The sequence below is a fragment of the Lissotriton helveticus genome, chromosome 5_1, assembly GCF_964261635.1.
Source record: "Lissotriton helveticus chromosome 5_1, aLisHel1.1, whole genome shotgun sequence".
Taxonomy (NCBI): domain Eukaryota; kingdom Metazoa; phylum Chordata; class Amphibia; order Caudata; family Salamandridae; genus Lissotriton; species Lissotriton helveticus.
Window position 1 is genome coordinate 321,369,908 of NC_136065.1, and position 144,179 is coordinate 321,514,086.

At 46.3% G+C, this 144,179-nt stretch overlaps 1 long non-coding RNA gene across 3 annotated transcripts; it reads right to left on the reverse strand.

Moving 5' to 3' along the window:
• Positions 1-17,198: 17,198 nt before the first annotated feature.
• On the reverse strand, positions 17,199-82,233 carry LOC144753133 (uncharacterized). 3 transcript variants are annotated; one of them, XR_013594217.1, is made up of 4 exons: positions 80,144-82,233; positions 55,713-55,829; positions 30,086-30,182; positions 17,199-17,414 (listed from the first exon to the last, which is right to left on the reverse strand). It is a non-coding gene; the product is annotated as an uncharacterized LOC144753133 (long non-coding RNA). The 3 variants fall into 3 exon arrangements; XR_013594215.1 differs by having other exon boundaries at positions 30,006-30,182; XR_013594216.1 differs by lacking the exon at positions 30,086-30,182.
• Positions 82,234-144,179: the final 61,946 nt, after the last annotated feature.

Below are 144,179 nucleotides of genomic sequence, written 5' to 3' on the forward strand. Positions count from 1 at the left end.
CACCAAGCACTTTTCCATTTCCAACTGACTTTATTTTAATATATGTGTTTACTTAAACTTTTAATAAAGCTTTTAAACTTGAATAGACTCTGTGGTTTTTGGTCCTCCAGACTAGAGTGACTGAGCGAAAAGTTTTGCAATTTTTGCAAGGAGGAGTCCGTGCCGCTGACACTACCAGGTTTATACAGTGTGCCAAACACGCCACTCTGAAATATTATTACTCTGGTCTTTGGTGTCCATAGTTCGGTTTGTGGAGAATTGTCCCTGCAACAGTAGGATTATTGATTTTGCTCCTATCTAAACACTATTTCGAAACAATTAAATTAGGAACGCTTGGACAACAATAGGTCCTCTATATTTAAATGAAAACTTACTGGGGCCAGCAAAGGAGCACTCGCCGCCCTGGCCTGCATCCTCCTCCTTTGGAGCCACTGCATCCGATTTTTCGGTCCGCTTGCCCCTGGGCGGACCTGAGGTACAACATGAAAGAATGAACAGAAAACATTGATGATTGCTGCTTGCCGATGTCCTTGTCAACCAAATCAAACATTTAGAAAGAACAAGAACCAACTATTTCATCCAAAATGAGGGCTACAAAGGAAGGACGGCACCTGAGCCTCTACTCTAGGGGCAGATTTACAAGCCCCTTGCAGCTCTTTTGCTCCATTCTTGCGTCAATTTTGTGACGCAGCGCCACAACAAGAGAGGCGCCATGGTGTGGCGTATATTAACAACGTGACGCAGATGGGAGATGCATCCCATTCTAAAGCCCTGCGCCATTAGGGAGCGTTCCAGCGCAAGGGAGGGCGTTCCTGCGCAGGAACGCATGCTAAAAGTGGCTATGGGGAATATATAAAATTTCAATCAGTCATTTAGGACAATGATGCGTCACTGAAACCCTGCGCCTGCATGAAGCAGACTTACGGCTTGACGCAGCATTGCTGGAGCTGCGCCATCGTTGCAACGCAACTCCATCAATGAGCCGCCTTTACGGCACCGATGCGTAACGCTTCGGTGACGTTTTGGGACCATGGTGTGCCGCATTGTAAATACGGCGCACCATGGGTGGTGCTGGCGTGCCGCACACTTTGCAGGGATGCGCAGGTAATTGCTAATCTGACACTTAGGGGCATACTTACGAGTTCTGAGCTGTACACCTCCAGATGTGCACCAGAACAAATGCGTAACGCAAAACTAACCTTGCGTCACGGCAGATGCGCCGCTATTACAATGCGGCAAACCCTGGCGCAAGGGTAGGCAGATGCGTGACGCATCTCGTGACGAAAGAGGGGCGCATCTCTAGAGTTGGGTCGCGGGCGCGATGCAACTATAGCAATGCTCAGGGCTGCCCAATACTCAACATACCGCATCAGTCCTTACGCCTGCTTCAAGCAAGCAGGCATAAAGAATTGACATAGCAGCGTCGCGGAAGTGCCTGCGTTAAATCTTGTAGATTTCACGCAGGCACTTTTGCAAGGCGCACAGCTGCCTGACCGCCCCCCCCCCCCTTGTGTGGGAACGCACCCATTGTGGCACAGGCCCAGGCCTTCACGTGGCGCATCTCCTTAGATGGATCATGTTGTACATGACTCGCAGGGATGCGCCACGTTTACGTCGCTGTGCGTCAGGTAAGGCAGCGTAAACGTGGAACAAGGGGCTTGTAAATCTGCCCCTTTGTGTCTAGCATTACGCAGTTCTGTAAAATACACTCATACATTACTCAGCCCAATTAAATGAACACAAAATAGAAAACAAATAAGCAGTGGCACCGCCACAGAGAAGGAGAACAGTGCACCTGAAATGCACAGAAGATTTTGAAATATTAATTTACCTCTCTTATCAATGTAATCAGCAGCATTATTGCTCTTTGTAAAAAAATTAAAGCAAACATTTGCAATAAATATAACACAGTCACACAGAGCAGGAGAAAAAACAGAGTAGTGAGTGATGAAAAAATTGCTACTACTACTCACCAAGCCCGGGGACCTCCACTCCCAGCACGTCTAGCAGGTCACGCTCTCGGTCCAGGATATCGGTCCAGCGGTGGGTGACTTGATTGTAGGTGAGCTGGACCCCCGTGATCTTAAAAAGGGCCCGGCACACCTGCCCCCACCGCTTCCGTCGCTACTGGCTGTTGGTGTAACCAGCAGCGATCCTGCCGCCTGCCGCGATGGTCCTGGGGAGACGGCGCTGCACATAAAAAACAAGTGCGCCCACCTCCTCAGGGCTGAAGATCTCCCGGGGCACCACCATTTCCGCCCTCAAGCGACCACACGGGAGCCGGGCACGGGCTGCGGTGCCCGTCTCGGGCAGCTTGACAGCTGTCTTGACCATGTTCTGGGCAGGTGTTAGCAGTAAAGAAGAGACAAAATGAAAAAGAATAAGAGTAGGGAAGAAGGAAATAAAAGTTTAAAAAAGTAGTTGAAAAGTAAACAAAAGTAGCCTAAAACACAAAAATATAGATCTAGAAAAATAGAGGGATAGAAAATAAGTTAAATAGATCAAAAAAATATTAAAACAAGCAAAGGATGGCAGAGATATACAGAGGATAGAAACACCATACCCAGACACATAGGAATGAATGAAAAACAAGATGGCGGCCCGATCACGTGCGCGTAAGTAAGTTCGCACGCGATTTCTCTCGCGAACTCGTGCGAACTTGCATTCGCAAGGCGCTCATTGCGCGAGATTACACATAGCGGGCGGAAACGGAAATACGTCACGCAAACAAAATGGCGGCGCCCATACTCAACCTTGGGGTAACTCGCACGAGTTCGCGGCTTCCACGGTCGAGTTCGCACGACGCCGCGCCTCGCCTCGCGAATAGGGCGAAATTACCGAAAAACGAGTTTTGCAAAAGCAAAACCAACGAGCAGGTGCAAAAGTTCGAGCTCATCATTTGTAACCATTTACCTGTAGTGCTTCCTGAAGGGGCCCTCCAGAATCCGGTTGCCTACTTGCAACTATTGTGTGACCCTGCTCTGACAGTCACAGAATAGTTACAAGTATGCCATTGCATCCTGTTATTGCAACAAAAAGGAAAGGGAGCAGACAAGCAGGTGCCAGCCTTCATTAATGTCAGTTGGGGCAGGGCAGGTGTTGTTGTTTGCAAAACTTAGTGCAGGTGTGCTTGGCTTTGCCACAATAATGTACACTCACTAGTCAATCAGAGGGTGCTGTGATGACACCGAGGGTGGCATGGGTGTGCCAGCCAGAGGGTGGCATGGGTGAACCAGAGTGCCAGTGTTGACAGAGGATGGCAGTGCTTTGCTTTGCCCCAATAATGTACACTGGTGAACCAAAGGGTGCTGTGATGACACAGAGGGTGACATGGGTGAGCCAGAGGGTGGCATGGGTGACCAAAGAGAGTGCCAGTGGTGACAGAGGGTGGCAGTGATGAAGAAAGCCTTGCAAACAGGCTGGGCACGTAGAAACAACAAGTTCGCAAAACTGGCGACCCGACAAGTAAGTTCCCAATTTGCGAAATTGTACAAAACCCTCGCGAACTTGCAGAAACCCGTGCGAACACACACCCCCCCAAAAAATACGCAAATCCGCGCAAATTCGCAGATTTTGCGAATTTTCGCAATCCGCAAATACGCAAATCCGCAAATTCGCGGATTGCGAATCCGCAAATTCCGCCCATGCTTACTGTTTTCACGCATCGATGCAAAATTTTCATAAATGAGGCCCTATGTCTCCATCTGCCCTGTTTTTTATTTGGGAAATTCTCCATCACACGTGAGGTGATCTGATCTCTGCACACAGAGGTATACATTTTTTCTAGAATATGTGGGAGGGATAAGGAGGGTGGTTGGAAAAGAGAGAATATCCACTGTTTATAGGTGAGGCCGAGGGAAATTTGAGGGTTTAAAGAATACACATGCAAATACTAAAACACCCCCACAAAAGAGTAAGATACTAGCTATTCACAAACTATACACCTACATCTACTACAACAGTACTACTGACAAAAAAGGCTCAAATCCACTCCAGCCAAGCTTGAGAGTAAATCATGCACTACATATGACCAATTACTGGTAATGCAACACACTCTCGTAGAAGAGGAGACAGGAAATAACATTAACACAACAAAGATAAAGTATTAGTTAAAAAATGTAATTATTACACAACTTTTATTATATAAATTATTTTTAACAAATATGTTGAAAAAAATATGAACAGCATTGATTGTATTTATATTTAATATAAAAAAATATTGCAGCAAGCCTTCAAACACATTAACATTCCAGATACTGGAAGGGCTGAAAGCAGCGGACAATCAGAGCCTGGTCACACCCATCAGCAACTGAAACTTACTGCAAAATCAAACAAACACACACAGGTTGCTCGAATACGAAAGCATGTCAAACACCCAAAAAAGTTTTGTGCACTATGTTTGTGAATTCCTTTGTTGGTTCCCCTCCTTTTGTGGAACAATTATTTGAGGTGGAGAGAGTGAGAGGATTTACAGGCAGATGATCAACCTATTTGGCATGTCCAGAGAATCAGTCATTGTCTAATACTGCTTCTCTTCTGATATGTCCCTTGGCATCGTTTCAGACTGGGAGAAGGTGTTTAAGTCACTTACAGCCTGCTCCCAGGCCTTACCGGCATGTCTGGCCGCAACTTGTTTCCTGCCCACTAGATTTTTCTAGAGGATCAGTGTAGACACTGTCGGCATCTCACAGGGAAAAGCCAATCTTGCTTCTTGCTGCAGGTACTAAAATAGATCTCCAGCAAAGTGCTCTATATATCGCAATGCTACAGTCATTGGTGGAAAGGCAATGGGTGACAAGGGAACTCAGTGCTGTTGTCCACTTCTCCCAGATATTTGATGCTATAGAGTACAACACTGTGGCACATCAGCAATTCATCTTAGGGAATGCCATTTCACAAGACACCATTGGGACTCCATGAACCTTCAAGCTGTCTGTGATAATGTGGCCATTTCCTGGCAGCATGCATGTCAGTTGCAGCTTCCAGCAGTCAGTTTTTGTGTGTCAGTTGGTTACTGAGGATTTTGGTGGCAACTTACTCACACTAGCAATACGTGGCTACCTGGGGAATCGCATCACAAGCATAGTCATAACTTCACCCTTTTGCGTACCGAATTCTGAAGTAAACAATGTCTCAATTTTTAACAATGTAACTACATTTTAAAAAGGTACAATATGTTTTTGTTACAGGTGATGCAGGCTGTGGCCTTTCTCTCCATCTCTTCACGCCCTTGAGACATTCATCCTCACAGTCTCAACAAAGGTACAGGGGGCACATTTATATACAAGTCATAACTGAGCACACCTTTGGCATCCTCAACTCAAGCTGTGGTTCAGATGTTCGGATTACAAGTGGGGTGTGCGCCAGTATTCTTCAAAATGTGTGTGCAAGTTTACTGTAGCCTGTTCATTGTTGCACAACCAAAAAATCAATTGGGGAAGTGTAGAGGAGATGATAGAATCACCCTCCTGAACTAGACTTGTAAACAATGGGATTCTATCAATGTGAGTGGTGACTAATTTTATATGATATTCTCTAAACTTGTTCATACCCTTTGGCCACGATGGCGAAAGGCAGTTCATCAGGTCATATACATAATTAATGTTGAGAATACTTTGGGATACTAAGCCACATTGTGACTCACGCAAAAATGAGCCATGTATGAATTGTGCTTGACAAATTGTAATTCTACAATCATGTACCCTTTTTCTCCCTTTTGTCTTTCCACAGAGACCATATTAGGTCATTTTTCATGACAATTCTTCATGATAATGCCTCACTAAGGGCTAACTCAAGCCCAGAGGCTAAACCTACCAGCCGATTTTTGCTGTTAAGTTTTAGGACCATAGGCATTTAACATTTAGTTTAGAATTGAGTATTTTTGTAGGGATCAACAGAGGTCCTGATGAGTAGGCAGGAGGGGTCTGCCTATGAAACATGTCATGTCGACAAAGTAGACTACACTTGTAATTCTACTTACTAACCCCTTTTTTAATGTTCCCAGCTTGCGAAGCCATTAAAATTAATGTTTTCGACTAGCCAGGGAATTTTTAATTTTTTCTAAATCACCATTCACGTAAACAGGTCCCTACACTCCCCAACACATACCACTATCCTCATCACATCACATAGCCTATTGTCAAAAAATAGAAGTGCTCCCGCGTCACTCGTAGGTTGAAGCACGCCCCGCCCCGTAGAGGGACGGGAAGACCCCAATGATGGGAGAATGACACTATGGGATTCATAGTGTGTGAGGGGTATTTTATTTATTTATTTATTTATTTTTAACATTTATTAAGCGCGAACAATTGCCCGCAGGCGTCTCGGCGCTGTACTTTTATTACTCTCCTGTGTGATCTTACAATTTTCAGAGGTCAAATAACCATGTCTTCAGTTTCTTCCTGAAGGACGTGAGATTTGGGCTAGATCTTATGGTTTGCGGGAGTGTATACCATAGCTTTGGGGCGGCAACTAGGAAACGTCTGTCTCCCCGGTTGACCAGCCTAGTCCGTGGCACTACCAAATCGTTCTGTCTTGCTGATCGTAGTGTCCAAGTAGGAATGTATGGGGTGAGATGGTCACACAAAAATTGAGGCGTTTGCTGATGTAATGACTTGTAGACGATGCACAGTGTTTTAAATTTAATTCTGTTCCTGACAGGGAGCCAATGAAGATTTCTTAAGGTCTCAGCTATTGGTTTGAATTTAGGGATGTTGAGAAGAAGTCTAGCTGCTGCATTCTGGATTGTCTGCATTTTCTTGATAATCCTGACTTGAGCATTTGCAAGCAAGCCGTTGCAGTAATCCAATGCTGATAGGACAAGGGCGCTGACCAGTGTTTTGCCAACATTTTTGGGGAGAAAAGGAAGAATCTTCCTAACCAGTCGTAATTTATAGAAGGCTGTGGAGGCCATTTGATTGGCATGTGCCATGAAGTTTAGATTGTCATCGAAGATGACACCCAAATTTCTCACCTTCGTGGCCGGTTTGGGCACAGCTCCAAAAGAAGATGGCCACCAAATTGAGGACCAGCTGGGACTGAGATGGCCAAAAGTGACCACCTCGGTTTTCTCGGAGTTTAATTTCAAACAGTTTGCAGACATCCATTGTCCAATGGCCAGCATGCCTGTTTTGAAATTCTCCGCCACTGTTTCCCCATCGTTTCTAACAGCCAGTATCAGTTGTGTATCATCTGCATATGAGGTAAGGTTCATCCCATGCGCTTTGATGGTTTTTGCGAGGTCCGACACATATATATTGAATAGTGTCGGACTAAGGGATGAACCTTGAGGTACCCCACATGGCAGTGATAACTCTGCAGATGTAAACTGGCCCAGTGTGACGGCCTGAGATCTGTCTGCCAGAAAAGATGCCAATAGATTTTTTGCTAGGCCTTGCACGCCCATTTTTTCGACAAGGTTGACTAAGATCTTATGGTCAACCGTGTCGAAGGCGGCTGACAAATCTAGGAGGACCAGTAGTGCGGTACCACCCTGGTCTCTGATTAGTCGAATATCATCCGCCGCTTTAATGAGTGCTGTTTCTGTTCCATGAAACTTGCGGAATCCACAGTGCCCTCATTTTGCCACCCGCAGAGAGGCCTAATTTTCACATTGTTGCACAACATCAACATGTGACAGGTCTTACATGTAGACCTAACTCCTAAACTACATCTTAATCCAGGTTCCCAAGGTGGGACACAGAAAGGAGGCCAGAGTGCAGGGTGTGATGATCTAGTGAGGGTGTGGCCACGCAGGCAACCATGATGGCCATACGGCAGAGAAGCTCCAACTACGATTGACCACAAGAGGTTGGTTTCCAGGCTGTAATCCCATCTGTATGCATCCGGGCTGCTGAACGATGCATCTTCACCCCAGACGGAGCATGTTGTGCCTAATTTCGCTGCGGTGCGCCAATTTGGGAGTTAGTGGGTTTAGCTCAGCATGACTCTGAAGCCCTGTGGAGACGGAGCTACGGGCGAGCCTGAGGTACTGAGCTATCAAGCCTCACTGGGCCTCCACGCCCACCCACCTCGACTGTTCTGGCCCTGGGGAGCGCGGGGCGAGCGTTGAGGAGCGGTGAGCGAGACATGGTGCCCCGCACTATTGGAGTGTGCCATGAGGCACACTCCAATATCCAATGTCCTTGGCCTCATCGACACTGTTTACATGCACAGATCCGCCCTTCACAGTGGGCGACTGAAGGTGCCAGTAAGAGGTGAGCGTGTCGGTTGCTTTGGAATGTGACTTTGGACTTCTAGCCCTATGCCACTTTGGTCCCTAAGTGCCATCCTGGACTGCAGCTTGACTCTGCCTGTGCCCCCCCTGTGCTCAGCTTAGCCAGCCTAGCCATATTAACTTATTTAGTGCTGTGGGGCCAGTGGCCAGCACCCGGGGCTCTTCATTGCCTGCACGTGTCAGCTATGCTTTGCTTCCACCCTCCCCCCCCGGTCATGGGGAGCGACAACTGTTCCCCACACATTTGTTTGAGATTACCAGCCACTTTATGGGTCTCGCAACAGGAGGAGCGGGGACCCCAAGCAACACAAGCCTCCGTTTGAGAGCAATAAGACAGCCAGATGCCACAACTACCTGTCCGATGTTGAGAAGAGAGTGATGAGGGGGTGCAGTCACTGATCAACTGGGCGGCTTTGCCGCAATCGTTGCTGAGCTGCGTCCCAGCTTCCACTCCATCTTCACACGATTTGATGCCCTGGTCAGGAGCCTGGACCATATGGGGGAGAGGATAGACAACCAAAATGTCCGGCTGGATAGTGCGGAGGAACAAATTATTGACCTAGTGGATGGTGCTGTGTCCATACAATACGGCTGTAAAAGACGGAGCAGCTCCTAAAGGCAGTTGCTGTCAAAAACGAGGACCTGGAGGCGAGATTGCACTGGAATAACATCTGTTTTATGGGCATTGCTGAATCCATGGACATGGGTAGCACTGATGTATTTGAGAAATGCCTCCTTGCAGAACTCTTTGATCGCCAAAGCTTCATGTCTACATTTGTGATGGAGTGTGCCCATAGAACCCTGGAACCTCGCCCACAGCTGGGTGCCCCATCTCGTCCACTCCTTGACCGTCTGCTGAAATATAGGGATAGAAACATGGTGCTGCCTTTGGCCCAGGAGCGCGGCCCATTGCAATATCAGGGCTCTGCGGTCTCTTTCTATCCTGACTTCACCATGGCTGTTCAAGAGGCACGCTGGAAATCTGCTGATGTTAAATCGCTGCTCCACAAGCAGGGACTGAAATATGGATTGCTGTACCCGGTGAGGTGTAGAGTTAAATAGAAGGGCTCAATTTTCTGAAACCCTGGCGAGGCATTGTCCTTATGCAAGAAGCAGGGTAGAGGCAAATCCAACTTCACACGCACCACACCGAAGCACTCCCCCGGATCTCCATGCCTGGACAAGCACTGATCTTCTCTTTCCTGACTGAACTGCTCTTACACATGCCTGCTTGTGCATAGTGTTACATGTTCCATTATAGGTTTTATCACCGGCATTTCTGTCTCCTGATGTGATGCTGTTATTCCTGGAACTCAAGTATTTGTACTGTTTAGCAAGGTATTAATTGTCATATGGGCCTCGTTTGCCGTAGCGGTGCCTACCTCCACAGTGTATACCAAACTGTCTCTTGTTGGGGGTTCTTTTTCTTTCTTAGATAGTACTGGGATTTGCTAGGGAGTTTAATGCCTAGTGTGGGAGGGGGGAGGAATCAGGTTGTTTTTTAGGGTCAGTTTTTTTTTTGTTCGGAAGGGGACACTACAGTTGGTATTCACATAATCTTATATCTACAATAACTCACATAACTGCGACACCTAAGGGACGGGACCAACAAGAGAGTTCACATTCATGACGTGGAACATCTGGGGCCTCAACAACCTCGGCAAGGGCAAGCACGTACTGTCATATCTCACCAGGCATAACGTGAAAATCACTTTCCTGCAGGAGACTCATTTGCAGCCAGTAGCTGCTGGTAGAGGACAGTGGTGGCGGGAGGCAGAGGAAGGTGGGGGGGTTAGGATATAAATAAAAAATAAAACTTACCTGCTGATTGCTGTTGCCAGCCGCCCCTTCTCCTCAGCAGGAACAGGAAGGACCCAGGCTTCTGGACTTCACTAGCCAATTACAATGGTGCTGATTGCCGCATTGTGATTGGTCTGAGAAGCATGACCTGGGACGGCCCCTGTCCAACAAGGAGACAACTATTGCTGTGCCCAGACAAAATTGGTCTATTCCAACCACAGGCTTGAATTCCTTCATTTAAAAATGTTAGAGTGGTCCTATACCACACCTTGCATCTCGTTTCTCACAGTGCCCTAATTGCCAGGTGGGTGGGGTAGATTTTGCTCATTTAACTAGGTCATGTCCCCATATAGGTACATACTGGTGTAGGGTGTTCGAGCATCTCTCCTTGATGACGGAGGCTCAACTCCAACCAGACCCCCTTGTTGCACTCTTGGACTATGTGGCTGAGGTGTCAAAGGATATTCGTAGATTTACTACATAGCTCTACTTCTAGTCAAGAGAGAGATTGAGTAACGCAGGGGTTGCAATGTGTGCCCTACAGCAGACACCTGGTTGACCAGCGTGATATATTGTGATGCGACCAGTGAAGTCTACGCGTCTCTACCACCTCCAACTTCCAGGCCCAAAGATATCTGGCAACATTCGCCGGACTATCAGCTTAAACTTGGCTCAGATGCACAACGCTGATGTGCCGAACTGTGCTGTGAGGACCCTTTATGTCCTTTACACTCTATTCGCTTTTTGAGGTCCTCTTTCATATTGTTTGCTCTGCCTTTATTGGTCCATCCTAACTCGTCACATTCCTGGTGTCCTACTGGTTTAAGAATGTTCCAATACACCCCTTACAAACTGTTGGATGCATGATCTGTGTGATGCTATTTCCCACTTCGCGGGACTTGATGTATGTGTCCTTTTGTGTCTACTTTGAAAAAAAGAAACAAATTCCCCCAATGATGAACTAGTGGCGTAATCCTCCTCCCTCCCTCCCCCCGAAATGCTTGTTTAATTGCTGCATCAAAGTGGACAGTGTTGGATCAATGAAGGACGGTGAACCACCCTGAGTCAAAACTGTAGCACTACCATGATGTCTCACCAAACATGCATGTTTCATTGTAATAGGCGTAACTCTTCACTTATTCACTCATTTATTCCGTGCTATGACCATATTCATCATTCACATAGAAAACACTGGGTATTTGTACAGTTCTTTTTTTACCTTTACCTTTTTACATTGCTCTCCACTTCCACACTGAATTCCTTTGCCTCCACTATGTATGCAGATAACCCAGTAATCAGATCTCCACCAGCTGCGGCAATAAGTCATTCATAAGCTACCCATTGACTGCAACATGATCATCCTCTATCGTGATGTTCCTTTTGTCATACATTCCCCCAAAATCATGAAATTCGTGAAGTAAGGGTACCCACTTATTCCCAAGAGGAATTAGAGATGATGAGTATGGGGTCTTCCAAAAGTATCCTCAGCTATACATGGGACAGGCAGCTGACCACTGCATCATAACACCAAGTATGGCAGGAGATTGCCAGATGCTGCTGTCAGTGATGGCTACACCAGAAAAGCCAGGGAGGGCCTCAAGAGGTGGGTGGATCTCTGGTGTCTGGCCCCTCTGAAGGCACAGGATGTAAACGGGGAATCCCAGGCACATACATAATACCCAAGGCTCACACCAATGCACTGGAGGATCCTGCAAATAGCCTGACCAACTCCTCCATGCTCAACTGGAAGCTTTCCAGTAAAAGGTTGGTAAGGCAGATACCTGTCTGTACTCCTAGATTTACATATTGTTTGAACGTCTCATCCTGCCTTGGCTCATGTTGTGTGCCTTTTTTTGATGTCCTTGTTACCTGTACTGTACGTTGCCCTATAAAAAGTGACGCTGAATCAACAACAAAAGTCATTATGGACATTTGTTGTCCGTAACTATGGATTGGCTATACATTGAACATGTCAGCAAAGTAGCTATGCATGTTTGACCCTTTTCTTTCTCATCTTTTAAGCACTGACTCTATGTTCCTGCTTACCATCATAACAGATTTTTAGGGTGACATTACTCGAGGTTATCTAGGTATCACATGTACCAAAGTGAAGTTTTTGGCATACCAAATATATCTGAGGGTGAAAAGGCATGTGCTACATATGCATACTTTTTTAACATAGTCAACTGCTATCAAAAATGGAATGTGGAAATAACAATTTTCATTTGTAAGTGGAGTGTCTGTTTGTTAATGCCACTCTAAGTTTATTGTTCATATTATTTCCCTTAAATTGTCAATATACTTGAAGTAGTAGATATATGCACACATCTTTTTCTTTCTTTTATCACCTTTCCCTTTTAAGAGGCAATTCAGGTGAGACCAGAGAGGTGCTTAGCCTGTGGTTAATACCAAGAAGGACATTGTCTTCTATGGAGGACCCCAGCACCAACCCTGAAGAGGAGGGATATTTTTACTAACAAGGAGCATGTGCTCACCCAGAGAGTTACACTCTTAATTGGAGGCTGTTGAGACTACCAAGAGGGTGGTACAGCTGGACACCTCTAGAAGCAAGGACAAGTCTGATGATGGGGTTCCTCCTGGCCCAGTAAAAGTGACACAAGCGCAGGTCCGGCTGTCACTGGGCATGAGGTCACACATCCACCCCTCTAGTGGCCATGACAACAGCAGGGCCTCCATCTGCACCCTAAGCTACTTCTCCACCTCCTTCTACGAGTGCCAATAAGAAGAACAGTGGTCAAGACTGAATCTCACCCCTGACTCCCCTGAGACATAACATGGTATCTCCCCCAGCTCAAGAATGTATTACGATGGCTGCTTTCTTTTCTGGAGTCCACGAGGGAGCTGATTGCTGGTCAACAGGGGCTTTTTCAGGATGCAAATGTTTTAATAGGAGACTGGAGGGCAACCTAAGATGCATAAGCTCATCAGCATCTGAGACTTTGTAGCCTCCTGACCTACTGAACTGCAGGCATAATCATCTGATCTGGTGACCCACACCTTCTGTTGTTGTGTCTCTCAGTACGTCTGCTCTAGCTGCTTCTCAACCTACCTTGGTGTCTCCTTTAACTCAGATGGTGTCTGGCCATGCCATTGAAGCACAACTGTTTGTTTCTGAGGCAAGGTTCATTGTGTCATTAGGTTTGAGCCGGAGGATGGCCAAGGCATTTTGCCCTCAAGCACAATGCAGATGTGGGCATTCGCTGCTCTATAGATGGACTCCAACTCTTCAGGAGTCCCTCAACTCTTTAGGGGACCCCATTCAGCCTAGCTACTACCAGGGATGCTTCCTTTGTGGACATACTCCTCAATGTCAGCTGCTGAACCAGTGTCCTCGAACACAATGGTAAATATGTCTCTCTTGGTCCAGCAGCTGTGGAGGACAATAATGGGAAAGTTAAGAGATGTGACAATGAGGATTAGGAGTACTGTGGCAGGTGACACAAATATGGTTGCAGATAAATGTATGCAATGGACAAATAATCCTTTCACGTGGAGGAAAGGCTGAAGGAGCATAGATTAGTTAAAAATGTCAACTAGTGATGGGAAAGGCAAATATTTACACACAGTACAAGGTATCTAATGGCTACAGACTTACTTGACTAGCAAATGGTAGAGGGCGGAACAGCTGCTTGAAAAAAAATCCTTTGATGTCATCTGACTTGTGGGGCTATGTCTTAATACCAGGGGCTATTTTATTACAGAAGTTGACAAGACAGACAGCTACAGAGTATTGAAATACCTTAAAACAAACGGTAAACAACATAAACATCACAGGGTCTTCTGGTGGATGGCATCAACTGGAAAAAGTGTCATTATTGAGATGATATTGTAATGACCTGTGAGAGCATTGGGCACAGTGTAAATGATGTACCACTCAATGATTGATTTACATTAGGATGTGGGTGGATAAGTGGGTGACAGGAGACATATACATATCCTTACAAACAAAGTACCATCATGTATGGATTTGGTTATCTGAGAACAATGACAAGGTGCCTATCAGTTCATTCTTTAGACCAGATGAAACATCAGGAATTTGTAAAGATAGTGTTTTAGTCATATTATTCTACATACCCTAACACTATGGGTGTATGACTCACAAATGAGCAGGCTGTACACTTACTAGGTTGTTCCTTCCATCTCTTATGCATGGTAGTCCATATGTCAGGGCAGCACTTAGAGCAAAAATAGAGGTGGTGGCAGGTAGTGGCTGGGCCGACAGCACACGTCCTTCAAAGTGGGATAAGACAAGATGTGGATGAGCCTATTTGAGGTACATTATTTGACATTCTAAGTTTGAGTTCAGTAAACACAATAGATCAGAGTTTTCCAAACTGTGGGTCTGGACCGATTTTTGATGGGTAGGCAAAGTTCAAACAATAAATACAAATCCCTTTAACTTCTGTATTTATCTTGTCACATTTGCTGTGCTTTAAAGACAAAGGTCAATTGTAAGTCTAAGTCTTCTGACAAATTGCTGCTTTTTTATCACGAGGAAAGGTGTTTAGCAACTCCTGTCATTTTGAAGTCAGAGAAAGAAAAGTCAAGTGAATTGTGTGACAATCTTGTTGGTGTACAACTGTGTGAAGGGAAAGACTGTAGGATGTCATTATTTTGTAATACAGAGCAAAATGTACATATTTACAAATGAACTGTACACACCCAGCAGTTATGAAAGCAAAAAAGAAGCACCTTATTTAAAATTTTGAAGTGTAATGGAAACAAATATATGAATAGGATCAAAACAAATCAAGACACTCTACTTGGTTGTGGACAAATGATAAATCTTCACTAAAACCCAATTTCACACAATATCATTTGTGTGCAATATAGTTTTATCAGTAAAACTGTATACCTGTGAAGATGTAATGGCCATTTCAATGTAAAATGTGCGGTCTGTAAATAACAGTGTGCTACCACACAATGCTTTAGTTACATTAAAAAATGTCCCTCCTCATGTGCATTAAAGCTAGGTGGGTCGCAGACGATTGTCATTCTAAAAAGTGGGTTGTGGTTCTAAAAAGATTGGTAACCAGTGCACAGATTATTGAGAGTGTTCATTTATGACAAACAATTTAATTATCGTGTGGTAATAATAATAATAATAATAATAATAATAATAATAATGGGAATGATGTTAATAGCATTGTGACAAAACTATGTGGGCTGTAGGCACGCATTTGATACAGACACTGTTAGGTGCCCTGCCAAAGTTGGGACTATTCCTGCTCCAGCTGTTCCTAACAGCAGTAGATACGCGAATGTATAAAATAAAGGTAGAGTGAAAACAATTTTAACAGTTGGTCTTTAGAAAGTGCAGGTGTTAGATGTTGTCTATGAGGGACATGTGTGTAATGTTTGTGAGGCTATGAAGGGTGCGATGAGGACATAGTGATATGAGTGATGATACAAGAACCTTGTTGCTAGAGATGGTTGATTCACAAAGGTAAAGTAACATGTGTTCATTTGCTCATGTGTAAATCTACTACACCTAGAAGTGTAATGTTACTACTAGGTACAGATTTACATGTTGACTGGACTAGATTTATTTAATGTAAAAATAATATCCCTAATGAATACATTACAAAAAAACATCCAATCTACATTACAATTTGTCTTTTTACTTACTATGCATTAAAAGTTAAGATTATAAGTATTTTAAATGTTAATAATTGTTTAACAAAATAATTAAATTGTAATATAATTATCATTAAATAAAATAACTTTCCTATTTCATTAACATCATACTATATATTATGTATAATTTATTTATATATATATATATATATATATATATATATATATATATATATATATATATATATATATATATATATATATATATATATGTTTAACAAAGGTAAATTTGCCCATAAACGTAAGTTTATAACTGGATTTGGCTTCTTTTTTTGCACAGCAAGAATTCAGATAGGGATTCCTGGCTTTGTTTAAACACATAAGGCAAAGGCATGAGCAATTATTTGGCCCTTTGCAAGCAAGGAAAATGGGCCCCTTGACCACAGGATGCTAGTAAAATATAGCAATATTCAGGATACAATGGGCCCTCAATTGTCAGGGTTCCAGTGCCCCAGCTCCTGCTGCACTAACAATAGCTACACTCCTCATTTGTGGGTATGGTTATCACCATCATGAGCCTAAAGCTCTCAATACCTAAACAAATCCCACTCAGGTGTGGTAATGGGCATATGGAGGTCTTTCAAGATGCTGTTAGCCATGGAATTTGTGAACGGCCACAAAGAACTACATTTTTGGGCATTCCCGAATTCTTCCTATTCTCCTTTGCAGCCGCGAAAAGCTGGATTTTTATTTCAGCACTGTGCTGGCATAAATCACTTTGCCGGATCGGAAGGCGAATGAACCATGCTCAAATATGGTGGAGAGTTGAGGAAGGGGTTTCTCAATAGTAAAAATATTTTCCCTGCAGAGACCGAAAAGAAAAAGCCAAGAGTGCTTCTGCATTCTCTCAGAGCAATGTTCTCCAGGGTGGAGAACTCTGTACAGGAGGAGTTAGATCCTGATGAGAATTTCACATAATTTTCAATGGCATCCCCTTAGAAACCTGCTCCTGGCATAGCTTTCCATGTGGTTTGATGGATTTTTGTGTGAATTTTAGAAAGTAGTAAATCTGCACCCACATTATGTGTAAACCTCCAATTGTATATCTCCTTCTTTATTCATGAAAGCGGCACATAAAGTAAAAAAAATTAGAGCCTTTTAAACTAGTGCACTGCACCACTTATGGCGCCAAATCCAACCTACTTAACAGCAATGCAAGATATATGTGACCAAAAAGAACATTTCCTGCAATAGCGTACATATACATGGTTGACCCTAAAATACAGATATAGTATCAAACTCACTGTGTAGACACATTATGTTATGTTATTTATTACATCATCAGTGATAATTATTTACTGTAATAATCTGTGAACATCTTGTTTGTATTTAGTCACTTTGTCGCAAACTATATTTGATCAGCCTGTGAAATACACTAATATTGCTTCAGAAGTGGAGTGGATGCCATCCTTCAAAAATCAGGCATTAGAATGAGAATTTGCCTTGCCTTCGTGCTGGTAAGTTCCAATTCTATTAAGGACTCGGAGGCGAGGATTATGCCTTCTTTCTTACGCTTTATTTTCCACAGCAGCAAGAAAAACATAAACAAAACTACTTTTCCCATGAACACTTGGGAAAAACAAAGTAAAACACGAGTCCTTCAACAATGTCCATGCACTGGCAGCTCCCATCATGCCCTGCTGCTGCTTCCTCTTCCTCTTTCTTCGCGCGAAGCCCATGTACCGGTCATTTCACGCATCCTGCTTGGAACCTTCAGTCCCTGCAAAAAAAACACACAGTCAGATCTTGACTGTCTCAACAGAACGTCATAAGCGACATGGAAGTACAACAATACAGAGCAATAGCAGATACAGCAACCGAAGCATCATGAAAGAGTTACTTACGTTGCATACGGGGAGGGTCTGCTTCTTGGAAGCCCTTGGGGGGGGATAATCCTCGCCTCCGAGTCCTTAATAGAATTGGAACTTACCAGCACGAAGGCTAGGCAAATTCTCATTCTATGGCAGGACCGGAGGCTTCGGATTATGCCAGTTCAAAGCTTATCGACAACCAGCCGAGCCACTTCTATCACTGGCTTGAAATAGAACCTCTTGAACGTTGAGTCTGAGGACCAATCGGCCGCTCTCATCAAATCCTCCAGGCAAGCCCCGAGGGCAAAAGCCTTTGAGGCCATAGCTCCCCTCGCTGAATAAGCGCCAAACTGTGTAGTATCAATCCCCGCCTCCTGCATTACCCAACGCACCCATCTGGCGATCGTTGGAGAAGAAACAGCCTTGTATGGTTTCCGTAGGGCAATGAGAAGCTGTCTCTCACCCGGAGGGCGAGTATCATCGGTCATATCCTCATAAGCAGAGAGGCACTGCACCACACAAAGTTTAGGGGAATCCGGAAATGCGGGGTATGAAATAACCCTGGTAAGGGTCTTAGTTCGTCTACTTACAGTGAAAGAAACTTCTTCCGGAGAAAAAACTCTGGCCGTGATATCGAGAGCTCGCACATCCGGGACCCGTCTGCAAGATACCAGGCACAACAACAACGCTAACTTAGCAGACAACTCCTTACGAGACAGGAACCTGTTCGGTTGCCAAGAAAGGAACAAATTCAACACCCTGTTCACGCCCCACAAGACGGAGTACCGAGGCTTGGGCGGCAACGAGAGGCGAATTCCTCTCAGGAGTCTACAAATCAAAGGGTGCTCTCCAATCGGGGAACTCTGCACCAAGTCGTGCCCCGCCGAAATCGCAGATCTGAAGGTATTGATCGACCGGTAGGCCAGTCCTTCCTGCGCCAGTTCAGCCAAGAAGTTAAGGACGTAGACTACAGCTGCTCCCACGGGATCGAAATCCCGTTGCACACACCAGCGACTCCATCTCTGCCATGCTGATCTGTAACGCTTGGTCGTGCCATCTGCCCAGGCTTTGGAAAGCAAGTCCTCAGCCTTTCCCGAAAGGCCCGGGAGCGTCCAACGACGCCGGAGAGCCTCCAGGCCATCAGCCTCAGCGAGCCCTCGAGGACTAACTGGTGTGGAGCTCCGTCCGGATTGAGGAGAATGTGAGGAGAGTGGGGGAGTAGGATTGGAAAATCCCAAGAAAGTTCCAGAAGAATCGGAAACCAAACTTGTGACCTCCACCATGGTGTAATCATCACCACTTGCGCCGACTGGAGACGCCGACACGCGCGTTATCATCGAAAACGGGGGAAACGCATACCCTTGCTCGTTCGACCAGTCCTGGAGGAACGCATCTGTCGCCTCCGCCACTGGATCGGGGCGCCAACTGAAATACCTCGGGAGTTGATGGTCCAGGCGGGACGCAAAAAGGTCCACTGAGAAGGGACCCCACCTGTCCGACAGCCTGGCGAACAGAAGAGGATCCAGTTTCCACACGCTTGCATCCGAGAGGTGCCGGGAGTACCAATCGGCTACCTCGTTCTGTCGCCCCGGCAGATACTCCGCCGTGACCGACACCTGATGGTCCAGGCAAAAGTGCCAAAAGTCCCTCGCGAGGTCCGCAAGCATCTTGGACCTTGTGCCCCCCAGATGGTTGATATATCAGACCGCCGACACGTTGTCCATCCTGAGAAGGGCGCAGGACTGCACCCTGTTCTTGGTCCAACAACTGAACCGCAAAGGAGCCCGCCAGTAACGCCAAACAGTTGATATGTAAAGATTGTTCGAAAGCGGACCAGGCGCCTCCTGTGGAGAAATCTCCGCACCTGGCTCCCCAACCTGACAAACTGGCGTCCGACTCTATCACGATGTCCGAGGTGGATCCAAAAATCGCACGGGCATTCCAGGCCTCCATGTGCGTGAGCCACCATCTCATTTCGTCCCTTACGTCGTCCAACAACAGAATCAGTTGAGAGTACGTCACCCCTTTCCGGAGATGATACGGCTTCAAGGGTGCATGGCCCGAAAGTGGAGGGGGACGGGAAAGATGGCCTGAATCGAAGAAGATAACAGGCCCACCAACCTCGCCAGGTGCCGTAATGATATAAACGGCCTTGCCAGGGTCTGGCGCAATTCGTGCCTGATCTTCGCCATCTACCTGGCGGGAAGACTCAAGGTTGAAGACACCGAGTCTATGTTGAAGCCGAGAAAGGTCGCACACTGGGTGGGAACCAGAAGAGACTTCTTCTCGTTGATCACGAAGCCCAAACCTTGAAGCAGGTCGACCGCGGACTGCAACTGAGACAGCAGACGTCTCGGACACTGATCCATGAACAACATGTCGTCCAAATAAACTATCATCCTGACAGCTCGAGCCCGTAAGGCCTCCACCGCCGGACGCAACACCTTTGTGAAGCACCATGGCGCTGAGGATAGCCCGAAAGGCAGCGTGGTGAACTCGTAAACCTAACCGTCCCACCTGAACTGGAGGAAACGACGGTGAGGAGGGAATATCGGAACCGCTAAGTAAGCGTCTTTTAAGTCTAGCCTGACCATCCAATCGGACGGGCGCAACACATCCCGCAGAAGGTGAATTCCCTCCATTTTGAAATGGCGGTAATCTAGCCCTTCGTTGAAATCCTTCAAATTGATCACCGGGCGACGGCCCCCGTCGACCTTGTCAACCAAGAAGAGGTTGCTGAGGGGTGCTCGCATGCGCAACAAATCGCCCCTTTGTGGAGGAGGGCAGCGACCTCTTCGCTCACCAAAGCTGTGTCGCGCTGTGAAAAGGTAATGGGGCGAGGACGCTGAAGCTGACCCGGACGGCCTTGGAACTCCAACTGGAAGCCCTGAACCGTCTGCAGCACCCAGGCGTCACTGGTAAGGGAAGTCCACGCTGGGAAAAACTGCGCTAGGTGCCCCCCTACTTGCAAGCTCGCAGAGGGTAGCACACTCACCTCGACCACCTCCTTGTCGCTGGCCTCTCTGACCACCACGTCCTCGGAACTTCTGTCCTCTGGCGGGATAGAAATTGTTGAAACGGGCATTGTCTTGAAACTGCTCGCGTCCGGAGCCTTGTCCTCTGTCTGAGCTGTTGCCCCGACCGAACGAGCGGCCCCTGCCTCATCCAGCCCTGTCAAAAACACGAGGGGCGAAAACCTTTTTAATATTGGACTGAGCCCGGTCCAAGGAGGTAAAAGTGGCTACAAATTTACCGAGCTCCTTGATAAATGGGTCTCCGAACAGGCCACCCTGTGCCACCGCACCGGCCTCAGATGAGGCGAGATCACCTAATTTAGGGTCAACCTTAATTAACAAAGACCGCCTCCTCTCGGTAGAGAGGGCACAGTTCGCATTGCCAAGAAAAATTATGGCGCGCTGCGCCCAATTTGATAGAACCTCTGGGGAAATCAAGTCCCCCGACACCTTGGCCTCCTCTGCCATGTCAAGAATTTTCGTCATGGGACCCACGGCGTCGAGCAGTTTGTCCTGGCACGTATGCCAGGACCTGTATATACCCTTCCGAGGGTCCTTGACAAATTTGGCCAGGAAGGTCGCCATCTTGGGATCGATGTCCGGCGTCATGGCTACCTTGCCTTCTAAGGAAGGCCGGGGACACTCCGCACTAAGGCGGCTACGGGCATCCTTATCCACAGGCCTCCTGAGGCGATTCGCTACATACTGGGCCACCTTATCACCTGGAATACACTCTGAGGACCTGGGATGGACAATGTCGTCCGGGTCCAACATGTCTGAGGGGCCCGCGGAGGAGGAAGGCTGAGACGGAAGCCAAGACCTAGACGAACAAGCTTCCTCCTCCGAGTCCGGAGAATCATCATCCTGCTGAGGCTCCAGGGACATAGTACGAGGAGTAGGTGGCGGCACCTCCTTGGGGAGGGCTGGAAGTGGTTGGGACCCCTCCATCGCCATGAACGCACTCTTCACCTTCGCAAAAGCCGCAGGGTCAACCCCCTCCGTACAAGGCTTCTTAGGGGGAGGGGGAGGTGGTGAAGGTGCAGGATCAGGGCCCGAGGCCGGGGGAGGCACAGGGATGAGGGCCGGCAGCTTCGCGTATGCCTCATCCAAACGCGCCGAGAGACGCTGTTCTAGGGGAATCATTGCTTGGTCTACTGCCCTATAGATAGAGTCATCACCCGCCTGATAGAAGTCATCGTCCAAAGGGACGTAGTTTAGAGGGTCCTCCTCCGTATACTGGCCTGACTCCCCCTGCATAGCGAGTTAAATTAGGCTCTACAGGCTAGAGAGGTACGGCACAGGGGATAAACTGAACCCTAACGGGCACTGTGTGGTCTGGGAAGGTCCCAGGGGTATGGGTGGCCCAAGGCACACTATTAATGGGGTAGCCCCTGGGGAACGCTGCAGCCCTCAAGATTCTGGGGCGCCACCCGGTAAAGCGCCCCCCCCCCTGCGCCAAAGCACCGGCACAATTACGACCCCGCAGGGTGTCAAAATGCCAAATACAACCCACACAGGGCGTCTTAATGCACAAAGGTAGACCTAAATTGCGACCCCTGAGGGTGTCCAACCGGGTGGCCAGGGCACAGGACACAACCTGAGTAAACTCGCTGCAAAAACGCTTCAAAAAGCGTCCCAAAGCGCGCTGGCGGCAGGCGGAACACTGCCCCCTAGCGGCGCGATCACCACACCACACTACTGGGCCACAGGATCGCGTGAGGAGTGCAAAAGCGTCCCGCGATCGTAAGGGAATCTGTGCTGGGGAAGAAACAAACCAGCGCTTGGCACAGAGACAAAACGCTACCCTCACAGACCCCCACAAACCCGGAGGAGAGAAGAAAACCGACTTAACTTGCTGCTGAGCAGCGAAGGAAGAGGAAGCGGCAGCAGGGCATGATGGGAGCTGCCAGTGCATGGACATTGTTGAAGGACTCGTGTTTTACTTTGTTTTTCCCAAGTGTTCATGGGAAAAGTAGTTTTGTTTATGTTTTTCTTGCTGCTGTGGAAAATAAAGCGTAAGAAAGAAGGCATTATTCGAAGCCTCCGGTCCTGCCATAGAATTTCTTTCCTTTGAGGAGCTCGCGGCGGCAAGATGGCCGCGTCCTGAGGAGGCTCCGTAGAATCGGCAATTCACCATCCATGAAGGACCCGCTAATCGGCTCGGCTCTCGCTTCAGGCTAAACGCTACTATGTCGGAAACCGCCCGAACTATTTTGGCATGTTTCCCGGCCACCGGCGCATGAAGATAGGTGCGTTTTCACCCATTCTTCCCCTCCATTTGCTCCAGCTGTATTTCGCGGCCGCCATTTTGCAGGCTTGTGACGGCGCGAAAGTACTTCTCCTCACAAATGAAGCTTTTTCAACTTATGCTTCCCACATTGCCTGCAGAATTATGTGGCTTTGTTTCTTTTTTGCTTCTCTTTTTTCTTATGGCTGCGGATGTGCTTCTTCCCCATACAAGGCATGTTTTTCATATTATTGATGGTTCCTCAGCAGTCAATTTGCAGGTCGTGCAGTGTGGTTCTATCCCTATGCATGTGGTAAAATGTTTTTTTTTACATTTGCGGAGCCTATTGTCTATCACGGCTACAATTTACAGTATGCTGCTTCTTCCTCACGGCTGCAGTTACGCCTCAAGTTACTGATAAAGCCTTTCTCCTTGGCAGTTGGAGCTTCCTTTTTTTTTTTTTTAAGTGTGACTGTAACTTGGCTTTTTGAGTAATACATCGTCATTAGCTGAATTCACTCTGAGGACATTGTTATTGTAGTTTTTGTGCGCATTTTAGCCGTTCCTGCCTCAACATTTATCTTTCACGGCCATTACCAGTTATTACTTGCTTCAGTACCACATCTCACCCCTGTGCTGCTCTTTACCAATTTTTGCTCCATCCACAGTTTTTTTTTTTCTGAGGCTCTCATTATTACTCCACGATGGATCTCACGCAATCAAATAAAGCACATGGTATTTCCGGAGTTGTTTCTAGGGGTCGTAAGGAATCTTCAACTAACACTAGCAAACGTCAGAAGAAAGATCCCTCTTCTCCAACCAAATCTCCTCTCCCTATTACGTTAGAGGATATTATGGATGAACTGCGTCTTATCCGTCCATTTATTTCTGACACTACTACCACTCTTCAAAGAATTGAGGACAAATGTTCTGGCCTGGACGTAAGATTATCTGATGTTGTACAAAAAGTGAGTGATGCTCAGGATGTTATTGCAAAAGTTGATGCTCTTACCAAGGAAGTCACCCTTCTGAAAAAATCCACAGAGGATTTGGAAAATCGGAATCGCCGCAATAATCTACAAATGTATTATATTCCCGAAGGTTCAGAGGGGTCCAACATGATTCTCTTCCTGAAAACTCAGGTTTTACAGATAGCTGGATTCCCAAAAAACGTCGACTTTAATATCCAGAGGGCTCACAGATTGGGTCCTCAAAATGCATCCTCAGCTACCAAACCAAGAGGTATCATCGCCTACTTTCTGTTGTACTCTGACTTAATGACTATTCTGAATACGGCCAAGCAACAAAAACAGATGTTCTGGTCAGGACATAAGATCTTCTTCAGCCAAGATGTTTCCAAAAAAACTGCCAATAGACGCAAAGAATTCTTAGATCTAGGGCCAGCTTTGAAGTCAATGAATGCTCATTATGGTCTCATACATCCCTGCTTCTTTAAAGTAACTTACAAAGAAAGAACTTTTTCATTTAATGATCCTGCTGACCTCCGGAAGTTCATCCACACTCATCGGGAAGTGCAGATGGAACTGAGCACACATTAACAGTTTTTCTTTATTGTGTTCTAGGTTTCCTTCTGTTTTATCCTTTTGGTTAACGATTCCACCTTGTGCTACGGCTCATCGTTCCTTGTTCTTTGTTTGTTTCAGATCCGTCCGTTATTATGGTTTGTGGAGTCCTGTGTGTATTTTTCGTATGTGCTTGCCTACTACACCCAGTTGATGTTCACCCATTTATTCTGGTAAGCTTCCCTTTTACATTGTCTTTTATATTTACATTGTCTTTTAGCCATGCTTGTTTCTTTTATCTCGTCTAGACTTGTTTATTTCCTTCATATTACCCCAAAGTATATTGTCGATTCTGTCTCATTCCCCTCCCAGTGATGTGGCTGTCTTGGTTTCTCCTTTCCGCCCTCCCTCCTTCTTCATTGCTTGTTCTCCTTTCTTTGAGTATTATGACTAAAGCTCCTTGGCTTTTTGTCATCTTCTCTTTCTTTGCTCTTATGGGAGCTCTTGCTCCCGATTTCCCACCCCTTTCCCTCTTTTCCCTTTTCTTTTCCCTTCCCTTCCTTTCTTTCTTTTCTTTTAAGTATACAATCTTCTTTCTCCTTCCAACGTCCTCATTCCTATGAAAATGATACCTCCTTCCACTTCTTTCTCCTTCACCTTTTCCTACTCTCTTCTTTTTTCCTGGTTTTCTTCACTGTTAACTTCTACCGCTTTCCTGTTTTAATCTGGATCTTGCATTTGTGGTGGTCACAAATGTTTTTTTTCTATCCCTTTGATACTCTGTGTATTTTTCTCTTTTTAATCGCCTACTCTATCTCTTTCTATTTTCTTTTTTTCTCTCTGAACTGATCTACGCTTTTTTTCCTATTCCTTTTTCATTTCTTACTATGAGTGGTCTTCGAATCATTTCCTGGAATGTTAAGGGTCTTCGAAATCCTGTTAAAAAGCAACATATTTTGTCTCATTTGGCTCGTTTGAAATGTCAAGTGGCTTTGTTGCAAGAAACACATCTGTCTTTGCAGGATATATCTTCACTGCGTGAACAATGGGTAGGAGAAGTCTTTTGCTCCTCTGCTGTTAACAACAAAAATGGTGTTGTCATTTTATTTAATAAATCGTTGTCTGTTCAAGTACAAACTGAAATTTCTGACTCTAATGGTAGATGGTTGTTTCTAGATAGTATTGTCAATAATGTTCATCTTTCTTTTTGTAATGCTTATGGCCCCAATGGTGTTGATTTAAACTTTTGGAATGACTTTTCTTCACTTCTCTCCTCTCATGTGAATGAGGATTTGATTGTGGGTGGTGATTGTAATCAACTTATGGATCCCTTTTTGGACCGCAAGTCAAAAGCACGATATGTTCCCAATAAAATGCAAAAATCATTTCACAAATCCATCTCCTCCAGAGGCCTAATAGATTCATGGAGAATATCCCATTCAGATTCCCTAGAATTTTCATTTTTTTCTCCAGTGCATGCATCACACTCACGCATTGACTACATTTTTCTCTCACCCAACTCCTTCCAATTTATGACTAACTCTGAAATAGGTTCTATTCTCATTTCAGATCACGCCCCTGTCATTTTAGATATGGACTACCCTTCACCCGTTTCTGCCTCTCGTCGCTGGCGTTTCAATAACTCACTACTTCTTGACCCCCATTTCACTGATCACTTTGCACTTTTTATGGATGAATTTTTTTTGTAACAATCTAAACACTGCTTCAGATTTTCACTTTATTTGGGATGCCTTCAAGGCAGCTGCTCGAGGCTGAGATATAGACTTTGTATCTCGGAGAAGAAAAAAGCCCTCAGCCAAGCATCTCAGATTCTCCAACAAATTAAGGACCTTGAGCACCTCTACTTTACGACTAACTACCCCGACACGTTATCATCCCTCATCAAAGCCAAAATGCAATATAATAAACACTCCTGGGACTCCACATCTAACCAACTCCTTAAATGTAATGCCAAAATGTATGGTGGACATAATAAAGCAGGCAAATCGCTTGCGAACTATCTTAAAATTAAAAAACAAAAATCCTGTCATTAAAGATTATCAGGGGGTTTCTCAGTCTTCGGATGCTAACATTCTTGATTGTTTTGTTCAATATTATTCTTCCCTTTATACACCTGAATCTAACCCCTCCCCTGACAAAATTGACTCTTTTTTTCAATCTATCCCTAAACCCCCTAACAAACTTGTAGATCTCTCCTCCCTTGATGTTCCTATTTTGGAGAGGGAGATTGTTGCTGGTATTTCTGTTCTTCCCAAGGACAAAACTCCTGGCCCGGACTGTTTTTTTACGGTGCGCTTTTTTCTTCATTTTAAAATAGTTTTAGTACCACATTTACTTACTTTAATTAATCATTTCCTTGCCACAGGTGAATCTAGAGGTTCCTTTACGCAGGCTATGCTTTGCCTACTTCCTAAAAAGGACAAAGATCCTTCCCTCTGCAAAAATTATAGGCCCATTTCTCTTATAAATACCGACTGTAAAATATATGCAAACATTTGAGCTATTCGTATTAATAAAGTCACCCCTGATTTCGTTAACATATATCAATCCGGTTTTGTTAAAGGTAGGTCTATCACTGATAATTCAAGAACCCTTCATAATATTATACATCTTGCTGCAAAGCTGGATTCTCCCGTTGCAGCTATTACACTCGATGCTGAAAAAGCTTTTGATCGAGTCAATTGGGATTTTATGTTCAGGGCGCTTAGATGGCATGGTTTCAGTCCCCCTATTGTTAAATACATTCAACTGTTATACTCTGATCCTAAGACTTCTATTTGGGTCAATGGTGCACAGTCAAATAACTTTTCCCTTCATAGAGGAACTAGGCAAGGATGCCCTCTTTCGCCTCTCCTCTTTATTCTTGCTTTAGAACCTTTTTTGGAAAAAATAGGAAAATCTTCCTCCTACTCTGGATTCGTATACAGGGATGTTGAAATCAAATTTACCGCTTATGCAGATGATATTTTACTTTACATTTCCAATCCAACTGTCTCCTTACTTGCACTTTTCTCTCTGCTCTATGATTATTCCTGGGTATCTGGCTATAAACTTAATATTGATAAATCCGAAGTCCTTCCTCTTAACAAGTTTTGTCTTCCTTATATGTTTGAGGGATCAGGCTTTGAATGGAATCCCGGGCTTATCAAATGTTTAGGTATTCTATACGCTAATACCATCAGAGAAACCATTAAAATTAATTATTCGGATATACTTAAAAAAATCTCTTCACTTATTGATAGTTGGTCCTCCTTTTTCTCTCCTGGTGGGGCAGACTGGCAACTATTAAAATTATGCTACTCCCTATTGTTAATTTCTACCTTTCTGTGCTTTCTATCTCCCTTCCTCACTATTTTTTCAAAACTATTAATCGCCTCTTAATGAAATTTTTATGGAATAATGGCAAAGCTAGGGTTTCCCTTTTTCGTCTCCAACAACCCAAGAACCTCGGTGGTGTCAACTTTCCTAATATCTCTCGCTTTCACTCAGCCTTCACACTTAAGCAGATTTGGCCTTTCCTTACAGATTCTTCTTCTTCTCCTTTAACAGCCGGGAGCGCTATAGAACTTGCACAACTTGCTCCCTTCTCATTCCTTACAGCTACTCGCTTATCTCAACCTCCAAAAAGATTCATTACTCCTGTTTTCAAGCATTCTAAGGCATTAACACGTTCACTTTTTCGTTCTTCCTCAAGATCAATAACAGATCGCTTTTCTGGAAAGAATGGATTGATAAAGGAATTATTACCTATGACCACTTGCTCAAAGATAACTCTTTAAGAACTTTCCAGGATCTACGCGACTCCTTTACCCTCTCCGATACACATTCTGCTCATTTTTTCTCACTTACACATACCCTATCTTCTCTTATTTTTCAGAACATTCCCTCTTCCACTGTTGCACACCCCCTCATTTCCCCGCCATACTTTACTATTCCCTTTAGAGCTTCGGCCATTTACAAGCTACTATCACATTCCCCTACTGAGAGGCTCAAATCAAAACTCGAACTTCTGTGGGAAGCTGATTTAACCCAATAATTTTCTTAACCAGTCTGGGATTCAATCTGGTCTAAAATACACACTGTTTCTCGCTCGGCTAGCACCACACAGACTTTTTATTTCTTTTATAATAGGCTCTTTTGTACGCCTTCTGACTTGTACAAATTTAAATTAATGCTGGACTCAAAAAAGTGTTGGTCTTGCCCGTGTGACAATAGTGACCTTCTTCATATGTTTTTTTTATTGCCCACTGGTTAAATCATTTTGGTCTCGCATTTGGTCTACACTTAACATTATCTTATCTACAGATGTACCCTTTGAGATTGTACATATTTTTTTGGGTGGGTCTTCCCCCATATGGAATGTTCAATGCAATGTTCGTAAATGTATTGACCTTTTTATAGCAATTTCATTTCAAATAATTACTACCAACTGGAAAGATACTTCAAAGATTGCGTATAACGCTTGGTGGAATTTGCTTTGTCATCACCACAGACTTGACCGTGCTTATGCTACAACTGTACCCTTATTAATCAAAAGAGACTTGTTATGGTTACCTTAAACTGATTACCTTTCCAGACCTGCTCACTGAACAGTTTTATGGTTCTCCTCTCTTTCTTATTGTAATTTTGGTAACTATATGTATTGATTTTGTACTCTAGGTTGCCCTTTTTCCCTTCTTTTCCCTTTTTCTTTTTCCTCCTTTCCCCCTATGACAAAATACCCACACAAGCTCTGTTTATTGGTATAGTTCATTTCCCCTTTTTGGGGTTTGTAGTTCTACTGTGATATCCTTTTTTTTCTCTTTAGTATCACTTACTTTTGTAATGATGTTTTACGTTGCATATTTCTTTTCAATAAAGCTTTCTAAACTCAGAGAATTTCTTTCCTTCAGGTAGTAATTTAGGACACTTTAGGAGAACAAGCTAGAGAGATTCTTGTCCTATTGACTACATTTCCTAGTTGAGGTTGCCAACTGTATCCATATCACAGTAAATTCCAACAATCAGGAACCTTAAAAATCTAAACCATATAAAGTACAGGGCCATTTAATACAGCATGTAATAATAAGGTTGAGATAGTATATACCTCAAAGTAATGTGTCAGCTGTCAGTGTAAGATATCAACATGTGTGTATTATAGCATTTCTGGTTTTACCTCTAATTTAGACTCAGTTGGTCTTATTTCAAAGTTGTCTGATAAAGCAGTCAAATCATTTATTTACTTTCATTGAGGCATTTATAAGCAGGAGTTAGAAAAAAATATTACAGTCTGAAATTGCATCGATAACAGTAGGGGAAGTTGTAAGTCAAAATATCAACCACAAAAATATCAAAATACTCAAATATTGTGGTCAAATTTTCGGCTGCCACTATATCAACTTACCATACCTGTAATGTAAATTACAAAAATATGTCACAAAATATATTGATTGACATTCCAAAATTGAGTAAATAAAAAAATACCTTGTTTCAAAATATCTACTACAAAAATGTTGTCTTCAAAAGTGTTGAAAGATAATGTAAAAAAAGAAACATATTTCGATTAATATAATTAAAGTCAAAATAAAGATGCATTTATTTTTAAAATATATATTTAATAATATGTGTATACAAAGAAAACATTAACTATATTTTAATTTATAAAACGATTCATGTTTATAAATTAAATGACAAAATAAACTTAACTGCAAAAATAATTAAACAAATTCATTTTACCATTCAGGAGGATGACAGGAGGAAGTTTGCCCCGAAGGCTGTGCAAGAATGACTCCCGCCATGGCAGTTCAGCCTCCTACCTGAGGAGAGCTGGTTGGCCTGGTGTTCCTCAAGTGATGTGGCATCGGAGGGGCATCTTAAAGCTTTATATCTTGGTGTTGTATCCCTCGATGGACCCTAAATAATTTAGGAGACCAGTGTTTTTTGGAGATAAGAAAGAAAGAAAATCCATCATTGCCACTTTCTAGACTGGATGGTTATATAAGGCTGCTGCAGGACACTGCTAAATTTGGAGGCTCACTTTCTGGACTTCTCCATTTATTATGGGGCCTAAAGTTTGAGAACTGATTGCGGTGGTATGAGAACCCCCGTTCATTGTACAGCAGAAACACGAACCTCAATTCATGCAAGCCTGGGGTATCCTCGATCTATGGGGGTTGAAAAACGGGGATAAAACACAGAGAGGACAAATATCTCCAGGTAAGGGAAAAGACCAAAGTAAGGCTTGCAGGTGAGAACTGCTCCCCTCACCCCCAACCAAGGGATGTCCTTATTTCATCCAAGATTATCTCTATAATGGGATACAATACCCTATCTTCCAGAGACTTGGGAGGGGGGAACATGGGGCACAAGCCTTGTGGGAGGCCGATAGTGAGAAGGACGTGCCACCCCCTGCCTTGGGAGAGATATTTCAAGCTAATACAGAAGAGATGAAATCGTTCCCCCAAGACCAGCCCAATGGTGATCCAGTGGCAGGAAGTTAGCAGTATGAAACAGAACTTTACTGATGTCCTACTCACCCGATCTGGCCCTACTGAGGATAAATCAATGGAGATGCAAGGGGCCTGGGAAACCAAGGCTTTGTCATTTCATTACCATTTTTTGTACCAGATTTGGGAGATTTGGGGGCAAAATCTACCTCATGTTACACTCTTGCTAAGGGACGTGCAAGTGATTACAGCTGTTCAATCCTTCTCGCCTAATAAACCGGAAGCAAAACTGGAGGCTATAGTGATAAAAATTATGAATTTGAGTGTCCATCAGTCCAAAATAGAGCAGAGAGTATCTAATTTGGAGAACACAATAGCTAATCAGACCAAGATGACTTAGCAAATACAGAAGGAGATGAGAAATATGAGTGGGAAGATTGAGAATTTAGAGCATCGATCCCACAGATCTAATCTGCATTTGGCCGGAATCACGGAAAGGTGGGAGAGAGACCTGCAAATGACTGAGGCTGTATCTAAACTGATCTCAACTTACGTCATTAAAGAACCTCTGTCAGATTTGTCAATAGCTAGATCCCACTGAGTTCCCTCTGGAGTGGCACAAAAGAAAGGAAAAATACCACAGACAATATTGGTGCATTTCGAGGACTTCAGGAACCAGGAAAAAGTACTGCAGACTGCTGTAGAAGATTATAAATGCAGACAAGGACTTCTGTACCAAATCTTCCCTAACATGTCCTTTGAAACATTCTGCACATGATGGGAGTTCAAACAGATGATCAATGAATTCAAATAAAGTAGGGGTCTGAAGCTCGCACAGATCCCAACAAGGGGGAGGGGGGGGGTGTTAGGGTTTTTGAAAAGGAGTCACATGCTGTAGCCACCTCTGGTGCCTAAGCATTCCACCTAGTACATGTGGGAAAAGTGAAAACATGGCTGTCGGGGACTAGGTGCTCCAGGGAAACTAGCATGGTAAGGTTGGGTGGGGAGAAAAATAAAAAAGAATGTAAAAGTATACTGTACAATAAAAACACAATAAGTAGTTTTTTAAATATACATAACTATAACATTTGCAGAACAAAACAATATTAAAGAATAATAATTAATCTCCAAATAAATCATCAAGAATATAGAAATATGTTATTATTAAAAAATATAACATTTAAATTAAAATATATATATATATATATATATATTAATGTATATATTATACAATTTATTTTATAGAGGTTTATAGTACTTATGAATTAATTTAAACCCAAAATGCACACACACACACATATACATATATATATATATATATATATATATATATATATATATATATATATATATATATATATATATATATGTATGTGTGTGTGTGTGTGTGTTTAAGTTAATTCATAAGTACTGTAAACCTCTATAAAATCATTTTAAAACTCTACCTACAACAAATATTTACCAAAAAGAGAGACATGCATTTGGGTTACTATTTTAGCTCCAGCACACACACATTGTGGAACCTGCATAGATTTGGAGTGAGGAAAAGATTTGTATAGACCATGGCAATAAGTTTCCTCTTTCTATCACGTGGTTGTATACTAATGTTTACGGGTAATTGGGCACACTTATTTGACAGGCTGTGAAATCCAAATGTGTCTTGAATAAAAGTCCTTATGATACATAATATAGAACGTTAATGTAGTCTTGCTGAATGAATTGTCTTTGGAAATTGGTAGACATATATTGTCAGGTTTCATTACTCACTGGTGGCACCGGTACTATTGGATGGGAAACTGTTATTGCTGGACTTGGGTGATTCCCAGGTTTTATGTGGAAAGCAGCTACTGTATATATATTTAACACTCTACAACACCAACATCACTTTAAAACTGCTCACCTCTAATGTTTGTTTTTCTAGCAGAGTTTAGCATTGGATTAGCATAGATGTTGACATCCTCGCCATACAAAAAAGTGACAAAGTCCTTAACCAATTTTACAGCAAAGTCTTCAAGTATAGGATTAGCTAGTGCCATCCACTCCGGGCTGAAAAATCACAAAAGTGTTTTACCATTCCAGGCACATCATTACATTTAATACCATCCAAGACAATCCAAGACAACCTGGAATGAATAAAAGCTGACACGTGTTTTGCACTTATTGGAGCTTGTCAGAGAGACATAGCTTTGTCTAGACACAAGCCAGCACCCACTACAAGTCACAGCAATACCCTTTCAGGCTTAGATTGCCGCATAAATTATGCAAAAAAGTAAGTAGGCATGATCTGCTCTGTAATGCTTAAAATGGAGTTGTCATGGGTGCTGCCAACAGCACTTTAGCACGTCAAGCTCATTGTGCACAAACAGGCACCATAAAAAGGCGTTCAGAATAAATTACTACAAAAAGAGGGAAGGAGGGTCATAGGGGAATTTTGAGACCAAGCCTAGGTTAAGCCCCCAACACAATACTTTAAACACAAGAAAACCTAGGGTTCTATAATAATAGGATATCTTAGTGCCCTCATTCCATAGCGCAAGCTTACTGGAAGACAATAGTAGGAGTAGGATAAAGATAAAATGAAATCAAAAGAGGTGTAAGTGATTGTAACAAAGAACCCGCTTGGTTCGTAGGATTCCCATCAAACACTTGTATGATCAAATTCTATCATCTGGGAAAAAAAGTCTCTAGATCATTGAGACCCATATGTACCCTGTTGTAGAGCGGGGTCAGTGCCCACAAGCACTAAGTGACCAGTGATAGACAAAAGATGGGTATAGGTGCAGTGCAAAAAAGAAAAGTGGTGAGAGTAAAATAGAATAGAGGGCAGAACAGTACTTTTATTAGAAATCTGTCCTCTTCCTAATTAAAACCAAAACGAACAGTGCAAAAATGCAGTATGGAAGCAAATTACTGCATTACTGGCCAACATGTTTCAACCTAACTGGGAAGGACCCAAGGTTTTCATCAGGGCCCTGTTCACAACATTGCTACTGCTTAGTGAAAAACAAATATATAAGACCCAATGTGATCACCAACAAAGGATACAGTGTATGGGTTCAGCACTCCGCCGTGCAGAAGGTTCCAATAAGAGATCTACAAAAAACACAAACACCCCCAAATTTCAGAAAATCAACGGTGCAAATAATCCGACAGCCTCTAACTTTAATATAAGGTCAAAAGTACCACTCACCCTGTTCTGCCGGGGAGAAGACCTCACCTCACCTGGACTCAAACTCAGGAAGGAAGGGAGGCCACGCTCTAAAAGAAATACGAAGCATAAGAGAAGGAATGCAGCCCATGGTTTGGTAACCCTGCTTGTTATCTCCTATCAACAGATGATCTGTCATGCCTCTATTTCTATTATACTCCTTTCAACAAATTACTCAAGAAAACTGGCTCTGCCTCAACACAGCATTACTTACTCTCAGTTTGAACCAAGCTTATAACCATACAAATGAGTCCAATGCCCATTGAAGCACCCATAGCAATATGATACTAAGTGCTATAGTAACAGAACAAAACCGGATTGTCAAACGCACACACTCGCGTCAGTACCAATACGTTAGTCCAAAGCAACTCACCTCTCCGTCGTTGCCCCAGACAGTATCTGAGTAAGGGGGAGGCAACGAAACGGAGAGGTGTAGGTGGTTAAAAGCCCACATGGGGACACGCCCAAAACGACGCGCATAATGTTTGTAGCAATGAGGAGTGCCGTTTTAAAACTGACCGATTTGCCTGACGAGAACAGCGCCGCCATTGCCTCAAGACGCCGATGTCCTCCACCAAGCAACCCCTCGCGATAGTGCGCCAGCCTTGCACATGCGCAGCAGCACTATCCTAAGCTGCGCGAGACTTAGGAACTACAAAATGACGAAAATCTCGTCTAAGCTGTAGTTCATTATCGTAAAGTCATCCTAGACATCCAATCTTCGCGATCTCCGCCTGTACCCCTGATGGTCTTCAAAGTGAACTCTTTCGTAAGCCCATGGCAAGGAACTCACTCTTACGTTTCGATAGCCAGCACCCGAGGTCCCTTCGTGAGAACCTCCCTTATGGACAATTCTTTCGGGTCCGCAGAAATTGCTCAACAAATGAGACTTATGACAAACATTCTACAAACCTGTGTCACCAACTACAAGCTAGACACTACCCTAAAACCCTGATTAGACGCTCTCTGAAACTTGCTAGCAATAATAATCGTGATGCCCTCCTGGAGATACCAGTAGAGAAGCCACCATTGACTAGATTGACTTTTGTTAGTACTTTCAATGACAAATCAAACCTAGTGCAGAGAATTGTCAGACGCCACTGGCGCATTCTAAACAGTACCACTGACAAGATTGAACCCCCTTTGTTTGCCTTCAAGCGTTCAAAAAATTTGAAAGACTGCTTGGTGCATACCCGCCCACGTGATGTACGAAAGGAGACTAATGAGACTCTGTGGGAGCTGCCACAGGTGCAGGGACACCACCCATGTGGTGGTTGTTCTATGTGTGGTTTGACACGTAGAACTACTCAAATAGACATAGGAACAGGACGGCCGTGGATACTCAAGCACTTTTCCAATTGCAACAGCTCTAATGTAATATACATTCTGACTTGCCCGTGCAATGAAAGGTATGTGGGGATGACAACCCGCAAAGTTCGCACTCGCATGCTCGAGCATAAGAGCTCCTTCAAATGTAAAAAAACAGTGTCCAAATTAACCAAACACTTTCTGGAGCAAAACCATAATGAAAACGAGTTCAGTTTGGTTGTCCTAGAGAAACCCCTTATACCTAATCATGTCAGTGACCCAACACAGTTCCTTTTTCTGAAAGAACAGAAATGGATTTACCAATTACGTCTAGACAGCCAGGGACTCAACGACGAAATCCCTTGGACCACCCTCTAATAATTATGTGAGCATTAGTTGCTGATTAATACATATGTGACACCATAACTGTTGGTTTTGGGGTGGTTGGTCTCCTACACATTTCATCACGACAAGGCTACTCTCACATGAGGGTTGGGTCCCTTAGATTAACTACTGATGGGTGGAGCCCCCGTTATCCACCTAAGGGCGGCTAGCTTCACCTGCGTCCTCCCCGCTATATAGACACTAAGTTGTGGCTTGGTGCATTAGTTTGGATTGGTGACGTCTATCACGTTAGTTCCTCACATGTTGCAATCCTAATTAAGATTTTGTTGATTTGCCATGAAAATTATATAGTTACTTGTTTTAGACATTAGCTCACTGGACATGCCTGTACAGGCAAAGATCGCGAAGATTGGATGTCTAGGATGACTTTACGATAATGAACTACAGCTTAGACGAGATTTTCGTCATTTTGTAGTTCCTAAGTCTCGCGCAGCTTAGGATAGTGCTGCTGCGCATGTGCAAGGCTGGCGCACTATCGCGAGGGGTTGCTTGGTGGAGGACATCGGCGTCTTAAGGCAATGGCGGCGCTGTTCTCGTCAGGCAAATCGGTCAGTTTTAAAACGGCACTCCTCATTGCTACAAACATTATGCACGTCGTTTTGGGCGTGTCCCCATGTGGGCTTTTAACCACCTACACCTCTCCGTTTCGTTGCCTCCCCCTTACTCAGATACTGTCTGGGGCAACGACGGAGAGGTGAGTGGCTTTGGACTAACGTATTGGTACTGACGCGAGTGTGTGCGTTTGACAATCCGGTTTTGTTCTGTTACTATAGCACTTAGTATCATATTGCTATGGGTGCTTCAATGGGCATTGGACTCATTTGTATGGTTATAAGCTTGGTTCAAACTGAGAGTAAGTAATGCTGTGTTGAGGCAGAGCCAGTTTTCTTGAGTAATTTGTTGAAAGGAGTATAATAGAAATAGAGGCATGACAGATCATCTGTTGATAGGAGATAACAAGCAGGGTTACCAAACCATGGGCTGCATTCCTTCTCTTATGCTTCGTATTTCTTTTAGAGTGTGGCCTCCCTTCCTTCCTGAGTTTGAGTCCAGGTGAGGTGAGGTCTTCTCCCCGGCAGAACAGGGTGAGTGGTACTTTTGACCTTATATTAAAGTTAGAGGCTGTAGGATTATTTGCACCGTTGATTTTCTGAAATTTGGGGGTGTTTGTGTTTTTTGTAGATCACTTATTGGAACCTTCTGCACGGCGGAGTGCTGAACCCATACGCTGTATCCTTTGTTGGTTATCACATTGGGTATTATATATTTGTTTTTCACTAAGCAGTAGCAATGTTGTGAACAGGGCCCTGATGAAAACCTTGGGTCCTTCCCAGTTAGGTTGAAACATGTTGGCCAGTAATGCAGTAATTTCCTTCCATACTGCATTTTTGCACTGTTCGTTTTGGTTTTAATTAGGAAGAGGACAGATTTCTAATAAAAGTACTGTTCTGCCCTCTATTCTATTTTACTCTCACCACTTTTCTTTTTTGCACTGCACCTATACCCATCTTTTGTCTATCACTGGTCACTTAGTGCTTGTGGGCATTGACCCCGCTCTACAACAGGGTACATATGGGTCTCAATGATCTAGAGACTTTTTTTCCCTGGAGGATGACAAGATGATAGAATTTGATCATACAAGTGTTTGATGGGAATCCTACGAACCAAGCGGGTTCTTTGTTACAATCACTTACACCTCTTTTGATTTCATTTTATCTTTATCCTACTCCTACTATTGTCTTCCAGTAAGCTTGCGCTATGGAATGAGGGCACTAAGATATCCTATTATTATAGACCCCTAGGTTTTCTTGTGTTTAAAGTTCAGAATAAATTGCCATGTATGAGGCCATCATACACCTAATCCCAACTTTTCACACATAGAACTTGTACAATGCACACACCTCTCACACCAAACATCTACACTACAGCACAAGATGGTTGGGGTCGGAGCTATGGACCCAGGCCACACCCAGGCCCTGAACATCAGCTCACAAAAAAAAGATGAGCTAAACATTTATCGTGATAAAATTAAGAAAATAAGGCCTGGATTTACCTCGTTTTTTCAGCCACCATTAAACTTGCTAGTGCCAGTGGAGCACGTTTGGGAGCTACATTCCTGCAGAGAGCATCCCTGCAGAATGTGCATTATTTTCCAGTACCACTGCAGTACACTATAGGTAAGTAAGTAAAAGGACTACCCATCCCTCTGCTGCATTTAGGTGACTGGAGGCAAATATCTTATGGTGTGTTGAGTTCACTTCTCACACGAGAGGTTTAATCCCGTGACCGCAGCGCAAATTCCGCCGCAGTGCTGGGGAAATAGATAGTGGGCGGAGTTCGGCACACGCCCACCATGACTCTTGACAGATCCTGGCCATCACGCGCACACAAGGGGTTAAAGGAAGAGGCTTATTTGTAAACATCAAACACCAGTCAGCAGGGAGCATCCACCATGCAAGCTTCCACCCTCCCAGCAACCGCTGTTATTCTTTGACTCTTCCCAACATCCTAATACAACGTTCTGAACCCCAATTCCATCACCTATAAACCTAGAAAATATATACCAATTCTATATTGACTTATAATACGTGGGATGTTGTAACCCTATGTCGCAGCAGCCTCAGAAGTCAACTATTATGGTATTACAGTGGAGTTCTGACATCACAAGTCATAATGCCTGCTGCCAGAGCCAGCATCCAAGCTAGAAGGCAGGTCAGGTCATAGAGCATAACTGAAGCAGCTGTTTCAAGGAACAAAAATGTAAGTTTGCTTTTTATTCTGGTGCTTTATTGTAAGAGCTTACAATGACAAGCAGAGAGAATATGTTAATTTTCTGCACTCCATAGATAGAGAAAAGCTAGAATCTTACTTCATGTTTCTACACACATCAAGCTACTGCAGCTATTCAGCTTACTTGTATTGAACTGTTGCTAATAACTGGATGCAACAAATATCTAACAGGTTTTTGATGTGTTTCGTTTCACACTCAATCAATCAATCAGGAAAATTGTAAGCGCTCTACTCACCTAAGGGGGGGGTGAGGATCCGCAGATCTGTTTAGCTGAAGAGCCAGGTCTGATGTCTGCCGGTAGCTCGTTCCAGGTCTTGGCTGCAATGTTAGAGAAGGATCTTCCACCTGCTCTGGCTCTGTGGATGCACAGGGTTTCGGCCAATGCGAGGTTGGAAGACCGGAGGTTTCTTTTGGTTACATGGAAGTTGATTCTGTAGAGGTAGTTGGGTCTGTTATTGTGTAGGCATTTGTAGGCGTGAGTGAGGATTTTGAAGGTGACTCTTTTCTCCACTGGGAGCCAGTGGAGTCTTCGCAGGTGTTGGCTGTATCTGGTGGCGGTGTTCTGTATTGTGTGGAGTTTGCAGAGTAGGGACTTGTTGATGCCGGCGTAGGGAGCATTTCCATAGTCCAGTCTGCTGGTGATGAGTGAGTGGGTGACTGTCTTCCTTGACTCAAGGGGGATCCATTTGAAGGTCTTGCGGAGGATGAGGAGGGTGTTGAAGCAGCTGGAGGTGATGGCATTGACCTGCCGGTTCATGGTGAGTGATGAGTAAAGCAGGATGCCGAGGTTTTTGGCATGGTCTGAGGGGGTGGGTAGGCTTCTGAGGGCGGTCGGTCACCAGGTGTGTTCCATGCTGAAGAGGTGATTCCGAGGACGAGGACTTCTGTCTTTTCGGCGTTGAGCTTCAGGCAGCTGTTGGTCATTCAGAATGCACTGTCTTGCATTCCTTTCTGGAAGTTGAGTTTGGCAGTGGTGGGGTCTTTGGTGAGGAGAGGATGAGCTGGGTGTCGTCAGTGTAGAAAATTATGTTGAGGCTGTGTTGTCGGACGATGGCTGAGAGGGGGCCATGTAGAGAGGAAAGGAGGCAGTCTGATCCTTTGGCTTTTTCCGTGAGGAATGATCGGATCCAGTCCAAAGCTGTTCCTTGTATGCCTGCATCGTGTAGTCTGGTGACTAGTGTGCAGTTGGAGACGGTGTCTATGGCTGTTGATAGGTCGAGTAGAATGAAGGCTGCGGGTGGCCTTTGTCCAGGAGGGTGCGGATGTCGTCTGTGGCGGCGAGTAGGGCGGTCTAGGTGCTGTGGTTGCTTCGGAATCCGCATTGGGATAGGTTGAGGACGGAGTTCTCTTCGATGAATCATGTCAGTTCCCTCTTGATTGTTTTCTCTGCAACTTTGGCTGTGAAGGGGAGGAGCGAGATGGGCCGATAGTTCTTGAGGTCGGTGGAGTCAGCTGTGGGCTTCTTGAGCAGGGGTCTGACTTCTGCGAGCTTCCAGTCACTAGTTTTATTTTTACTCTTCATGCATACTCACTCTTTCATATGAATGAGCTACCAACCAAGGTTGTAAGTGGTTTTTGGGAAGGGTGATGGTGTGACCATGTATTATATAGGATAAAGTAACCCCTGGCGTATATAATAAGGATATTGCAAGTCAACTCAAAGTTCCATAACCTTATAAAGGAACTCAGCCTTCTGCCATGTTCCTCTATAAGGTTAATGAACTTCTCAGTGACTTGCAATATCTTTATAATATAGGGCAGGGGTACTTTATCCCTTATATAATACATGGGATTCTGTAAAGCCTGTTTAAATGGCAGTCTCTGATTTCTCTATAATCGGCGACTTGTGACACACCTAGTCTCCAATAATAGAGAGAAGACCTCAAAATTAAACTATTATAAGTTATTACAGTCGAGTTCTGACATTACAATGCCTACTGCCAGAGTGAGCAGTCGAGGAGAAAGGCAGGTCAGGTCACTCACAGAGCATAATTCAAGCAGCTGTTTAACGCAATGAAAATGAAACATTGCTTTTCCTTCTTCTGCTCTATTTTAATATTTAAACTGACTTGTATTGAACTGTTTCTAATATCGGTTCCAACAAATATCTAACAGGTTTGTGATGTGTTCAGTTTTACTCTAGCGGTTTTACTTGTACTCTTCATGTTTGCAAACATGTTCGCACTTTCATATGATAGAGCTGCACACCAAGGTTTTACGTGGGTCGTGGGAAAGATGATGGTGTGACCCTATATTGTATGGGATGAAGTACACTCTGGCGTACCTTATAAAGGAACTCCGCGTTCGGACTCCTTCTAAATGGATATGGAACTCTTTGGTGACTTGCAATATCCTTATAATGTATTGGAAAGGGTACTTTACCACTTATATAAATGCAAACTCCTGTAAACATATATCTATCTAGATCTATCTTTCCATCTATCTATCTAGATCTATCTTTCCATCTATCTATCTATCTAGATCTATCTTTCCATCTATCTATCTATCTAGATCTATCTTTCCATCTATCTATCTTTCCATCTATCTATCCATCCATCCATCCATCCATCCATCCATCCATCCATCTATTATATATATAATTTTTTAAGTCTCTGAATTTCTGTTTTAACACTTTTCAGCCCCTAAAATATATATAAAACAACCACAAGTGATCCTTGTACTTTTTTATACATTTTCAGACCACATAAAAAGCAAACATCATATCAACCTCTAGAGGAAGCTGCACTCCCAATTATAGAGCAAAAGCTCCAGGTTTGACTATGCTTTAAAAAAAGCATGGTGTGTTTTCCTGGGGTCATGGGTTCAATGACCCAGGAGCCAGCCTTACTGTTGGGAGTGAAGCTCCTTCTAGAGGTTAATACTATGTTTGCTTTTTATGTGGTCTTAAGATGTATAAAAAATACAAGGATCTCTTGAGGTTGTTTTATTTATATGTTATATGCTGAAAAATGTTAAAACGAAAATTCATAGTCTCTTTAAAAGATATTTTTTCAAAAAGACTATATGTTGCTGACTATTACACATTTTTCACCCATAAAATGTAATTTCAAAAACTATGAAAAAAGAGAGTCCCAGACATGTAGTTTAATAAAACGTAATTAAATATTTTTAAGTAATCAATATCAATAAACAGTGCATTGTGTGTATTATTGAAATAAACACATAATTACAATTATTGAGGATTTTTGGAGAAATATGATAGATCTGCCTTAAATATAGGGGGTTGGGGGCCCCCAAGGGTGGAGAACCCCTGGTGTGCACAGTCAAAGACCATGCACGGTTGAGGGGAGGCTGGCCTTATATATGGTAATAAAATATTACTTTACGATAAAAATACCCTCAAAAAAACAAAGTTAAAGTGACATTAAAGTTAGGTATGATAATTATATATTACTTTGCAATAAAAAATCTTAGAAATTCACTGAAAAAACAAATGTTAAAAGGATGTTATAGTTAGGTGAAATGTACAAAACCACTCAAATTCACCAGTTCTAGTTAGCTCTGGTAACTATAACTTATGCTCTAATGTAACCATAACTCATGCTCTAATGTAACCATAAGCCATGTCCTCACCATACACCTCTAAATACCCCGCTTATTATATATCACTCATGACACCTTCTATGACATTACTGATAATATCACTGCAACATTTGCAATGAAATTATTGATGAGAAAGCTGTGCATGGCGGGGCGCTAGTTATAGTTACCTTAGAGCACAAATTTGCCTAGGATCCATGAATCTGCACCAAAAGTTTTAAAAACATCAGGCTACCACACTACTAAAATAACACCCTGCCCTACAGGGTGGACCAGGGCCCGGAGGCAGCGCACTACTATATTTAGGGGAGAGGCATGTGCCCCCCGGTCTCTGGGAGGCTCCGGTGACCCCATTCCCCTACCTGGGGCCAAATTGAAATAAAGTGTACGTTTTACTTACACACAAATATCCATGCGACTAGATTTTCTGACAGAATCAGGTAACCATTACTGTTTAACTTGGAAACAGAATCAAAAACATTGGGAGCACATTTCAAACACTAGCTTCATTGGTCAAATAGACACCTCACTCCCCATTTATAACATTTCCACATGCAAGTTCATTACAAGTATTACCAATCTGATTTATGTTAGAATTTTTTCCTGAATCATCGTCTAAATACATCCTCAAGTTGGATTTTTTGGACAAAAATGAAGTTGTCCTGTTCCCAATATTTGGACCAATAATATTATCTTCAATATTATGCTTTCTTGCCACACTCCCTCTTGCTTTTACAACATTCCTCTTGCTCTACCATTTTCCAGTTTCGGCTTGAACAGACTCCTTAATAAAATGAATGACATGAGTTTCACTGAAAAGTTTCGATTGAGTATTTCTCACATCACCAGGTTTTCCGATATTGGCCAAATCTCCAATTTCAGAATATTGCTCTTGAACATGATGTGTGATGTCATAGTGATTCTTTTATTTTTCCTGGATTTTTTTTTACCCTACATTACACATCATCAATCTTAGTATCATTCCAGGGGCGTAACGAAACTTGAGGGGGCCCCCCTGCAATGCATATGGAGGGGGCCCCCACCCCCCGGCGGCCCCCCATGCCTCCCCCCGGCGGCGCTGCCCACCATGTACCACTTTGCCCTACCACACAGTCGGAGGCACACTCTTGAGAGCTGTAGTAATCCACTAGTGTTAACGAGGAGCCCAAATCTATGGGGTGGAAGGTGCGACAGCTGATCTGCGTCACGCATTGCACAATAGGGAGGGGAGAGTAACACGTGTACTTTAAATGGGGTTTCAATTGATTGTCATTTTTTAGGTTTTGCCTGGCGAAAAGATGCGCTCTGCGCATCTTTTTCGCGCAGGCGAAATCCTGATGAGATCTGTAGTGTGGCTTTGGGTCGGCCCTCGTCATTCATTGGCTGGCTCCATAAATGGAGCCTAGCCATTGGACGAGGGGCCTGTCCGTCAATGCCGGACCAGATTCGGGGGCGTTCCCGACATTCTTTGGCTTTTGCCGACGTCACGCGACGCCGGGAACGCCCCCGATTCTGTTCCGGCATTGCCGGCACCTCCCTTGCTCCCCCTCCCGCTTGTTTCCTGGTGCCCGCCTTCGTGCTCCGGCCGGCCGTCGTCAGCGTCTCTCCTCCCCCTTTCCCGCCCCCTCCCGCTTGTTTTGGTGCCCGTCTTCTGCTCCGGCCGGCCGTCGTCAGCTCTCTCCTCCCCCTTTCCCGCCCCCTCCCGCTTCTCTCTGATGCCCGCCTTCCGGTGAGACACTGTGATGAATGCCACTGAAAGCCCTGGATGGACTGGGCTGGGTCCGGGTCAGTCTGCTCGGTAGTGGGCTGACTAGTGACTGTCAATGACCTCCTGCAGCGCGAAGTGCTGTTCGAAACTCGGAAGCCACCGCCTCTTAACACTAGTGAGTACGAGGAAAGCACGGGCGGCCATGCGTTGCTTTGTTAATATTGCATACAGATCTGAAATCACCGTTTGAGAAGTGGAGCCGGGGAGGGGGCGGAGCTTCGTGGCGAGAGCTCCGTAACAGACACTTGCCCTCAACCAAGCCCTCCGCCCCCTTACCACTCACACAAACAAAACGGCTTTGACAATAAATTATGACGTAATGCAGCTAACACAAATGTAACGTGTGAAACTGCAGACTGTTATGTTCAGCCAGAGTGGAGCTTCAGAGTGCAGAGTGGAGCTTCAGAGTGCAGAGTGGAGCTTCAGAGTGGAGCTTCAGAGTGCAGAGTGGAGCTTCAGAGTGGAGCTTCAGAGTGGAGCTTCAGAGTGGAGCTTCAGAGTGGAGCTTCAGAGTGGGGCTTCAGAGTGCAGAGTGGAGCTTCAGAGTGGAGCTTCAGAGTGCAGAGTGGAGCTTCAGAGTGCAGAGTGGAGCTTCAGAGTGCAGAGTGGAGCTTCAGAGTGCAGAGTGGAGCTTCAGAGTGGAGCTTCAGAGTGCAGAGTGGAGCTTCAGAGTGGAGCTTCAGAGTGCAGAGTGGAGCTTCAGAGTGGAGCTTCAGAGTGCAGAGTGGAGCTTCAGAGTGGAGCTTCAGAGTGCAGAGTGGAGCTTCAGAGTGCAGAGTGAAGCTTCAGAGTGCAGAGTGGAGCTTCAGAGTGCAGAGTGGAGCTTCAGAGTGCAGAGTGGAGCTTCAGAGTGCAGAGTGGAGCTTCAGAGTGGAGCTTCAGAGTGGAGCTTCAGAGTGGAGCTTCAGAGTGGAGCTTCAGAGTGGAGCTTCAGAGTGCAGAGTGGAGCTGCAGATTCAGAGTGGAGCTGCAGATTCAGAGTGGAGCTGCAGATTCAGAGTGGAGCTGCAGATTCAGAGTGGAGCTGCAGATTCAGAGTGGAGCTGCAGATTCAGAGTGGAGCTTCAGAGTGGAGCTTCAGAGTGGAGCTTCAGAGTGCAGAGTGGAGCTTCAGAGTGCAGAGTGGAGCTTCAGAGTGCAGAGTGGAGCTTCAGAGTGCAGAGTGGAGCTTCAGAGTGCAGAGTGGAGCTTCAGAGTGCAGAGTGGAGCTTCAGAGTGGAGCTTCAGAGTGCAGAGTGGAGCTTCAGAGTGGAGCTTCAGAGTGCAGAGTGGAGCTTCAGAGTGGAGCTTCAGAGTGCAGAGTGGAGCTTCAGAGTGGAGCTTCAGAGTGCAGAGTGGAGCTTCAGAGTGCAGAGTGGAGCTTCAGAGTGCAGAGTGGAGCTTCAGAGTGCAGAGTGGAGCTTCAGAGTGCAGAGTGGAGCTTCAGAGTGCAGAGTGGAGCTTCAGAGTGGAGCTTCAGAGTGGAGCTTCAGAGTGGAGCTTCAGAGTGCAGAGTGGAGCTGCAGATTCAGAGTGGAGCTGCAGATTCAGAGTGGAGCTGCAGATTCAGAGTGGAGCTGCAGATTCAGAGTGGAGCTTCAGAGTGGAGCTTCAGAGTGGAGCTTCAGAGTGGAGCTTCAGAGTGGAGCTTCAGAGTGGCGCTTCAGAGTGGAGCTTCAGAGTGCAGAGTGGAGCTTCAGAGTGCAGAGTGGAGCTTCAGAGTGCAGAGTGGAGCTTCAGAGTGCAGAGTGGAGCTTCAGAGTGGAGCTTCAGAGTGGAGCTTCAGAGTGGAGCTTCAGAGTGGAGCTTCAGAGTGGAGCTTCAGAGTGGAGCTTCAGAGTGGAGCTTCAGAGTGAAGCTTCAGAGTGCAGCTTCAGAGTGCAGCTTCAGAGTGCAGCTTCAGAGTGCAGAGTGGAGCTTCAGAGTGCAGATTCAGAGTGGAGCTTCAGAGTGCAGAGTGGAGCTTCAGAGTGCAGATTCAGAGTGGAGCTTCAGAGTGCAGATTCAGAGTGGAGCTTCAGAGTGCAGATTCAGAGTGGAGCTTCAGAGTGCAGATTCAGAGTGGAGATTCAGAGTGCAGATTCAGAGTGGAGATTCAGAGTGGAGCTTCAGAGTGCAGAGTGGAGCTGCAGATTCAGAGTGGAGCTGCAGAGTGCAGATTCAGAGTGCAGAGTGGAGCTTCAGAGTGCAGATTCAGAGTGGAGCATCAGAGTGCAGATTCAGAGTGGAGCTTCAGAGTGCAGAGTGGAGCTTCAGAGTGCAGATTCAGAGTGGAGCTTCAGAGTGCAGAGTGGAGCTTCAGAGTGCAGATTCAGAGTGGAGCTTCAGAGTGCAGAGTGGAGCTTCAGAGTGCAGATTCAGAGTGGAGCTTCAGAGTGCAGAGTGGAGCTTCAGAGTGGAGCTTCAGAGTGCAGAGTGGAGCTTCAGAGTGGAGCTTCAGAGTGGAGCTTCAGAGTGGAGCATCAGAGTGGAGCATCAGAGTGGAGCTTCAGAGTGGAGCTTCAGAGTGGAGCTTCAGAGTGCAGATTCAGAGTGGAGCTTCAGAGTGCAGAGTGGAGCTTCAGAGTGCAGATTCAGAGTGGAGCTTCAGAGTGCAGAGTGGAGCTTCAGAGTGCAGATTCAGAGTGGAGCTTCAGAGTGCAGAGTGGAGCTTCAGAGTGCAGATTCAGAGTGCAGAGTGGAGCTTCAGAGTGCAGAGTGGAGCTTCAGAGTGGAGCTTCAGAGTGGAGCTTCAGAGTGGAGCTTCAGAGTGCAGCTTCAGAGTGCAGAGTGGAGCTTCAGAGTGCAGCTTCAGAGTGCAGAGTGGAGCTTCAGAGTGCAGAGTGGAGCTTCAGAGTGGAGCTTCAGAGTGGAGCTTCAGAGTGGAGCTTCAGAGTGGAGCTTCAGAGTGGAGCTTCAGAGTGCAGCTTCAGAGTGCAGAGTGGAGCTTCAGAGTGCAGCTTCAGAGTGCAGAGTGGAGCTTCAGAGTGCAGAGTGGAGCTTCAGAGTGGAGCTTCAGAGTGGAGCTTCAGAGTGGAGCTTCAGAGTGGCGCTTCAGAGTGGAGCTTCAGAGTGCAGAGTGGAGCTTCAGAGTGCAGAGTGGAGCTTCAGAGTGCAGAGTGGAGCTTCAGAGTGCAGAGTGGAGCTTCAGAGTGGAGCTTCAGAGTGGAGCTTCAGAGTGGAGCTTCAGAGTGGAGCTTCAGAGTGGAGCTTCAGAGTGGAGCTTCAGAGTGAAGCTTCAGAGTGCAGCTTCAGAGTGCAGCTTCAGAGTGCAGCTTCAGAGTGCAGAGTGGAGCTTCAGAGTGCAGATTCAGAGTGGAGCTTCAGAGTGCAGAGTGGAGCTTCAGAGTGCAGATTCAGAGTGGAGCTTCAGAGTGCAGATTCAGAGTGGAGATTCAGAGTGGAGCTTCAGAGTGCAGATTCAGAGTGGAGCTTCAGAGTGCAGATTCAGAGTGGAGATTCAGAGTGCAGATTCAGAGTGGAGATTCAGAGTGGAGCTTCAGAGTGCAGAGTGGAGCTGCAGATTCAGAGTGGAGCTGCAGAGTGCAGATTCAGAGTGCAGAGTGGAGCTTCAGAGTGCAGATTCAGAGTGGAGCATCAGAGTGCAGATTCAGAGTGGAGCTTCAGAGTGCAGAGTGGAGCTTCAGAGTGCAGATTCAGAGTGGAGCTTCAGAGTGCAGAGTGGAGCTTCAGAGTGCAGATTCAGAGTGGAGCTTCAGAGTGCAGAGTGGAGCTTCAGAGTGGAGCTTCAGAGTGCAGAGTGGAGCTTCAGAGTGGAGCTTCAGAGTGGAGCTTCAGAGTGGAGCATCAGAGTGGAGCATCAGAGTGGAGCTTCAGAGTGGAGCTTCAGAGTGGAGCTTCAGAGTGCAGATTCAGAGTGGAGCTTCAGAGTGCAGAGTGGAGCTTCAGAGTGCAGATTCAGAGTGGAGCTTCAGAGTGCAGAGTGGAGCTTCAGAGTGCAGATTCAGAGTGGAGCTTCAGAGTGCAGAGTGGAGCTTCAGAGTGCAGATTCAGAGTGCAGAGTGGAGCTTCAGAGTGCAGAGTGGAGCTTCAGAGTGGAGCTTCAGAGTGGAGCTTCAGAGTGGAGCTTCAGAGTGGAGCTTCAGAGTGGAGCTTCAGAGTGCAGCTTCAGAGTGCAGAGTGGAGCTTCAGAGTGCAGCTTCAGAGTGCAGAGTGGAGCTTCAGAGTGCAGAGTGGAGCTTCAGAGTGGAGCTTCAGAGTGGAGCTTCAGAGTGGAGCTTCAGAGTGGAGCTTCAGAGTGGAGCTTCAGAGTGTCAAGAGCAATGCCAATAGCTCTAACTTTAACAAAGGCAAAACCATTGCATTGTAAATGCTTGTTTGCAATAGGAGCGCCCCCAGGTTCAGGAGGAGTCTGTGTCTCCGCTGTATGGAAGCACACTCCTGCCACAGGCTCACGTGACTCCTTCCAGCAGTCCTGTCAGAAGAAAACGTGGATACTAGGACTTGTAGTTTTGGTTTGCTCGTCCTAGGTATGCCCCCATCCCAAAAATCCCAGCATGCGGTTACCTTACACAGGATAGATGTCATAGTGCATGTGATAGCCTAACAACTATGCTGCCTTGGAGGGGTTAGGAGCGCGCACCCCTTCAAGCGCTACAAAGCCGCCCACCTGTGGCAGCAAGCGCTATGAATAATGGATGTCTGAAGCTTATACCAGCAGAGCGCTTTATCAATGCCATAAAAGTCCACCAGCCCTACTTCGGTGACGTCACTACCATAGAGGCACCTGGCAGCACTGCCAAGAGGTCTGTGGTGACGTGTGCACTGACAGACCTGTGCTGCGCTGATTCTATTCTGAAATTCTTGAGTATACTTATCATCATCACGCCCCGTCCGGGGCCCACACACAACAACCAGTTAACTGTGACCGACTGACACCCACACCCCCTCAACACCCACATTCCTTTTAGTACACCCAAGACCCAACCTCGGAATGGATAGCACACCATTCTACCCTCATGACACCATTCTGCCCCCATGACCATCTACCTTGAATCTCTGGGGTCCCATGGACACATACCCTGCTGTACTTCATTCACGGACACCGGAACTTACACTTCTTCATGGGTACACGCCGCGCGTCGTGGTGACGACACAGCACGTCTGAGTGCCACGCACCCCTCTGGTCTCCAAGTTCAAAGCACCAGTACCCGAAAACGAGCAACATTTAAATAAATAATGCTATAAAATATATATTATGGAGTGCACGTTATACTCTGTCTGCTAAATTCCACCATTTTGCTTTGCAAAAGGGCCTGCTGATGTTTGTTTTTCTACCAATGCGTTTTGGAATCTGCTAAATTGACGTCCTCCTAATGAATGCAAGCGTTCCACCTCACAACCTCCTTACCCGCACAGAGTGACATCCAATGCTGCGCGGCTGCACCAGTGCCACTCACCTGACCATCTCCCTATTACCAACCCTGCCCTGGTCCTTTGGAATGATGATACCTTGGTAACCTTGCAGTTCACACACCCACCTCCTGCCTTCCACTCCCCTCCACATTTTACCTCACGAAGAAACGTTCTCCTCTTATGGGCCGCTACCACCTCACACACAGACGCCCATATACCCCACTTGTGCTCCCACATTCCCCCCCCCCTGTGCCCACCGCTGCCCCGTTCGCCCTATGCCCTCTAGCTGCTAGAGTCTAGCACACCCCATCCTGTGTGATGCGGCGCACCCCCAGGGCACACCCAGAGAGCGCAAGGCTAGCCAGGACAGGGGCCGGGCAATTTAAATTATAAAGGCCCTGCCGGAACTTGACGGACTTACTGTTCGGACAGTCCTGTCTGAGCGTGGGCGGCGGGCCTGGCTTTGTCAGTTTGTCTTCTCTTCTTAACTATGGATTGGGCTATGCGTGCCCCTGATGCCACACCTTGTGTTTGCGAGGCCGGCGTTTGCGCATGTGCTGTGCCGACAAATGCAATGAGGCAATTGGTCACCACTCACCAGCCAGCCCTGCCCCCGCACCCCACGCGCATACGCGGCGGAATTGAAAGTGAAAGTCAGGACTGGAAGGAGTAAACAAGTGTGTGCGCACCGCGCCCGCGTGCATCCCACCCTGTCCTGCCGCCAATTCATCGATCCAAAAATAAACTGCTCAGGCCTCAGGGGCGGCCGCCGGGCCCCGGCACCATTTATAATTGCATCAGAGTGCCCGGGGTGCCTGCAATCAGACAGAGCAGGCACCTGGCAGCACTGCCAAGATGTCTGTGTGTGTGCACTGACATACCTGTGCTGCAGTGCTGCTGATTGATCTATTCTGAAATTAAATTTCTTGTAACATCATCACGCCCAGTCCGGGGCCCACACACAACAACTAGTGTGTGCCTCGGGCTCGGCAGCTGTAGTGTTGGGCGCTAGGCCCACATGGTACAGGAAAGGAGACACACGGACACCATTCAGGGATAGCAGATCTGGCCACGAGCACGTGCGCTCTGGCTCTTTTATTACCAGCGTCACCTGACTCAGTGACGTCTGTGGTGGGTGGGTGTTTAGTATAGGGTTACACACAGAACAACTAGACTGTGTCCTAGCAGGACACTACATTCCTCCCCAACTTTAATGAAAGGAAAAGCGAATGTCCAACCTGTAAGAAAACAGAACAATAACAGTTGATAGCCCCAACAGATCTTCTTCAGGCGATCAGCTGGGAGAATGTTGGAAGTTCCAGGACTACAAAGTCAGTCAGATGAGCTTTACCTCGGCGGTGTACTTCAGATCATCCTTGTCTTGCTGTGTTGACGCTTATATACAGTGTTCTCACTTTGGGAGCAGAAAGGGTGTGACCCTTGAGGGGTCTCGCAGGTGTTCCTAGTCCAGTGGATGACAACGCTTGTTGGGTGTAGGAGACGACTATGTCACGAGGGGTCTTTCTTTGGATTTGCTGATCTTGATGCCTTCACATCTCCGTCCGGCCAAGTAACTTCCGACTTGCCTTCCTTGCCAGACTCCTCTCTCACTGGAGCCTCGAAGACTGGCCTCTCCTGCTTGGACTCTTCTCTCACTAGAGACGCTGGGAGGACCCTCTTGCCGGACACGACGGGACCGGGTGGGCCGTGCGGGCTTCGCATGAGCCGCGCAAAGGCGTCGCTGCCGAACTGCCAACGGACTCACCGCCAAGTCTCTCATGATGTCCTCGGGGTTGTTGATGTCATCCGCCAGGATGGTCTTGCCGTTAGGACATGGGTTCAGTGTCTTCAACAGACCGTTTCTCGGTGCCAGGTGATTACCTGGGGCCTTCATGCTTCCTGTCGCCTGTCGTGGAGCTGCCGCTGCTGCACCTCTCCCATCCGGATTCCTCTCTCACAGGATATGCGGCCGAGGCCCTTGTCCCCTGGACCGCCACTTGATCGCGTGGGCTGTACGGGTCGCTGCCGAACTTCGGACATGGCCACAGTCGAGTCTTGTGTAGTCCACAAGGGTGGATTGTCTAGTGCTCGGGTATGCTCTGCTTCGGTAAGCTTCAGGTTCACGGGGCACCCATGCAGTTCATCAGTGGTTGGTCTCTTCGAATGCAGGTTGTAGGGATTACTGGGATCCACACGGATGTTGCGACGTTCCTTGGACAGCACCGATGTTCCTGTGTGCTGATTGTTACGATGCTCCTTGGACAGCACCGATGTTCCTGTGTGCTGTAGTTCTCTCTCCTCCTCTGTGGAGTGATGTGATTCTCCATTCTTCCTCTTCGTTCACTTCCTCGACGCGGTCCGGTCTTCTTTCTTGCTTTCTCATGCTAACCAGGATTCTCCATGTAGCGGGCCCTCTACATGTCGTCCCCGTGGTCTTGTCCAGGTGTTAGGACACTGTCTTTACTTGGCTTGGTGACTAGACCTGTCGTCGCATCTTCCTTTTCTTCTTGGTCAGTTTTCATCTTGGGCATGAGTTGTCATGCTGTGCTATTTTCTTTGTGGTCGCTATTCACCGTCACGGTGCTTTGGCGTTGGCGCGCTTTGTCTGCGCGGAGGAGGGTTGCGTCACCGCTCCTGGTGCAACTCTGGTGCATGCTGCCATGCGTGCTGACGATGGCGCTCCGGTTGCTGCAAGACATTGCTGTCTCTGTTGGGGACCTTTGTGTGTGGTCCTGTGGCGTTGGCGTGTCGCTGTGTAGCGTCACTTTGGCGCTCTTGATTCCTGGCACGTTCTGGCGCAGTGCTGCGCAGTCCTGTCGTGCGGGTGTGGAATTCTTGGGCGCTTGTTGCGAGTCGTTGGGTACTTGCTGCTTTGGCTGTTGTCAGGGACTTGCTGCTTTGGACCGTTGGCGGGAGGTTGATGCTGCGGTGAACACCTGTGGCCACAAGGCGTCGCTGCTCTCTCCGTCGTTCGATCTTGGCAGTCGTTTTCCCTGGACGTTCTTCCAGTGCTTGGCAGGCGTTTTCTTCCAGACGTCCTGTCAGTGCTGGGATGCTTGGTGAGGCGTTCGTGCCTCTTTCCCACGTCGCGCTGGAGGTGGCATCTGCAGACCCTTTGCTGGTGTGTGTGGGTGTCTTCTGCGTGGTTGCGCACTTACTTGCTGCGTGAGATTGGATGCTTTCCTTGGGGCGTTGCACAGTCAGAGGCCTCTTGGTGCAGCTGCTTGCTTTACCTCTGTAGGCTGTCTCTTGTGCTTACTTGGGCTTGTTTGTTCTTGTGTGGTCTCCTGATGTGTTCAGGAGGTTGCATATTGACGTGGCGTCATTCGGGCGTGGCTGTGTCCTTGTGCTTGGACAGATTTCCTTGTGCTGGTGCTAACTTGCTTGGCTGTATGGGCGGTTCGCCGCTGGGTGCCTTCTACAGGGAGTCTGTTGTCCTGAGGTACACTTGGAGCTGCCGAGGTGTAGAGCCTCTCCTCTTGTGAGTGTCCATTTCTCTTCTCTTAACTTGGGGGCAGTAGGCACGGCTTGGGAGCTGTGCCGATTGAAGGTGGAGCCCTTTTGTGTCTGTGTCGTGGAGGGGACAGAGATAGACGCCGGTCACATTCAGAACCTGCACCCAGTTTTGTATGCCTGCTGTGCGCGTTCAGGGAAGCTGGCCTCAGTCATCATGAGCTGCGCAGGGGGGTCCTGGTGCAGCATGCCGCTCACTTGCCGCTTGGTTCCTTGGGGCGTTACTCCGTCCGTTGCCCCTTGCTGCTATTGACCCCTCGTGGGTTTGTGCCATGCTTGTTTCTTTGGTGTGTGGAGGTGTGGTTGTGCTTTTGGCCACTGGGTGGCAGTGATGCTGGATTGCTTCCTTCCAGCAGTAGCTTGTTGCGCCTGATACCCTCCTCCCTGATTGTGCACTCTACCGTCCCTCACTCTCAGTGCACAGGGAGCTGGAGCTGGAGCTGCGAACCAGCCCCAGGGACTGGACGCCAGGGGCTGGGGCTGCTGTTGACTGCTGACTGCAGGGATCAAGGCTCATCCGTGGGTCACAGTAGCCTGGGACTGTCTTTGGAGTTTCCGGCGCGTCCCTGCGCTGGTATGGCGTTGCGGTGTGTGTCCCGGAGTGCTGGCACGGTGCCACTCTCTGCGCTCTGAAGTCCTGGGACGTAGCCCCCTGCAGGCAGGGTGGCTCTTCTCTGATGACCTTTGCTGGGGACACAGTAGCACACAGTGCCTTAGGTGCTGATTGAACAGCTCTTTGTGCTCTGACTTTGGTGCACGTCTACTACTGCCTGTAATGTCCCCGAGCACCCTCCGTGCTCATCAGTCTCTCTGTCCTGCTGTCCTCTTTGTTTAGCGGGTGTGTTACCGCAACTTCACCACTGGGTGGCAGTGTTGTACGCCTTCCTCCCGGCCTCGGCAGCTTCTGGGCTTCTCGTGGCTTCGCTGCCACCCCGGTTCCAGGGAATGCTCTTATTTGGAAAGACCGGTAAGTCACTTACACCTACCGGCAGGCAGAGTGTCCTCTTGATGCGGGTAGGCTCCGCTTATTGCATGGGTTTTGTGAAAAGAGGGGAGGGGAAAACAAACCCGTTTCTTTGGTGCCCCTCGCAGCTGGCCTCAATCATCACAGACTGCGCAGGGGTGGTTCTGGTGCCGCAGGCCACACTGTCTCCTGTGCGGTGAGTTTCTCCTTCCTCCCCCCAGCAGCCTCGCATTTCATACGCGGCCCGGTGGGGGAGGAGCGTCGGCCTTGTAGTGCTGCGTGTGTGGGTGACAGGAGGCGCTGACGGCAGGCCGCGGGTGGGCTCCGCGAGTCTTGCCTCAAAAGTTCATTCACCCTCGCCGTACTTTGTTGTCGGCCGCGTTGTACGCAGGCCATGCGGGTGGGCACCGCTTTCAATTGTTTTCCCGCCGCCACCATTCACATACGCGGCGGGGACGGGGAGCGCTCCGGGCAGGCCGCGGGTAGGCTCCGCGAGTCCTGCATAACTTATGTTCTTTCACCCTCGCGGCGGGGGACAGGAGGCATCACAGGCAGGCCGCGGGTAGGCTCCGCTGGTTCTGCATTATTGTCTGTCTTTCACCCCTCCGCCGCACTTCGCACACGCGGCAGGGGAGGGGGGCGCTGCAGGCAGGCCGCGGGTAGGCTCCGCTGGCTGTGCCTTATTGTGAGGTTATCTTCGGCCGCGTTCTACGCAGGCCATGCGGGTGGGCTCCGCTTCGGTGCACAGTCTTCCGGGGGGGGGGTCACATCCCGCTCCCGGCTCACCTTCGGCCGACGGGCCAGGTCCTGGGCTGCGGTCGTGGCGGGTGGGCTCCGTCCGGCCGGTGCACCTCTCCGGTGGGGGTCTCTGCTTCGCGGCCGTCTCAGGTGGGCACTGGGCGGTCCGCTCCCTTCCTGGTGGCGCTGGATGGTGGCGGCCGACGCGGGTGGGCTCCGGTCGGCTCGTCCTTGAAGGCTGGTGCGGTGGGCCTCCCGGTCGTTGCAGGCTGCGGGGCTCCGACGTGCCCACCGGCTTCTCGGCGCTGCTGCGCCCTGCTACAGGGGGTGCCCTGCAGGCGGGCAGCTCTCTCCCCCTTTTCTCAGGATGATGTGGCAGTGGCACGCGTGGCTTCACTACCGGCCTCGTCGCCAATGTAGTGTTGGGCGCTAGGCCCACATGGTACAGGAAAGGAGACACACGGACACCATTCAGGGATAGCAGATCTGGCCACGAGCACGTGCGCTCTGGCTCTTTTATTACCAGCGTCACCTGACTCAGTGACGTCTGTGGTGGGTGGGTGTTTAGTATAGGGTTACACACAGAACAACTAGACTGTGTCCTAGCAGGACACTACAGCAGCGGCTCAGCTCACTCACACAGGGGTGACGTGACGGGCCCCGGGCCCCCCACCATTTCGGACTTCGTTCACTCTCCGCACCATTTCGAAGACTCTTTCCCTGCCTGCCCATTTGAAGACTGACAGTGACTCCCAGGGGGCCCAGGCCGGGGCCCCCGCCACCATTTCAAACTCGGGCCCCGGCCGGGGCCCACGCTGCGCATCAAACAGCCTACTGTGCGGCATATGAGATGATCATGTATTCGTTCGTGAGGGGCCCGGCCGGGGCCCCCCGGAGCCGCGGCCCCCCCTGCAATGCGGGGTCTGCGGGGGCTTGTGTTACGCCCCTGTATCATTCCTCTTGCAATCTCAGATATACAATGGAGAAAGCTTTAAAAAAGAGTCATTGAATCGAAGAAGTGTATAAGGACTAACTCCCTTGGTGGAATGTGGTGTTATTTGGTAATTCCAAAAATGTTTTTTCAAAGCAACCTCTACATCCAGTTTTGCACTGACAGCTAGCTGTAGGGTATTCTTAATAATTCTGTTCACTCTCACCACCATTTCATTACTCTGCAGACTAAACAAAACCACAGTGATATGTCCAATACCAGTAGTAGCCAGAAATTGTTTAATTTCATATGAACCAAATTGGATGCCATTATCCAAAACCAAAAACTTAAGGTAACCTTCTATAAAAAACACATTTTCCAGGAAATTAATAAGTGATTTGGCATTTGGTGTCCTGATCCGTGCATGATAAACCCATTTTGATTGGTAAGTTACTAAACAATTATGTAATTCTTACCTTCAGAGTTATCAGCAATCGTACCAACAAAATCAATGAAGTTTCTCCCATGCCGTCAGCGGATACGCTGTTGAAATTAATTGTGATTCATGAACCACAACACTTTCGTCTGCATTCCTAGAAAAAAAATTAAGAACCAATGAAAAATGTAAGTGAAGAAATCATGGACAGTCACCAATAATGCTCTCTCAATCCTTATTTTATAGAAGTTATCTCTTGATTACTCCATGTGCCAACGTTTCTTACGTAAAGCGTTTGGTACTATCAATTTATTGCCTTTCAATATTAACACATTTTCAATGCTCAATTCATCATGAACATTTAGTAAATCTTTATTTAGAACACTCTCCTTTGGCTATTCGTTAACAACATACCTCCTTACTTCAATTAAGTACTTGTCCTTTTCAGATTCCTGTGACCAATTTTCTTTAGAAAGTATGCCATTTGACACTGGGATACCATCAATAAATCCAGTCACACATTCCATGTCATCCTTAATGGATAAACGAGAATCCTCAGATTTACTTGGAAATATGGATGAAAAATCTGCCCTTGCATTCTCTTTGTCAGAAAGGTGAATACTTTTAAAATTACACACCTGTGACCTTGATAAAACGCACACCAATCTAGGAGAGGCTCTACCTAGTCCTTTTTCACCAATCAAATACTGCAACGGGTTGTGATCAGTACAAAGTACAAACTTACAGCCCCAAATATACGAAGCAAAATGTTCAGTAGGACACACACAAGCTAAAGCAGCAAGCTCAATTGTTCTATACTTTCATTCAGACCCCTTCAAATATCTAGAAGAGGAATCAATAGTGCTTTCTTTTCCCCTCAATTTCTGACTTAAGACAGCACCAATTCACATCGAACTAACATCAACAGTAATAATGCATGCCAAACCTTCTTGGAAAGGTTTCGGTGCCGGGGCTTTTAAAATCATCTTCTTTGTTTTCTCAAACGATGTACTGTGCTCCTCACCTCAATCAAACGTAACCCCTTTACAAAACAACGTTTTAAGAGGCTGTTAACAATGGAAATCCTTCTAGGAAAGATGAATAATACTCACACAACCCAAGAAAAGATTTTATTGTTCCACTCCTGTTTTTTGGGGGGATTTTTGTAAATGGGATTGTGATGTGGAAACAGCAACTTTCAGACTTACTCCTCCACCTTTGAGTACATCATTGTAGATTGGTATGTGGCGGAACAATTAGGGAGCGCGGCCAAAGAAATTGAACATACATTGGCCTAGCCAATAGGTATTGCCTTTGGGACCTTACAAGTGTTTAGCCATGCAGCAAATTATCCTGGGGGATATGTTGTAACCTGGTAGATGCAGGATGTGTATGAGGTCATGGGTGGTACAGTGGGGGCAGTAAAGCCATATGCCACCTCCAGATATTAATGCACAATAAAAGCAGACTAGAGAGGACGTTTTTATGAGGTGAACCAATACCCAACATATGAGGTGGCCGTGTTTTGTCTTGTTCATTATTGTTCAAGTACACACTGGCGAGCCTGCCTTTTCCTGAGGTTCTTCAATGATTTCATGCCGATGTAAAGGTTAAAGTCCTCAGTGGTGAGCTGGCAGTCTACCTGCCCGAGGTCCATTAGTTGAATCTGAATGGTAAAGTGCACAGTGGTGAGCTAGCAACCAGCCTGTCTCTGAGGTTCAAATAGTGCATGCTGACCTACAAGTTCAGGTGGACAGTGGGGATGTGTGAGGCCTTCTGCTCTGAGCGCATACTGCTGTGAAGGGCCAAGTGAGCATCGACCTGCTTAAATAAGCCACGAGGGAGGCATGCATGCCCCGAGGGAGAATTGGAGGTGAGGGAGCCCGGATGAACATCTGGAAGGGCAGCAGAGATGGAAGCAGACTCCAGACGGACAACAAATTTCATTTGCACAGCACTAACAAAATGTTTCACCCCGAAAAATGACAGCCATGTGAGTATTGCATTTTGCCCCCCAAGATCCTTCTCGGTGCATTCCCTTTGAGCGGAATGTGGCCAGACGTTACACATTCCCTTAAAGCAGCTGTGCCCTCAGTGACCACGTCACAAGAGACCCCTGGCCACGACTTCCCCTGAGGGTACTGCCATCTTTTCTGTGAGATATCACTGACCATATGCGGGGCGTAGCAGGGTTGTGTGCTCCTTCCTGGGTCCCAATGGGGGCGGTGCACAAGCACAGTGGATGGCAGCTGGAGACAATGATGGGGAGTGGAAGAAAATCAAATAGAGGGGCCCTACAGACTGTGGGCGAGTACACAGTGCAGTGGGGGCATAGGAGACAACACAAACAAACAATAGGGGTGAAATAATGTTAAGTTGAACAATGCAAGAGGATGAGGCTTACAAAACTAGAGGGGTAACTCTGAGCCTCTGCTAGAAGAGAGCACACAGACAAATGGTGCAAGCTTATTGGCGCACCCTTCAGCAATGTGGAACTGCCCAACAACTGATGCCATACTGCACCCACGGATACCACAACCCTTAACAGGTATGTGAGAAACTTTGTGCCTGAGCCCTCAGCTTTAGAGATTGGAGGATTGAGGGGTGCTGCTGCCGCAGAAAGCAGCAGTGCTCCATAGCAAAGGGACAGAGGGCGGGTTCATGAGGTGACGAACATGATGCAGTAGCAGGCAATGTGACTCTCAGCAGAGAAACATATTTCAAAAACGAACGGTCAGCATTAAAAAAAGTCATCAGGAATCAGCTTTAGCTGTCTTGAAAGCTTGAAATATTAACAAGTGAGTGGTGAGAAGTGAGCGGTAAGAAAAAGTAGTACACTCAAAACTAAACATATGGACGATAGTGAAAGGATCCATGTAACAGGGGCAGTCTCCAGAGCAGGAACAAAACAGCCAAAAGGCAGGACGAATGTAAACTATTAACCAATTAAACCAAAGGAATTTCAGAAGACCGATGAAACAACCAATGAAAATTGCTGGGCATATTCAATGCCCATAGAGTGAATACAGCACAGGGGTGCTTGTGTCTGTAAATTACTTTAGTTGAAATGAAGAAGCAGCCAGATACTTTACTGAGCAATCCAACCAGCAGCATCACCACAGTCAGTCCAGCCCAGGGCAGCGGATGGGGGGTGGTGGAGTGTCGAGGGGGGTAAAGACTTATCCCCAAACCCAACTGCATCTCTGTAGCCATCTCTAAAGGTTAACAATATGATTCTAAATCTGTATTGTACAGAACACCATCTGTGCTGCAGTTCCTTCATCCTTGCTACCTAATAAACAAAGGCTGGCCCCTAACAGGCACCTCTGCACTGCACATGCTGACTATGTACATGGCTGCACAGGGACTTCCTGCCCAAACCGTGCAAGTCTTCATAATCTGTCTCTGAAGCAGAGCCATTTTAAGCCAAGGGCTAAGTTGGTAAATGCCCAGGGCCCCATTTGAAAAGGGGGGCCATTGCCCCCCCCGCACGCATGGCGGTGCGGCGACCGCCCCCCCCCCCTCCAACAAAGCCTCTCGGTGGTGGGGCGTGTCCTCAGGGGCGCGCCCTGCCACCGATTGGCCGGCGCCCTCCCCGACCTGGATGTCATTGTGCGACATCCGGGTCGCGGGGGCGGGCTGAGGGGTCAATAAAGGGTTGGGGAGCGCCCAGGGGACTCCTTGCTTCCTGGACGCTCCCCCTCCACACCGGTGGTGCCCCGCGCTCGGGGCTTGTTGTTTTTCAGTAATTTTGTCGTTTTTCTTTTCCAGGTTGCGGACTGCATCTACGAAGGGCGGCACCTGAGGCGTTCACTTTGCGTGGCCATCGTCTTGCGAACGTTCGGAGGAGGTCGGCTCGGGGAGTAACGGGGAGAAACGTCGGCGTGCGTGTTCCGTGGCCCCTGAGTTAAGGTATTTTGTCGGGGCGGGGGGCCTACGAGGCGGAGTAGCGCTGCCGGACACGGAAGGAGGCGTCGTTTCAGGCGGTCCCCGGCGGGTTGTTCCGCGAACTCAAATTCGGGTCTATTGTCGGGGCGGGGTGCAGACAAGGCCGAACAGCGCTGCCTGCGGCCAGTAACCATACGTTAGTCAATCGGTAGGGCCGCGAAGCGATCTGCAGGCCGAGCCACAATACAAGCTGGGAATTTTAACACGTAGGGAGTGAGTTGCGGGACTTTGCCTCATTGTCTTAGCGGTCCGGTTGATTAAGCGTCCCCGGAGACCTTTCTTCTTGTGGGAGGGAAAAAAGCAGGGGCAATTAAGGCAGCGCCTGGGGGTGACTGAGGTGAACACTGCGTTCAGGGACAATTGTTTTATGACGTATGTACTGTGGGGTAGTCCAAAGGGATAGCCAGGTGTAGGCATTTGGATTTGGTTGGCTACAACCAGGTTTAACAGAGGGGTGATTTATAAAGGTTGGATCAATCCCCCATCCCTTTTGGGAAATTAATTTTGGTCCCTGTGTGTTTTTGTGGATTCCCAGCAACTATTTGAGTTAGCCATCGCCAGGTATTAATAATTTTTCTATTACAGGCAATCAATATTGTATGTCCCCAAGTTAAGCTATAGCAGCTTCTACGCGGTGAGCTCGGAGTGGGGGGACGGCGGACGTGGCCACACACCCAGTACCGGCTGTCGAGGACGCAGGAGTGAAGCGGTAAGAGGAGAGCGGGGGGCTTGCATTTCATTGCTTCTGGTAGCTGCCGGGTGGGTCTACGATAGAGTTTACTCACCCCTGACAAACCGGGCAAGCCGGGGCATTGCGGTTACGGTTGCATGGTGCTCATAGCCCCCTGTACATCCTCCAGCAGGCGAAGGTACAAAGCACACGGTCACCTGAACTGTAACACTAGGAGTATAGGGCAGGGGGTGAAAACATGCCGGGGCAGAAGGGTGGTAAAAGAGGGCCTAGCATGGAGGTTATGATGCACGCCATGTTGCGGGAGATGGGTGAAATTAATAAGAGGCTGGGGAAAGTGGATGAATTAGAAGCCCACATAAATGAGAGGTTTGCTGATCCACCAGGCCCATCAGGCAGGCCCACGCGGCAGAGAATTGCACCCTTGCCGAGGGGTGATTTTGTTACCCCACCAAAGAAATCTAAGGCCAAAAAATCAAGGTACAATGCCCCAACCCTCGTGCCTCTAGTACCGGTCCCGAATACAACCGCACCTGTGGTATCGGTTCCTCTGGCACCTCTGCCAGTTGGCCCTGTGCCCGCGGCGCTGGTGCCGGACATGACGCCGGCCCCCACCCCGGCGGGGATTATCCCTCCGCTCGTTGTAACGCCGGCAGTCCCGAGTGTGCCGCCAACCCCTGCTCCCTTGGCTATCGCGCCGGTGCCACCAGACATGCCACTTGAGGTCCCAGTTGTGACAGGGGGCAACCTGGACCCGGTCCCGGTTGAGCTGGTATCTCAAATAGCCGCCTTACTACCTTGGTTGCAAAAGGGTGGCGTATTTCCTGCCTCATCAGATCATGCAGCAGAAGCGGCGAAATTGGTAGAAAAGATTAAAGCCGCAACTGCGGCTGAGAATATTGCGCTGCCATCTTCTTCACTTACAGGTTCCAGTCCCGCTCAACCGAAGGGAGACGAGGGCTTACCGGTTCAGCCGCCCGTCAATGGTAAGGAGGTGGCTCTGCCTCTCTTGGGGGACGGCTCAGTGCCATCCAGGAGTGAAAATTTGGCACAACATGTGTCGCAGGCAGTTAAAGAGTTGATTTGGGCGGGCAAATATGTTTACATGTTTTCATTGTTACTAGACAATAGGGAGATGGAGCAGGCCAAGTTATTGAAGGAATGGATGCATCCGAGTGAATGGAGGGCACAGTGCTCCAGGTTCAGGGTAGACGAGACATTGAAGAATTGGATCAGGGCCTTTTCCTTCCTTACGGCTATTACGGCCGAACGCCCCCCTAATGTGCAGGCGGCAATGGCTTGCTACCAGAGCAGGATTGTGGGGTGGAGCGATCAATACACTGGGGATGCGTGGAAGGAGTATGATGTGAATTTCAGAAAAGCTAAGGAATTTGACTCATCACTGGCATGGGACAGAGTAGATTCGATGTCTTGGCATAAGCAGTTCTCGGGGGACACAGCCCCATCCCAGGCCACTAATGCAGTCAGGGTGTTCTCCGCCAGACCGCAACAGCCCTTTCGGTCAACCCAAGGAAGTGAGGTCCCGGGGAAGAATAGGGGGGGGGGGCGCGGAGAGAAAAGGGGTATGCTGGGACTTTAATAAGCGCTCCTGCACAAGGGCCCAGGGCACCTGTAGATTTAGACATGCATGTGCAGTCTGTGGTCACCCATCCCACCCCGAGGCAACTTGTAGGTCCAAGCAAGGCAACCACGGTCAGAGGGGGAGGGGGAAGCCAGAATCGTGCAGACGATTCGGGCCCTCCCACACCGATAGACGTTTTGGCAATGATCCCATGGTTGAATAGATACCCGGACCATACAGCGGCCACTCTCCTCCAGGAAGGTTTCTCACATGGTTTTAGGATCCCGGCGGGGGGGTACACAGGTAGCGCACGTTGCAGGAACCAATTGTCAGTAAAGCATAACCCTGAAGTGGTGGGGGCAAAGATTAGCAAGGAACTGTCACTGGGCAGGATAGCGGGCCCCTTCCTAGAGGTGCCTGTCCCCAATTTTGTGTGTTCCCCGCTGGTAGTACCTAAAAAAGAGAGAGGCGAGTTTAGACTGATTCACAACCTGTCGGCACCAAGAGGAGCATCCTTGAATGATGCGATTGATGAGGGGATTTGTAGTGTAAAATATGCCTCATTTGACCAGGCTGTTGATTTATTGCGAGCTCTGGGGCCAGGGGCATTGATGGCAAAATCCGACATAGAATATGCTTTCCGCCTCCTCCCAGTTCATCCTTTGGACCACCACCTCCTAGGTTTCAATTTCGAGGGCAAGTTTTACATGGACAAATGCATGCCCATGGGCTGTTCCATTTCATGTGCCTACTTCGAGACGTTTAGCTCGTTTCTGGAGTGGGTCATGAGACAGGCGACGGGCCACCAGCAGGTCATGCATTACCTGGATGATTTCCTTTTCTTGGGTGCGGCGGGCTCTCAGGAGTGTGCCTGGGCATTGCAGGAATTTTGCGTGCTCATGGTGCTTTTGGGGTCCCGCTAGCTCCAGGGAAGACGGTCGGCCCGTCCACCTGCTTGGAGTTCCTTGGTATTGAGATTGACTCGGTGGAGGGATGCTTCAGGTTGCCCAGGGACAAAGTGTCTAGATTTAGAGCAGCGCTTTGTCAATGCCTACGCAAAGACAAAGTGTCCTTGCAACAGCTACAGGAAGTAGTGGGACAACTGAATTTTGCGCTGCGGGGTATCCAAATGGCACCCCCTTTTTCACGCTCCATTGCGCAGGCTATGAGAGGTCTACGCGAGAAGCATCACCGCACGAGACTGTCATCTGAGGTTCGCCAGGATATGCATATATGGATGGCATTCCTGGAGGATTTTAATGGCAGGATAGTGTGGCCCGGTCCCCCCGCTACATCAGCAGAGTTGGGTTTATGGACTGACGCTGCTGGTGGTGTGCACTTCGGCGCCATTCTAGGGTCCAAATGGGTCGCCCAGCGGTGGCCGGAGGAATGGAAAGCGTGGGGTTTGACCGCCAATATTGGCTTCCTGGAACTCTTCCCAATATGGGTGGCCTTGAAGGTCTGGCCAGAGCACCTGTGTAATCAATCAGTGGTGTTTTGGTCGGATAACATGACAGTGGTGGAATGTATAAATCAACAGGGGGCAGCACGCTGCCCCTTCATACTCCGCCTGATAAAAGAGATTGTGTTACAGTGCTTAAAATGGAATGTGGTCTTCAGAGCTAAGCATGTCCCAGGTATCCTCAACAATGCAGCTGATTCCCTTTCTCGCTTCAAAATGCAGGTATTCAGGGAGCATCTTCCTGCAGCAGACCCCTCGCCAGCCCACTTCCCGGCAGTACTTTGGCAGATTGGTGCCCCAGACTACAGGACCTCGTGGTTGCTAGCCTAGCCTCCAGGACCAAGACAGCTTACGAAGGGGCGTTTTTTGTCTTACCGGGCTTTCTTGGGGCTGGAATGGGAGGCTAGGTGGGCGAAGGAGGACAGCTTTGCGGCCTACTTGGAATCAATGCACAGGGAAGGGCGCTCAGTGGCGGCGGCGAGTAGACATAGGGCGGCGGTTTCCTTTTTCGCGCAGGCTAAGGGCATGCGGGACCCTACTAACACCTTAATGGTACGCAAGGCGTTGAAGGGTTGGCGCCGTCTACAAGGTCACACACCAGATGGAAGAAGGCCCATTGGGCTAGCTCGCCTGACAGCCTTATTGGGTGCACTCCACAGTGTCTGTAGCTCCGAGTGGGAGGTACTTCTGTTTAAAGCTGCGATTTCCCTGGCCTTCTATGGGGCTCTGAGAATTGGTGAATTAGTCGCAGGGTCAAAAGGAGACAAGATGGGCGGCCTGCAGCGGACTTGTGTAAAGATCAGGGAGGATACTATGTGGGTGACAATTCTGAGGTCAAAAACTGACCAGGAGTCCCGGGGTCACACCATAGTGCTCCACCGGGCACGGGCCAACCCTTGCTGCCCGGTTTCACATGTGGAGTACTTCCACAGGCAGCCAGGGGGCACGACGGGGGGGGGGGGGCACTGTTGTGTCACGCAGACGGCACGCCGTTGACCAGGTACCAGTTTAGGCGAGTCCTGGAGCTGACAGTCAGACAGGCAGGTTTTGACCCCAGAGAATTTGGCACTCACTCATTTAGGATTGGGGCAGCAACTGAAGCAGTAGCGAGGGGTCTCCCGGTTGAGAGTGTAAAGAGACTGGGGAGATGGTCATCAGAGTGTTACAAACGATATGTGCGAATAGACTTGTTGTGACAGGACGGTGCTCACGCCTGGTATCTTTCTGGTTTTTTGCAGTTTCTCAAACCTGTGACGCAGGGGAGGAACTCGCCGGCGTGCGTGAACGATCAACACCATTGCAGCACAAGCAACAAGAAGGACACACGAAATTGGTGACTTGGATTGTGGGCCACTCTTATGTGAGGCGTGCTAAACATGTTTTTCTTTCAGGAGACCGTATGAAAAGGGCTGCACTGAAAGGGTTCCATATTTCCTTTTTTGGTAGGGGGGGACTGTGCCTCAGCCAGTTTAGGGGCTTCTTCCAGGGACTCTTAGCGCAGCAGCCCGCCCCCCGTCAGTGGTGATACTTCACCTGGGGGAGAATGATTTGGCCAGACTAGGGAGGTGCATCTTGATAGAGGAGATTATCTCCACTGCTGGGCGGGTCACGAAGATGTGCCCGGGCTGCACAGTAGTATGGTCGCAACTTATCCCCCGATGGCAGTGGCGAGGGGGGGACTCTGTCAGGGCGTTGAATCACTCGGTAAAGAGGATCAACACACAGTTGTACAAACTATTCCGAGCCCCCCGGTTGCAGACAATTCCACACGGGTGTATCTGGGGCAAGCAGTTCTATCTGGGAGACGGGGTCCACCTGACTGAGGCAGGGAATGTCCTGTGGTCTAATAATCTTTGGGCGTGGTTAGAGGGATTTGCTAAATAAGTCAGTCCAAGTTTAGGGCTAGGGTGGGGGAGGCCAGATCGTCGGTCAACAATGCTGGCCTGTGGCGGTAAGGTCATGACCGGTGAGCAGCTATTTTAAGGTCTGAGGGGGCGGGCATCATCCTATGGAGGTTCCCGCCCAGGGGGAGGGGCCATTGGCCCTTCCTAGAACTTCTGGGGCAAGGTAACTGGTGCTTCAAAGGGGCGAGGGTTGGAGGAGTGACGCTTTCCTTAGGCTGGTAGCCACCCCGCGCGCGCATACTTATGACGTCAACAGATGGCGGTGAGTAAGGGCCCTCCTTAAGTGGGTAAATGGAGTTCACGGCGTGGACCGGGTAATTACCGGGCCCGGCTGCGCATGCGCACATCTTGTGGTGAGGCACAGCTAGTAGGACCTGACACCGGTTAGCGACCTTGCCATATGGCCAGAAATGTTAGCATACTAAATTTCAGATGAGGATGTAAGGAAACAATCTGTATTAGAGTTTTTGTTAAGGATAGTCTCTCACACTTGTTGACAATCATGTATCTAATGTCCTGCTGATTTTTCGTATAAACTGCATTTCGTACATTTAAATTTGTTGTTTTATATCTTAATAAATACGGCCGGGGGGTCCCGAGACCCCCCGCCTTCCAAAGATAATCATGTTCAGTTGTCCTTGTATCTGGGGGTTGGTGTGGTCATAGGGAGGGGGGGCGGCAGCCAATCACTGACCATGTGAAAAGGGGGGGCCATTGGCCCCCCTGCACGCATGGCGGTGCGGCGACCGCCCCCCCTCCAACAAAGCCTCTCGGTGGTGGGGCGTGTCCTCAGGGGCGCGCCCTGCCACCGATTGGCCGGCGCCCTCCCCGACCCGGATGTCATTGTGCGACATCCGGGTCGGGGGGGCGGGCTGAGGGGTCAATAAAGGGTTGGGGAGCGCCCAGGGGACTCCTTGCTTCCTGGACGCTCCCCCTCCACACCGGTGGTGCCCCGCGCTCGGGGCTTGTTGTTTTTCCCCACCCACCATCCCTGGAACATTGCGGTGTTGTATGCATTATTAGTTAAATTCAGTCGATAATTTGTATATAATGTTTGTTAGGCCAATTTTTCCTATGCTTAGATAATGGTTTGTGATTTTGCTGTTATACTTTCTCTTAGGCCTTTTTTCCCCTGTTAGATAAATGGTACTGTGTATGTTATGGTTTGCTTTGGTATTTAGGCCTTTTTCCCCGTGTAGCTTGAAGGTGTTATGCGTGATTTTATTTAGACAGAGTAGCTGTACACTAGAATTTTTTCCCATAGGTCGTCGTATTTATTAGGTATGGGGCATGCGGTAAGGTCATGACCGGTGAGCAGCTATTTTAAGGTCTGAGGGGGCGGGCATCATCCTATGGAGGTTCCCGCCCAGGGGGAGGGGCCATTGGCCCTTCCTAGAACTTCAGGGGCAAGGTAACTGGTGCTTCAAAGGGGCGCGGGTTGGAGGAGTGACGCTTTCCTTAGGCTGGTAGCCACCCCGCGCGCGCATACTTATGACGTCAACAGATGGCGATGAGTAAGGGCCCTCCTTAAGTGGGTAAATGGAGTTCACGGCGTGGACCGGGTAATTACCGGGCCCGGCTGCGCATGCGCACATCTTGTGGTGAGGCGCAGCTAGTAGGACCTGACACCGGTTAGCGACCTTGCCATATGGCCAGAAATGTTAGCATACTAAATTTCAGATGTGGATGTTAGATTCGGTTAGGAAACAATCTGTATTAGAGTTTTTGTTAAGGATAGTCTCTCACACTTGTTGACAATCATGTATCTAATGTCCTGCTGATTTTTCGTATAAACTGCATTTCGTACATTTAAATTTGTTGTTTTATATCTTAATAAATACGGCCGGGGGGTCCCGCGACCCCCCGCCTTCCAAAGATAATCATGTTCAGTTGTCCTTGTATCCGGGGGTTGGTGTGGTCATAGGGAGGGGGGGCGGCAGCCAATCACTGACCATGTTCCAATGGGTAGACTGACTGGGATAGTCAGCAGACCAGTCATTACAAGGCAAACGTAAGAGCTGTTGTTTTAAATCTGACAGCTGGGCAAGCACTCTCTAACTTCAACCCTCGCGCTTGCAGGCAGTAGGAAGCAATTGGATTGAAAATATTCTTTCTGTTGTACGTTTTTCTCCGTCACCTCACCTGTCTCTTTCTCTCTACCTATCTCTACATTTTAACATACCCTTGATAAGTACATTACATCCACTCTCTCTACCAGACCTCTTTCTACCCCACTTTTCTCACAGTACAACTCTCCCCAAAAACACCACTTTCAGCATCTCTGTCTCTCTCTATAACACTCTCTGGACTTCATTTACAATATGTTGATGCTCAACAGTGCAGCAAGCGTTCCTGCTTCGCTGCTGTGTGTCAATTGAAAAGGGCAGGAATGTGCCGTACCTAGTCAAGTCAAGTAATTGGATTTTATTAAGCGCACATTTCACCCAAGGATCTCAAAGTGCTCGTGAAAAATCAGTGAAGCGGAAGGAAGACGTTTGCGGGTGGAGGAGAGGATACAGTGCATTCCTGTACTTTTCCCCTATGCTAATGCACAATGGGCTGCCATGCGCCAACCCAGGCACCTCTGCGCCATGGTGCAAGGTTGTCTGCGTTATAGAGGTGATTGTTTTTGTGCAGGGTGGCTTACCTTACAGCACAAAAACAATCATGAGAGGTATTTTCGTCTTTCTATGTGTACAGTAGAATGCAGCACATAGAAAATGGAAAAACAAGGAGAAATAAAGGTATTTCTCATTCGTTGCAACTCCCTTTCACATCCCCTGGAGAGGCATACAAATCTGACGCATTCCCAGATTTACAAAACCTTGTTAATGTCAGAATGCGTCAGGTTCCATGGATGTTGTGTGGGAGCACCCACAGCAAACCCATGGATCGCCCCTTTCACGCAGAGTAAGGTGTGAAAGGGGACCATATTTACAAGGCCATGAAAAGCCAGGCAAGGTGGCTCTATGTGGCCTTGTAAATATGGGCAGGGACACTGCACCGCCGGTGCGTTCAATTCAGTAGGCACTGGCAGCACAATGAGCTTGCAAATAAGCCCCTCTGTGCCTACCTCTACAGCGCTATGTCTCCTTGAACATCCCTACCTCAACTTTACTCTACCTCACAACTCCCTGCACTTTACAGCTCTGTTCCTATCTCTACCTCTATGAATCTCTCTTCCATTAACTTCATCTCTCTCTCAAACTCATCTCTCTCTTCACCTCCCATCACCTCTCTCAAACACCACCTCTCTAAGCCTTACTCCCTTCTGTATCTTATTTTTGTCTCTCTATACCTAACCTCTCCATACCTCTCTCTTAGCCTCACTCTAGCTCTCCACTATTGCCTCTGTCTCTTTTCTCTCTCTCTCTCTACCTCACAAATCTCACTGCTTTGTCTGCTTCTATGCCTCTCTCTCTCCCTACCTAAACTCTCACTTTGCAATTAGCTTTTTTCCTCACCTCTCCATCTCTGCCCATTTTAACCTGTTTCTGCCACATCACCATTGTCACTACCTCAATTCTTTCCTGTTACCTATCTTTATCTGCCTCTTTTTCTCTGTCATGACCTACTCTCTAACTATCTTCTATCTTGGCACCACTTTATTTCAGCTCACTCTCTCTACCTCACACATCTACCTCTCTCTCTTTAAACATTCCTCTAACTCACATTTGTCTCAACTTCTTTAAACCATGCTATCGCACCACCTCTGTATCAACCTATTCTCTCTTTCTCTGGTTCACGTCTGTCTTTCACCTCATCTCTCTTTAGACCCTTCAGCTCTCCCTCAGGCTTTCTCATTGTCTCCCTGCTCTCTTTACCTGACCTGTCTTTCTGTACATCTTCTCATTTTGTCCCCCACTACTTTCTCTCTAACTTTCCACTCTCTCTACCTTACATCTCTCTGCACTTCTCTGACAACCTCATCTCTGCTTGTGTACCTCTAACTCCCTCTGCGATAATTAACTCATATGTATTTCTATTGTACCTCACTTTCTACGTCTCTTTCTTTAGTTATCATATCCATCTTTCTTTCTGGCTACCTCACCTTTCTCGCTTTACCATATCTTTCTCCTTACATCATCTATCTCTACCTGAACTACATCATTAACTCCCATCTCCCTCTTATTTACCTCTCACTTGCTCTGTAGCCCTCTGTATCGCTCTTTCTCTGCTCCCCCTCCCTTTTATCTTGCTCAGCAGAATCAGAGGTCACTGCCTAAGAAGAGAGGTATAGACAGAGACAAAAGGGGAGATAAGGCAGAGGATGGGAATTGGAGATTTCACCTAATGGAATGCTAAAAATCCTTCGAGCTGTGGTTTGAATTTCACTTCTGCTGCCAGTATGCCAGTTGTGAAGTGGGATTAATTAGTGGCCAACAGTTTCAATTTCTGTGTGCATAGGTTTTATTTTAATACTGTGCACTAGTCCGCTAGCCCCACGAAAAAGACTAGAACTAAGTGTAACAAGAAATGGGCTTATCAAATCTTGTTGTAGTTTTCTTTTTGTGCTGTTATGCTGGAAGACACTAGGCAGCTGTTCTGCATTTCCCTGTTTCAGGAAGCTTAACTTATTAAAAATGGGTAATAAACTCAAAGTTGCTCCTTAGGGGCCCCAAAATATGTTTAGCCCAGGCCCCCCTAAATCATTAGATGGCACTGCCCTTTAGGCGCCAACGTGAGCAGGCAGTCACGAGGGTACTGTGCCTTTTGTGCTCCTGCAGGCTAAACATGCAGCATGAGAATGGACTTCAGTCACTTCACAAGAAACACACACATATACACAGCTAGGGACACACCACCCCCACAGAGGCAAAATGGCCGGGGCAGGGCTCCATGTTTTGCATGGGGGCCCCTCACCTCCCAAAGCCTTGCCATTGCATGCCTTGCAGAATGCGTGCAATGGCATGGACTAAAAAATAGGTATAAATATATAAAAAAAGAGAGGAGGACCCCACACAGATTTATAAGGGACTGGGGGGAAGAGATAGCGTCAAGAGTAGAAACGTCCCAATTGAGAAATGGATATCAGAAAGTATATCCAAGTTAAGTATTGCTAATGAAGGTATCCAACTATAGACAGCATGCCCATAAGAATAGGCGGGAAAGGCAAAGATATCACAGGACACGGGGGACAAAAATTCGTGGTATATATCAGGCTAAACACAATATCTGGGGCATGTTTCAACACAGCATATTTCAGGCTATAAGCATGTTTAGGGCATATAGTAACATATGTCTGGTAAAATTCTTGTTTCAAAGAAATTTTTATTATCAAAAAATAATTCGCACAAACAATTATAATTCATGTACACACTTTAAAAAACAAATTAAAAAAACATGTTCAATTTGGACAATTATTATTCATGTTTAAAAAATGTTTGACTTTTATACAACATCATTAAAAAACGAAAAGAATCACAAGGTCGACGCGGCGTTTCTGTTTTTTTCTTTGAACACCTTCTTCAGGACTGATTCTAGACAGTTAAGAAACACAGAATTACCATCCATTGTCACATTACTGCATCATAGTACAACACTATCCCAATTTGCAATATACATATAGTCATAGTTGCTTCTGCTTTTTATTTTCTTTACATCTTGCCCAGACATGTTGGCCCATCATTTTTTACATTCACAGAATGTTATTTAAATGGTATCCTATCCACATTCCCATTTGGGTAATTGCCATCAACTCCCTTCTCTTACATTACGACCCCCTTCAACTTTGTTTGCCTTTCCCTTGGAATGTAATATTCCACTGCTGTTCATTTACTTCTAAAAAAATCTTTTTTACACAAAGTCAGCCTACCTTGTTCCAGAAGAGTAAAAATGGCTCTGCTGGGGGGTACTGACTATCCAAGAAAGAAAGAGTCACCATCTGCCGTAATCAATTAACAGGTGTGATACATCTAGATAAAAGATATTTATTTTTAATTTTATTTTTGCTGTAGTTATACCTGGTTATTCATGATTCCCAGATAGGTTATGTTATCGTTCCCTACCTCTTTCAGTTGGATATTGGACCAATGTTCATAAAAAAGCCATCTCTATTGATAGGCGGGCTTCAGGCCGTGTGTCTGGACCTAGGAACAATAAATTTTCCCTCAGTATTTGTAATTACATAGATTATTCTCCATCTGTTATTCAAGATGTTAGTGCAATTGGCCATATACCTGTTGGTCTGTTATACTCTTGTTGGATTTTGCTGCCAGGAGGAGCCACCGTAATGATTATCAATGGGGCGGTTCTTTACCTACAAGATTAAATTAGTCACTCACTTGTTCAGTGTTTGATGTGCACTACAATCAATTTTACTTTTATCACATCCCTTACCAGATAAGTAGGGATTCGAACACCGCTGTTATCTTGATCCTCTTCAATCTGACCGAAGACCAGCTTTCAACTTATCACTTGATTTGAGAATGGTCACGTGACTGTATAGTTCTCTGTGAATATATAGTTCAAATGTTAGTGCTAAGGTCTTTTTATTATATCCCATTTATTGATCTAAGCTGTTGTGATTTTACCTTTGCGTTAATGACTTTGTATATCTCTGGGATGGTCTATTTATCTTACTCAGCCACCCTTAAGGACTTAGTGTATTGTCTATTTAATCACTGTTCTAGCCCCGTATAAATCCATCCTTTTGGTGAAGAGCCTCTTAAGGACATATTCCCTGAACTAGGTTAATTTTGTTGCTCTCCTTCTTACCTTTTAAGTTTCAGTCGTCCTCCCTGCTCCCTTCACCTGGCAGCCCGTCACTTCCGTCACTTGCGGTCGAATTACCGAAAAACGAAATGAATGATTGCCGCCTACTTGCCTGGCTTAAATATCTGCCGAGTTCTAATTGGGCGCGCTTTTCGCTGTCCCCGATTGGCGGAATATTCAATTATACTAGATACTGTTGCAGGGAGTACCACATCACTTTTCTTTATGCATTCCTTACCACCCATTGGTTAGAGTCGTTATATTTTATGAGTTCCATTGGTTAAAACGCTAGATGCGTTTCTATGGAGTTTTAAAATCCTCCGCGTGCCTGCGTATTACCTGTCTGCCGAGTACTAATAGGGCGCGCCTATCGCTGTCCCTGATTGGCGGAATGGTTCGTTGTACTAGATACTGTTGCCGGAGATGCCGCGTCACTCTTATTTATACATTCTTCGCCCCCCATTGGTTAAAGTCGTTTACTTTGTGAATTACCATTGGTTAAAGTGCTGGATGCATTTCTATGGAGTTTTAACCTATTGCGTGTGCCTGCGTACTGATAATGGGCGGTATCCGTACTGTGAGCCCATTGGTTAAGGGGCTCCGTATGTTTCTGTGGAGATGTTTATATTTTATTTACTCTATGCGCCCGCAACAAGTTCAGGACCTTAGGGTTATCGCTTGTGAGAGTGAGAGCCCACGGGTTAAAAAGCTCCGCACATTTCTTTTGGGATGTTTGTATTTTATTTACTTTAGTGTGCCCGCCAAAATTTCAGGACTTTATCATTGGTTGACACTATTGCCGTTCTCGATGTGTTCGTAGCACGAAGCTTCCTCATATTTTTTACATTCCGCGCAAGTAGTTCAGATTATACTGGAAACGGGATACTACCACATCGAATTCACGAGTTGGTACATATGTCCTTCTCCTCTATCATGGCATAATGCTCACCAGGGTATAATCGATATGATGTATGTTCACGAGGCTATCTTATTTTAGTTTGATCGCCCTCATTGCATAAAGTATGGTGATCTCTTTATTCACGTGTATTTAGGCCATGCTGAATTTGATACATAGGGGATGTTCAATTATCCATCCATACTGGTATTATTTAGTCTGATTATACACACAATATATGTAGTTAAGTACCATGAGGTATCAGCGTGACATCGTTAAATAAAACAAACTACGATCCTCTCAGTCGGGGAATTCGTATTCCTCGCCTTCTGCTTTACCGCGTCATGTGTTATTCGGAATTTATCATTATAACACAGTGGTAGTCTGTCAACACTCTCTATTTGTGTATTTTCTCTATCTCTTCATCTCCTGAATTTAACCTATTTATTTTAATATCATTTTAGATATTGGGCGCTGTACTTTCACAGAATCCCAAATACAGAGGTCTATGACAGAGCTTACCTCACAGTTTTACCTGATAATTTTTTCCCAATCTTCTCTTGAGTTGAGCCCACTTCTCACACTGTTAAGGGTAGACATGTAAAATTGTTCCCTTTTCTTCCTCTTGTCATTGCTGTTGCCTCCTCTTTTGCTCATAGTTACCCTCTCTAATCCACACCATTTCAGATCATCGACCCCATGGCCAGCTATCCTCCAATGCTCAGTGAGGGGCGCTCCAGGTTTCTTAGTTCTAAGGGCAGAACGATGTTCATTAAGGCGAAGCCTGATTTCCCTGGATGTCTCTCCCACATAGGATTTCTGGCAGGGGCATTGGATTAAGTAAATGACATTTTTGGTCCTGCAGTTAATGAAACTTTTTATATTTACAGATCTGTCATTTACTACGATTTTGCTGCCTTTGATGATACTTGCACAGTTTACACAACCACTGCAGGGATGTGTCCCTGTGGGTAAAGGGTTGCCATCAATAGTTGTTTGCAGGGTTTTTGGAATTTCTCTGTACGTGTGGACAAGGGAATTCCGGATGGTTTTGTTCCTCCTAAATGAGAACATAGGTTTAGGAATTGGTGTGACTGTTTTGTCAGCTATCAAGTGCCAATTTCTATTAATAATGTTCTTCACTTGGTGGCTAACTTGGGAGAAATTGGTGACAAACATAATAGGTTGTTGATTTTTTTGGGTGTGATCTTTTGGTTCAAAAAGGTTTTCTCTGTTGAAATATTTTGCCCGTTTATGGGCATGTCGAACCATCCTTTTTGGATAGCCTCTCTCTATAAACTTCTCTTTCAAGAGTGTTGCATGTCTATCATAGTCTGTCATTGAGGTACAATTTCTTCTCAACCGGAGAAATTGTCCAAAGGGGATGTTGTTCTTTTGTGATGCTGGGTGATTGCTGTTAAAATGTAACATACTGTTCCTGTCGGTGGGCTTCGTGTATAATTCCACAGTTAAATAGCCCCCTGTTTCCTTGATTATGATGTCAAGAAATTCCACACAGTTTTACTTTATGCAATGAGGGCGATCAAACTAAAATAAGATAGCCTCGTGAACATACATCATATCGATTATACCCTGGTGAGCATTATGCCATGATAGAGGAGAAAAACTGTGTGGAATTTCTTGACATCATAATCAAGGAAACAGGGGGCTATTTAACTGTGGAATTATACACGAAGCCCACCGACAGGAACAGTATGTTACATTTTAACAGCAATCACCCAGCATCACAAAAGAACAACATCCCCTTTGGACAATTTCTCCGGTTGAGAAGAAATTGTACCTCAATGACAGACTATGATAGACATGCAACACTCTTGAAAGAGAAGTTTATAGAGAGAGGCTATCCAAAAAGGATGGTTCGACATGCCCATAAACGGGCAAAATATTTCAACAGAGAAAACCTTTTTGAACCAAAAGATCACACCCAAAAAAATCAACAACCTATTATGTTTGTCACCAATTTCTCCCAAGTTAGCCACCAAGTGAAGAACATTATTAATAGAAATTGGCACTTGATAGCTGACAAAACAGTCACACCAATTCCTAAACCTATGTTCTCATTTAGGAGGAACAAAACCATCCGGAATTCCCTTGTCCACACGTACAGAGAAATTCCAAAAACCCTGCAAACAACTATTGATGGCAACCCTTTACCCACAGGGACACATCCCTGCAGTGGTTGTGTAAACTGTGCAAGTATCATCAAAGGCAGCAAAATCGTAGTAAATGACAGATCTGTAAATATAAAAAGTTTCATTAACTGCAGGACCAAAAATGTCATTTACTTAATCCAATGCCCCTGCCAGAAATCCTATGTGGGAGAGACATCCAGGGAAATCAGGCTTCGCCTTAATGAACATCGTTCTGCCCTTAGAACTAAGAAACCTGGAGCGCCCCTCACTGAGCATTGGAGGATAGCTGGCCATGGGGTCGATGATCTGAAATGGTGTGGATTAGAGAGGGTAACTATGAGCAAAAGAGGAGGCAACAGCAATGACAAGAGGAAGAAAAGGGAACAATTTTACATGTCTACCCTTAACAGTGTGAGAAGTGGGCTCAACTTAAGAGAAGATTGGGAAAAAATTATCAGGTAAAACTGTGAGGTAAGCTCTGTCATAGACCTCTGTATTTGGGATTCTGTGAAAGTACAGCGCCCAATCTCTAAAATGATATTAAAATAAATAGGTTAAATTCAGGAGATGAAGAGATAGAGAAAATACACAAATAGAGAGTGTTGATAGACTACCACTGTGTTATAATGATAAATTCCGAATAACACATGACGCGGTAAAGCAGAAGGCGAGGAATACGAATTCCCCGACTGAGAGGATCGTAGTTTGTTTTATTTAACGATGTCACGCTGATACCTCATGGTACTTAACTACATATATTGTGTGTATAATCAGACTAAATAATACCAGTATGGATGGATAATTGAACATCCCCTATGTATCAAATTCAGCATGGCCTAAATACACGTGAATAAAGAGATCACCATACTTTATGCAATGAGGGCGATCAAACTAAAATAAGATAGCCTCGTGAACATACATCATATCGATTATACCCTGGTGAGCATTATGCCATGATAGAGGAGAAGGACATATGTACCAACTCGTGAATTCGATGTGGTAGTATCCCGTTTCCAGTATAATCTGAACTACTTGCGCGGAATGTAAAAAATATGAGGAAGCTTCGTGCTATGAACACATCGAGAACGGCAATAGTGTCAACCAATGATAAGGTCCTGAAATTTTGGCGGGCACACTAAAGTAAATAAAATACAAACATCCCAAAAGAAATGTGCGGAGCTTTTTAACCCGTGGGCTCTCACTCTCACAAGCGATAACCCTAAGGTCCTGAACTTGTTGCGGGCGCATAGAGTAAATAAAATATAAACATCTCCACAGAAACATACGGAGCCCCTTAACCAATGGGCTCACAGTACGGATACCGCCCATTATCAGTACGCAGGCACACGCAATAGGTTAAAACTCCATAGAAATGCATCCAGCACTTTAACCAATGGTAATTCACAAAGTAAACGACTTTAACCAATGGGGGGCGAAGAATGTATAAATAAGAGTGACGCGGCATCCCCGGCAACAGTATCTAGTACAACGAACCATTCCGCCAATCAGGGACAGCGATAGGCGCGCCCTATTAGTACTCGGCAGACAGGTAATACGCAGGCACACGGAGGATTTTAAAACTCCATAGAAACGCATCTAGCGTTTTAACCAATGGAACTCATAAAATATAACGACTCTAACCAATGGGTGGTAAGGAATGCATAAAGAAAAGTGACGTGGTACTCCCGGCAACAGTATCTAGTATAATTGAATATTCCGCCAATCGGGGACAGCGAAAAGCGCGCCCAATTAGAACTCGGCAGATATTTAAGCCAGGCAAGTAGGCGGCAATCATTCATTTTGTTTTTCGGTAATTCGACCGCAAGTGACGGAAGTGACGGGCTGCCAGGTGAAGGGAGCAGGGAGGCCGACTGAAACTTAAAAGGTAAGAAGGAGAGCAACAAAATTAACCTAGTTCAGGGATATGTCCTTAAGAGGCTCTTCACCAAAAGGATGGATTTATACGGGGCTAGAACAGTGATTAAATAGACAATACACTAAGTCCTTAAGGGTGGCTGAGTAAGATAAATAGACCATCCCAGAGATATACAAAGTCATTAACGCAAAGGTAAAATCACAACAGCTTAGATCAATAAATGGGATATAATAAAAAGACCTTAGCACTAACATTTGAACTATATATTCACAGAGAACTATACAGTCACGTGACCATTCTCAAATCAAGTGATAAGTTGAAAGTTGGTCTTCGGTCAGATTGAAGAGGATCAAGATAACAGCGGTGTTCGAATCCCTACTTATCTGGTAAGGGATGTGATAAAAGTAAAATTGATTGTAGTGCACATCAAACACTGAACAAGTGAGTGACTAATTTAATCTTGTAGGTAAAGAACCGCCCCATTGATAATCATTACGGTGGCTCCTCCTGGCAGCAAAATCCAACAAGAGTATAACAGACCAACAGGTATATGGCCAATTGCACTAACATCTTGAATAACAGATGGAGAATAATCTATGTAATTACAAATACTGAGGGAAAATTTATTGTTCCTAGGTCCAGACACACGGCCTGAAGCCCGCCTATCAATAGAGATGGCTTTTTTATGAACATTGGTCCAATATCCAACTGAAAGAGGTAGGGAACGATAACATAACCTATCTGGGAATCATGAATAACCAGGTATAACTACAGCAAAAATAAAATTAAAAATAAATATCTTTTATCTAGATGTATCACACCTGTTAATTGATTACGGCAGATGGTGACTCTTTCTTTCTTGGATAGTCAGTACCCCCCAGCAGAGCCATTTTTACTCTTCTGGAACAAGGTAGGCTGACTTTGTGTAAAAAAGATTTTTTTAGAAGTAAATGAACAGCAGTGGAATATTACATTCCAAGGGAAAGGCAAACAAAGTTGAAGGGGGTCGTAATGTAAGAGAAGGGAGTTGATGGCAATTACCCAAATGGGAATGTGGATAGGATACCATTTAAATAACATTCTGTGAATGTAAAAAATGATGGGCCAACATGTCTGGGCAAGATGTAAAGAAAATAAAAAGCAGAAGCAACTATGACTATATGTATATTGCAAATTGGGATAGTGTTGTACTATGATGCAGTAATGTGACAATGGATGGTAATTCTGTGTTTCTTAACTGTCTAGAATCAGTCCTGAAGAAGGTGTTCAAAGAAAAAAACCGAAACGCCGCGTCGACCTTGTGATTCTTTTCGTTTTTTAATGATGTTGTATAAAAGTCAAACATTTTTTAAACATGAATAATAATTGTCCAAATTGAACATGTTTTTTTAATTTGTTTTTTAAAGTGTGTACATGAATTATAATTGTTTGTGCGAATTATTTTTTGATAATAAAAATTTCTTTGAAACAAGAATTTTACCAGACATATGTTACTATATGCCCTAAACATGCTTATAGCCTGAAATATGCTGTGTTGAAACATGCCCCAGATATTGTGTTTAGCCTGATATATACCACGAATTTTTGTCCCCCGTGTCCTGTGATATCTTTGCCTTTCCCGCCTATTCTTATGGGCATGCTGTCTATAGTTGGATACCTTCATTAGCAATACTTAACTTGGATATACTTTCTGATATCCATTTCTCAATTGGGACGTTTCTACTCTTGACGCTAAAAAATAGGTAAACACTTGGGAAAGCCACTCTGCTTTCCCGAGTTGGCCACTGGCAGCATAGGGGGGACATGACCCTTCAGGGGGGCTCCATTGAACCCAAAAACCAATAAATATCTGTGCGATCTGGGAGATGATTGGGCTGCTTATCACATTTTGCAGGATGGGCCCCATCATTTTGTGTTACGCCACTGAGCCACCACAAACAGATGAGTCACGTGCAGTTGTCAAAAATGGTGCATGCGGGTGAAAAAACACCTGGGCCTTGTCCTGCTAAAAGCGATGCATTGGTTCAAACTCAGAGCACAGCTTTCAACAAGCTTTGGAAAATGATTGCTCTTAATTTTGTGCTGCTGAGCATCCCATTCCTCTTACCCTCCTAGCCAGGTGATTTCAGGCATGCGCCAACTGCAGATGCTGCCCTGCACAGCAGCAGTAGTCAGTACCCAAGAAGACTTCAACCAAACGGGCCCTTTGGGTGGTTGTCTTCTGTACCTATCAATGATTTCCGGTAGAATAGGCAATGCGTAATGTGGGCAGGTGTTTGCATGTGGCAAGTGCCAGCACTCATTTTTGGGGACCAGGACTTAACTGACATCATCAGGTTTTGAGCGAGAGCGATAAAGGCAGAAGATCGGACAACAGTGGAAAAGGAAGAAAAGAAGGATGAAAGAACCGGCAAGAGCAGGATAGAGAGATAGGAAGTGTAGGGTAGTGGAAGAAAGAAGCTTAAGGTAGAATGGAAACTAGGCAGAATTGATATGCCTCACCATGGCTATCGACAGTACTGATGGTATGCTCCTAGGAACAACGTTGGACCTTTGCTCTTTTTCCTAATTTTTGGCAGTGGGGGACGAGAGGTGAGGGGACTTGAGACTTTGATGCTGGATCCCTGCAGGATATGATAGCTATCAGCTCTGTGTGCACTTCTATGCCCAATCAGGCTGTAAGTTAGCGTAGGATCTGACAGCCTGTACAACCATTACATTTGACAACGATTTTAGCTTTATTGTGGAAGTCCAGATACGTAGCCCTGAACATGTACTTAGAAAGTGGTGGATAGTTGTACAATACAGTAGCATACAGTAGAGGGTGCGGTTTTACACAAAAGTGTTTCAATATAATATATATGGGTGCTGGTAAATTGGTCACTGAAAAAGGTAAGGCAGGTGGAGAAGAGGTAGAGATGGGCATGTCACAGAGATAGTGCAGGGTTGGGTGGCAATACAGGAGAAGTTGTAGTATTAAAATGTTGGCAGGTGGAGAGAAGTGTTGGTTTGATGTAATGAGGGGCAAGAAGTTAGGAGGTGAGCAGGGAAGAGATGTAGGTGGTGGGGAATGAGAAGTAGGGCCAGACTGGCCACATCGGGCACCAGGTGTTTTGGACCGGTGGTGGACGTTTTTGTTACTGGTGGACGGTTTTTGCAGCACTGCTGCCATATCGGCCCCCTGTAACAAAAGCGTAGCAGGAGTGTACATAAAAGTTATGGATAGAATGCTTGAATTAAACTCACCCGCTGATATTTACTCAGGCGGCATCCCAGTCCATGGTTATTTTTTACAAAATGCCACCTCAGTTTGAACTCAATCATATGCGAATCAGCCTTGACTCTTCTCCAATGGGAACCGTCCAACCCAAACTGCCAGGCCAGGTTCTCCCTGAACCGGAACACAAGCAACCCAAGACCCATTTCACCCTGGTTAGGAACCATCAGTTAGGTATAGCTTGGTTGAACAGTCTCCAAAAATGCAGCGGATATGGACCAGGTAGAGGCACATGCCAGTCTATTGTCTAAGTCATTATCAGGTCTGGTGTTAGCCAATACCTTTTTATTTTACAAAAAATATATATGTAATGTACTTCCATAAATGGGCTTTCAGCCAGCACTCTCCATCAGTTGGTCAACTTTTGTGTCATTCAGATTTTGCTCCGACCCAGTACTGCACACAGCATGGGGCAGTGGGCCAACCTGCTTCAGCCACTGGCTAACTTCTAGCCCTTTCATAAGGAGCACTCCCACACACAAGGGAGTTCCCTTCAGTGCCAGTGTTTTTGTTTTTACTTTATTATTACAACTATTTATTATAAATTTAGTGTAGACTTTGTTTGTAGTGCCTGGTGTGATCAATTCCTATCTCCTGCTAATGCTGTTGTAAATTCCTTTGGACGTGATCTTTATTTATCTGCCTTCTGCCTGCTCACAACAAACCGGCAGCTCACATGATCTCTGAATATAAGCTCACGAGGGTGTTTTATCTTTGCAACCTTAACTGTGTCTTTCAGTCTGTGTTGCCTTCTTCCTTATTTCCTCTTTTTTTTAGCTTCCTTTCTTTGTATTTCATTATTCCTTTATCACATTCTTTCCCAAAGGCACAAGGCTTGCAGCCAATGCCAGACCGATCGGATTTTTTAATCCTGTGTTAGCAAAGTTATTTTGATTTTACTCAAATTGTGTGTATAGCTTAGTTACATGTAGGGGTTTCAGCCAGACTTCACCAATTAGTCTGTGGCTCTGTCATTCGCATTTTTATTCCATTCACTCCAGCATGTATTAAGGGTCAAAGTGGCACACACTTCAGCAATTGGCCGGCTTCACTGTGAGTTACAGCTTTCGGTCCTTTACAGTGCACAAGCACATCAACACACAAAGTAGTTGCCTTCAGTGCCAGAGAGTACTATTGCACAGTGGGCCTTTTTTAGACCAAATCAATATTTATTTTTGTATGTAGCCGATATTTTGTTTAGCTGAAAGATGGCCCAGCAGTATCACGAACAAACAAGTTTTGCAGAAACCAAAATAAAACAAGAATTGCCAAAAGGCTTACAGCCACTGCCAGGCCTATTGGCTTGGCCAATGCTTGTTAACTTTCGTCTTCGCTCACCGCCCCCGAACCTCTGCTGATTGTGACTGGAAAGGAGAACACGCCGGAAAAGTCAGCAGACCAAAGAAACGGTAAAGGGCAGAAGATAAACAAAAAGCTCATTACTGAAGATACCGAGACTAAACTTTCAACCATGCCTTCTGCACGCTCCTAAGAGCAAGATACAGCAAGTCATCCCTTCCAGAAAACAACACACCCCTCTCCACACAGGGCCGAGCAGTTATCCCGTCAAACCTCAAATTGAAGCAAATTTAACGATGACTTTCATGGGTGTTTTGTGCCTTTCGCTGCCTTTGAAGTATGTTTAAGAATAACATGCCAGCGTAGACTTATTTTTAACTTTTGTTATGTTAGCTCTGATGGATATCCACTTAAGTGATGGCGGCGCTTGTTGTGCAGTCTGACGAATGAGTCTCGGCTCTCCCTGGCTCCACGGCGTCCTTTCTAGGCCCTACAAAAACAGCAATGCTCCATCTGGGCTGTTTAAAGCTGCAGAATCTTTCACGACTCTCCTCCTGGGCTAATGTTCTAGAACATTTACCACAGTCCCGGATTCGACCTTTTCGGCGTCTCCCTCCGCCTGGTCATGGAAGGTGGGAGTGCGCAGCAACACAAGAGCGGTGGCCGAAGTTCCAGCTGGAGACATTTTGTCTCGCCTACAGCTCCGCTGCCATCCCGGACAGCAGCTTTTACTGACTTAATGGGAATGACCCCCGAGTGCTTCCCCTCAAGGTCAAGGAAGCAGCACATCATAGCGGAACTACTTAATCCTCAACGCCCCTCCCATTCAACCCCCTTCCCAGCAGCCTATTTGCACATGGAGAAGCAAGCTTTTCTGATTCGCTCGTACACAGCCGCTATTTCATATTCCGAGATTAGTGCATAATAAATGAACGCTGATAACAACCTGCTATAAAAGCTGTTAGTTACATGAGTTTGTGGACAATACAGAAGGAAAACAAGGACTGGTTTTGTATATGCTGTGTCTCAGAAGAATCTGAAATGTAAGACTTTTACTCTCCATCTCTTCCAGAACCTACACGTGGTGGCCCACTAGGTTAGGAGCTAGTTGTGCGTCGGTTTCAGTTTGCTTAATTTGTGCCGGGGGTTGCAGGTGGTGTGCACAGACGTTTTTTTTGTTGTGGGCAGAGGTGGATTTTTCATCACCAGACTTTGATCCTGGGCATGAGAAAGAAAGACCAAAAAAGAAGAAAGAATGAGAGAAAGAAATGAAAACAATCCCAAAGTGAACATTGAGGGCTGTAAATACTTGGGCCCCTACACTTTTTTCAAATTATGCATTGGGAATACCACCTTCCTGGATGTGATATCAAGACGCTGCTATGTCAAAGGATCCGAGGTTGTTTGGATAGAAAGCCTTGTGCTTGGCTCACCAGCTGCCCTGTCCTGTGTCGTTTTCCAGCTGATCCCCTCTCACCCCCACCCCATGAGCTCAGAGATCATTCTGATGGTAGGTAATACTGTGTTAGGCTGTGAGGTCGAGAAGCCCCCCTAAAGTGACAAGAGCAGAACTAAGAAAAGAGACCACCCATCCTACAATACGCAGCAAACCTAAATAAGGTCAGACACCAGACGTCTCACATATAAAGGCTCCTAAGCCCAGAAACATCCAAACTCAACAACAAAACTCTAGAATACTGGGAGTCACTCCTCCAGAGGCGCCTCACTGAGAGAGAAAAGTCCAACCTCTGGACGTCAGCAACACGCAACAGGGTCACCACCACCCTAGCACAAACCAAATACTGGCTACTACACAAAACATACTGGACCCCTTCCCGCCTAGCGACAATAGGGCTACGAGACAGCGACGTGTGTTGGAACTGTAACAAACAAAAAGGAGACCTAGCTCACCTAATCTTTCACTGCCCTAAAGTCAAACTATTCTGGAACAGAATCAGTGACTTTATAAACAACGCTCTAGGTCTCTCAATACAACTAGATTTCCACGGTTTGGCCACGGCCTTCATGGCACCGTCAATCCAATCCAAAGAGGATAGGGATCTGATTGACCTCCTACTCACAGCAGCGATTAAGACGGTCCTAAACAACTGGAAGGACACAGGGAAAGCATCCTTCAGGAGTTGGTTCAACTGGATCACCTTCCTACGGGGGGCGGACACCATAACCTCAAACCAAACACCAAAAACCTACACAAAGGGCGAAATGTGGCTCTCACTAGACAACTACCTGTCCTCATTCAAGCCCCCCTAGGCTGCCATCCAAGGGGTACAGCACCCCCACACACATCGTAGGAGCAAAAGCATGGCCGACCCAATCGGCACTCGAACAATGCGTTTCCTCCCGCCTTCTCACTTTCTCTTTTCTCACTTTCCTTTCCTCGTCACCTGGGGGTACATACACAAGCTGCCACGAAGCCACACACCGAGCATACGAATGCCGCACACATGCCCTTAAAAAAGGCCGTATGTAACCAAACCGGCATACACTGTTATCAAGTTTTTTTTTCTTCCTCTCAGGCGACTGTATACTGTACCTTTGTATATAAAAACTTTCTTTTTGTTCTCAATAAAATTCACTTGAAATAAAGTGACTTTATCATAAGACTGACTACTGCCTTCTCTGTGTGGGGGTTAGCCAGACTAATAGCAGAGGCATCAAAATTATTGTTATGAAGGAATTTACATTTTTAGCTGTAGAAAACATGTTCTCACTGATATTCTGTTATTTTAAATTTTCCAGTAGTCCGTGACAAACTGGTACTTTCCTTATTATTTTTCCCAGAGCTAGAATGTAGTCAGTTTTCACTGTTAGCTGATGAATGTGTAATGAGAATAAGTATGGTCAAAACCAACCATTGAGTAAAAAGGGTCACCACCAGCTGATGAGCGTGTGTGGATAACAAGAACAGGCCAACCCTTGAATAGAATTTAAGGTTTCTGTTTCTACAGGTAAGAACTGGTAAAATATAATTGGATGGGAAAACGTGGTTTTAGGTGGGAACCAAGAAAGAACGTTTTTGCTGCACTTACACAAATTCTGGAGTCCAAGCAGTATATGTGCAGTCCATACTTGAGACCACAAATAGTGTACTGCTGGTTTCTTAGGAGATGAATGAGGAGATTCGAGAGAGTAGTTTGGAAAGAGAGACACCAGAAGGGACACAATATAGCGTGAGGACCCTGCCCATCAAGGAGCTGAGAGGAAGGGACTAGGAGCAGGATTGGAGAGGAGAGAGCACAGATCTGATTGTGTGTCTTTGAAACTCTCTGTTAACACAAGTACAGACCACCAAAATAAGGGGCAGAGTGTTTATCCACACTCCCTCTTTCACCATGGGGCTGAAAGAGAATTATTTTTAGAGGGAACGTCTTTGTTTTACATCCAGACCTGTAACCTGCTAGGTTTGCATGGTAGAGCATTAAACCCCAAACCAGGAATGTTACGGACATGCATGGTTGCAGAGATGAATGTCGCAGCCCTGGTCCCTCTGCTACACTTCCAGGCCCACACAATACCAGACTTACTCAACAGGGGCACTTACACTTTGTGATATACCAGCATTTCCCAGCTGGTGCATTTGCTGGTGGGTACAGAACTCAAACTTCATATAATGTTTGTACATTTGGGTAAAAATTATCAACCAAAATACATATTCTCCTACAAATACAATTGGGCACTACAAAGGTGTTTGTTTGCCAACACTGGCTAGAACACCCTCCTCATTTGTTTAGTGTTGGATTGGGTGAATGCTGATAAGCACAGTGTAGATACTGGCCCTTTTTGCAGGGTCACCTCCTCTTACTTTTTGCTTAATTCATTTTTGTTGGCCTTAAGAATATGGGCACTTTACCACCACTAACCAGTGCTAACGTGCATGTACTCTCTCCACCAAACATGATAAAATTGCCTTCCTCCCAATTGGCTTATTTAATTTACTTATACATCCCTAGTAAGTTCACTACATGTACCTGGGGCCTGAAAATTAAATGGTACTAGTAGGCCTGCAGCACTGATTGTGCTGTCCACTTAAGTAGCCCTTTTTACCATGCCTCAGGCCTGCCATTGCAGAGCCTGTGTGTACAGTTTACTCTGCCATGTCGACCTGGCCAAAAGATCCTTTGGCCAGGCCCACACCTTCCCATTTTCTACATATAAGGCACCCCTACGGTAAGCCATGGACAACCAGGATGGCAATGTGCAATGTATTTATTAGGCAGGATATGTACTTTTAGGTTTTACATGTCCTTGAGGTAAAAAACCATGAAATTCATTTTTCACTACTGCAATGCTTATGGCTCCCATGGATAACTTTGGGATTACCTTATGACATTTTTTAAGTGTAATTTCCAAATGGGAAGATATAGCTTATTCAAGTTTGGTGTCTCTCGAATCACAATTTAAAATCCAAACTTATCGTGAAGTAGGATTCTAAATTGCAATTCTGAAAATGCCATTTTTAGAAAGTTGGCATTTTCTTGCTTTAGCCATTTGGTGCCTGTAACTTGTCTCTGATCATATTGCTGTGTGTTAGTTGGTATTGGCTTTGTGTTTTCCTCCTTGACAGCCACACACCAGGGGAGGTTAAGTGGGCTTCAATGGGCCAACTCAGGAAGGATGGGAGGCAGGAGCTGGGCATAGCCTCAGTTACACCTGAATAGGCTATGTTCTGCCACACACAAAGGGCTGCATACCCACCTGCAGAGAGCCTAGAGCCAGGGAAGGGCAGGGCAGGGAAGGAGGACATCTATGCACTTTCAAAGCATGTCTTTGAAGTTTCCCCCACGTAATTGGCACCACCTCAGACACCACCACTTCAGTACATTATGGACTTGTGGATACTATGCAAGAAGAAGAACTACTGTGCTGCTCAAAGGACTGCCACTATGCTGGACTGTCGCTTGCTGTGCTGACAATGCTGCCTGCTGGCATCTTGCCTGGGGAGGACGCGTTGGACCTAGAACCTGTCTTGAACCATGGACCCCAGAGTGACATAAAGGGCTAGTCTGTGGCCTCCAGATCTGAGCCTCGGGTACATAGCAGGCTCCTCACAGCTCCTGGATCCGTCTTCAACAAGTTCCTGACCCTCAAAAGGTGCCTCTCAACTTCTGGGCCCTTGGTGCGGGACTGGAGATCTTATAGTCAAGCCTTTTGACTCTTCAAAAACGTAAATTAGCCTGTTCTCTCCAGAACCATGTTACTCGCATGGAGACAGCACAAGCCACTGCAAGGTTGTCTCTTCTCCCAACAAGCATCATTCTCCCCCGAGGACCGCCACCGCGAGGCCCCAGCCCATTCATTCGCACGCAACACCCGACCTGCTCCTCGTGCCCTGTTGACCATTGCCAGCGACGCTCTTCTTGCTTCCAGCAAACGTTTTCCCCACAAACGGGACTCTTGGCACAAAACTCAAGAAGGTAAACTTCAGCTCGACTAAGCTAGGACTGTATCCGACCCCCACTCCATCACTGCCGGCCTGAACTTTTGACTTTGACCTGGTCTAGTGAGGCCAGATAGCCGTGGTTGGAGCTTCTGTTGCTCAGTGCTATTTTGCAGTTTGTTCTTTAAAAAATCATAACTCGAGTTCTACTGACTGGATTTTTGTCATTGTGGTCTTGTTTTATTTATTAAATTAAACTCTATTTTCCTAACCTCATGTAAAATCCTTTTCTGTGGTGTTGTCACTGTTTTACTGTTCAAAGTGTTACACAAGTACTTTATACACAGCCTCTAAGTTAAGCCTGACTGCTCTGTACCACGCTACCAGAGGGTAAGCAAAGGTTAGTTTGAGCTTTCCTTGTACCAGACCTTGTCTATGATTGTGGTTATTGCGTGACCGGGGTCTCTATCCCAGTCAATCAGTAACCCAATTTCTAACATTGGTGATCAGCAGTGAGATTAGGACTTGTGTGTTGTGCAGTGAAATGCAGTGATTAGGTGTACATTACCATTCCATACCTAAGACTAATTTGTTTTCTTTTTCATATTCTCCTTGATTGACCTTTTTGTTTTTTTCAAATTAACTCTCTGACTGTTGGATCTAAAACTACACTTAGAAGCATGGAATTTGAGCTGGCCAACATGGAGATCTGCACTGTGGCCCAGCTCAAGGACTTCTGCAAGGAGTTTGGACTTCCTGCCAAGAGGACCATAGGAAGGTGGAATTGCAAAAGGCACTGAAGGCCTGGGCAGAAGGTCACTCCATATGGGTGAAACCACAGGAGAGCATGAGGATGATATGGATGATCAGGACCCAGACCTTAGAATGCAGCCTCTGGAATGCAGTCTTTGGGGAGAGGGAGGATCTATTCCTTGTATTGGATCCCCCTGCCAGGATAGGGAGCAGTGTCTCTTCCCACAACTTGTCTCCACAGACACTGGTGGAGAGGAGAGAAGAAAGGGAATTTAAACTGCAAATAGCCAAATTTATGATAGAGAAATATAACATCTTACTGGCTCATGAGTCTAAAGGAGCTGGATCTTGAGCACAGACTGAGTCCAGCAGTAATGGTAGCAGCATATCCGCAGTGTCTGATGGTGATAAAAGAGTTTGCATACCTTAGGATCGGGTGCTCACAAAGTCAAATGAATTTCTGCTTATGAGGTAGCCCTGAGGGTCCACAAGATCCCAGAAGGGCATTGAGGAGTGGTATGTGGAAACACATGCCTACTGTGGGGTGGGACACACTTCTAACTCTAGAGGTTGGGGACCAAACCAGGTACACTCCCATGAAAGCCATTTTTCTCGCAAAGCTTGGATTGGCTCCTGAAAGGTGCTGTCAAAGGTTCAGGAACAGCCAGAGCTTCCCAACCAGTCCTGGGTAGATTTTGTGGATTGCTCCAGCAAAGCACTGAATAGTTGGGAGTGGGGTAGCAAAGTTAGTGATTTTAATGGGTTGTATCATTTAATCTTGAGAGATCACATGCTCAGTATCTGTTTTACAGAGTTGGGCCAGCACCTCATTGATAGTACGCTGACTGGCCCCAGGAAGCTTGCTGAGGAGGCAAACTTCTGGGCCAGCACCAGAGTGTCCATGACGGTACCTGGGAGGGACCTCAAAACGGGTTGTTCTAGTTCCCCCCAGCAGAGTGAGGGAAAGATTAAAGATTACCCAGACACGTCTCATAATAAGGGGGGAGGAAAAGGTTCCCATGCCCCTTATGAAGAACAGGGAGATGGTTCTGGTGGGCGGTGGCCCAGGGCACCCATTTCCAACCCCGCTGCTTTGACTGCTCCCAGTTAGGACACAAGCAGGGGGACTCTTTCCAACGAAGCCACACACTGGTGGGACCTCTACAGGGGTAGCCTATATGGCCTTAGGGGTAAGTAGTCCCCAGGTGCAGCTCATAGACAATGACATGATCCCCCTTAATTGGGATAAAGAGAGTGAGCTGGTGATCCCTTAGGTTGAAAGTTGTCACCTCCACCAGGTGGAAGTGAATGGGGTCCCAGTATTGCCCTGAAGGACGGATGTATGACATTTTTTTGTACTGTCAAGACAATAGAACAATAAGCACCTACCACTTGTGCCCCCGAGGTCAGTGCGCCCATCCTGATGGTTCCCCAGCCTGTGTATCCAAGTGTAATCCTGTGTGACTATTGGTTCCCTCGCAACAACAACAACTTGTAAGAACTGAACAAACCCCTACCCACTCTCCTCCCGTGGGCAGTAGTATAAATTGGTATTCTCATCTCCTGTTCCCCTCACCAAGCGATACATACCACCCCTAACCTCCCTCCACCCCCTCCCTTGAATGTTCCAAGATCAGTATGTTCTGCTTGAGGCAATGACCCAAGCCTTTGTTATCTAGCATGGCAAAAATTGTGTCTGCCAAACGCTGTGCAAGAGAGCTGGAGATGCCGGGGTGTGAGTTTCCTCTCAAGCGTCCCCGACGACCCTGATCTCTCTAGTGGGTGCGTCGCCGCTCCTAGAGTCGCCCGCGATCCCATCAGATCAAACGCTCCATCCAACCCCTAAACTATACCTAATAGATATTAAGGATAGGCCACAGAGAAGAAACCGAGCAGCCAGGGGTATCATACGCCCCCTTAGTTGAGACATATAGATCCCCCATGAACCCATAATGTAACAGTTTCGATCAGATATATCAGATTGTCATCTTATATAGAATACAAAAAGAACTTATCTCTACAATACAGCAGGTAGTGTTCAGTGCATGGAGTTAATTCGTGTCCACTGCTGGGTCCATCGGCCCCCGCTCAATGTCTGAAGTCGTGTCCGCCGAATCTGGAACCACCTCCGAGTCAGAGGCCTTCAACGTGCCGTCGTGTCTGACCGTGACCCAACCCTGGCTCATCGTTCTGTTTTGAGGTTTTTGAAGTGTGGGCTGTCTCCGGTCCCTCGAGTAGGACAGCGAAGACGCTGTTCTGATGGAACTCGTAGAGGGGACCAGGCGTCTCCCATCCGGGACTCTGGTATCCAGCCATTCACTCACATCCCCTGCCGAGAAGAAAAACAATGCTCGCCCATCGCTCTCCTCCCTGAGCTTCGCCGGGAACATGAAGCTGTATTTTAAGTTCAAGTCTCTCAGTCACCTTTTCACTATGATGAAGGCTTTCTGCTGTTCCTGAACCCTTGGGTATAATCCCGGAATATTGCTATGGAATGTCCCTCAAAGAAATATCGTTTGCCGCTGCATGAAAGTTGAAGCAAAAGGTCCCTATCCCGGAAGTTGAATAGTTTTGCAATTGTGGCTCAGGGAGGTGCTCCAGGTCTAGGGAGGGCAGCCAGCGCCCTGTGTCTCCGTTCCACACTGAAGAGCTTCAACAAGTGTTTGGGAGCTATTTCACAACTGATCCAGTCTTCCAAGAACAGGCCCACATCCGGCCCTTCCGCTTTCTCAGGAAAGCCCACAAATCGTAGATTTCCTCTTCAGGAGCGACCTTCTGCGTCTTCCGCCCGGTCATCAAGCCTCATCATCTGACGCTTCATCCCCACCACTGTTTCACTAAGGTTCTTTACCTCATTCTTGAGGGCTTCTGTGTCTTTCTCAGTGGTGGTCACTCTGTCAGAAACGTTCCTGAGGTCACATCTCAATAAATTAACATCTATGGCCACAGCGTCTCTCTTCTTGATCACATCATCCCTAGTGGATTGGACAGCCCTGATAACATCCATCAGTGTTGGTGCACCCCCGGCATCTTCCTCCATTGTTCCGTTTCCATTATAGGGTCCCCAGTTTTGTTCTGCGGACCATGGGACAAGGGTTGAGCGTAATTGGAGATCTTGTTGGATTGTGATTTAGCTGTTTTATCTTTCCCCATACTGTTCTGCGAGCTGCAGCAAGTTTATCTATAGGGACGCTCTCCACGAGGGGCGGTGTCAGTCAGTAGCTCTCCTCCCGAAAACTTATTCCACAAAAGGTCTTGCGCTTCCTCACACGAAGCCCCGCTCTCCCTAACCCATGTAGGCAGGGCACCAGCCAGAAGCGAACATTACTACCAACCTTAATTCTAAAGTGAGAGCCTTCCAGCCACCCGCTGCTCTGTCGTCCTTCAAGGCGGCAAATCCAATCAGCGACCACCTACTTAGGTTCCCCTGGGGGACCTCTACAGATCCCACCGTCCCGCTTCCAAGCCACAGCGGTGGGACCTTGAATCATCTCCTTCACTGTCCAGACCTTCCTCTACTAAACACCACACAAATCAGGCTGCTCTCCTCCCAGACACCACAGTGCCGCATACAGCTATTGCCACGAGATCACACTTGTCCAGGTTGCAACAGGCATCTAAGCTGCACCCCACAGTTCACAGCACATGCAATATCCGTAGTTGTGTGCCCCCAGTTGTGCTGTTAACGTCCCCTTAATAAACTGTGCAGGTCATAGTATTTCAATCCTACTTAGGGTCCTCGCCTTGTGCCAGGTGCAACTTGCCTCCGCTATCAAGATATATTATGACCCACTGAAGCCTGCGTCTCAGGTCCCTTCTGGGCAAGATGGTGCCACTGCACAGTACGGACAACGCCGCCACTCCGGGAGTTACAGTGCTTTCCTCACCTCCTCACCCTTTGTTGGTAAATGTGCTACTTCCTGGTCATTGGTGAACAGCCTGTGCTGCAATATGTTTCCATTGTAATGTTTCCTCTTTGTTATGGTGGCTGACAATCTACTTTGGTTTTGCTGGTGTTCTTTATTCATGCAATGTTCTTCCTCTTTTGGTCCCCTCCACTCCTCATGATGCTGCACACCGCGAGGACCCAGTTTCCCAGTGGTCCCCTCACCGCTGCCTCGCTGCCTTAATTTTCCCAGCTCCAGGCCAGTTACTTAGATTCCCGGTCTCATTCGGGAACGGCCGGGGGGAAGGTAGTGGCCCGCTCAGCTGGACTCCAGGGCGGCTCCCCCACCCCGGGATGCCGTCAGGTCAAACTCATTTGCCTCAGGGTGGTCCAGAAGGCCCTGCAGACTGCCTTGTCCCCTATTCTGTCAGGGCTCTTGTCGACTTGCTCTCTCCGGGCTTCCGATTCTTCCAGGCGAGAGATTGCACGGCCCTGCGGTTACTCCTTTATTGCACGTGTGTGGGCGAATATGGAGACCACCGGCCCCTCCTGGATGCTCGATCACCTCTGTTGCGACCGCTGTCCAAGGCGTTGGCCCAGGAAGGTACCCCAGTGTGTGGGCGCCTCCTCACGCAACCTCCCTCCTTTCTACCGGGTGAGTGCCTTCATATCTGTTGCGCGGTCCGCCATTGTGTGAAGTCAGGCTGTGAGCTTATTCCATTCACAACTGTATGTTCACTTGTCGTTGGCGCCTGTGTGTTGGCTCAAAACTTGCACCACTGGCATACAGAGATAGCGACATCACCTAAGGGGCCGCTCCGGTGTCCGATGGGTCAATATTTAAACAGGATGATGTTAAGGGCTGGCGGAGCCACCGAAAATGTGGCTTTTTGGCCATGATCTTCTTGTGCCCAGGTTTACAACGCTGATTTTGTAACGAAGATGTCATTACAACGAAAGACCTTTACAATTAATTATTTTACAATGGATATACCTTTATCACGGATGCATTTATATTGAAAATGTAAGTATTTTGCAGGCAAGTATGCTCCCTTTTTAGGTCGAGCTGACCTAGCTTTCAATGCGAAAGCATTGAAAGCTGTCAGCAAGACAACTAATGTCGCCCGTATTTGGGAATGTGGACAAGAAATATGCACGAGCGCAGATTGCACCTCGTGGGCGCGCACGGCGCCGTGCCTATCTCCTGCCTCGAAGCTCCACCACCACACACGCATGCGCATACACAGAGACACACAAGCGCCCATGCACGCACCCATACATACAGAGAACCTATCCCCGCCGTCGCATACACACACACACTGCATACACAGCCGCATACACAGAGACACACACACAAGCGCCCATGCACGCATGCACCCATACATACATACATACAGAGAACCCACCCCTGCCGTCGCATACACACACATGCGTGCGCGCGCGCACACACACACAGCACACACACAAGCGCACCAAGACCCCCGCCGCCCCACCAGACCCGCCCCACTCACCATGTTCTTCGTTCGTGTCCCTCGGCAGCCATCCGGTCATTCTGAGCAACAGGCGGGTGCCGCGCTGAGACGCAGTCACACAAATCTTCCGGCGGGCAGAGGAGCGCGGGGTAGACTCCCGTCTGCTTCCTGTATTTGTCTGGCCCCGCCCCCGTCCCAATAAAGGTTGCCTGGCTTCCTGTTGAAGCCGGGCTGCGGCGTTTCATTATTTTTTTATGTGGGACAGCATGTTTTTATATTTGTAGGCACTTTGTTAACAAAATGTTTTAACGTTTAATGTAGAATTTTAACTTGTTTTTGCTGCGTGCGGTTTTCGGCATGTCTGGTGACTAACCACTACACGCATTCGTACATCTAATGGCAGGCGCATGTATGGCTCTTAGCACGTATGACTCTTACACTACTGGGCCCACACAAACAAACATGTACACATTTTACGGGTGTGTTGTGCGCACTAGCATTGAATGCCCTCCACTGACGAGCGGGGACGGGGGCGGCCGGGCCTGGGGGTAATGAGCGGACACGACACGCAGAGCCCCCTCTGCAGACGCGCATGCATATGAACCTGCCTGTAACAAAGTTAGCGTGGAAAGGTCTAGTGCTCACATGACCGGGGTCCCGCGCCAGGCACCCGGACTGGTGTGCAGCAGCAGGCAGCGCCCGCAGGCAGCAGAGGCTAACTGGGAGGCTGTGATGAAAGGCGCGAGCCTGCCTCTGACACAGGTGTGGTGTCTGCACATTAAGGCTGCCTGCACGTAGAGGCCTCTGATTGAATTATGGGATCGGTGCTTGATACCCAAAAGCAGTGGATTCAGCAGCCAGCGAGGGGAGCTGCTGGGGGGCCTCCCTCCCCTCTGCTTATAGCTGCATTATTTTACCTTGTTAATTGTCAATGTTGCTTTTCGCAGGTCTTGGACAGACTCTTTGTTTTGCAGATGTGTGTATACTTCTCACTGTTTCACTCTTGCTGGTAGCGAGTGTGCCTAGCGCAGCGCGTCATATATTCATAGCAGGTCCGATTCTTTATCATTATTTGATAGTGCTCGTGGTCCGACGCGCAGAAAGAGCAGCTGCAGTGGACATGATATTGAGAAACCCTTTCTTAAGTAGCACTCACCAGTTTCCGTGTGATTATTCAGAAGTGGGTTTCGCATTTTCCTCGAATTACGTTAAAATGAAATTTGTGCTCCCAAATTTGTTTCTAGGGATGGCAGCCATTTGGTCTATTAACATTCAACATACTGTGGTAACAAGGGCCAAGAGCCGAACATTGCATTTTTATAAAGATGCATAAATACCACAACATGTGTCAAAAGTCATATGTGTAGCCTTTGATATCTGGCTTTGTGGAGTCAGGCAGTGCAGTAACATGGAGGAAGGATTCACCCGCAGAAGGTAATGTCTCTCTAGCAAAGTGAGCAGGACGCCCCTTTTGATGCTCATGTATCTACCTGTCCACGTTAAAGATGGAGAGAACAATCCTTTTGCTGCGTGGGCTCTCGGTTGTGCACTGAGTGGGCACCGCAGATCCTTGTGAAAACCGTGAGCCGGGTGCCAGGGGAGCTAGCTGCTGGTGTTCTGTCGTTGTGAGCCAAGCTAGCCTGTCTTGCAGGCACATCTATACTTGCATGTCACAGGTCTGATGATAGGATGCCACAGTGGACTGATCCGTAAGGGATGCCTTGGTGGCGTTGAGTGCATGTGGACCGGCTTGGGTCTTAGTCGTGTTATCCATGTTTTAGGGAGGCAGCAGAAGGGCTGTGATGATGGCTAAGTTGATGACAAGTCGCTAGTGCGCTAGTAGTGATGGTATGGAGTTCTTGATATCATTTCTTTGCAGGGTCACTGCTGAGGTGTCAGTTTTGCTTTAGTATTAGACCAGCATCACTGGAAGAAGGTTGTTAAACGAACCTGGTCTGCTGCAGTAGTTACATACTACAGTATGTAGCTATAGGTGTTTATTTCCCCTGAAAGACTAAAGAGCCTTCTATCTTTTCTTTCCTTCTTGTTTTTTTTTCCTTTTTCATTTCTTTCTTTTAATTTGACATTTGTAAACACTCAAAACGTACTTTGTATGCAAAGTTACAAAAACAGAACTTGTAGATTACGACAGAATGTATCCAAATACATAAGTACAGTTTAATTACAACCTCGTTAACATTGTGCCAAAAGCTCACCGTCGCAAACCATACTTAATTATTACTTGCTTTATTCTGGCTTTTTTTTACTACATTTGTTTTCAGTTTACAGTGCATCAAAACAGTCACCACGGACCTCAAAACCTCTATACTCACCTTAGTGAGCACAATATGTTCAATTGATACAGTCCCAGTCCACAAACTCTACAAACCCAGTCTTCTGTGAGAGTCGGATACAAACACTCTCTATGGTAACATAACCACCTGTTTTTGTAAAGAGTATGCGCACCCGGGGATTCTTGGCACTATATGTTATTGTTACCCAACTCATTTTAGAGACCTCAGTAGAATGGTTTTATTTAGTTGGCTTAATTGTAACTATCCTACGTGACCTGGAATTAAACAGGAGTCATTGCTTTCCAGTACAGTAGCTCTGACTGAACCCATCTTCTAGGGTGAGCCTTGAGCAGCTCATTTAGCAACACCTGGTTTTTTAGGTCGAGCCTGGAATTAGCATCCGAAGGATGCGTCCAGGTGGAGACTTATATATACATACTTAATAAAGGACAAGAAAGTGCCACGCGCTTCTCTTTTGCTGGATTTCACTGCGTGCACGCAAACCCACACTCACGCATGCACACATACACAGCCACACGCATACACAGCCACACTCATACACAGGCACACACACACCCCCCCCGTCGCCGCTGCACCTACACACACACTAGCGCACCTACACGCACACACAGAGAACCCCCACACACACACCAGCGCACCTACACACACGCACGCACACATACAAAGACCCCCCTCCCCCCGCCGCCGCCGCCATCGCACACATACACACACACACACACACACAAGCGCACCCCCCTCCCCCCTAGAACTAAGCCCCACTTACCGCCATTCGGGACTTCGGTAGCCGGGGCTCTCCCTCGGGCATGGGAGCCCCGCTCTCAGGCACTCTGTGGCGCGTGCGCAAAGGAACTGGCTCAAACGCGCATGCACAGTGACCAGACGCTCCAGCCAAAGCAGCTCTGCGCCTCCTCGCACCTGGCCCATACGAAACTTGTTATGGCTGTTTTTGCGATAACAACAAAGCAAACGCTGAATATCTCAGAGATATATGCTAAAAACAGGGCCCCCTCATTGTGGGGCTACGAGGCTCAGCCTAAGTCGATTGTTCTGCAGGTCTCTCGGATAGGGGGCGGGCTAGGGGCAGACAGCGAAGGGCGACCGACCTAAGCGAAGGAGGGAGTTGGCTCTATGGAATGTCATCAGGGAATGTGACTGGGACATGAGTGTACATACATCAGGCGGTATGCATACCTCGAAGCGTCTCTTCCCGAACATTATTAGTATGCAGGGGCATATGTGGGCCGAGCCATTCAAATCTCTGCAGATCTGTTGTCAGTCACTAATAATCTATACTCTGATTCGTGCTGTGGGATGAGTGTGTTACAAATCACATGCGAACATAACAATAACGGGTGCATTCGAAAACAAACAAGGACATCAGCACACACCCTTTTGCATTATTCAGCTGCATGCGCTTTCTAGTCTGAGTGTGTTACTGCTGCCTATAAGGGCATCCGAGTTGCTTCTAAGCTTATGCATTGTTCGGCCATTGCATAGTCTCTTTTACCAGTCAAGTAAATAGTTTGACTACCTGTAGCATTTGTGTTCACAGTGCAAGGATTGAATAACTTATTATTGTAAACAAACAGGAGTTACCACGGAAACGCATATATATCCCACAACCCAGAAAATGGCTTTCACATTCTCTTGTCATTTTTTTGGCATTCTGTGTGGCAGTTGCGACTTCCTCACTAATCCCTTTGTTTGTTTCCGAGTAGTAAGTAAAAGGGCGAGTTGTGTGGGCCCGCAGCGTGGCCTCGAAACCTTCAAATCGACCAGTCAATCCATCCCTTACAGCCACGTGCTGATTTGGCCATTATTAATTTTTAATTTTAAGTGACAGTGCCTGGAGAGAGCGCGAACATGCCCCCCCTGGGAGCCCTATTGGAGCACTGCAAACCCGAGACATACGGGTTTGTGTCACCAAAACACAAACAAAGACATTTCACATTCTTGGCGATGCTTTTCCTGTCACAATACTGTGGAATGGAAAGCAAGAAACTGCACAGGGATTTGATCTAATTCTGGCATTAAGGGTTAGAGGGGCAAGTTACTTCTTATATTTTTGTAATTTAGGAGCTTTAAGTATGCCCAGGAATATGTCCTGCGCTATCAGTACTAATAAAATGGAGGTGCACTTCACTGACATTGTGAGAGGATAGGTGATGGGGCTACATGATATGAGGCAGTTTGACAGGTACAGTTAAGTTTAAGAAGCTATTGTATCACAGCCATCTTGCAGTCGGCTCGTTTCAAGAAGCCTGGTATACTTTTGATTAACAGTACTAACATTTATTAACAAGAACGCAGTACTTTTAATGGTACAGTACCATTTCTCATCATTTGGCAGATTTAGGCCATTATATTTTAAAGTGATTCCCTAGCAAATAAGTAAACATGACGATTAGTCATCAATTGAAATGATTTTAAAGATTGAGTGGTATTAAGTCCCTCCTCCTGTAAAACCAATGACGTGTCAGAGGGACAATGACACCAAAGGATGAAAGGCAGAGGCTGCCCAGCAGAGATGTGAACCTATAATCTGCAGAGAAAAACACACACACACACACACAAATACATAAATAAATACACACACACACACATACAAACACACCCACACACAAACACACATGCACACATACATACATACAAACACACACAAACAAACCCAAACACATAAACACGCACGCACACATACATACACACGCATGCACACAAAGTCACTGAAAAAAAGGACCACTTAACACTAGGTATCCATTACATTAAACAATGTTCCATGTGTAGCGCTTAACATAAAAGCCCTTTATAACTGACACCTATTACATTTTTTAGGAGCAGAAAAGAATGTTCTTTATCCTCTAAAAGGCAACGAATGAATAGCCCCTGACAACTATCCAACACTGCCTGAACATTCTAGCCATCCTAGCTGCAGAATCGGCTCTTCCCTGTATACCCGACCATATTGTATAATGCTATTAAAACAGAGACTTTTAACCACTTCGACGCTAATGACAAAGCCAGCTCGTCATGGGCATTACCTGCGCTACACGGATGACGAGCTGGCTTTGTCATGAAGAGTGGGATCTCAATATTTCAGCACCGGAGGGGGAAAACCCCTAGCTCCCAAGGTGTTAAGGTTGTTCCTGAGCAGCGTATGTGCTGCTCTTCGAAGCACGATGTATTCAGGGATGGACTTGTTAAAATAAGCTTGCAGTTTTGTCCTATAGCTGAAGGTTGGTAGGTTGGGGAAGTAGTGTCTGGGGCATCCTTTAAACAAGCATTTGCAATGCAATAGGTCTCATTTTTGCGAGAGTTTAACCTTTTCCATGCTCATGACGAGCTGAGCTCGTCATGAGGCACGGTGCTCCGGTGCTCATGACGAGCTCAGCTCGTCATGGGCCATGGAACGCTCAGGTGCAGGGAGAATTCCCCTGCTGTGCTGAGCGTTCCACGGGAACCAATGCACCTATGACGAGCTGAACTCGTCATGAGCACAGGAGCACTGTAGCTCATGACGAGCTCAGCTCGTCATGAGCATGGGAGCGCTGTATGTGCCCCCCTCTCCCCCAGCACAGCGGGGGAATTACCCCTGCAGCGAAGGGGCTAAGCTATTAGCATTGTCAATGTTTAAAAACAAAAACATAAATAAAAGGCATTGCCATTTACAATGCCAATAGCTCTAACTTTAATAATGCAAGACCTATTGCATTGCAAATGCTTGTTGTGAGTAGGTATTCATAGTTAGACCTTATTTTCCATAGGAATAACGATATTTAATCTGTTAATTACGTTGGCGTTGTTTGACGAATCCTCATGAAATGTTACAAACTAGTAAGATGCTCACTTTAACTGCTGTCTTGAAAGTTTTTTGGTGTTCCGTCAAGCAGGGGCCAAGAAAAAGGGGGGTGGTCCCAAAAAGTGGTTTCCCCATGTTAATTGCCGTTGAGATTTTAGACAAGACTATTTCCCGAACTGCTGAATGGAATTTCACCAAATTTGGCAGAATGTTAGCTTTTGCTCCAGAAAGCGGCCTCTTTGTAAAATGGTGTAAATCCGTTCAGTAGTTTTGAAAATATTAAGGAAAATCCCAATTTGTATATATAGGGACGTGGATCCTCTGAGGATCCAACAGTCCTCATGCTCAAATCTGATAGACTGCCAACACATCAAACCAGGAAGTGTTGGCAGCAATCTTGGGACTCGGCTGAAGCTGAGTCCCCCATAAAAATGTTAAAAAAGAGAAGGGTTCAGGATAGGAATACCCTGACTGGTGAGGCCTGCACTTGAGCTGCGACTCTCACGAAAAAAATGAAGCGCAGTCTCCCACGCTTCTTTACTAATGGGCCCCCGGATGGGACAAATCCCAGGGTCATAACCACTTATGTAATGGGGCCCCCCGTCCTACGGGTTATTATAAGCCCTGCCACCTCCCTCATATATGTGTGTGGGGGGGCTCGCTGGGCCACCCTGCGCTCCGGGGACCACCATTTCCCCGGTGCAAAAAATAAAATCAATGTACTGGGCCCACACAGCCGCCCCGCAGCTTGGGGACTGTCACCTCCCGGGGAAAATTATTGAATTTAAGGGGGGCCTCATGGCCCCCCCACAGCCCTGGAGACTGGGGCTGAAACAATTATTGTAGTGGGTCCGTTGCGGATCCCCTGCCCCCGAGACCACCATCTCTCCAGGGCTAAGATTTAAGATGGAAGGGGCCGTGTGGCCCCCTCATGGAGCCATTTTTGGCCCTGAGTACCCCCCCTTCCGCCCCCCCCCAGGGCCAGCTCTTGCTGCCTCCCGAGGTGCCATCAGTGGTGTCACTGACCATGTCATGAGTGATGTAATATGTGAGATCATGAACAGTGCATTGCAGGAACATAATTATAGTTAGCTCAGGTAACTAAAACTGCTAATTCCACTAGTTTTGTACCAGTGAAATGTGAGCCTAACTGTTACGTCCCTGTAACCTTTGTTTTTTTCAGTGAATTTCTACGTTTTTAATTCCATTTCGTTACTATAACATTCTTGTAACCTTTGGATTTTTAAGTGAATTTCTAAGGTTTTAAAAAATTCTATTTCCTAACTATAGCATCCCTGTAACCTTTGTTTTTTTTAAAGTTAATTTCGGGTTGTTTTTTTTACTACTAGAAGCGTTTGTAGAGTGGTGGAGAAAGGGGACTGAGACGCCGACCAGCTGTCAGCAATCCTGCTGTGTGCGACTTACTGGAGGTAAGGTAAAAGGAGGGGCTCTTGGCCTCCAAGGACCCTCGGCATCCAAGGGGACTTCCTACCCAAACCAGTAGGGCACCAGGTGGCGTGCTTGCAGAGTGGTGGAGAAAGGGTGCATGCCTCTGGCCAGCTCTCAAGAGTCCAGCTGTGTGGGACAAACTAGAAGAATCCTCAGCATCCAATGGGACTTCATCCCCCAACCAGTAGTGCACCAGGAGGCACGTTTGCAGAGTGGTGGAGAAAGGGGGCGGGCCTCTGACCAGCTCTCAGTAATCCTGCGGTGTGGGACTTACTGGAGGGAACAGGAGGGTTTCTTGGCCCCCAAGGCCCCTCAGCATCCAAGGGCACTTCATCCCCCAAACAGAAGTGTGCCACAATGTGCATGTGCAGATAGGTGGATAAAGGGGACGGGCCTCTGATGAGCTTTCTGCAATCCACTCACTAAATGAAGGAGGGGCCCCGGTCTGATTTTGGGCCCCAGACCCAATTCCCCGGGGCTCGCCTTTTAATTAATTATTTTTTTATTGGTGAAAGGAGCTGCGTGGTCACCCTCCTAGGCTGATTGCAGCCCCAGGGACCCTATCACGTTAGGCCAGACCTTTTAATGCATTTTTAATTGGGGAGGGAGACTGTGTGGCCCCCTCCCCAGGGCAAATTCGGCCACCGGTGCCTGGCCATTAAATCCTGGGTACCCCCAGGTTACCCAGTTTGCATTGGGACAGCGGGGGAAGCATCAAAGCCCCCACGGTCACTGCCAGTTCCCCGACTCCTACAGAAGCAGGCATTGCTTTCAGACACAGACTCCTGCTAAACATGCAGCTCCCTGTGTTTGAAAGCAAGTCGTCTGTTTCAATGCTTGCTTGACAAGGGGCAGGGAAACAGACAAATGCTCCGATTCCAGCAAGCGAGAACATTTTCACTGCTCTCGCTTGTTGGAAGCGAAGTATTTGCTGTGGCTTGGTGGGAGTGTTTAAAGCTCCCACAAAGCCACAGCAAACAGCTATGTCCCGGCTCTGGTGGTCCCCAGGGCCATGTATGGCTCTGGGAGGGGTCCACATGGCCCCCTCATTTCATTTAGTAGGGCCTGCCCCAGGGAGGTGGCAGTCCCTGGGGCCAAGTATGGCCCAGGAGGGGGGCCGCATGGCCCACCTCGCGTTTTAACAATACACTTTGGTCCTGGGAGGCGGTGATCCTCTGGGCCTTGGGGAGGTCCATGAGGCCCCCCATTAAACATAAAGTATACCCAGGGAAGGGGTGGTCCCTGTGGCATAGGGGGTCTGTGAGTCCCCCTGATTTATTAAGCAACAGCCCGGGGAGGCAGCAGTCCCCAGGGCTTCAGGGGAGGCTGTACGGGCCCCAACTGCATTAATTTTTGCAATAGTCCCAGGGAGGTGGAGATCACCGGGGCACGGGGGTCAGTGGGAACCCCGCATTTCTAATCGGGGAGGTTGCGCTCCCTGGGGGCACAAGGAGGGGGCAGTGCACCCCCTCCCATATTATTTAATTTATGCCTGCATACCTCAGGACCTGACCCACCTAGCGGCTAAATAAAGCAGCGCAAGTGCCTGCGCTTCTTTTTTTTCCGGCAGTAGTTGTGGCTCAAGCGTGGCTCCCACCCCAAAAAAATTATTAAAAACTTTTTGGGTCCTGATGGGCTCCGTCTGAGACCCCCCAAGAGGCCTAGGGGGTTAGGGTATTCATACCCTGCCCCCTTCTCTTTTTTATTATGTTTTGTTTTGGGACTAGGTTTAAGCCAAGTCCCACGATGGCTGCCAAAACTTCCTGGTTTGAAGTGTTTACAGCCAATCAGAATAGAGCTCAGAGGATCCCCATCCTACATATACAAATTTAGATTTTCATTACTATTTCCAAGACTACTGAACGTATTTATGCCAATTTACAAAAAGGCCGCTTTCGGTACCAACAGCTACCTTTCTGCCAAATTTGGTGTAATTCTGTTCAGTAGTTTGGGCGGTGGTTGTGTCTAAACTTCCTATGGGAATTAACATAGGAAACACACGTTTTTTGACCCCCGCCCCTTTTTCTCGACCCCCACTTGACAGATTACCCTGAAACCTTCCATGCGCAACAAGAATCACACGTTCACTTTTTTGGGAACGTTTCGTAAAGCACCGTCAACCAGCGCAAAAGATATAGGCAAGTCAAAACATTATTTTCCTATGGAAACATGGTTGTAACTATAACTACCTACTGGCGACCGCCATATAGATGTATATTGAAATCACTAACACTTACCTTTTATACTTACCAAAATTTTACATTGATATTTTTTTTACCATGAGTATGCCTTTACCATTCATGCTTTTACAACAAAACTAGTTTTAAAGGCATCTGTGGTAAATGCATACTTGTGGAATTTTTTTTAATTATAATTGACTTATATTTACCTTTTTTACATCAAGTATGCCTTTACCATTCATGCTTTTACAACGAAATTCGTTTTAAAGGCATCAGTGGTAAAGGCATACTTGGTGTAAAAAAATGTGTTATAATGGACTTTTGTAGTGGAAAGGCTATTTACCCAAGAGCATACACCAGTCAGGTGTATAGGTTAACTCAGACCCATGGGCAGGACTTACTCTGCCATATGGCCTTAGTATCCCTAGAATGAGGTGGGTAGGTGACCCAGGGATGTCATAGCTAGTGCCCAGGTGCCCATAGACAGAAACATGGGGAATGAGTTGCCTCCGGTGTCAGGAGAACTGAGAGAGGCAGCCGCCAAGGGTGTCCTAACAATTCAGGTTTCTGTGGGGCACTACTCCAAAAAGGAGGGTACAAGATCTAAGATGGAGGGGCAGAGTGAGGGAGAACTCATCCCTGCCCCCTGTTCAGACTCAGGGTACAGACCCTTGGTTTATTGGCCAGTGTCAGAATACCACCCCTTGAAATGGTGGGAGGTGGAGGGAATTAAGGTGCAAGGCACCCGGCGTTATTGCCCCCAGTGTAGTGTAGTTCCTATATACCCAATAGGCTCTGCGTATTGGAATAATATATCCTATAGATTTGACATAGGACTTAGGTCGACTAGACCTCTATCAAATATACTAGACTTAATTGTGAGTGCCAGCTAGCTCAGAGGTCACTAGAAACTTTCTTGAATAAACAAGAAGGGATTATTTTCTGACAACCGCATAAACATGACAACTTTGTTTTCCAAGAATAAGAAGTATCTCTAGAGTCGCGGAAACAATAGATAGATATTTCACTCTGTCAATCGTGCATGCTTAGTTTCAACAGAGTTGCTGAGAAATAGAGAGATGGGCATTTTCAATAAAAGTATTTATTGAACAGTCTTCTTTCTCTTGCAAGTAAAGTGAACTGCTACAATCGTTATGCAGGTTGTAAAATATAATGTGTACAGCAAGAACAATATTATAAAATAATACAGTAAAAGCATGGTATGGTTTCTAAGCCATAAAATACATACATAAATAACAAAGACAAAAAAATACTCAGCTGATGCTTCTAGAATACGCCTACCCCAATGTACCTAACCTACGTCTAGTACGAGGGAAGAAGTAAGTATGGTGTAGCATAGGTTTAGTTTGTTTAAGCCAAGAATCTATCCAAGATTTCTCTTAGGGTCTAATCGGCTCCGTACATTGGTTTTAGAATGAAGGAGGTCTGGTATCTCTGTCCCTCTTGGACTCGATTTCCCAACACCCCGCAAGGGGAGCTTGGAAACACTGGAGTTGGATTTCTCGGCAAGCGAAAAGACAGCCTCTCTGTCAGTGCGTCAGCTGGAGGGTTGGCTTCCTTCGGCATTAGCTGTAGCGAGCTGCGTCGGGCAAGTAGATAGTCGAACTGCTCCAAACCACCATGTGTTTGCTAGGGCAAGTGTGGGCATATTTATACCTTGAAGGTGCCGAGTTTGACGTAAGGTTGGACATAAAAATGTCATCAAAGAATGCCAGTTCTTTGAAAACTCCACGAGTTCTTGGACAAATCAATATTCAAGCAAGGGGAAGTCCCAAACTGCTGAAGCCGAGTTTTCCAAGAAATCGTTGTGGCTTTTGGAACTAGTGGAAGTAGCCATGCCTGTATTTGGACTGGATGGGCTATGTCCAAATATGGGTATGATTTCTATGCCTATATAAGGGCAAGGTGAATTGTACCTATATAAGGGCATGTATCGGGAAAATTACACTAGGGTCCTAAAACGCTATACAACACCCACTCCACTTTATTATGTTCGACATTACTAAATACTAAGCATTCGTAAACATATCTAAAGCATGATGTGTAAAAAAAAATCCCTCCCAAAATACCACGGAGGTTAGGGCACAGAAAAACGGCAAAAAAACGAAAGCAAGCACTGGTAGCACCAGTGAGAGGAAGTCTGAGACACGGGGTCAGCGGCGAGCAGGTAGAGGCAGGCAGGGAGACCGGGCACACTCAGGGTGAGCCGCGCGGCGGGTGGAGCGACCGTCACCGACCAGGGTCAGGTCAGGTCCCAACCAACCTCACCTACATCTGAATAGGCTGTGTCCTGTCCGCACACAAAGGGCTGCATATCCCCCTGTAGTGAGTCTGGAGCCAGGGCAGGGAGGAAGGACATCTGTGCACTTCAGAGGCATATCTTTGAAGTATCCCCCACCTCATAGGCACCACTTCAGACACCACCACTTCAGGACCTGTGGATACTCTGCGGGAAAGAAGGACTGCCAGTCTACTGGACTGCTACCGATAAGGAGCTGTTGCCTTGCTGTACTGACATGCTGCCTGCTGGCGTCTTGCCTGGGGAGGAAGAACTGGACCTGGAACCTATATTAAACCCAGTACTCCAGAGTCTGCTGGCCTCCTGATCTGAGTCTCAGGGGCATAAGAGGCTCCCCACAGATCCTAGACCTATCTGCAATGAGTTACTGGCCCCCAAGAGGCACCTCTCAGGTCACAGGCCATTGATGTGGTTCTCAAGCTCCTAAAAGCAACTTTTGGACTGTTCAAGAATGCGAATGGGCCCATTTGTTCCGGAACCACCCCACTCACACAGAGAATCAGCGTGAGTTGCTGCATGTTTGTCTCTTTGTCCAGCAAGCAGTGCCCGCCCTTGTGGATAGCCACTGTTAGGCCTCAGCCCGTCTATCTAGGATGCCTGGCCTACTCCTTGCCCCCCCCACACCATCGTCAGCCATGCTCTCCTTGCTCCCAGTGAACTTCTTCCCCGCAAATGGAACTCTTGGCACAAAACTCAAGAATACAAAACTTCAGTGGGACTAATCTGGGACTAAATACGACTATGGTGCTCCATCGTGGTCGGCCTGAACTTTTGAGTTTGACCCAGTTTAGCACGATCAGATAGCTGTAGTTGGCGCTTTCTGTTTCTAGGGGCTATTTTACAGTTTATCCTTTAAAAATGTGTAACTCCGGTTCAACTGATTGGATTTTAGTCGCTTTGATCTTGTTTTATTTATTCAATTAAGCTCTATATTTCTAAACCAATATGGAATATTTTTGTGTGGTGTTTTCACTGTTTTACTGTTTGAAGTGTTGCACAAATGCTTTACACACTGCATCTAAGTTAAGCCTGACTGCTCAGTGTCAAGCTACCAGTGGGTGAGCACAGGTTAATTTGGGGTTTGTTTGTACCTTACTAGATTTGTGGTTATTGCTTTATCAGGGCTTATACTACTGTCAACTAGTAACCCAATTTCTAACACAAACATATCCACAAATTAAGATAACAGGGAAAAATCATTACCAAAGTTCACAAAAATAAAAACTGACTACAGGACACTCTTCCAACCGAAGGGCAATGCTTGCACTAATGCCAAATAATAAACATGCATAGGCCACGTTAATAGGGCTGGAGTTGGCTGCCAGCCTTTGGGGTTTGTCAATATTTCTTTTATTTTATCATGTTTTTGGAAAACTTTATTGTTGGCGGAGCAGCCTGACCTTCACCAATAAAAAAACAAAACATTTGCTAAAAGAAAACATATTTATGGTCTCAAACAGCACACACTGCCATAAATATTCCTGCTACTGAAAGGAGGTAATTTTTGTGTGGATGTGCTGGTTTTAAAAGAGCAGGATGTTGTTAGTCATCAGTGAACTTAGCCAGTGACTTAAGTAGGCTGACCCATTGCCCCATGCTGCTTGCTGTAGCGAGCGGAAGAAATCTGTGAATGACACAGAAGCAATTTAATGGATGAAGAGGGCCGGCTAAAAAGCTCTATAACAAACAATATTGCATAGATACATTTAGTAAAATCTTGCCTAACACCAGACCTAATGACTGAAGCCAACCTCAACACATGAAGGGATGAAGCCAATCTTTGCTGATGAATGTCTCCCACCAAAATCAACTGTTAACTGAATGAAGCAAGCATCGGCGAATAAGTGACTGTGGCCAATATGAGTGATTGAGACCAAATAAACACACATGGGGGTAAGGTGCAATGGCCAATCCATGAACAGTCTGCCCTTGCACCCAACTCAATTAATATATGAAAGTTGCCAACAGCAAAAAAAGGAGTAACGAGGCCAACACTTACCGGCAAATAAATGCTACAGACAACAGCTGCATGAGGTCAATGTCAACCAATGAGAGAAGCATTCCATGGTAAGTAATGAAGGCTGTGAGCTAGCAGGAACAAAGAAAAGATTGGAAACAATGTCAAATGACAAGTGAATTGTCTCATCACAACTAGATAAATAGTTAGGGCTGATACCGGCCAGAGAATGAATGAGATCAATACGAACTTGTAAATGATGTGCTAACACCAAACAGATGAAATAATGGCCCCTGTTAGACCTGTCAGCCTTAGGGTTGTCTTTCCCCAACTTTCTGCCTTCCTCCTCCATTTTTGTTGAACTCATCGTTGCTGGCACTTTACAACTGCTAACCACGGCCCACTCTTTAAAACATGGTAATATTGGCTTCTCCCCAATTGACATATTTATTAACCTATAAGGCCCTAGTAAAGTGGCACTATAGGTGACCATGGCCTCTAAATTAAATGCTACTAGTGGGTCTGTCACACTGATTGTACCACCATCTTAAGTAGGGCTATAAAACATATCTCAGGCTTGCCATTGCAGCCTGTGTGTGCAGTTTTTACTTTTTAACTGTCATGTCAACCTGGCAAAATAAACCTTTTCGCCGTTATCAAAAGAGACAGAGAGGCCTAGGTAGCTAGTCCATACCCCCAGGGTTTATATGTATAATCAATCAGGACTAGCCTATTTTTGTTTGACTCAAAGCTGTATGGCGAGGGATAAACCATTAGGTTTGTTCATGAAGCCCTCATCCACCAACCTAGTTAGTGGCATGCTTCATCATCGAGCCCACCCAGTGTGTTCCGGGTGTGCTTCAACGCCTGGATACAGCAGAGCAGGTATGTTGCTGAGTGTGCAGTGTGGTGACGTGAACTGTGAAAGTTAAAAGCTATACAGTGGTCCCAGTACACGAGGGTTAATTAACCTTTAATAACTGGGCCTCCGTTAGGGTTAAAAAAACAGGCTGGTGGATGTGATAGGAGTAGATATTAGGGCCTCCTGCATCTAGGTGTGGTCTACATGTTTCAGCCATGCCTTTAAGTTTAAAACTGGCTTTCCTCAGGGCCATTAAATAAGTGAAGGTGCAATCTTAAATTAAGTGAGTCTATTGATTGAGAAATGTGAAGCACTCTCTCTAAGTGCTCTATGTGTGCGAGGGGGATTCCCTCACAGAGCATCACTGGACGTACAACATGTATGACAATGCAAACATACAGGGGAGAGTCTTGGCATTGTGGCTTATATTCACAACACAATGTAAATGACGATTTATAAAGTGCTGTGTAGACGATAAAAAATGCAGAAAAAAGTGTAACCATATTGGTGGTATGGTTAAAGTGAATGTTATCGGGATAAGCGTACCTATTTGTGGTGGGCTAGAAGACGTAAGCATCACACACAAATAAATGAGTGGTAGGTACACAAAGGGAAAAGTATCCTCATGCTGGAGTTTTGCCGCAAATGCCCCATGGAGTAGTCCGGCAGAGGTTTTGACGCTGGAAAGATTAGGGGCTGAGAGTAGTTAACAACCTGCAAAGGAAAATAGCTTATCCGGGACATTGCAAAAGCGCTAATTACTCACGGTACTTGCGGTCGAGACCGGCGGTGAACCTGTTGTTCTGTAGCGGACCTCCGGAGAATGACTGGAGGTCTGCACCGGCCTTAAGTATTGCCCGGTTTCATTTGGATCACCTGCGGTTAGGGAGACACAGAAGAGAGACTGCCCTGTGTCATGCTTGTGCTGCGCCTGTGTGGGTGTGGTATCGAGCTTCTCAATGTTTGCGCATCTGCGGTTCAGTTAGGGCGGCGCCTGCGCAATTGAGGCAGGCGTTGCTCAGGTAACAGTGCAGAGTCTATGCGGTTCTCTGCAGAAGGATGCCAGGCATACTAAAGCTGGCAACTGGAATGTTTAAAATAGGGACGTTCAGAGGTTTAGAGTTCAAATAAGAGTGGGAGTGACACGGGGGAGAGAAATATTGGGAATCGGAGCACATGGTGTCTGTGTCATTCAAAGCTGAGGCAAGGTGAAATACTGCCCCTCATTTCATGTGGCAGTTGTCATTCAAAGCTGAGGCATGGTGAAATACTGCCCCTCATTTCATGTGGCAGTAATAAGGGTTCTTATTATGGTTTCAAAGAACTCCATGGAATGAAGTTGTTTAGACCATGTTGCTGTGTGGATAGCCGATAGATCCATCTTTGTTCTTTAGTTAGGAGTATCCTGTCATTGTTAATTTGGTTGGCATCAAACTGCTCAATGACCATCTAGGTCATATCATTGGGGGTGTGATGATTTTGTAAGAAGTGATCTGTCAGTCTGCTGATGTTCTTTCTGCACATAATGGTGCTCCTGTGTTCGACCACTCTAGTCCTGACCTTCCGGGTCATCATGTCCACATAGCGGAGGCCGCAAGGGCATGTAATGATGTACACCACGTTACTGGAGTTACAGTTTGTGTGCTGGCGTTGTGTCCACGATTTGCCAGGTTCAAGGTCAAGTGTTTTGGCACACGCTGCAATTATTACACGGGTAGTGGCCAGTGACTCTTTGTAGTCCCCAGGTGTTAAGGACAGTGTTGTTTGTGAGTTTGGGACTGGCTCGTGGCCATATGGACACCAAATGGTCTTTTAAGTTATTTTCTCATTTGAATGCAAAGCGTGGGGTCTCCCAATCTCTGGTCCCTGAATTGTTTATTCTCCAGTGTTTGCGGATAATGCTCGAGACCTCATTTGAGGCTGGGTTATATGTGTCACGCATGTCGTTGGTGACGATTCGTGGTCTTTTATCACTGTTTCTAGAAGAGACTCTCTATTCTGGTTGCGTGCCCTCTTGCTGGTTTTGCCAATAATTGCTCTTGGGTAGCCGCGCTCTTGCAATTTGTGTGATAGGGCAACTGATTGCTTTTTGTAGTCAGTTAGTTGGCTGCAGTTCCTGCGGATGTGCAGGAACTGGCCGAAAGGGAGGTTCACGCTCAGTAGTCTGGGGTGGAAACTGTCGAACCGTAGCAGGGAATTCCTTGCTGTTGGTTTGTAGTAGGTGGTGGTACGCAGGGTGCCTTGTTTTGCTGTGATGTTCAGGTCCAGAAATGCCAACTCGGTAGTGCTGGAGGTGCTAGTCAATCTGAGGTAGGGGTCACGGCTATTGAGCACCTCCAGCGCTACCGAGTTGGCATTCCTGGACCTCAACAACACAGCAAAACAAGGTACCCTGCGTACCACCACCTACTACAAACCAACAGCAAGGAATTCCCTGCTATGGTTCGACAGTTTCCACCCCAGACCACTGACAGAGAACCTCCCTTTCGGCCAGTTGCTGCGCATCACAGGAACTGCAGCCAACTAACTGACTACAAAAAGCAATCAGTTGCCCTATCACACAAATTGCAAGTGCGCAGCTACCCAAGAGCAATTATTGCCAAAACCAGCAAGAGGACAGGCAACCAGAATAGAGAGTCTCTTCTAGAAACAGTGATAAAAGTCCCCGAATCATCACCAATGCCTTGGGTGACCACATATAACACAGCCTCAAATAAGGTCTCGAGCATTATCCGCAAACACTGGAAAATAATCAATTCAGGGACCAGAGATTGGGAGACCCCACGCATTGCATTCAAACAAGCAAATAACTTAAAAGACCATTTGGTGTCCACACGGCCACGAGCCAGTGCCAAACTCTTTGAAACCATTATAAGAACCCTTATTACTGACACATGAAATGTGGGGCAGTATTTCACCTTGCCTCAACTTTGAATGACACAGACACCATGCGCTCCGATTCCCAATATTTCTCTCCCTCCGTGTCACTCCCACTCTTAGTGAACTCTAAACCTCTGACTGTTCCTATTTTAAAAGTTCCAGTTGCCAGCTTTAGTATGCCAGGCATTCTTCTGCAGATAACCGCATAGACTTGGCACTGTTACCTGAGCAACGCCTGCCTCAATTGCGCAGGCGCCGCTCTAACTAAACCGTGCATGCGCAAACATTGAGCCGCTCGCTACCACACCCGCACAGGCGCAGCACAAGCATGACACAGCTAGGGCAGTCTCTCTTCTGTGTCTCCCTAACCACAGGTGATCCAAATGAAACGGGGCAATACTTAAGGCCGCAGCAGACCTCCAGCCATTCTCCAGAGGTACGATACAGAACAACAGGTTCGACTGTAAGTACCGTGAGTAATTAGCGCTTCTGCAACGTCCCGGGTAAGCCATTTTCCTTTGCAGGTTGTTAACTACTCTTGGCCCCTTAATCTTTCCAGGGTCCAAACCTCTGCCGGACTACTCCATGGGGCCTTTGCGGCAAATCGCCAGCATGAGGATACTTTTCCCTTTGTGTACCTACCACTCATTTATTTGTGTGTGATGCTTACGTCTTCTAGCCCACCACAAATATTTACGCTTATCCTGATAACATTCACTTTACCATACCACCAATATGGTTACACTTTTTGCCTCATTTTTTATCGTCTACACAGCACTTTATAAATTGGCATTTACATTGTGTTGTGAATATAAGCCACAATGCCAAGACTCTCCCCTGTATGTTTGTATTGTCATACATGTTGTATGTCCAGTGATGCTCTGTGAGGGAATCCCCTCGCACACATAGAGCACTTAGAGAGAGTGCTTCACATTTCCCAATCAATACACTCACTTAATTTAAGATTTCACCTTCACTTATTTAATGGTCCTGAGGAAAGCCAGTTTTAAACTTAAAGGCCTGACTGAAACATGTAGACCACACCTGGATGCAGGAGGCCCTAATATATACTCCTATCACATCCACCAGCCTTTTTTTAACGCTAACGAAGGCCCAGTTATTAAAGTTTAATTAACCCTCGGGTACTGGGACCACTGTATAGCTTTTAACTTTCACAGTTCACGTCAATCCACTGCACACAACATACCTGCTCCGCTGTATCCTGGCGTTGAAGCACACCCGGGACACACTTGGTGTCACTGGGTGGGCCCGATGATGAAGCATGCCACCAACTAGGTTGGTGGGTGAGGGCTTCATGAACAAACCTAATGGTTTATACCTCGCCATACAGCTTTGAGTCGAACAAAAACACTTCACAAATAGGCTAGTCCTGATTGATTATACAAAATAAACCTTTTGCCAGTTCCAAACCGCCCCTCTTTATACATATAAGGTGCCCCAAGGGTAGACCCTGGACAGTCCAGAGGGCAGTGTGCAGTGTATTTAAGAGGTAGGACATGTACTCACATGTTTTACATGTCCTGGTAATGAAAAACTCTTACTTTCATTTTTTACTGCAGCCAAAGGGCTGTATATCCCCTGTAGTTAGACTGAAGCCAGGGCAGGATGCCTGGAGATTGCAAAGGGAAGCTTCTTAGAAGAAACCCCCACCTCAAAGGCACAACTTGGCATACATACCGAACCTCAGACACCCAACTCTTGAGTACACTTCTGGACCTGTGGATACTCTGCCAGGGAGAAGGACAGCTGAGATACTGAAGGGCTGCCACTCTGCCAGACTGCTGCTCTGCTGGACTACTGCCTTGCTGTGCTGTTGTCTTGCTGTGCTGAACTGCTGCCTGCTGCACTCCTGCCTGTGTGAGAAGAACTGGATATACATCTCATGAACCAAGAACCCCAGTGTGACTCCAAGGGCTAGTTGGACGGCCTCCTGACTTGAGCCTCAGGGACAGAGGGCTCCAACAAATTTGCACCTGCACTGGACTCGCCATCTGTGAGTGTTCCCTGCCAAGTGGTGCCACTCCATTCCTGGACCCTTGGAAGTGGACCTTAGGTGCTCTGCCAGACTCTGTGGATCCAGGGGAACAAACACATCTCCTCTGTTGTGTGGTGCAACCCCAAGCAGAACCGATGCATCGTCTCTGCTGCATGGATTGAAACTCCTGCAAAGAATCTGCATCGCATCACTGCTCATCACTTCGGAAATGCCACTGTGCAACACATCCTTAGTGCAGGCCCTCACATCCCTCGTTGACAGCATCCTCAACGATGGACTCTGCATCGCAGCCTTGCAGCGCTTCAGAATCAACGAATCACCCTGACTGCGCAACGCATCCGCAAGTCCGGATTTTGCATCATAAGCCCTCGTTGACGGATGCAGCAGAACCTCGCACCGCAGCCTTGCAATCAGAACCGTGGTTTATGTATTGAAATCACATAAAGATACCATCCAACAATCAACCAAAGTGGACCACAAGCCTGTGTCCAGTACTAACAGAGCAAGTACAAGAGGTGATGTAGACAGCAGAGAAGGGCTTTGTAAGGCGGAACAACGTTACTCTATAAACAGTACAATTGTACAGAGTATAACAGTCATGCACTGGACATTTCAGTAGTAATCACAGTTAGGTTCACGTGCATTAAAGGTCGACGGCGTTTCGGACCCCTATAAAATATCAGGGACCATCATCAGGACAAATTCAATGAAAAGCCTTAGGTTAATTAAGCCTCTAAATGCCTGTAGGGGGGAAAAAAAGAAATATTCAAAACAGATACAGGAACAGCTTAGGTATGATCTGTAACATAGTGACTTGAGTGTGACCAGTGAGCGACACAGTACCGGTCAAGTATGTCAAGTGAACTATGGTGATGGTGTGTACAGGATTAGCCGTGATCCGGAAGAAGGAAAATTACATATAGCAGTGAGAGTGTCCAGTGAGGACGTAAATGCAGTCAAGAACGTTGTAGCACAAAAATTATGCCGCGGTGACTAAATTAGAATGGCCTCGCAGTAAAGGAGTGACGTCCGGTGAAGGCGATATTTAAAAAGGCAAGATGCGTGATCGTGAAGGATTCAATGGCGCGGGTGGAATCAAAAAGTAGCACCAAGGCTCACCGGGTCGCCTCGTTAGATAAGGGCTGGCTCCTCGGGCATAAGAATAACACGCGATCACCCTGCAAGGGCGAATTAGTTAGTAGCGGACAAAGCGTGGCATCTTAAGGTAACAAGCCGCGATGGCTCTGCCAAAGGAGTGAGGAACTCACCAGAATCGGTTGGCGGCGGCCGCGGAGAAAATTAAAGTCCGTCGGCTTGCCAGGATACCTAATGAAAAAGGGACCGCATTACCAATATACTCAATACCGATAAAACCAGTACGAGAGGGGAGAGTGGAGGGAGTCCGCTTACCGGGTTAGTCGGCCTGAATCATTTCCTGGCGTGCACAGTGCCGGGCATCCAGTGAGTAATATAATCGCATCGGATTGGTCCCAAGGTGGGGCATAAAAATCGATGACGGACACACATAGGCGCCATCTTAGGGCAGTGGTTGTGAGGGGAACAGGTGAAGTTGTGACGCGAAGTGAATTAACATGCTTGGAAAAAGGCATGCTTTTAGAAACAGGCGCGCTTTGAGAGAAATTGCATGCTTTAGGAACAGTGCAGTTAAAATACATTTTTACAATGGAATGCAGGATGGACTGAGGATAGCATCCAGTTCTTGATGAATGCTTCAGGGAAGGCACATAATTATTACAGTCCAAATACAATTATAAAACAGAGAAATAAAGAAATAAAGAAATAAGTCTGACTCCAAAACCCAAAGTATCAGATAAGGGCAGTCCATTCATCTTGAAGGTTAAGCCCCGAATTCAGACTATCAGTCTTCAAGATCCATTTGAGTTCCTCCCTGTTCAAGAGGCGTGTTAGATCACCACCCCTGGGTGAGATGATGATTTGTGAAATCACAGTCCAACGGATGTCATTCTCAGAGTGTCCCTTCTCCAAGAAATGTTCCACCAGAGGGGCGTTGGGTGTTTTACACCTGATGCGGCTTCGATGTTGGGAAATCCTCAGTTTGACCTTCTGCTTGGTTTGGCCCACGTATATCAAGTTGCATGGGCAGAAGATGGCATACACAATGTTCTGACTATTGCAATTGGTAAAAGTTTTTAGTACATTTCTTACATTGTTATACACAAATTCCTTGCCATCAATTGAGAACTCACACACAACGCACGACCCGCAGCGGGCGTGCCCAAGGAGTGGGGGTAATTGCCAGTGGTCATGGAGGGTTACGTTTCTAGTAGATGGTAACGCAGCCCTCACCAATTGGTCCTTGAGATTTTTGTTCTTCTTGAAGGCAAACAGCGGAGTGTCCCAATTTAGTACCCCTGAGTTTAGAATGTGCCAGTTCTTTTTTACACATTGTCTCACCCTGTTGGAGATTGGGGAAAATGTAGTCACACAAACCAATTTTTCAGTGGCTTTTTTGGGTTTTGGTTCAAGGAGGGTTTCACGTGGACAATACCAAGCTCTCTTCATAGAGTTCTTAATGAGGCGCCGGGGGTACCCTCTGAACCGGAGTTTGCTCGATAATATGCTAGCTTCACAGAAGTAATCTTCCTTTTTATAGCAGTTCCTTCTCAGCCTAAGGAACTGAGAGTATGGCAGACTGTCCCTCAGAGCCCTGGGGTGACAACTGTCATACCGTAGCAGCGTGTTTCTCTCCGTAGGTTTACGGAAAAGGGAAGTGTATAGGATGCCCTCATGATGTTGAATGTTTAAATCAAGGAAGGAGATGCTACTTTGGTTGTGAGCAATTGTGAAGGTGAGACCATTACAATTATGGTTCAACCAGTGTAGGAGCCCGTCCAGTTCAGGGATAGTGCCGCCCCAAATCAAGAAGATATCGTCTATATATCTCTTCCAATTTTTTATTCCCTGGTAAAAGGGATTTGTGGGGCACAGGATGGTGTTCGTCTCCAGCCAATCCATGTATAGAATAGCCAGGGTGGGGGCAAAGACAGCCCCCATAGATGTACCACGCACTTGTTGGTAATACTGCGAGTCGTACATAAAGAAGTTTTGGGTAAGGCAGATTTCTAAGAGTTGGATAATAAATATCGTCGGAACTCTGTGTGGACTGGGTCGGGTGTTGAGAATGCTCTCCATCACCATCAGAGAGTCCCTCTGTGGTATATTCGTGTACAAAGACTCGACGTCTAATGTACATAGGGTCTCAGTGTTAGGGTCAAAAGTGTGGTTTTCTATGATATTTATCATATGCATACTATCTCTAATATAACACTGGGTTGTTGATACAAAGTCTCTTAGGAAATAGTTGACATAGAGGCCCAGTGGTTCAAGGACTGAACCACAGCCCGAAACGATGGGTCTACCAGGGGGGTTATCCAATCTTTTGTGGATCTTCGGTAGAGTGTATATCACTGGTATTCTGGGATTGGAAGTGTTGAGGAAGTTATATTCATGTTGGCTGATGATGCCCTTTGACATCGCATCTGTAGTCACATGCCTGATGAGAGTCTGCAGTTCCTTTGTCGGATTACAAGGTAATCTGCAATAATGATCAGTGTTGGAAACCTGGCGTAGTAGTTCATCTTTATAATTTCCAATGTCTTGTAAGACAATCCCCCCACCCTTATCAGCAGGTTTAATTATGAGCTGGTTGTTATTTTTCAAGGTGGAGATGGCATTCTTCTCTTCAATCGGAATATTAAAAGGTATGAAAAGGTGAGATTTTTCTAGCTCAGAAATCTCTTTAAGGATAACCTTTTCAAATGTCACAATCTCTCTCGGTATCATGCTGGCTGCCGGAGAGAAGGTCGAGGGTGGTCTAAAAGGTGTAACAGTGGTTTGTGGCTCAGTAGGGTTGAGTTCGAAGTAAGAACGTAGTCTTAGCTTACGAAAAAAGGCCATCAATTCAGATTGTAGGTCCAAAAAATTAGGGTACTTAGCAGGGACAAAAGATAGTCCTCTCTGGAGGAGTGACGACTCAAAATCAGTGAGTAAGTGGTTGGAGATGTTAAAAATCGGTATAAGGTTATGGGCAGAGTCAGGAGTTACCATTGGTAAAATTTGTGTCTCGTCTGGCGTTCCCCAGGGGGATTCTGCCATCTCTGTTGTTGTTTTACCCTGCCTTTCTTTTGGGGTTCTGAGTTGCCTCTGGATAAAAAATGGGAAGGGTTACGTTGATGGCCACTTGTTCCTTCACCTGTATTCGAACTGTCAGATGAGTCAGCTGACGAGTCCGTGAATCCAACCACTGTGTTCCTTTTATTAAAGCGTCCCCAAGGTCTAGGGGTCTGCTGGTGTGGATTAAAGTTGCGATTAAGATAGAAATCCTTCTGTAGATAGGGATAGGTGCGCTCCAAGGAAAAGAATTTGATGTCCTTCTTTACCTTGTTAGATTTTTTATTCTGTTCTATCCGGTGAAACTCGGCAACCATTTTGTCAATTTTCTCCAAAAGGGACTTTGTATCAACAATAGTTTTGTCATCTATGATTTGTTTTTCCAAATCCTTAATAATATCGTCAAGTTTTTTCAATTCCTCAATAGCAGTATCAATCCCAAGTACTAACCAGTGGCGGGAACAGGTAGTACCAATCCCGCTAAACCCTGTGATGTATTTGGGGTTGTCAGTAAATACACCTGGAATATTTCTCACCTGTAAGCCAAGGGGTATAGTATTAGACTTAAGATACTGTGTCAACATAAGCATCATCAATTCTAGCCGTGCATGTTTTTTCCTATATTTTTCCAAATCATCTGGTAAGCTGGTGTTACCTGTCGGAGATGGTGCATCTGGGGTGTCAAACAAGGAGGGGCCTGCACAAATTTTGTTTATGTACTCGATGGAGTATAAGGGTGCTGGGTCAGACATAACACAAGAAAGGGGAAGGTACACAACTGTAGGTACCGGAAAGCAGGGGCCACTTAGGAGAAGTGGAGGGAACTGAACCCTTGCAATCAACCGATTGCGCAAAGTGAATTTAATGACAACAAGGGACCCCAAAATTAGTCAGCAGGGACCATGGGGAGCATACTTTTTAAACAACAACAGCGGTCCCCAACATTAAGGAATATCACCACATGAATACAATATAGACAGAGTCAATCTATATTTTCAAAAAAGACATGTCCAGCCGGACAGAGGTCTTTCAGAGATTTTACTCAAGGTTTATGTATTGAAATCACATAAAGATACCATCCAACAATCAACCAAAGTGGACCACAAGCCTGTGTCCAGTACTAACAGAGCAAGTACAAGAGGTGATGTAGACAGCAGAGAAGGGCTTTGTAAAGCGGAACAACGTTACTCTATAAACAGTACAATTGTACAGAGTATAACAGTCATGCACTGGACATTTCAGTAGTAATCACAGTTAGGTTCACGTGCATTAAAGGTCGACGGCGTTTCGGACCCCATTAAAATATCGGGGACCATCATCAGGACAAATTCAATGAAAATAGGTTAATTAAGCCTCTAAATGCCTAAAGGGGGGAAAAAAAGAAATATTCAAAACAGATACAGGAACAGCTTAGGTATGATCTGTAACATAGTGACTTGAGTGTGACCAGTGAGCGACACAGTACCGGTCAAGTATGTCAAGTGAACTATGGTGATGGTGTGTACAGGATTAGCCGTGATCCGGAAGAAGGAAAATTACATATAGCAGTGAGAGTGTCCAGTGAGGACGTAAATGCAGTCAAGAACGTTGTAGCACAAAAATTATGCCGCGGTGACTAAATTAGAATGGCCTCGCAGTAAAGGAGTGACGTCGGGTGAAGGCGATATTTAAAAAGGCAAGATGCGTGATCGTGAAGGAATCAATGGCGCGGGTGGAATCAAAAAGTAGCACCAAGGCTCACCGGGTCGCCTCGTTAGATAAGGGCTGGCTCCTCGGGCATAAGAATAACACGCGATCACCCTGCAAGGGCGAATTAGTTAGTAGCGGACAAAGCGTGGCATCTTAAGGTAACAAGCCGCGAGGGCTCTGCCAAAGGAGTGAGGAACTCACCAGAATCGGGTGGCGGCGGCCGCGGAGAAAATTAAAGTCCGTCGGCTTGCCAGGATACCTAATGAAAAAGGGACCGCATTACCAATATACTCAATACCGATAAAACCAGTACGCGAGGGGAGAGTGGAGGGAGTCCGCTTACCGGGTTAGTCGGCCTGAATCATTTCCTGGCGTGCACAGTGCCGGGCATCCAGTGAGTAATATAATCGCATCGGATTGGTCCCAAGGTGGGGCATAAAAATCGATGACGGACACACATAGGCGCCATCTTAGGGCAGTGGTTGTGAGGGGAACAGGTGAAGTTGTGACGCGAAGTGAATTAACATGCTTGGAAAAAGGCATGCTTTTAGAAACAGGCGCGCTTTGAGAGAAATTGCATGCTTTAGGAACAGTGCAGTTAAAATACATTTTTACAATGGAATGCAGGATGGACTGAGGATAGCATCCAGTTCTTGATGAATGCTTCAGGGAAGGCACATAATTATTACAGTCCAAATACAATTATAAAACAGAGAAATAAAGAAATAAAGAAATAAGTCTGACTCCAAAACCCAAAGTATCAGATAAGGGCAGTCCATTCATCTTGAAGGTTAAGCCCCGAATTCAGACTATCAGTCTTCAAGATCCATTTGAGTTCCTCCCTGTTCAAGAGGCGTGTTAGATCACCACCCCTGGGTGAGATGATGATTTGTGAAATCACAGTCCAACGGATGTCATTCTCAGAGTGTCCCTTCTCCAAGAGATGTTCCACCAGAGGGGCGTTGGGTGTTTTACACCTGATGCGGCTTCGATGTTGGGAAATCCTCAGTTTGACCTTCTGCTTGGTTTGGCCCACGTATATCAAGTTGCATAGGCAGAAGATGGCATACACAATGTTCTGACTATTGCAATTGGTAAAAGTTTTTAGTACATTTCTTACATTGTTATACACAAATTCCTTGCCATCAATTGAGAACTCACACACAACGCACGACCCGCAGCGGGCGTGCCCAAGGAGTAGGGGTAATTGCCAGTGGTCATGGAAGGTTACGTTTCTAGTAGATGGTAACGCAGCCCTCACCAATTGGTCCTTGAGATTTTTGTTCTTCTTGAAGGCAAACAGCGGAGTGTCCCAATTTAGTACCCCTGAGTTTAGAATGTGCCAGTTCTTTTTTACACATTGTCTCACCCTGTTGGAGATTGGGGAAAATGTAGTCACACAAACCAATTTTTCAGTGGCTTTTTTGGGTTTTGGTTCAAGGAGGGTTTCACGTGGACAATACCAAGCTCTCTTCATAGAGTTCTTAATGAGGCGCCGGGGGTACCCTCTGAACCGGAGTTTGCTCGATAATATGCTAGCTTCACAGAAGTAATCTTCCTTTTTATAGCAGTTCCTTCTCAGCCTAAGGAACTGAGAGTATGGCAGACTGTCCCTCAGAGCCCTGGGGTGACAACTGTCATACCGTAGCAGCGTGTTTCTCTCCGTAGGTTTACGGAAAAGGGAAGTGTATAGGATGCCCTCATGATGTTGAATGTTTAAATCAAGGAAGGAGATGCTACTTTGGTTGTGAGCAATTGTGAAGGTGAGACCATTACAATTATGGTTCAACCAGTGTAGGAGCCCGTCCAGTTCAGGGATAGTGCCGCCCCAAATCAAGAAGATATCGTCTATATATCTCTTCCAATTTTTTATTCCCTGGTAAAAGGGATTTGTGGGGCACAGGATGGTGTTCGTCTCCAGCCAATCCATGTATAGAATAGCCAGGGTGGGGGCAAAGACACTCCTTTGGCAGAGCCCTCGCGGCTTGTTACCTTAAGATGCCACGCGTTGTCCGCTACTAACTAATTCGCCCTTGCAGGGTGATCGCGTGTTATTCTTATGCCCGAGGAGCCAGCCCTTATCTAACGAGGCGACCCGGTGAGCCTTGGTGCTACTTTTTGATTCCACCCGCGCCATTGATTCCTTCACGATCACGCATCTTGCCTTTTTAAATATCGCCTTCACCCGACGTCACTCCTTTACTGCGAGGCCATTCTAATTTAGTCACCGCGGCATAATTTTTGTGCTACAACGTTCTTGACTGCATTTACGTCCTCACTGGACACTCTCACTGCTATATGTAATTTTCCTTCTTCCGGATCACGGCTAATCCTGTACACACCATCACCATAGTTCACTTGACATACTTGACCGGTACTGTGTCGCTCACTGGTCACACTCAAGTCACTATGTTACAGATCATACCTAAGCTGTTCCTGTATCTGTTTTGAATATTTCTTTTTTTCCCCCCTTTAGGCATTTAGAGGCTTAATTAACCTAAGGCTTTTCATTGAATTTGTCCTGATGATGGTCCCTGATATTTTATAGGGGTCCGAAACGCCGTCGACCTTTAATGCACGTGAACCTAACTGTGATTACTACTGAAATGTCCAGTGCATGACTGTTATACTCTGTACAATTGTACTGTTTATAGAGTAACGTTGTTCCGCCTTACAAAGCCCTTCTCTGCTGTCTACATCACCTCTTGTACTTGCTCTGTTAGTACTGGACACAGGCTTGTGGTCCACTTTGGTTGATTGTTGGATGGTATCTTTATGTGATTTCAATATATAAACCTTGAGTAAAATCTCTGAAAGACCTCTGTCCGGCTGGACATGTCTTTTTTGAAAATATAGATTGACTCTGTCTATATTGTATTCATGTGGTGATATTCCTTAATGTTGGGGACCGCTGTTGTTGTTTAAAAAGTATGCTCCCCTTGGTCCCTGCTGACTAATTTTGGGGTCCCTTGTTGTCATTAAATTTGCAATCAGAACCGACGCATTGCTTTGACTGCACTACGCATCTTCGCCGCTGATCCACGCAACACTCCGCAAACCAGGATTTAAGGTACTCTGTTCAGCAAGTCTAACTGGGTCCCTGTAGCTGGCCCATGCTCCAGTGTGGTCGGCCTGAACGTCTGACTTGGTCCCTATGTGGCGAGACCAGATATCCACAGTGTGTGCTTAATGTCTTTTGGCGCTATTTATACTGAAATATTAAAAATTGAATATCTCCGGTTCTGCTGGTTGGGTTTTTGTTGTTTTGGTCTTGTGTTATTTATTAAATACAACTCTGTTTTTCTATCCCTACTGTGGGCTCTTTTTATGGCGCGTCGTCACTGTGTTACTGTTTGAAGTGTTTCACACATACTTTACACATTGCCTTTGAGCTGGGATAAGCCTGACTGCTCTTTGCCAAGCTACTTGAGGGTTGAGCACAGATTAATGTAGGGATTGCTTGTGACTTCACCCTGAGAACAATTGTGCTTGTTGCTTATGAAGTATTTCACTCCTCTCAACCAGTAGCCCAATGTCTTACAGGGACAAAAACAATTTCTGAATGAATAGGGTCTTAGTCACATCCCTATCTACCACAGATTTTTTGACCCTATCAAACATGTTTACATCCTCCCCCTGTGAAAGTTCTTTTATTTTTTTAGCTCTCATCACGGCCATATCCTTTCTAATAAAACTGCATCTACAGGGCTCTGGAAATGGGTAAGAGACAAATACTTGGATCTACATTGAAGAAAAGGGATTCGATTAGCAAAAATGGGATGCATACGTGGCTCTGTAATGGAAAAGGGGAATGCTAAATCACATCTTTGTCTCTGACACACACATGCATGCATACACACGAACACACAAATACACACACACACACACACACATACACTCTCACTTACTTCCTTGTCCTCTCAGGCAGTGTTATGTAAACCAAGACCCCCATGTCTGCCCTCTGTCTCGCAGTAAATAACCTCTGGTAATATGAACTCCTTCCATTATGTGCAGCTATACATCACAAGCACTTTACGCTCACTTGAAAGACTTTGTTGGGGCGGATAGGATGTGTAAAGGCGCAGTCATAGCTCAAATCAGCAGCTTAACCTTCAGGGCTATTGTTTCCAGAGATAGTGCTTCGATTTACTTCTAAACAGATATGGACCGGCTGATTAATAGAGGTTCTTAGAAAACTACAAGGCTTAGCATCATTCATGTTAAATGCACACAGACACACCTCTACTAGCCTTTCATGAAACTGACATATCAAAACATCCTCCTGATTTCTGTACAGGGCAGTACACCCCTTCTTTTTTTAAACTCAGCAGCACCGCACGAACAGAGAAATATGAAATAGTGGTAGAACACTATTCGGTCAAACGTCAGTGCCCATGCTCAAATAAGCTCATCAGCACACCTGTCAATGTCATCCTTGCAGGCCCAGCCTTGATACCAGCAACTACCAATGAATTTTCCCCAGTGTGTGAAATAAACATTGTAAGTGCAGAACACGTTGCACTTTGTTTTCTTTCTTTAAATATGTCTAGTTAAACCTTCTCTATAGTGTGACTATGCTATAAAAGAAAAGCACATTTAAGAATGCAAGGCTCTAATTTCCTTACCATGTGCTTTTCATTTAAAAGGTAATTTATACAAATACATATTGTAACATTTTAAATATTCGTATATTATCCTCAGAAAACACACATTTCTCCAAACATTGACAGACAGAACTGCTGTCTCTGGCAAACAATGAACAGTACAGGAATTATGCTCAGATGCTCAAAATCTTTCTAAAGAATGCTACAATTAGTTAATAAACCATGTAACATAAATACACAATGAGTAGTATGCAATATGGTGCCATATTTCCATCTCGTGGTTCAGGTGACAATTTATTTATTTATTTATTTAGTGTGTTTTATATAGCGCACAGCTACCCCAACGGGGTGTCCCGGCGCTTCTGCAGATGTGGTGTCTCAAACATCAGTGGTTCTTAACAAAAGAGGAAAGTCTTCAGCGCTTTCTGGAAGGGCATCTCTTCCTGAATCATCCGGAGGGAGAGTGGAAGTTTATTCCATTGAGAGGAATCGCATACCTGGAATGTTTTTCCTCCTGAGCGCGCCTTTCTGAACCTCGAGGTAGCAATAAACTTCTCATCCTTCGCCCTCTAGATTTGCAGATGTAACCAGAACCCTAAATCAAAATATAGGCCCATATTACACAGATACCAGTGGGCAGCAGAAGGATAGAAGCCAGCCAATCAGAGAGATGGTAATACAGAGGCTGTGTTCCAGGGGAAGGACAAATACAAGACAGAAAAGCTGTGACAAAGAAAATGTTGGAACAAGAAGCAAGAAAATGACAACATCCAGAGGCGGTGTGAGGAAGGAGCACAGACACACCACGACTCCAGATCCTTCTCTTGGGCCCTTATCAAGGAGGCTCTCTTTGCCCTTGGAACCGCCATACTACCCATGACCTCTTCCACACTGTCTAAAGGGTCATTCCCTACCAGGAGACCTTGTACCACGGTACGCCTGACAAAGTTCAATCCTGTTTGAAGGATACGCGTTGGCTGAGGCGTTTTGCACATACCTGTTGGAATATCTGAATAAAGAACGTTTTTGCACAAAAGGAAAATGACTACTTGTTGTTACTGAAACAGACGACCAAGGTTGGGCCCTGCCCCATTTGTTCACACATTCTTGTATATCTGCTTGGCAGTTTGCATCTCTCAACGACAGGTGCAGGAGCAGTTTGTGCACACCAAAGGTGAGAACCTCACCAATTATTTATAACGGGAACACATCCAAGAGGTGCGGCCATTGGAGTCCGCCGTTGATCCTGGCCCTCCACAAGAAAATGACAATAAAGTTAACCAGTGGTAAGCAACCTGTGGAAAAGTAAATTTTGCCATGTTCTGTGTCCCTACGAGTCCTCCATCTTATGTTATGTGTGCATGATTAAATATGCATATGTATCCCCCATGTTTGATTAAAGACGCAATTACAGTTGTGTCCATCACTAGTATGCCAGTTTCCAGTTCTCGTGAAAGCTACGAGTATCAGGCCTATGTAAAGTTACGTTGCCACGTTTCTCAGTGTGCACGTTATTTCATTGTAAAGTCCCCGTTTCTAGGCCTCAAAAGGGCCCGGACACCAGACTCAGTTCCTGTCTCCTGAGCCTCGCTGAGGAGCAATACAGCCCCCACCTGTATCTTCGACCCTTCACTTACTTCCTGCCTCACAGTGCCCGGCTCAGCCTGGCTCTGCCTACGAGTCTGCCAAGAGTATGTTATGATTCTAGTTATCAGTCCAGCCCTCCTTCTCTGCATTCCTAAGCTACTGAATCGCATCAATAGTTTCCGTCATTGTCTAGCCTTTACGTCTCCATGTAAGAGAAATACTGCATTTAATGGTCATTTAATATTCTTCATCACGCACTACATGTAGAATAATGCATGCTCCAGTCTTAGAGTCCGTTAGCCTCTCCCCTCCTGACTCTTAGTTTATATCAACATGTTCTCTAAACATCAGATACTAGATACTGTTTAGGTACATGTCGCCCTGACTCTCCAGACTTCAGTCTCTGCTCCTAGCACAGAGTTCATAGCCCCCAGCTTCTCCTAGTAACACGTCATTGTCAGTTTACGCGCACCATTAGGTTAGAGGTCCCGGCTCCTTAGGTAGCCCCCTCCATGTTTCCGCCCCATTTATGACATATTCTGTTACGTTTACATCACATGTCTATGTATACGCCCCTGTTACACCCATTTTCACCCTTATCTTTCGCGACTGCTATTGACCACACCCACTGCTCCGCCTACTGTAATTCATTGTAATGTAACTGTTTTAGTATATATATTTGTGCACTGTTATTAAATGTTGTGCCGATTCTGATCCTGCCCCCGGCAGCGCTGCCATCCTGTTCCCGTGCAGGTTGTCCTGTTCCTGTCCTTTATGCTGTATTAAACCTGCAAACTCCTACTACCTCGAATCTTGACTCTTATTTATTGAGCTATCTGTTATTGCTATGTCCAGTAAAACCTAGATCCGGTATTATTTATTTATATACCACATAATGGCGCCCGAATAGGGACTTGCCCTTTCCCCACGCGCCGGTGAAGCCACGCCGGCCCCCTGACCCTCTGCAGCCGTGACGGAACCATACCGTGCACGTGCAGATATTTCTGCTTCAAGTATCCCTCAGGCCCACGGAGGAGACGGAGGTGGCGGTCCAGCATCCAGACGAGGCGGTGGAGGAACGCGGCGAGTCCCGACCAGAGCCCAAGCCGAGAGTCCAAGGTCCGAGGTATCCGGAGGCCCACCCGTAACAGAAGTCCGAAGTTCGTCCGTCCGGTGTCGAAGCAGTCCAGTCCAGTCCGAGGCCTTCCGTTCTTGCTGCCCGGTGAGTACCATTGCTGGGGTAGTATCTAGACAGGGTCAATCTAATTGACTCTGGTCCGTGGGTTGGTGGTACACAGACCCAAAACGAAGTGTCCACTTCGGTGGATGCGGGTCCTGACGTGTCTCTTTATGAGACCGGTAAGTTTCGTACTGTTTCAGCAGTGCATCTAGTTTCTGTTCTAGTCAGTTCTGTTCTCGAGAAAATTCATGTATTCTGTTTTCAGTATTCCAGGTAGTATTCTGTTCGAACTGTTATTTTAAATATTCTTCATGTATTTTAATGTCGTGGTATGAATGTGAAGTAATTATCGTGTTCATTGTGTATTGTATTGTGTCTAGATTACAGTTCAGTCATGCCCTTATTCTCGAAATTACGTCAGTTAAAAACTAGAAAAGGTCTGCTAGAAGCAGCAGTTCCTGTCCCGCCTAGGGACAGTCCAGGTCATTTTATGTATCAGAAGCATGGCATAAGTGCCATATTATATTTAGATTTATGGGTAGAGTATACCAAAGAGTTAGAGGAAAAGTATAGATGGCCCGTATCAGGTACGTGGGATGCCGAGTGCATCATGAGAGTAGAAGAAGCATTATGGAAAAAGAAAGCCAGACAGTCACAGAAAGATGCCATCGAGTTATGGCGCAAAGAATCTCATAAAAGAACCGAAAAAGAAATCAGAAAGTCAGAACTAAGTAGAGAATCCTTGGAACGAGCCCAGGAAAGGGAACTAATCGAGATAGGTGAACGATTTAAAACAGAACAGTCAGACAGACAGAGGCATGCCCTCATCAAGGGTATGTATCCTCTTCTTGCCGAGGGCTTGCCAAAAGCGACCCCGGAGGCATCCAGTAATTTTCCGCCACCACTAGTTCCGACTAAGCTACGTCACAAACCGACCGCAGCTGATATTTTCATCTCGTCCTATTTGGACGACACAGTCCCGGAATATGCAAATCCTGTTCCGCCAGTCCCTGTAAATCAGGCAATTCCTGCTCCCCCAGACACCGGGGCACCTCTTGCAGTACCTGCTACGGTACCCCCGGTCCAGCCTACATTACAATTTCCCGCCGCGCTGGTACGAAGAGTATCAGTCGACGATTCCAGTTTAGGGGCCGCAGGAGGAGGTCCTCCTGGTACCCCGCCACCGCACCAACGTAGAACGTTGGCCGAGTTACATGAATGTGCGTTACAGCGTACGCCCAAATTTAAGTCCGTTGCAGAAATCCGACGAGCTCTCACTGAATGCCGCTATGATCCAGTTGCAGGTGATGATAGTACAGTAATATATTCCATCCGTGTAAGACGGGTGACCGGGTATTTGGACACCTACCAGATATGAAAGGAGATCTAGACAGAATATATCGTTTCATCCGTACAGGGGATGATCCAGAAAGTATTGGCGAAGCCATGTCTCAAAGGAAAGCTGAGATCCAGCTCATGATATTAAAGTTTCTGATTAATTGTCTAATAAGAGAACAAGATTCCCCGACTAAAGATCAGGCCGAAATGAAAATCCTGACAAGGTGGAGTGATAATATAGCCGAGGGTAAGCACAAGACTATCAGTAGTATAGAGAGTATGTACAAGAAAATTCGTAAGGAAATACTAAAGTTACACGAACAACGTAAAGCAGCACAAGTAAGCGAGAAAGAAAATGACTCTACTGAAGAGGTAGAGGACGAGAATCCCACTAGAATAGCGTATGTAGGAAAATCTAGATTTCCAGATCGCCATTTGCGCCTAGAACACAAGTCAGTTTTACATCATCCAGCACCAGAACAAGGTTCTCTGGAACAAGTATTTCAAGCTACCGATCACATTCTGAAATCACGAATCGGTTACAGTGAGTTAAGTACTATGCATGAACAAGAACTAGCCCGATCAGCAGTCCGATGGATTACTGATTCTACCACTTTTCCAGACGAAATAGTGGCACAAATGTTCCTGAAATTGCCCCCAGCCGAGCAGCGACTGGTGGGTATGTATATGATCCAGCACCTCATTACTCTGTATGAGGGTCAACATTCTGATCCAGGTCCGTTACACGATGTCCTGAACGAGTTACTCCAGTATAGATGGAAAGGTTTAGGTACCGATTTAATTAGTGTCATTTTAGAACAGCGCCACAAATATAGTATGTTTTTGAACCCGCATTTTGTTCATGTCTCACCTCCAGAAAGTAAACCGTTTTACATAGACAGACAGAATCCGTTACGAGAAGTACACCCAGTTAGGACAACAGATGGTGAAATGCAACGAGTGTTTGTTTACACTCCGATTACAAAGATGGAACTCTTAGAGATGAAAAAGTTAATTCCCTGTCATGATAAAGATCCAGCAGGGTTCCACCGAGAATTAAAAGACATGCTCCGTATGGGAGAATACACGTATCCAGATATAATTAAAATGCTAAAAGTCCTGTTGCCCGCAGGGGTATATGAAAAACTCAAGGAAAAAGATTGGGAGGTGGGAGAGAAAAAGATCGATTGGGCAGTTCTAGAAGCTGAAGACAAGATACGAGTACCAGGTACCGGTCTAGGAGAGAAATGTAAGGAATTACCAGAACTGTTAATATAAGTTTTACCAAGATTATTAGCCACTAAAAAGGAAGACTGGGATGCAATCTCAGCCTGTAAACAGAAACAAGACGAAGACACTAGTGATTTTTATTCTAGATTCGAGAAATGTTTTAGTATAAACAGTGGCCTCAAGACAAGTAGCGAGTCATACCCTCATCTTTTTGTTACTAAATTAGTCGAGAATTCAAGTCCACAAGTTAAGAATCGAGTTTTGAAAGTCGAAAGTACCTGGCAAGCTAATACCCCGTCCCAGATGTTACAGATGCTTCAATACCACCAGAATAGAATCAGAGAAGAACAAGATCACGAAAGGAAACGTATGAAAGACACGAAAATGAAAGTACTAGTTGCACAATCTGTTCCTCAAGACAGTCAGAAGAGGGGTACGAATCAAGCCAGTCATCCTGCAGTTCCCGTTAAAGGGACCTGCAATTATTGTAAACAGCCAGGTCATTATATAAACGAGTGTGCAGTTCTGAAACACAACATAGCTACTGGTAAGACTAAAGAAAGACCACGTCCGCCTAGACAAGAACAAGTTTCACAGACTTCTCAGCCACAGAATGCACAACAGACAGTTCCAGCACCGCAGCCTATTGCTGCAACACAGCATGTTACACAGCAGATGTACCAGTATGCGCAGTCTGAGTATCCAGAGTATCAGCCATATTCATGAAACAGCCTAGAGAGGGAGGTAGGCTTGCCTCTCATCGAGATACCTGTAGATCAAGAGGGTCCCTATGTTCATAGTCAAGTATTAGGGAAAGACAGAAAGTTTTTGATTGATACAGGGGCAAGTAGGACCACCATCAGTCACGCCGAAGTTCCAGGGGCTCCGCTCTCAGGCTCAAGAAATGTTTCCCTTGGATTTTCAGGAAAGCCTATTGTAAATGAGATATCTCAGCCAGTTACTCTAGAAGTAGGTCCATTGTCCCGCACTACTGATCTGTTACTTACGAAGTCATGTCCAGAAAATCTGTTAGGCATTAAGACACTGAAAGAATTAGGTGCAGTCATATGCTGCTCCCCCGAGGGAATACGATTGTTCCTACGTGACTTCAAGGGTCACTATGTATTACGAGATTTTGATCCGAGATTGTCTAATGTTCCGCAGCATCTATGGGCACAAGGTCCAACTGATGTTGGTTATATGCAAATCACACCCCATCGTGTGACTCTCAAGCCAGGTGTAGTGTTACCACGAATCAGGCAGTACAGATTGCCACCTGAGGCTGTAGCAGCCTTATCCAAAATTATTGACGAGCTCATCGCTCAAGGAGTAGTTGTAGAAACTAACTCCAATGTATGTAATTCTCCGATCATTCCAGTCATGAAACGCACTGATCCAAATGCACCCCCAGTATATCGATTAGTGATTGATCTCCGAGAGCTTAATAAATGTATTCTTCCCCAGTACCCAGTTGTCCCAGATATCTCTTCCCTATTGACAGCCATTGATTCTGAAGCCTCATTTTTTACAGTCATAGACCTCAAGAACGCGTTCTTCAGTGTCCCCATTCATCCAGACAGCCAGTTTCTTTTCGGATTTTGTTTAAATGGAAGGAGCTATATGTTCACACGAGCTCCTCAAGGTTTCACAGAAAGTCCAAGTATTTACAGTCAAGCACTTAAGAGACAACTAGATAATATTCACATGCCAACTGACACTGCCCTGCTCCAGTATGTCGATGATCTACTGATCACAGCCCGTTCTGAACGTGCTTGCGAGCGAGCATCCCTTACAGTCTTGTATTTCCTTGCCGAGATGGGGCACAAGGTGTCCCCTTCTAAGCTTCAATTCTGTGTCCAGCAAGTGATCTACTTAGGCCACTTACTGTCCAAGAGGGGTAGGCAGTTGACACCCGACCGTATCCAGTTAATAGCGAGTCTTCCTCAGCCCAAGACCCAGAAGGAGGTACGTGCTTTTATTGGCCTCACTTCTTACTGCAGACAATGGATTCCTCAGTATGCATTTCTAGCTAAGCCATTGATACAGTTAACGACACAGGAGGCAGCCGTATCGACTGTCCTCCCTTGGACATCTGAACATACATTTAGTTTTAATGAGTTAAAGAAGGCTCTATGCCAAGTACAGTTCTAGCAACACCGAACTACAGTAAGCCTTTTACACTTTTTGTCACTGAACGCGAAGGTACAGCATTATCTGTTCTCACACAAGATCAAGCAGGACAATACAAGCCCTGTGCTTATTTTTCGAGCACATTAGATCCTGTAGCCCAGGCTCTGCCTGCGTGCCTCAAGTCAGTTGCAGCCACAGCACTAGCTATCAGACAAAGTGATTCCATAGTATTAGGACATTCCTTGACAGTACAAGTCCCACACTCCGTGGAAGTTCTTTTAAACCGAACACAGACTCAGCACTTGACAATTGCACGTTTAACAGGTTATGAATTGACACTGTTCCAGCCACACATAGAAATCAGACGCTGCAACGTTCTAAATCCTGCCACACTGTTACCGTCAGTAAATTCAAATCCTGCCACACACGACTGTGTGGAAGTAGTTAACATTATGACTAAGCCAAGACAAGATCTGACAGATATTCCATTACCAGATCCAGACCTGACACTTTATGTGGATGGTTCATGTATGAGAACAAGTACAGGAGAACTAGTAGCCGCGTATGCAGTGACTACTGACACTGAAGTTATAGAAACACACCGTATTGACACCCTGTCTGCTCAAGCAGCAGAGCTAGTTGCTCTGACACAAGCCTGCATACACGCCAAGAACCTGAAAGTTAATGTTTACACAGATTCACGTTACGCATTTGGAGTCGTACACGACTTCGGAGTGCTCTGGCAGGAGAGAGGTTTCATGACTTCTCATGGAACCAAGATTCAGCATGGTCTCCTTATTCAAGCTCTGTTAGATGCCATACACTTACCGACATCCATTGCTATCATGAAATGCAAAGCACATACGAAAGTTACTGACACTATTTCTCAAGGTAATGATCTAGCAGATCGCACAGCCAAGCTTACAGCACAGACACCAGACATTCCAGTTAATAAGACACCGACATACACTCCAGATCTGACTACCTGTATGACAGTTAAGGACCCCACTCAAGATGTCATAGATATCCAGTTACATGCTACTCCCGATGAAATCAAGAAATGGTCCGAACAAGGAGGGGTCCAGACAGATCAGGGATGGGTAACGAAGGGTAAAGCCACATGGTTTCTCCCCGACTCTATGGTTCAAGTCATTATCAATACCGCACATAGTCCAGCACATTTAGGAGAAAAAGCTATGTTAGACAGTATCCAGAACATTTGGTTCAACAAGCATTTACGAGCTGCAGCCAAGCAGAAAGTCCGTACCTGTATGATATGTTGCCAGTTTAATCCAGGTAAAAGTGTTCCGGTGGAACAAGGTGGATTCCAGCCCCCTGACCACCCTTTTGAAGTCCTCCAGATGGATTATATTCAGATGGAGCGATGTCGAGGTTTCAAGTATGTCCTTGTAGTGGTATGCGCTTTGTCCAGGTGGACAGAGGCATATCCAGTCCCAGATTACACAGCCGCGACCACTGCCAAGCAGTTGGTTCGTGAATTCTTCCCCCGCTACGGACTCCCTAGAGTCGTATATTCTGACAACGGCCAGCCATTCTCATCCGAGTTGATGAAACATGTTTCCCTGTTGTTAGGGTACCAGTGGAAGTTCCATTGTGTACGCCATCCAGAAGCAGCCGGTCTCGTAGAGAGACATAATCAGACCCTGAAAATCCGCATCGCCAAAGTATGTAAAGAGAAAGGTGTGGACTGGCTAGTAGCTCTGCCAGTTGCCTTATTTTATATGCGCATGGTCGCACATTCTAGATCAGGTCTGTCCCCTTATGAGGTCGTATTCGGCCGCCCCCCTAATATGTGGGGTACACCTAGACCTCGAAGTATTACCGATGTTTCAAGTAATATGCTGACAGATTACCTAGCTTCCTTGATGTCTGCCCTCAACTCTTGTCGTTCACAGGTTGCTGCCGCATTTCCAGACAATACCGAGGTGGCACCGCATGAAATCGTTCCCGGATGCATGGTTTTGGTCAGGAACTTTGATCGTTCAAGTCCGCTGGAGCCCCGCTGGAAGGAACCCCGACAGGTCCTCCTGGCCACCCGTACTGCCGTCAAGCTGGAAGGCAGGAAGGGCTGGGTCCATTTGTCACATGTGAAAAGATTTTTTGGATTGAAACCTGTTTCAAAGAACATTTCCGAGGATCTTAAAGACTGCCAAAGTACTATTCTTAAGGACTGTCCCACAAAAGACATTGCTACGAACCCTTCCCTGTTAGAGAAAACTCCGCAGCAGGAGTATAAGCTTAAACTGAGGTCTAGTAAAATAAGTCAGCCAGTTTGATTGTCTAAGTCCTCCCCTAGGTGAAACGGTTAGACCGGTTTCTGACATGTATATAATAGACCCCCACAGAGAGAGAGTTAGTGAGAACTCTAGAAGTTGCACTATTATTTTATGTTTTCTGCTATATTTCAGCATTATGATTTCCTGCACCAGTTATGCATTTTATTTGTGTTTTTCAGTTTCTCATGTAAATAAGTCTGCTAATGTTACAGTAGAGCACACGTTTAGTGATCTGCCTCCTCATGAACTTTCTTATCGTCTTGCTATGCGTAATAACTCCTTTGTCCGCATGTTACATTATTCACACCAGACCAGCAATGCCACAAATTGTTGGGTGTGTGGTCGACTCCCCCCTTTCCAGACACCGAAGGGAGTTCTGCCACTCTTTCCTTATCCATTTTCACATAATGGTTCGTGTGGAGCATGGTCCACGTTAACGTCATCCTCAACAGATATGTCTTTACTTAACAGTACATGTTTCCCAGACAAGCAAGGTCTTCCCCACAGAACAGGGTTAGATCTAGAAAATGAAGTTTATAATCTAGGTAATTATTCTTCGAATTTCATGGTCCTGAATGTTCAGTCTGATTCTACTCCAGACTTACCTGCTATTTCAGTACTACCAGTCAAAGGTGAATTATGTGTCCGAAATAATGGTTCCGTACATGTAGGCCATAGTGATTGAGACTACTTCTGCTCTAGGTAACTTAACCGAAGAACAATCCTTTATGAGAATTGTCGTGCTCCAGAATCGTCTCGTCCTTGACGTCATACTGGCCGATAGGGGCGGGGCCTGTAGAGTCATCGGATCTAGTTGCTGCATTTTCATTCCTAATAACGCGCCGTCTGTTTATTCAGCTATTACCAGACTCCATAAAATTGCCCATATGTTACACCAAGATCCAGGCACCTGGACATGGTCCGGTTGGTTCTGGAATATAATTTCCGCCTGGGGATGGAAAGTATTGTCATTTCTGGGTATTGCAGTAGCGATCATATTCAGTTGCTGCCACTGTTTACAATGTGGCCCTGCGATTTGCGGCATTTGTGCTACATCTTGTATTCCTAGTCCCAAGTCCCGTCCTAAATCCAGTTCCAAGAAAACTCGAGACGAGCAAATGATACTGTATGAAATGATAGATGGTATCATGAATATTGATGTTTCCTGATGGAAACGTAGTGACAAGGAGGGAATGTGGAAAAGTAAATTTTGCCATGTTCTGTGTCCCTACGAGTCCTCCATCTTATGTTATGTGTGCATGATTAAATATGCATATGTATCCCCCATGTTTGATTAAAGACGCAATTACAGTTGTGTCCATCACTAGTATGCCAGTTTCCAGTTCTCGTGAAAGCTACGAGTATCAGGCCTATGTAAAGTTACGTTGCCACGTTTCTCAGTGTGCACGTTATTTCATTGTAAAGTCCCCGTTTCTAGGCCTCAAAAGGGCCCGGACACCAGACTCAGTTCCTGTCTCCTGAGCCTCGCTGAGGAGCGATACAGCCCCCACCTGTATCCTCGACCCTTCACTTACTTCCTGCCTCACAGTGCCCGGCTCAGCCTGGCTCTGCCTACGAGTCTGCCAAGAGTATGTTATGATTCTAGTTATCAGTCCAGCCCTCCTTCTCTGCATTCCTAAGCTACTGAATCGCATCAATAGTTTCCGTCATTGTCTAGCCTTTACGTCTCCATGTAAGAGAAATACTGCATTTAATGGTCATTTAATATTCTTCATCACGCACTACATGTAGAATAATGCATGCTCCAGTCTTAGAGTCCGTTAGCCTCTCCCCTCCTGACTCTTAGTTTATATCAACATGTTCTCTAAACATCAGATACTAGATACTGTTTAGGTACATGTCGCCCTGACTCTCCAGACTTCAGTCTCTGCTCCTAGCACAGAGTTCATAGCCCCCAGCTTCTCCTAGTAACACGTCATTGTCAGTTTACGCGCACCATTAGGTTAGAGGTCCCGGCTCCTTAGGTAGCCCCCTCCATGTTTCCGCCCCATTTATGACATATTCTGTTACGTTTACATCACATGTCTATGTATACGCCCCTGTTACACCCATTTTCACCCTTATCTTTCGCGACTGCTATTGACCACACCCACTGCTCTGCCTACTGTAATTCATTGTAATGTAACTGTTTTAGTATATATATTTGTGCACTGTTATTAAATGTTGTGCCGATTCTGATCCTGCCCCCGGCAGCGCTGCCATCCTGTTCCCGTGCAGGTTGTCCTGTTCCTGTCCTTTATGCTGTATTAAACCTGCAAACTCCTACTACCTCGAATCTTGACTCTTATTTATTGAGCTATCTGTTATTGCTATGTCCAGTAAAACCTAGATCCGGTATTATTTATTTATATACCACAAACCGGCAGGCTGTAAGCCCTTGTATATTCTTGGTTAGCCTACAATAGGTATTTTACAACCATAGAGCTTGTGCTGTCTGGTGGGCTCGGACTAAGACCCATATTTATGGGAAAGTAACGCAGTGCAGCAGGTCACGTTGCTGTCCTGCGCTGCGTTACAGAGAAAGGGCAGGAATGTACCATATTTGAAAGAATACGTTGCATTCCTGCCTTTTCCCCTGCGCCGGCGCCATTTTGGCTGCCTAGTGCCAACGCAGGCACCGTGGTGTAAAGGTGCCTGTGTTGCATGTAGGATTCTTTTTGTGCAGAAAGGGGCACCTTCCCGCACAAAGCAATCATGAGAAGCAAATTTCTCCTTCTATGTAGAAAGAGGGAGTAACAAAGAGAAATAAAGATATTTCTCCTCGTTACACCTCTCCTGGTGAAGCGTATCTTTTTGGTGCATTCCCAGATTGACTAGTTCCGGAAAATCTGCGAATGAGTCAAAAACCATGGGAGTTGTGTGGAAACACCCACTTAATGCCCATGGAACTTCTTCCCAGAGCAGTGATTTGCGCTGTGCTGCGTTACTCCAGAATATTTAAGCCACATACAGCCAGATTCATGAAGGAAAAATCGGCTCACTAAGGGCCAGATTCTGCGAATCTGGCCCTTTGCGAGCGCTTTTTTTGCATTTGGGATTCATCATCCCAAATGCAAAAATCGCTAATTTTGAAATCGCTAAATTGCGAAGAATTGCATTTAAGGAATCTCTATTTGAGATTCCTTAAATGCAATTCATGAACCATTTTAGAATTGCGAATTCGCAATATTTGGCCGCTATTTACCACGAAGTCTGACTTCATGGTAAATAGCGAAAACGTAGAAAAATGCACTTTAGTGCATTTTTCTAAGTTGGATGTTACACACACACATGTCCTTTGGACATGTGTGTGCGCAACACCAGTGTAAATCACCATTTCAGGGGTGCTACAGGGTGTCCTTTGGACACCCTGGCACCCTTGAAATCGCTTCCTTATTTGCGATTCGCTAATTGCGAATCGCAAATAAGGATTGACTCCCCATTCATTCCTATGGGCCTTTGGCCCATAGGAATGAATGGGGAGTTATTCCTTATTTGCGATTAGCAATTAGCGAATCGCAAATAAGGAAGAAGTAGAAATCGCTATAAATTTTGCGATTTCTACAGGATCCCCGTTTTGCGAGTCTTTAATAGTGATTCCTTAATAATCGCTATTAAGGACTCGCAAAAGAGGAGCATGATGAATCTGGGGGTTAGTGGTCTTGTGGCTTGCGTAGGCTTCATAAATTTCATTTATGACTTGCTTCGGTCAACTGGGTTCATAAATAGGGCCCTTAAAAAGGCAAAGTTGGAATTTACTGCCGGTATTCAGAAGACAAGCAATGCAGTGTAACTGCAAAAACAAAAAAAAAACATGACTGGCGCCTGTTGACTTCAGAAAGGAGGCAAAAGAGTGTTATTGTCTTCAAGAAAAACATGCAGCGTTTGAATTTGCTGCCGATATTGGAAGAGACTTCATCGAATTGTACAGTTCCTGCAGAAAACCGAGCCCATCATTTTGTTTTGAAAGGCACTGACGTTTTTAAAGCAAGCACGAACAATCCAAATGAGATCTGTTATTAGCGTCCTCGACTCTGGGATTCGAAGCCCAATTCTGTTAATTTCCCGGAATGGAGTTTGGTGAAAGGACCCGTCGTGGCCGACAAGAGTAATGGAGGCGGGCTCGAGAGATGGGGAGCGTCAGCGCCAGCTGGCGAGGACCCAACTTTTCTCGGCGCTGGTATCGGTGGGACCCCCAGCGCTGCTGTCTCCGACAGCAAGCAATCGGCGAGGGTGGCAGGGAAAGCTCAGCTTGGAAGAGAAAGTACACGCACTCCGACCAGGACAGACGTCTGACCAAGATTACAAGAGGAAATTAAAACAAGCATCACCAGGCTGACGCCAGCCTCCAGTGAAAGTGTTCTTAAGCAGACACAGATGAGAGGAGCCGCTCCGACGTCAACCCTTTCCTTGCTGGCGTGGGTTTGTCTGTAAGGGAGGGGAGTGCACAGAATAAGACTGGTAGCATGGCCCAGTGGGCCAATGGAACCGGTGTAAAGTTCCGAGTGAGATTTCAGATTCAGAACATGCCAGGACTGACTCAGACTTTCATCCTTCCTGAGATAGGTACATTGCATGCATGAATATACGTCCGGATGATGAGTAGTAGGGATAATCTGCCAATGTTTATTGTTGCGCAAGCAAGAATTTAACCAGGGATCGGACTTGGGAACAGAAACAAACACACAGGGCAGGGCTTTAAGTGGGCCGGTTCCTGCCGGTGCTGAGATCCGAAGTTCTAAAAATCAATGGCTGAGACTGGTCCCTATCGGGTTATCTCAATTTTTGCCCTCACCATCAGGATTAAAAAAAAATCTTACCTCTGCAACAGTGTCACCCTTCACTGCCTTTGATGTAACTTCAAAGAGACTCGCTGCAGGTCTTTCACAGTCTCCTTATTGAACTCAGGCATTTGTAGTATTCTATACAAGGAAGCCACCGTCGTTGCTTATTTCTCTTAAGCAACTACAACCAGGGCTCAAGTCCTAAAAAAAGAAGTGGGGGGATGCTGATGTCACGACACGAAAGTGACGTCACGACAGGTGCCTTACACAATCAGGCTCATTGCCTCCCCTCGCTCACCCCTTAGATGCGATTGCATCACAGAAGCCAGCGCGTGAGCAGCGTTCTGAATGGGCTCCGATCTCGCCCCAGAGAGGCCAAAGAGTGAATGTGTGGCTCCATTTGCTCCAGCAGGTGAAATAAGTGGGGGGACGCCGTCCACCCGCGTGGTACCCCGACTCGAGCCCTGACTACAACCATCGGCAAAGCCAATAGTCCTTGCTTGTTGTAGTTGTAATGTTACTTGTTGCATTACATATCTGGATGCAATGACAGAAGCAGCAAATTACCAGTCGGGCGGCACACTATGCTAAGCACAGATTTTTAGTTTATGGTTTTTAAGCCACACCCTATTTACATCGGCCTACGCCCCTTTGAGACCCCCCCCCCAATTATTTCATCCCACTTAAAGCCCCGCACACACGCTTGTGCATATGTGGCCTATAGCTCTGCTCCTGGGACCCCGCGCCTTTAATAACACAATGACGTCCAACAACAGAACCAAACACTGTAGGAGCAGGGTAAACGAGTTTAACAACCCATCCAGTTTCATGGCCACAGTATCTGACTTTTTCAGTACATCTCCCTTCTCCCCTCCAGGGTCGCAGGGGCTTCAAACACATTATCACCTACTTGAGCTCCAAGGAGGTGCCTTTGGCTGGGGCTCCCCTTCAGACTTGTCTACCAGTGGGATGATCAACTTCACCAACTCACGTCACTTACAGATGCTGGCCACATGCTTGGCCTCCAGGAGGACTCATCTCTTCCTTCTACATCTGACTCTTCCTGTGGGTTGTTGCCTGGGCATGGCAGAGAGTGGGCAGACGTGGGAGACACCCTCACACTGGGCCAGAGGAACGGGCTCAGGGACGTCAAGCAGCGCCGGCCAGAAAATCCGTGGGCACCAGGGGGGTCGGGGGCACCCCATGAGACCTTCCCTGCCTGAGATTCGTTTCTGGGTGGCATGCTTCGGGCTGGGCCACCTTAGGTCTCACATGGCCTGCGGAGGTGGAGGGCTACCGGTCAACACACAACACTGACCAGAAACTTCAACTCACCGGTCCATGCTCAACGAATATATGATTATTCAACGATTTCAAGTTCCACGCATGCCTTTACCACGCGAATTTTACTTCGCATGTGTCTTTTGCACGCAGCATTTGACAACGCATGTTTTTACTCCGCAATCATAACGTTACGAAACATCTGACGTCCCATTTACATTTACATAATGATACTGATAGGCTACATGCAGTACGAAGGAAAAGATCGATGTTTTAAACAATAATAAACAGATTCCCTTACATTATATTTTTATTTTTTTCATAATGCGCTTAATTAATACCCTAATTTACAAAGTTTTGATTTATATCTTACCCCTGTACGTCTTTCACCATCAGCCCTTTCTTCCACCGACCACGGAAACAAGCGTCAAAACACGTCTATCAAAACTGATAACGGACTTCTATTATGACGTGCTCTTTTCCTTCAGCGTTTTGAGGCATTGTAGAGCGTTTTTTTTTACGTTTTTGAAATGTTCTTCTTATTTATTTATTAATATCCGCTTGGTTTTTTTTTTTTGGGGGGGGAACCCCCCCCAACCCCCCCTAGCCTCCCCCCAGTCCCCCCCCCAGCCCCTTAATCCCCCCCTCCCCCCAGCCCCCCAAAGCCAACGCAGATCCTACGTGCAGAACGACGACAGGAAGGAATACCACTCGCGTGGTAAAGACGGTCGTTGAAGGCTTACGCGTGGGAAAGACCTTTGCGTGGTGAGTGACGCGTGGTAAACGTTATGCGTGTTATTTGCTTCGTAGTAAATGATGTTTCCCATGCTCAACATGCCAACTACCATTAACAATGGACTTTTTCAGTTTATAGTTTTTTATACCATTATTTCTAGGGGATGGTCTTTATTGGTTTTTACTTCTTCACTCTACCTGGTCTGCTGGTGATGCGATAGGGCATAATGTAGAGGTTGGCACATTGCTAGATGGCGACTATGCTCCAAGCCTTTCATCCTGACGTGGTATAGCCCACTGAGTATCCTTCCTTTAATTACCCCTCCTGAAACTTAAGATGACGACCCTCAATGTTTAAGGCCTCAACAGCCCCATTAAACGGGCGGCTGTCCTATCCCTCCTAAAGCAATCGGGCAGTGACCTATGTTTATTACAGGATACCCATCTACTCTCCAAAAATATCCCTAGAATTCAATCCTGAAGGTTCCCATGGCAGCTCTGGTCTTCCGGCTCCACGAAACATGGGCGGGGTGGCGATCCTTTTATCAATCGCGTTTAGGGGTACGATCCTCTCTAAGGTAGCCGAAGTCAAAGGTTCAGGGTGGACACTTTCAATTTTACTCCGCCTAACATTTGCACACCCAAGGAACACCAAGTGGCATTTCGAACTGGCACCTGTGCTCCGCTCCCCGATGCTGTAATTCTGGTTGGGGGTGATATGACACTAGTGATGAACACCGACATGGATTGATCTGGCCAGCGCTCCGACCAGACAGGTGCCTATTGGGCTCAGGGTCTACATTGGCTGGCTGACTGTGGGTTACAAGACGTCTGGTGGCATTTACACCCCAACACACGAGATTACACATTCTATTCTGCAGCACACAAAACCTATGCCTGTATCGACCATTTCCTAGTGACTACAGCCTTACCGGTCCTCTTATCTGACACATACATCACCCCCAGTTCCCTATCCGACCATGCCCCCCTAGCCCTACTGGTGCACCGCGACCCCAACATGACCAGATCTTCACTCTGGCATCCAGGGACACCCCTCTCCAGTCTCCGCCCTCGGTAGACTCTCTCCTCAAGATGGTCGCTGATTATCTCCACCATACTGACACAGGGGAGACATCCCTAGCATCTCTTTGGGAGGCTTTGAAGCTAAAAGTATGGCTGGAACTCATTGCCATACCAGCAGCAGACAACCACAGCTGGAGAGAGAAGCGACGGAGCTGGAAAAGTCGGTCTCAAAATTTGAATCTATACACAAACAAACCTGGGCCTCCAGGGTTTGGCGAGAACTGGAAAAAGCATGTCTACTGGTCAAACGCTTAGACCTCAACAGAGAGGAATATGCAATGGCAAGCTTAAAACACAAGTTCTATCTCGGGAGTAACCGATGTGGCAAAATCCTGGCGCACCAAATCCAGGCCAAAATCCACTCTGCCTCAGTTCAGGTAATCTGCCCCTCCCTGCAGGTTGAAGCACAAATTGACACACATGTTGCAGCATCGTTCCAAACTTGCTATGGTACTCTCTAATGCTGACACTAACAGCCCCGGTGAAAAACCCTTGCATTACCTTGATGCTGTCCCGCTTATCCCCCTCCCACTCCAAGATTCCGCAGGTCTGGAGGTACCCATCTAGATTGAGGAGGTGATATCGGCCATAGCTCGCTTAAAATCGATGAAGCCCCCTCAGCCTGATACCTTTTTGCCACAATTCTTTAAGGTCTTTAGTCAGGATCTGGCTCCATTCCTCACGTGCCTTTACAGCTCCTTTGCCGACACTGTCTCCGTCACTGAATCCATGTTTGAAGCCTCAATTACTGTGATCCTGAAACCCACCAAGGACCCGGCCATATGTGGGTCCTTTTGACCCACCTCGCTCCTGAACATTGATGCAAAACCTTTCGGTAGCATTTTGGCCCAATGCCACAAAGCTCTGAAGCCTGGACTCATCGAACCAAACCTAGCAGGCTTCATTCCCACCTGCTAGTGCAACAATAATACCAAGGGTATCCTACACTTAATGGACAAGACACATAGATCCAGGAGAGAGGCTCTTCTCTCCATCCACGCTGAAAAAGTGTTTGATAGACTTCATTGGCCTTTACCTATTTGTAACACTGAGGTGGGTTGGCTTCGGCAAAATGTTTTGCAGATGGGGACACTGCATCTACATTGCGCCTAGGGCATCTGTGCGAGTCAGCAGGGTGATGTCCCAGCAATTCCCCATTCAACAGAGAACGTGACAATGGTGTCTCCTTTTCCCTCTTCTTTCCCCCCCCAGTACATGGTGCCCCTGGCTCAAAGGAGGAGGAAGAACCCAACCATATCTGGGATTTGCTTTGATGGAGATCGCCACCTCATCAGCCTCTATGCGGATGTACGTCGTTACAATGCATGCTTTTTCCATGCATGCCTTTACAACGCAGGTTTCCAACGCAAGTCGTTACAACGACTTGCATTGGGGGGCGCTGGATAGTGAATAGTTTAGTTTACTATTCCAACTCCAGTCCCCGTGGATAGTAGGGAAGGTTTTGGATAGTAATTAAACTATTCCCTATCCTACAGCGCCCTCCAGCGCAAGTCGTAACGACTTGTGTTGTAATTCCTGCCTTGTAAAGGTACTGCATGGAAAAAATTTCGTTGTAAAGGATGTTTACCCTCTATGCCGATGATGTGAACTTAACTATCAGGGACCCAATCCTCTCTTCCCAACCTTGTCACGGAACTCCAGGCTTTTGGGTGTGTCTCTGGATCTAAAATGAATATGCAAAAGTCAGAGATATTAAACCTTTCAGTTACCCTACCTCATGAGTTTTATTTACGGTCACTGTTACCCTTTGAACGGGGAACAGACTTCATACCCTGCCTGGGTATTAAGCTGGTTAGATCTATCCCTAAAACCATTTCAATCAATTATATAGCACTTACCTCGCAAATAAATGTGGACCAAGCTTCCTGGGGCCACCTCCGCCTCTCATGATTGGGCAGAATATTGGTAGTCAAAATGAAGACGTTGCCCCGCATTCTTTGTCTCTTTCAGACCCTCCCATTGACCCCTCCAAAACACACTTTATGCTCTCTACAACTAGAACTTAACAAATGTATTTGGGATGGAAAGAAACCCCGCCTCCACAAACTTCTACTATACCAAATAGCTGCAAGAAGAAGCAGGACTGGCAGTACTCATGCCACTGCGTTACTACCAGGCTTTCAAGTAGAATTTAGTCGACCCCTGTCTGTAAAACACTGGTGTTTCATGGAACAAACAGTAGCAGGCTCCCACATATGGAAAGAGCCCTGGCTTCCCACAAGCACAGAGCGTGGGGCCTCTATTCCTCACCGGCGACTAACTCCTTTTTCAAAGTATGAGACACAGTGGTGACCAAGACAGGCCTGACCACCTTCCCCTCCCCTATGACCCCAATCCTGTTCAATCCAGATTGTACCTCAGGGATGCAGCAGGATGGGTTCAGACGTTGGCCAGAGGGAGGTTGCAAACACATTGGTTGCTTGTTCGATACCCAAGGGATTAGCCCATTTGACCAATTGAAGTCTAACTATGGCCTAGTGGAAACAGATCATATTGAATACCTCCAGGTGTGACATTGGGTGACACAACCGGCCATTAAGTCACAGGCAGGGAAACCCCTGCCCCCCTTCGAGAAATGGGTTCTCCTTAAAAAGGATGACAAGCGCCTCACTACAGAGCTCAATGCCCTACTGGGTAAAGGGCTCTAACCGCTCAAATCTACGGGGTAGATTAGATGGGAAGCAGAACTTGGCAGAACTCTTACTACCAAAAATTGTGAAGACATCTACTATAGAGCTTGACTCCGCTCACAACATGGTGCATATGGAAAGGGCATATAAGATAGTGTCATACTGGTATTTGACCCCAGCAAGGGTATAGGCATGGAACCCGGAACGCTCAAAGGAATGTTTGTGGGATTGTGGGGGTACTTGCGCTTTACTCCATATCCTATGGCACTGTCCAAATCTAGAGCGTTTCTGGGATCATATAATCACTGACATAAATGAAGCCTTCCACACAACAATTCCACAGTTCCCCATCTACACCATATTGGGGCTTCCCAACCCTCTGACGTACGCCCTTCGCTCTATGAGAGGGAGGCAAATGGCCTTAGCATTGGGGGTAGCCCACCAGGTGTTTCTCTCCCTGCAGGGTACTAATAGGATCCCTGACTACATAACTTGGCTACACAAATTGTGGTTTGGAGAAATGTCTCTAGCTGCTGCTCTGAAGTCCCACACCTACCGTGAACGGTGGGCACCATTTATTCACATTCTTTCTCCTGAATTTTACGAGCTGACATGCCTGAATTATTTGAAGTTGCTTCACCTGCTATAGCGCCTACAGATTACCCCGGCCCCAACCTGAC